At 41.6% G+C, this 143,369-nt stretch overlaps 4 protein-coding genes, 1 long non-coding RNA gene and 19 other non-coding genes across 24 annotated transcripts in view; 3 read left to right on the top strand and 21 right to left on the bottom strand.

Annotated features, from left to right (window-relative positions):
* Positions 1 to 502: 502 nt before the first annotated feature.
* On the bottom strand, positions 503 to 574 carry trnah-gug. The gene has a single exon. It is a non-coding gene; the product is annotated as a tRNA-His (tRNA).
* A 1,558-nt stretch (positions 575 to 2,132) lies between these two features.
* On the bottom strand, positions 2,133 to 2,204 carry trnah-gug. The gene has a single exon. It is a non-coding gene; the product is annotated as a tRNA-His (tRNA).
* Positions 2,205 to 3,762: 1,558 nt separating this feature from the next.
* Positions 3,763 to 3,834, bottom strand: trnah-gug. Its single transcript has one exon. It is a non-coding gene; the product is annotated as a tRNA-His (tRNA).
* Positions 3,835 to 5,392: 1,558 nt separating this feature from the next.
* Positions 5,393 to 5,464, bottom strand: trnah-gug. The gene has a single exon. It is a non-coding gene; the product is annotated as a tRNA-His (tRNA).
* Positions 5,465 to 7,020: 1,556 nt separating this feature from the next.
* On the bottom strand, positions 7,021 to 7,092 carry trnah-gug. Its single transcript has one exon. It is a non-coding gene; the product is annotated as a tRNA-His (tRNA).
* A 1,559-nt stretch (positions 7,093 to 8,651) lies between these two features.
* trnah-gug lies at positions 8,652 to 8,723 on the bottom strand. Its single transcript has one exon. It is a non-coding gene; the product is annotated as a tRNA-His (tRNA).
* A 1,558-nt stretch (positions 8,724 to 10,281) lies between these two features.
* Positions 10,282 to 10,353, bottom strand: trnah-gug. The gene has a single exon. It is a non-coding gene; the product is annotated as a tRNA-His (tRNA).
* A 3,187-nt stretch (positions 10,354 to 13,540) lies between these two features.
* trnah-gug lies at positions 13,541 to 13,612 on the bottom strand. The gene has a single exon. It is a non-coding gene; the product is annotated as a tRNA-His (tRNA).
* A 4,530-nt stretch (positions 13,613 to 18,142) lies between these two features.
* Positions 18,143 to 18,214, bottom strand: trnah-gug. Its single transcript has one exon. It is a non-coding gene; the product is annotated as a tRNA-His (tRNA).
* Positions 18,215 to 19,771: 1,557 nt separating this feature from the next.
* trnah-gug lies at positions 19,772 to 19,843 on the bottom strand. The gene has a single exon. It is a non-coding gene; the product is annotated as a tRNA-His (tRNA).
* A 1,558-nt stretch (positions 19,844 to 21,401) lies between these two features.
* trnah-gug lies at positions 21,402 to 21,473 on the bottom strand. Its single transcript has one exon. It is a non-coding gene; the product is annotated as a tRNA-His (tRNA).
* Positions 21,474 to 23,030: 1,557 nt separating this feature from the next.
* On the bottom strand, positions 23,031 to 23,102 carry trnah-gug. Its single transcript has one exon. It is a non-coding gene; the product is annotated as a tRNA-His (tRNA).
* Positions 23,103 to 24,661: 1,559 nt separating this feature from the next.
* Positions 24,662 to 24,733, bottom strand: trnah-gug. The gene has a single exon. It is a non-coding gene; the product is annotated as a tRNA-His (tRNA).
* A 1,557-nt stretch (positions 24,734 to 26,290) lies between these two features.
* Positions 26,291 to 26,362, bottom strand: trnah-gug. The gene has a single exon. It is a non-coding gene; the product is annotated as a tRNA-His (tRNA).
* A 1,557-nt stretch (positions 26,363 to 27,919) lies between these two features.
* trnah-gug lies at positions 27,920 to 27,991 on the bottom strand. Its single transcript has one exon. It is a non-coding gene; the product is annotated as a tRNA-His (tRNA).
* A 1,558-nt stretch (positions 27,992 to 29,549) lies between these two features.
* Positions 29,550 to 29,621, bottom strand: trnah-gug. Its single transcript has one exon. It is a non-coding gene; the product is annotated as a tRNA-His (tRNA).
* Positions 29,622 to 31,178: 1,557 nt separating this feature from the next.
* Positions 31,179 to 31,250, bottom strand: trnah-gug. Its single transcript has one exon. It is a non-coding gene; the product is annotated as a tRNA-His (tRNA).
* Positions 31,251 to 32,809: 1,559 nt separating this feature from the next.
* On the bottom strand, positions 32,810 to 32,881 carry trnah-gug. The gene has a single exon. It is a non-coding gene; the product is annotated as a tRNA-His (tRNA).
* A 6,154-nt stretch (positions 32,882 to 39,035) lies between these two features.
* Positions 39,036 to 39,107, bottom strand: trnah-gug. The gene has a single exon. It is a non-coding gene; the product is annotated as a tRNA-His (tRNA).
* Positions 39,108 to 59,114: 20,007 nt separating this feature from the next.
* Positions 59,115 to 75,043, top strand: LOC101171308 (oocyte zinc finger protein XlCOF6). Its single transcript, XM_020710802.2, has 4 exons — positions 59,115 to 59,580; positions 64,473 to 65,793; positions 66,019 to 66,026; positions 73,306 to 75,043. The coding sequence occupies exons 2-4, from the start codon at positions 64,490 to 64,492 to the stop codon at positions 74,394 to 74,396; spliced, it is 2,403 nt and encodes an 800-aa protein (XP_020566461.1). The 5' UTR covers positions 59,115 to 59,580; positions 64,473 to 64,489; the 3' UTR covers positions 74,397 to 75,043.
* Positions 75,044 to 79,541: 4,498 nt separating this feature from the next.
* On the bottom strand, positions 79,542 to 84,876 carry LOC105355401 (zinc finger protein 37 homolog). Its single transcript, XM_011482384.3, has 3 exons — positions 84,530 to 84,876; positions 84,353 to 84,442; positions 79,542 to 81,078 (listed from the first exon to the last, which is right to left on the bottom strand). Exons 1-3 carry the CDS (start codon positions 84,582 to 84,584, stop codon positions 80,105 to 80,107), a joined length of 1,119 nt encoding a protein of 372 aa, XP_011480686.2. The 5' UTR covers positions 84,585 to 84,876; the 3' UTR covers positions 79,542 to 80,104.
* Positions 84,877 to 88,239: 3,363 nt separating this feature from the next.
* LOC101170820 (NACHT, LRR and PYD domains-containing protein 12-like) lies at positions 88,240 to 123,888 on the top strand. The gene is made up of 14 exons (XM_023949696.1): positions 88,240 to 88,335; positions 98,191 to 98,321; positions 98,404 to 98,508; positions 101,295 to 101,393; positions 101,788 to 101,886; positions 102,281 to 102,379; positions 103,459 to 103,505; positions 104,040 to 105,831; positions 110,364 to 110,468; positions 111,738 to 111,914; positions 118,853 to 119,026; positions 121,824 to 121,991; positions 123,389 to 123,565; positions 123,843 to 123,888. The coding sequence occupies exons 2-14, from the start codon at positions 98,191 to 98,193 to the stop codon at positions 123,886 to 123,888; spliced, it is 3,219 nt and encodes a 1,072-aa protein (XP_023805464.1). The 5' UTR covers positions 88,240 to 88,335.
* Positions 123,889 to 128,494: 4,606 nt separating this feature from the next.
* On the top strand, positions 128,495 to 129,740 carry LOC110016679. Its single transcript, XR_002292010.2, has 3 exons — positions 128,495 to 128,541; positions 128,832 to 129,005; positions 129,253 to 129,740. It is a non-coding gene; the product is annotated as an uncharacterized LOC110016679 (long non-coding RNA).
* A 7,615-nt stretch (positions 129,741 to 137,355) lies between these two features.
* The window catches only part of LOC111946435 (NACHT, LRR and PYD domains-containing protein 12-like), an 8,389-nt gene continuing 2,375 nt past the window's right edge, over positions 137,356 to 143,369 (bottom strand). The window contains exons 2-4 of the mRNA XM_023949694.1: positions 143,105 to 143,278; positions 139,515 to 139,693; positions 137,356 to 137,441 (exon numbers count right to left, since the gene is read on the bottom strand). Coding sequence (XP_023805462.1) covers positions 137,356 to 137,441; positions 139,515 to 139,693; positions 143,105 to 143,278 — 439 coding nt within the window. The remainder of the gene's footprint in view (positions 137,442 to 139,514; positions 139,694 to 143,104; positions 143,279 to 143,369) is intronic.

Here is a 143,369-nt window from a genome sequence, read left to right as displayed (position 1 = left end):
ACAAGGAACATGCACTGATCACATGAACAGCCCCTGAACAGTCAACAGGATAGCAGGGATTAAAATCATTGAAAATCTGTATGACTCACCTACATCTTTCACAACAAATACTCTTAAGACTATCTTTTTTTCAGTTGGGTTAGGGCTCACAATGGCCTTTCCGTCCAACTCCAGCAGCATCGTAGGCCGTCAGGGACAAGTAATAACTCACTCCGCCCTTGGACAGGCGTGACGTAATAGACATTGAAATTCTCATTGTTTAGTGTACATGAATGAACCCCAAATAATCACAGTTTAATTGAAGTTCCAAAGCATTTTGAAGTTGCGGAAGTGTTGTCCAACAGACTGAAGCTATTGGGCATGTGGAGTCCAGACAGCCAAGTTCTGGCATCTTGGATGTGTTTTTGCTCCAAGAAGATGTAAAGTTTTACAGCTTTGAAGGGGTTCATGATAAAATCTTGTAAGTTTACAGAAAGGGATTATTCAGAATTTCTGAACATCTTGCTGTGACCCGGATTCGAACCGGGGTTGCTGCGGCCACAACGCAGAGTACTAACCACTATACGATCACAGCTGAGAAGGGATGGTGGTCATAGTTCTACTCTTTGTTGCTCTCCAGGGCTTTTTTGTCAGAACACAGTTGGACCTCAAGAACAGTAGAAATGCTAAGTTTGTTGTCTTCATACACACATATAGGAGAGACACATTTTCACATCACAATCACAGCAGGTGACCACTCTGGTCTTTCATTCACAATACTTTTGCCCCTTTTAGTCAAAAACATTGTTCCATTCTCTCTTTACTTAGTATCAGCCTAACAGCGGCATGTGGGTAGAAACTGGCTTCAATAACCACACAGAAAACACCATAGAGATCTATGTACACCAAGGTGTGAGACAAGAAAACCAACCTTCAAGAAGAAGACTCTATCACAACAGCTGTCTTTACTGAGTCTGAAAGTGACACCAAAATGAAGACAAAAATAATAGGCTCATTTCCACCATGCCTTCCCATGTGTCCAAGGGTCCTTGGGCAAGACATTAAATCCAGTTTTTGTCCTGGTCGTTTAAGGTTGGCGCCAATATTTAGCAATGTGTGAATGTGTGTGTCTATTGGGGAATGGGACTGTGAATTTAAAGCAAGCCTCCTAGGAAGGTAGTAAAGCACTGCATAAGTAGCATATGCTGCTAACTATTTATTCAGATTTTCACCGGTAGAAGAATCTGACAGTGAGATCAATTCAAATGCACAGAATTGTGTGTTGCTGTGACACTTGGATGGGAACTTGGTGACTAAAGGCCATAGATGTTTAAAGCTAAAGCCATGTGCACCTGTACGGTTACTGTGGCTTTTTGGGTTATCCATGCCCATGGATGGTCGTAGAGAGGAGTGGCTGCATTCATAAGGAGAGTACAGGTGTGTTTGAGAGTTCCCTTTAGGCTTGTTGAAAGCAGAAGCTATGATTGTTATGCGTATGGTAAGTGTTTTGTGAAGTATTCTCTTGTAAGTTGATGTACAGATGATGCTGTTGTACGGAGCTCCTAAGCCATATTCTAATTATAGCACAATTTTGACCTTCAGTTACATAGGCCTTTGCAGCAAAAAAAATACGCAACCCTGGACGGTCAGCACAAGGAACATGCACTGATCACATGAACAGCCCCTGAACAGTCAACAGGATAGCAGGGATTAAAATCATTGAAAATCTGTATGACTCACCTACATCTTTCACAACAAATACTCTTAAGACTATCTTTTTTTCAGTTGGGTTAGGGCTCACAATGGCCTTTCCGTCCAACTCCAGCAGCATCGTAGGCCGTCAGGGACAAGTAATAACTCACTCCGCCCTTGGACAGGCGTGACGTAATAGACATTGAAATTCTCATTGTTTAGTGTACATGAATGAACCCCAAATAATCACAGTTTAATTGAAGTTCCAAAGCATTTTGAAGTTGCGGAAGTGTTGTCCAACAGACTGAAGCTGTTGGGCATGTGGAGTCCAGACAGCCAAGTTCTGGCATCTTGGATGTGTTTTTGCTCCAAGAAGATGTAAAGTTTTACAGCTTTGAAGGGGTTCATGATAAAATCTTGTAAGTTTACAGAAAGGGATTATTCAGAATTTCTGAACATCTTGCTGTGACCCGGATTCGAACCGGGGTTGCTGCGGCCACAACGCAGAGTACTAACCACTATACGATCACAGCTGAGAAGGGATGGTGGTCATAGTTCTACTCTTTGTTGCTCTCCAGGGCTTTTTTGTCAGAACACAGTTGGACCTCAAGAACAGTAGAAATGCTAAGTTTGTTGTCTTCATACACACATATAGGAGAGACACATTTTCACATCACAATCACAGCAGGTGACCACTCTGGTCTTTCATTCACAATACTTTTGTCCCTTTTAGTCAAAAACATTGTTCCATTCTCTCTTTACTTAGTATCAGCCTAACAGCGGCATGTGGGTAGAAACTGGCTTTAATCACCATACAGAAAACACCATAGAGATCTTGGTACACCAAGGTGTGAGACAAAAAACCAACCTTCAAGAAGAAGACTCTATCATTGCCGCTGTCTTTACTGAGTCTGAAAGTGACACCAAAATGAAGACAAAAACAACAGGCTCATTTCCACCATGCCTTCCCATCTGTCCAAGGGTCCTTGGGCAAGTCATTAAATCCTGTTTTTGTCCTGGTCGTTTAAGGTTGGCGCCAATATTTAGCAATGTGTGAATGTGTGTGTCTATTGGGGAATGGGACTGTGAATTTAAAGCAAGCCTTCTATGAAGGTAGTAAAGCACTGCATAAGTAGCATATGGTGCTAACTATTTATTCAGATTTTCACCGGTAGAAGAATCTGACAGTGAGATCAATTCAAATGCACAGAATTGTGTGTTGCTGTGACACTTGGATGGGAACTTGGTGACTAAAGGCCATAGATGTTTAAAGCTAAAGCCATGTGCACCTGTACGGTTGCTGTGGCTTTTTGGGTTATCCATGCCCATGGATGGTCGTAGAGAGGAGTGGCTGCATTCATAAGGAGAGTACAGGTGTGTTTGAGAGTTCCCTTTAGGCTTGTTGAAAGCAGAAGCTATGATTGTTGTGCGTATGGTAAGTGTTTTGTGAAGTATTCTCTTGTAAGTTGATGTACAGATGATGCTGTTGTACGGAGCTCCTAAGCCATATTCTAATTATAGCACAATTTTGACCTTCAGTTACATAGGCCTTTGCAGGCAAAAAAAATACGCAACCCTGGACGGTCAGCACAAGGAACATGCACTGATCACATGAACAGCCCCTGAACAGTCAACAGGATAGCAGGGATTAAAATCATTGAAAATCTGTATGACTCACCTACATCTTTCACAACAAATACTCTTAAGACTATCTTTTTTTCAGTTGGGTTAGGGCTCACAATGGCCTTTCCGTCCAACTCCAGCAGCATCGTAGGCCGTCAGGGACAAGTAATAACTCACTCCGCCCTTGGACAGGCGTGACGTAATAGACATTGAAATTCTCATTGTTTAGTGTACATGAATGAACCCCAAATAATCACAGTTTAATTGAAGTTCCAAAGCATTTTGAAGTTGCGGAAGTGTTGTCCAACAGACTGAAGCTGTTGGGCATGTGGAGTCCAGACAGCCAAGTTCTGGCATCTTGGATGTGTTTTTGCTCCAAGAAGATGTAAAGTTTTACAGCTTTGAAGGGGTTCATGATAAAATCTTGTAAGTTTACAGAAAGGGATTATTCAGAATTTCTGAACATCTTGCTGTGACCCGGATTCGAACCGGGGTTGCTGCGGCCACAACGCAGAGTACTAACCACTATACGATCACAGCTGAGAAGGGATGGTGGTCATAGTTCTACTCTTTGTTGCTCTCCAGGGCTTTTTTGTCAGAACACAGTTGGACCTCAAGAACAGTAGAAATGCTAAGTTTGTTGTCTTCATACACACATATAGGAGAGACACATTTTCACATCACAATCACAGCAGGTGACCACTCTGGTCTTTCATTCACAATACTTTTGCCCCTTTTAGTCAAAAACATTGTTCCATTCTCTCTTTACTTAGTATCAGCCTAACAGCGGCATGTGGGTAGAAATTGGCTTCAATAACCACACAAAAAACACCATAGAGATCTATGTACACCAAGGTGTGAGACAAGAAAACCAACCTTCAAGAAGAAGACTCTATCACAACAGCTGTCTTTACTGAGTCTGAAAGTGACACCAAAATGAAGACAAAAATAATAGGCTCATTTCCACCATGCCTTCCCATGTGTCCAAGGGTCCTTGGGCAAGACATTAAATCCAGTTTTTGTCCTGGTCGTTTAAGGTTGGCGCCAATATTTAGCAATGTGTGAATGTGTGTGTCTATTGGGGAATGGGACTGTGAATTTAAAGCAAGCCTCCTAGGAAGGTAGTAAAGCACTGCATAAGTAGCATATGCTGCTAACTATTTATTCAGATTTTCACCGGTAGAAGAATCTGACAGTGAGATCAATTCAAATGCACAGAATTGTGTGTTGCTGTGACACTTGGATGGGAACTTGGTGACTAAAGGCCATAGATGTTTAAAGCTAAAGCCATGTGCACCTGTACGGTTACTGTGGCTTTTTGGGTTATCCATGCCCATGGATGGTCGTAGAGAGGAGTGGCTGCATTCATAAGGAGAGTACAGGTGTGTTTGAGAGTTCCCTTTAGGCTTGTTGAAAGCAGAAGCTATGATTGTTATGCGTATGGTAAGTGTTTTGTGAAGTATTCTCTTGTAAGTTGATGTACAGATGATGCTGTTGTACGGAGCTCCTAAGCCATATTCTAATTATAGCACAATTTTGACCTTCAGTTACATAGGCCTTTGCAGCAAAAAAAATACGCAACCCTGGACGGTCAGCACAAGGAACATGCACTGATCACATGAACAGCCCCTGAACAGTCAACAGGATAGCAGGGATTAAAATCATTGAAAATCTGTATGACTCACCTACATCTTTCACAACAAATACTCTTAAGACTATCTTTTTTTCAGTTGGGTTAGGGCTCACAATGGCCTTTCCGTCCAACTCCAGCAGCATCGTAGGCCGTCAGGGACAAGTAATAACTCACTCCGCCCTTGGACAGGCGTGACGTAATAGACATTGAAATTCTCATTGTTTAGTGTACATGAATGAACCCCAAATAATCACAGTTTAATTGAAGTTCCAAAGCATTTTGAAGTTGCGGAAGTGTTGTCCAACAGACTGAAGCTGTTGGGCATGTGGAGTCCAGACAGCCAAGTTCTGGCATCTTGGATGTGTTTTTGCTCCAAGAAGATGTAAAGTTTTACAGCTTTGAAGGGGTTCATGATAAAATCTTGTAAGTTTACAGAAAGGGATTATTCAGAATTTCTGAACATCTTGCTGTGACCCGGATTCGAACCGGGGTTGCTGCGGCCACAACGCAGAGTACTAACCACTATACGATCACAGCTGAGAAGGGATGGTGGTCATAGTTCTACTCTTTGTTGCTCTCCAGGGCTTTTTTGTCAGAACACAGTTGGACCTCAAGAACAGTAGAAATGCTAAGTTTGTTGTCTTCATACACACATATAGGAGAGACACATTTTCACATCACAATCACAGCAGGTGACCACTCTGGTCTTTCATTCACAATACTTTTGCCCCTTTTAGTCAAAAACATTGTTCCATTCTCTCTTTACTTAGTATCAGCCTAACAGCGGCATGTGGGTAGAAACTGGCTTTAATCACCATACAGAAAACACCATAGAGATCTTGGTACACCAAGGTGTGAGACAAAAAAACCAACCTTCAAGAAGAAGACTCTATCATGCCGCTGTCTTTACTGAGTCTGAAAGTGACACCAAAATGAAGACAAAAACAACAGGCTCATTTCCACCATGCCTTCCCATCTGTCCAAGGGTCCTTGGGCAAGTCATTAAATCCTGTTTTTGTCCTGGTCGTTTAAGGTTGGCGCCAATATTTAGCAATGTGTGAATGTGTGTGTCTATTGGGGAATGGGACTGTGAATTTAAAGCAAGCCTTCTAGGAAGGTAGTAAAGCACTGCATAAGTAGCATATGGTGCTAACTATTTATTCAGATTTTCACCGGTAGAAGAATCTGACAGTGAGATCAATTCAAATGCACAGAATTGTGTGTTGCTGTGACACTTGGATGGGAACTTGGTGACTAAAGGCCATAGATGTTTAAAGCTAAAGCCATGTGCACCTGTACGGTTACTGTGGCTTTTTGGGTTATCCATGCCCATGGATGGTCGTAGAGAGGAGTGGCTGCATTCATAAGGAGAGTACAGGTGTGTTTGAGAGTTCCCTTTAGGCTTGTTGAAAGCAGAAGCTATGATTGTTATGCGTATGGTAAGTGTTTTGTGAAGTATTCTCTTGTAAGTTGATGTACAGATGATGCTGTTGTACGGAGCTCCTAAGCCATATTCTAATTATAGCACAATTTTGACCTTCAGTTACATAGGCCTTTGCAGCAAAAAAAATACGCAACCCTGGACGGTCAGCACAAGGAACATGCACTGATCACATGAACAGCCCCTGAACAGTCAACAGGATAGCAGGGATTAAAATCATTGAAAATCTGTATGACTCACCTACATCTTTCACAACAAATACTCTTAAGACTATCTTTTTTTCAGTTGGGTTAGGGCTCACAATGGCCTTTCCGTCCAACTCCAGCAGCATCGTAGGCCGTCAGGGACAAGTAATAACTCACTCCGCCCTTGGACAGGCGTGACGTAATAGACATTGAAATTCTCATTGTTTAGTGTACATGAATGAACCCCAAATAATCACAGTTTAATTGAAGTTCCAAAGCATTTTGAAGTTGCGGAAGTGTTGTCCAACAGACTGAAGCTGTTGGGCATGTGGAGTCCAGACAGCCAAGTTCTGGCATCTTGGATGTGTTTTTGCTCCAAGAAGATGTAAAGTTTTACAGCTTTGAAGGGTTCATGATAAAATCTTGTAAGTTTACAGAAAGGGATTATTCAGAATTTCTGAACATCTTGCTGTGACCCGGATTCGAACCGGGGTTGCTGCGGCCACAACGCAGAGTACTAACCACTATACGATCACAGCTGAGAAGGGATGGTGGTCATAGTTCTACTCTTTGTTGCTCTCCAGGGCTTTTTTGTCAGAACACAGTTGGACCTCAAGAACAGTAGAAATGCTAAGTTTGTTGTCTTCATACACACATATAGGAGAGACACATTTTCACATCACAATCACAGCAGGTGACCACTCTGGTCTTTCATTCACAATACTTTTGTCCCTTTTAGTCAAAAACATTGTTCCATTCTCTCTTTACTTAGTATCAGCCTAACAGCGGCATGTGGGTAGAAACTTGGCTTTAATCACCATACAGAAAACACCATAGAGATCTTGGTACACCAAGGTGTGAGACAAAAAAACCAACCTTCAAGAAGAAGACTCTATCATGCCGCTGTCTTTACTGAGTCTGAAAGTGTCACCAAAATAAAGACAAAAACAACAGGCTCATTTCCACCATGCCTTCCCATGTGTCCAAGGGTCCTTGGGCAAGTCATTAAATCCTGTTTTTGTCCTGGTCGTTTAAGGTTGGCGCCAATATTTAGCAATGTGTGAATGTGTGTGTCTATTGGGGAATGGGACTGTGAATTTAAAGCAAGCCTTCTATGAAGGTAGTAAAGCACTGCATAAGTAGCATATGGTGCTAACTATTTATTCAGATTTTCACCGGTAGAAGAATCTGACAGTGAGATCAATTCAAATGCACAGAATTGTGTGTTGCTGTGACACTTGGATGGGAACTTGGTGACTAAAGGCCATAGATGTTTAAAGCTAAAGCCATGTGCACCTGTACGGTTACTGTGGCTTTTTGGGTTATCCATGCCCATGGATGGTCGTAGAGAGGAGTGGCTGCATTCATAAGGAGAGTACAGGTGTGTTTGAGAGTTCCCTTTAGGCTTGTTGAAAGCAGAAGCTAGGATTGTTATGCGTATGGTAAGTGTTTTGTGAAGTATTCTCTTGTAAGTTGATGTACAGATGATGCTGTTGTACGGAGCTCCTAAGCCATATTCTAATTATAGCACAATTTTGACCTTCAGTTACATAGGCCTTTGCAGCAAAAAAAATACGCAACCCTGGACGGTCAGCACAAGGAACATGCACTGATCACATGAACAGCCCCTGAACAGTCAACATGATAGCAGGGATTAAAATCATTGAAAATCTGTATGACTCACCTACATCTTTCACAACAAATACTCTTAAGACTATCTTTTTTTCAGTTGGGTTAGGGCTCACAATGGCCTTTCCGTCCAACTCCAGCAGCATCGTAGGCCGTCAGGGACAAGTAATAACTCACTCCGCCCTTGGACAGGCGTGACGTAATAGACATAAGAAATTCTCATTGTTTAGTGTACATGAATGAACCCCAAATAATCACAGTTTAATTGAAGTTCCAAAGCATTTTGAAGTTGCGGAAGTGTTGTCCAACAGACTGAAGCTGTTGGGCATGTGGAGTCCAGACAGCCAAGTTCTGGCATCTTGGATGTGTTTTTGCTCCAAGAAGATGTAAAGTTTTACAGCTTTGAAGGGGTTCATGATAAAATCTTGTAAGTTTACAGAAAGGGATTATTCAGAATTTCTGAACATCTTGCTGTGACCCGGATTCGAACCGGGGTTGCTGCGGCCACAACGCAGAGTACTAACCACTATACGATCACAGCTGAGAAGGGATGGTGGTCATAGTTCTACTCTTTGTTGCTCTCCAGGGCTTTTTTGTCAGAACACAGTTGGACCTCAAGAACAGTAGAAATGCTAAGTTTGTTGTCTTCATACACACATATAGGAGAGACACATTTTCACATCACAATCACAGCAGGTGACCACTCTGGTCTTTCATTCACAATACTTTTGTCCCTTTTAGTCAAAAACATTGTTCCATTCTCTCTTTACTTAGTATCAGCCTAACAGCGGCATGTGGGTAGAAATTGGCTTCAATAACCACACAAAAAACACCATAGAGATCTATGTACACCAAGGTGTGAGACAAGAAAACCAACCTTCAAGAAGAAGACTCTATCACAACAGCTGTCTTTACTGAGTCTGAAAGTGACACCAAAATGAAGACAAAAATAATAGGCTCATTTCCACCATGCTTTCCCATGTGTCCAAGGGTCCTTGGGCAAGACATTAAATCCAGTTTTTGTCCTGGTCGTTTAAGGTTGGCGCCAATATTTAGCAATGTGTGAATGTGTGTGTCTATTGGGGAATGGGACTGTGAATTTAAAGCAAGCCTCCTAGGAAGGTAGTAAAGCACTGCATAAGTAGCATATGGTGCTAACTATTTATTCAGATTTTCACCGGTAGAAGAATCTGACAGTGAGATCAATTCAAATGCACAGAATTGTGTGTTGCTGTGACACTTGGATGGGAACTTGGTGACTAAAGGCCATAGATGTTTAAAGCTAAAGCCATGTGCACCTGTACGGTTACTGTGGCTTTTTGGGTTATCCATGCCCATGGATGGTCGTAGAGAGGAGTGGCTGCATTCATAAGGAGAGTACAGGTGTGTTTGAGAGTTCCCTTTAGGCTTGTTGAAAGCAGAAGCTAGGATTGTTATGCGTATGGTAAGTGTTTTGTGAAGTATTCTCTTGTAAGTTGATGTACAGATGATGCTGTTGTACGGAGCTCCTAAGCCATATTCTAATTATAGCACAATTTTGACCTTCAGTTACATAGGCCTTTGCAGCAAAAAAAATACGCAACCCTGGACGGTCAGCACAAGGAACATGCACTGATCACATGAACAGCCCCTGAACAGTCAACATGATAGCAGGGATTAAAATCATTGAAAATCTGTATGACTCACCTACATCTTTCACAACAAATACTCTTAAGACTATCTTTTTTTCAGTTGGGTTAGGGCTCACAATGGCCTTTCCGTCCAACTCCAGCAGCATCGTAGGCCGTCAGGGACAAGTAATAACTCACTCCGCCCTTGGACAGGCGTGACGTAATAGACATTGAAATTCTCATTGTTTAGTGTACATGAATGAACCCCAAATAATCACAGTTTAATTGAAGTTCCAAAGCATTTTGAAGTTGCGGAAGTGTTGTCCAACAGACTGAAGCTGTTGGGCATGTGGAGTCCAGACAGCCAAGTTCTGGCATCTTGGATGTGTTTTTGCTCCAAGAAGATGTAAAGTTTTACAGCTTTGAAGGGGTTCATGATAAAATCTTGTAAGTTTACAGAAAGGGATTATTCAGAATTTCTGAACATCTTGCTGTGACCCGGATTCGAACCGGGGTTGCTGCGGCCACAACGCAGAGTACTAACCACTATACGATCACAGCTGAGAAGGGATGGTGGTCATAGTTCTACTCTTTGTTGCTCTCCAGGGCTTTTTTGTCAGAACACAGTTGGACCTCAAGAACAGTAGAAATGCTAAGTTTGTTGTCTTCATACACACATATAGGAGAGACACATTTTCACATCACAATCACAGCAGGTGACCACTCTGGTCTTTCATTCACAATACTTTTGTCCCTTTTAGTCAAAAACATTGTTCCATTCTCTCTTTACTTAGTATCAGCCTAACAGCGGCATGTGGGTAGAAACTGGCTTCAATAACCACACAGAAAACACCATAGAGATCTATGTACACCAAGGTGTGAGACAAGAAAACCAACCTTCAAGAAGAAGACTCTATCACAACAGCTGTCTTTACTGAGTCTGAAAGTGACACCAAAATGAAGACAAAAATAATAGGCTCATTTCCACCATGCCTTCCCATGTGTCCAAGGGTCCTTGGGCAAGACATTAAATCCTGTTTTTGTCCTGGTCGTTTAAGGTTGGCGCCAATATTTAGCAATGTGTGAATGTGTGTGTCTATTGGGGAATGGGACTGTGAATTTAAAGCAAGCCTCCTAGGAAGGTAGTAAAGCACTGCATAAGTAGCATATGCTGCTAACTATTTATTCAGATTTTCACCGGTAGAAGAATCTGACAGTGAGATCAATTCAAATGCACAGAATTGTGTGTTGCTGTGACACTTGGATGGGAACTTGGTGACTAAAGGCCATAGATGTTTAAAGCTAAAGCCATGTGCACCTGTACGGTTGCTGTGGCTTTTTGGGTTATCCATGCCCATGGATGGTCGTAGAGAGGAGTGGCTGCATTCATAAGGAGAGTACAGGTGTGTTTGAGAGTTCCCTTTAGGCTTGTTGAAAGCAGAAGCTATGATTGTTATGCGTATGGTAAGTGTTTTGTGAAGTATTCTCTTGTAAGTTGATGTACAGATGATGCTGTTGTACGGAGCTCCTAAGCCATATTCTAATTATAGCACAATTTTGACCTTCAGTTACATAGGCCTTTGCAGCAAAAAAAATACGCAACCCTGGACGGTCAGCACAAGGAACATGCACTGATCACATGAACAGCCCCTGAACAGTCAACATGATAGCAGGGATTAAAATCATTGAAAATCTGTATGACTCACCTACATCTTTCACAACAAATACTCTTAAGACTATCTTTTTTTCAGTTGGGTTAGGGCTCACAATGGCCTTTCCGTCCAACTCCAGCAGCATCGTAGGCCGTCAGGGACAAGTAATAACTCACTCCGCCCTTGGACAGGCGTGACGTAATAGACATTGAAATTCTCATTGTTTAGTGTACATGAATGAACCCCAAATAATCACAGTTTAATTGAAGTTCCAAAGCATTTTGAAGTTGCGGAAGTGTTGTCCAACAGACTGAAGCTGTTGGGCATGTGGAGTCCAGACAGCCAAGTTCTGGCATCTTGGATGTGTTTTTGCTCCAAGAAGATGTAAAGTTTTACAGCTTTGAAGGGGTTCATGATAAAATCTTGTAAGTTTACAGAAAGGGATTATTCAGAATTTCTGAACATCTTGCTGTGACCCGGATTCGAACCGGGGTTGCTGCAGCCACAACGCAGAGTACTAACCACTATACGATCACAGCTGAGAAGGGATGGTGGTCATAGTTCTACTCTTTGTTGCTCTCCAGGGCTTTTTTGTCAGAACACAGTTGGACCTCAAGAACAGTAGAAATGCTAAGTTTGTTGTCTTCATACACACATATAGGAGAGACACATTTTCACATCACAATCACAGCAGGTGACCACTCTGGTCTTTCATTCACAATACTTTTGCCCCTTTTAGTCAAAAACATTGTTCCATTCTCTCTTTACTTAGTATCAGCCTAACAGCGGCATGTGGGTAGAAACTGGCTTCAATAACCACACAGAAAACACCATAGAGATCTATGTACACCAAGGTGTGAGACAAGAAAACCAACCTTCAAGAAGAAGACTCTATCACAACAGCTGTCTTTACTGAGTCTGAAAGTGACACCAAAATGAAGACAAAAATAATAGGCTCATTTCCACCATGCCTTCCCATGTGTCCAAGGGTCCTTGGGCAAGACATTAAATCCTGTTTTTGTCCTGGTCGTTTAAGGTTGGCGCCAATATTTAGCAATGTGTGAATGTGTGTGTCTATTGGGGAATGGGACTGTGAATTTAAAGCAAGCCTCCTAGGAAGGTAGTAAAGCACTGCATAAGTAGCATATGCTGCTAACTATTTATTCAGATTTTCACCGGTAGAAGAATCTGACAGTGAGATCAATTCAAATGCACAGAATTGTGTGTTGCTGTGACACTTGGATGGGAACTTGGTGACTAAAGGCCATAGATGTTTAAAGCTAAAGCCATGTGCACCTGTACGGTTGCTGTGGCTTTTGGGTTATCCATGCCCATGGATGGTCGTAGAGAGGAGTGGCTGCATTCATAAGGAGAGTACAGGTGTGTTTGAGAGTTCCCTTTAGGCTTGTTGAAAGCAGAAGCTATGATTGTTATGCGTATGGTAAGTGTTTTGTGAAGTATTCTCTTGTAAGTTGATGTACAGATGATGCTGTTGTACGGAGCTCCTAAGCCATATTCTAATTATAGCACAATTTTGACCTTCAGTTACATAGGCCTTTGCAGCAAAAAAAATACGCAACCCTGGACGGTCAGCACAAGGAACATGCACTGATCACATGAACAGCCCCTGAACAGTCAACATGATAGCAGGGATTAAAATCATTGAAAATCTGTATGACTCACCCACATCTTTCACAACAAATACTCTTAAGACTATCTTTTTTTCAGTTGGGTTAGGGCTCACAATGGCCTTTCCGTCCAACTCCAGCAGCATCGTAGGCCGTCAGGGACAAGTAATAACTCACTCCGCCCTTGGACAGGCGTGACGTAATAGACATTGAAATTCTCATTGTTTAGTGTACATGAATGAACCCCAAATAATCACAGTTTAATTGAAGTTCCAAAGCATTTTGAAGTTGCGGAAGTGTTGTCCAACAGACTGAAGCTGTTGGGCATGTGGAGTCCAGACAGCCAAGTTCTGGCATCTTGGATGTGTTTTTGCTCCAAGAAGATGTAAAGTTTTACAGCTTTGAAGGGGTTCATGATAAAATCTTGTAAGTTTACAGAAAGGGATTATTCAGAATTTCTGAACATCTTGCTGTGACCCGGATTCGAACCGGGGTTGCTGCGGCCACAACGCAGAGTACTAACCACTATACGATCACAGCTGAGAAGGGATGGTGGTCATAGTTCTACTCTTTGTTGCTCTCCAGGGCTTTTTTGTCAGAACACAGTTGGACCTCAAGAACAGTAGAAATGCTAAGTTTGTTGTCTTCATACACACATATAAGAGAGACACATTTTCACATCACAATCACAGCAGGTGACCACTCTGGTCTTTCATTCACAATACTTTTGCCCCTTTTAGTCAAAAACATTGTTCCATTCTCTCTTTACTTAGTATCAGCCTAACAGCGGCATGTGGGTAGAAATTGGCTTCAATAACCACACAGAAAACACCATAGAGATCTATGTACACCAAGGTGTGAGACAAGAAAACCAACCTTCAAGAAGAAGACTCTATCATTGCCGCTGTCTTTACTGAGTCTGAAAGTGACACCAAAATGAAGACAAAAATAATAGGCTCATTTCCACCATGCCTTCCCATGTGTCCAAGGGTCCTTGGGCAAGACATTAAATCCAGTTTTTGTCCTGGTCGTTTAAGGTTGGCGCCAATATTTAGCAATGTGTGAATGTGTGTGTCTATTGGGGAATGGGACTGTGAATTTAAAGCAAGCCTCCTAGGAAGGTAGTAAAGCACTGCATAAGTAGCATATGCTGCTAACTATTTATTCAGATTTTCACCGGTAGAAGAATCTGACAGTGAGATCAATTCAAATGCACAGAATTGTGTGTTGCTGTGACACTTGGATGGGAACTTGGTGACTAAAGGCCATAGATGTTTAAAGCTAAAGCCATGTGCACCTGTACGGTTACTGTGGCTTTTTGGGTTATCCATGCCCATGGATGGTCGTAGAGAGGAGTGGCTGCATTCATAAGGAGAGTACAGGTGTGTTTGAGAGTTCCCTTTAGGCTTGTTGAAAGCAGAAGCTATGATTGTTATGCGTATGGTAAGTGTTTTGTGAAGTATTCTCTTGTAAGTTGATGTACAGATGATGCTGTTGTACGGAGCTCCTAAGCCATATTCTAATTATAGCACAATTTTGACCTTCAGTTACATAGGCCTTTGCAGCAAAAAAAATACGCAACCCTGGACGGTCAGCACAAGGAACATGCACTGATCACATGAACAGCCCCTGAACAGTCAACAGGATAGCAGGGATTAAAATCATTGAAAATCTGTAGGACTCACCTACATCTTTCACAACAAATACTCTTAAGACTATCTTTTTTTCAGTTGGGTTAGTATGGAATTACGTTTCTGCCAATAAGTGAAAGGGCGTAAAGACAACTAAGCGGGCGTATTTAGGAACTGAGTGAGTGAACCTTAAAACCGCGCAGGCGCAATTCTAACTGAGAAGTGATCTTGCGCGGTCAATTCCTTTTTGCGCGCTCATGTGGATTTACGCTCAGTGTTAAGGGGGCGTTTTTGTCACTTTTGGGGCAGGAACCTTTCTGGTTGATCTGATTGGCTGAAATTCGCATGGCTTATCGGCGAGGCAGAGGGGCGGGACCTTCATTTTTCAGTGCGGGGGGGGGGGGGGGGGGTTTAACAGGCGGCTCTTGAGCTGCATGCAGCTCTCTGCCTTTTATCATATTTTCTATATTCACTACTTTCACAACCATAAGGTGAAAGTCTTACATTTTCTCCAAAATTTACAGAGCGGCCCTAATGTGTTATTGTGTGACTTCAGCAAAGAGGATCGAGGAGAGAACAGCAGAACAGCATGATGACGGTACGGAGAGAGGAGAGGACGTGAAAGAAGACCCCCCCCCCCATAGTACAAAGGAGCAGATATGAGCATAATGCAGAACTACTTCGTTTTGGAAACCCTGGAAATGCAAAGAGACACGATTATGAGGCATAGTTTAAACTGCAAGCTATCAGCTACGCGGAGGAACACGGGAATAGAGCAGCTGTGGTTCGGTTAAATTAGATCTTCACAGATTCTGACTTCCTGCTTCAATAACTCTTCTGATCAACGTTCAAATGTGTCAGCAAGTATGTCACTCATTTTGTATTAACACAGAGAGTGAACTACAAAAGCATTTTTAAAGAAAAAAGTTTGTTTTTATTGCCTTTTAATCAGAATTGTTCGTTTCAAGCTGTGAATGCAAACAGAGCAGCGAGCCGGCTGCCAAGGGACCGTCAACAAAGTGCAACCTCTGTGAAACAGCATTCTGTAAAAATCAGTGAACTTTTAAAAAGCGAATAAATGTCTATATTTATATGGACTGGTAATGAAGACTCGTCAGCATAGTCATGCTACATTATTATTTATTATACTAAATTTTGTTAGAAAGTCAACCTCTATTTTATTTCTTATAGTTCTTAAAATTTAATAGAGATATGAATCATAACATAAATACTCAATAGCTCTGAAGATACTAAAACTTCTGTCACCAAACCTCCTGTACTGACTAATCATGACCTTATTTTCCTACTAAAATAAAGATTATGCAAAAAAATTTTTTGGCACCTTCAGAGCTATTCAGGGTTTTTGACCAAATCTGATCCATTTGTAAATATGAAAAATTCCTATAAATAAATAAAGTGAACTATTGACATTCTTTATTTTAGTATGACAATAAGGTCATGTCAAGTTACTGATAACTTTAGTCATGATTCATATCTATTAAAATTTGAAAAAGTATATGAAACAAGGTAAAATAAAGATGGACTTTCCTACAAAATATGCATTGTAACAAGAATATGCTTTATAATAGTTTTATGATTTTTTTGTAAGATTATTGATTTTTACACAGTGGTGTTTCACAGAGGTTGCACTTAGTTGACGGTCCCTTGGCAGCCGGCTGCTGCATGTCTGCATTCACAGCTTAAAGCGAACAATTTTGATTAAAAGGCAAAAAAACGATCTTTTTTCTTCAGAAATGCATTTGTGGTTCACTCTCTGTGTTGATACAAAAGGATTTAGATACTTGCTGACATATTTGAACGTTGATCAGAAGAGTTATTGGAAGAAGCAAGAAGTCCGAACCTTGAAGATCTTTCTAACTTATCGAACCTCAGCTGCCAGAGAATTTAAAATAATGAATCTATGGTTCGGAAGTGAGGACGCTGGAAAACCAACTCTGACAAGACAAGAAGACGCAGCAGCTGCTGAGTTTCCGCGGATAAGAAAAGGCCTGCGTTGGAAGATCGACTCGAGGCTCAGCGCTGCTATCAGCAGATGACCGTGAAAAGCTGTCCATCCTCCCCCCTTACCGGGACGCAGCGCCGGCGAATTACTTTGGGACTGCAGGACTTAAACTTGGCCTGACGCGTCTGGTTTCACTGTTCTTAGGAGCCGCATAGCAAAGAGATGGACTCTGATGAGGAAAGGGAAGCCGGTATGTCTGATAGAGATGTAGTCCAGCTGTTCCAGATGCAGAAGATGAGGACTTTGATGGATTAGAAATGCTGATTGATGACTGAAAAAATAGATCACAACCAACTCAGTTTTGCGCTCGCTGCCTTTTTCAAACACACACCAGCATGCATGTTTCACCGGTATGTGTGTTAACGTTAAATACAGAAAAACACTCAAAACTGAAACGGCGCTGTTGTAATGAGAGGAGGGGGTTATGGCACATAACATGGCTTTAATTGTGTGTTTGTCTGGCAGGTCAGTGTGTGTTGTGACTCATTAAATATCACAGTTAGAAATGTCAGCTCTTTGTGTCAAACTTGTTTGTCCCCCCCTGTTAGAGGCAATCATAGAAAAAAAAAACGTGGATGTAACGTGGATTAAAACATTAACCAACGACCCAAAACTAAGGTAAGAAAGTGCAGCGGGTTTTTTTGTGGTGTAAGTTTTTCTCATGTGAAATCCACTGCATTTGTTACAGTTTTAATGCTTTTAATCCACGTTACAGCCGCCGTTCCTTTTCTATTAAAGCCCCAAAATGAAAGTCCCGCCCCGCTGCTTGGCATGCAAATTTCAGCCAATCAGATCAACCAGAAATGTTCCTGCCCCCAAGTGACAAAAACGCCCCCTTAACACTGAGCGTAAATCCAGGTGAGGGCGCAAAAGAGAACTGACCGAGCAGGATTACTGCTCAGTTAGGATTTCAGCCGTTCAGTTGTAAAATACGGGGTCGCTTGGTTAGAATTGCGCCATCACAGTTTTAAGGTTCACTCACTCAGTTTCTAAATACGCCCGCTTAGTTGTCTTTACGCCCTTTCAATTTTTGGCATTTATGTAATTCGATAGTTAGGGCTCACAATGGCCTTTCCGTCCAACTCCAGCAGCATCGTAGGCCGTCAGGGACAAGTAATAACTCACTCCGCCCTTGGACAGGCGTGACGTAATAGACATTGAAATTCTCATTGTTTAGTGTACATGAATGAACCCCAAATAATCACAGTTTAATTGAAGTTCCAAAGCATTTTGAAGTTGCGGAAGTGTTGTCCAACAGACTGAAGCTGTTGGGCATGTGGAGTCCAGACAGCCAAGTTCTGGCATCTTGGATGTGTTTTTGCTCCAAGAAGATGTAAAGTTTTACAGCTTTGAAGGGGTTCATGATAAAATCTTGTAAGTTTACAGAAAGGGATTATTCAGAATTTCTGAACATCTTGCTGTGACCCGGATTCGAACCGGGGTTGCTGCGGCCACAACGCAGAGTACTAACCACTATACGATCACAGCTGAGAAGGGATGGTGGTCATAGTTCTACTCTTTGTTGCTCTCCAGGGCTTTTTTGTCAGAACACAGTTGGACCTCAAGAACAGTAGAAATGCTAAGTTTGTTGTCTTCATACACACATATAGGAGAGACACATTTTCACATCACAATCACAGCAGGTGACCACTCTGGTCTTTCATTCACAATACTTTTGTCCCTTTTAGTCAAAAACATTGTTCCATTCTCTCTTTACTTAGTATCAGCCTAACAGCGGCATGTGGGTAGAAACTGGCTTTAATCACCATACAGAAAACACCATAGAGATCTTGGTACACCAAGGTGTGAGACAAAAAAACCAACCTTCAAGAAGGAGACTCTATCATTGCCGATGTTTTTACTGAGTCTGAAAGTGACACCAAAATGAAGACAAAAACAACAGGCTCATTTCCACCATGCCTTCCCATCTGTCCAAGGGTCCTTGGGCAAGTCATTAAATCCTGTTTTTGTCCTGGTCGTTTAAGGTTGGCGCCAATATTTAGCAATGTGTCAATGTGTGTGTCTATTGGGGAATGGGACTGTGAATTTAAAGCAAGCCTTCTATGAAGGTAGTAAAGCACTGCATAAGTAGCATATGGTGCTAACTATTTATTCAGATTTTCACCGGTAGAAGAATCTGACAGTGAGATCAATTCAAATGCACAGAATTGTGTGTTCCTGTGACACTTGGATGGGAACTTGGTGACTGAAGGCCATAGATGTTTAAAGCTAAAGCCATGTGCACCTGTACGGTTGCTGTGGCTTTTTGGGTTATCATGCCCATGGATGGTCGTAGAGAGGAGTGGCTGCATTCATAAGGAGAGTACCGGTGTGTTTGAGAGTTCCCTTTAGGCTTGTTGAAAGCAGAAGCTATGATTGTTGTGCGTATGGTAAGTGTTTTGTGAGGTATTCTCTTGTAAGTTGATGTACAGATGATGCTGTTGTACGGAGCTCCTAAGCCATATTCTAATTAAAGCACAATTTAGACCTTCAGTTACATAGGCCTTGTCAGGAAAAAAAATACGCAACCCTGGACGGTCAGCACAAGGAACATGCACTGATCACATGAACAGCCCCTGAACAGTCAACAGGATAGCAGGGATTAAAACCATTGAAAATCTGTATGACTTACCTACATCTTTCTCAACAAATACTCTTAAGACTATCTTTTTTTCAGTTGGGTTACGGCTCACAATGGCCTTTCCGTCCAACTCCAGCAGCATCGTGGGCCGTCAGGGACGAGTAATAACTCACTCCGCCCTTGGACAGGCGTGACGTAATAGACATTGAAAATCTCATTGTTTAGTGTACATGAATGAACCCCAAATAATCACAGTTTAATTGAAGTTCCAAAGCATTTTGAAGTTGCGGAAGTGTTGTCCAACAGACTGAAGCTGTTGGGCATGTGGAGTCCAGACAGCCAAGTTCTGGCATCTTGGATGTGTTTTTGCTCCAAGAAGATGTAAAGTTTTACAGCTTTGAAGGGGTTCATGATAAAATCTTGTAAGTTTACAGAAAGGGATTATTCAGAATTTCTGAACATCTTGCTGTGACCCGGATTCGAACCGGGGTTGCTGCGGCCACAACGCAGAGTACTAACCACTATACGATCACAGCTGAGAAGGGATGGTGGTCATAGTTCTACTCTTTGTTGCTCTCCAGGGCTTTTTTGTCAGAACACAGTTGGACCTCAAGAACAGTAGAAATGCTAAGTTTGTTGTCTTCATACACACATATAGGAGAGACACATTTTCACATCACAATCACAGCAGGTGACCACTCTGGTCTTTCATTCACAATACTTTTGTCCCTTTTAGTCAAAAACATTGTTCCATTCTCTCTTTACTTAGTATCAGCCTAACAGCGGCATGTGGGTAGAAATTGGCTTCAATAACCACACAAAAAACACCATAGAGATCTATGTACACCAAGGTGTGAGACAAGAAAACCAACCTTCAAGAAGAAGACTCTATCACAACAGCTGTCTTTACTGAGTCTGAAAGTGACACCAAAATGAAGACAAAAATAATAGGCTCATTTCCACCATGCCTTCCCATGTGTCCAAGGGTCCTTGGGCAAGACATTAAATCCAGTTTTTGTCCTGGTCGTTTAAGGTTGGCGCCAATATTTAGCAATGTGTGAATGTGTGTGTCTATTGGGGAATGGGACTGTGAATTTAAAGCAAGCCTCCTAGGAAGGTAGTAAAGCACTGCATAAGTAGCATATGCTGCTAACTATTTATTCAGATTTTCACCGGTAGAAGAATCTGACAGTGAGATCAATTCAAATGCACAGAATTGTGTGTTGCTGTGACACTTGGATGGGAACTTGGTGACTAAAAGCCATAGATGTTTAAAGCTAAAGCCATGTGCACCTGTACGGTTACTGTGGCTTTTTGAGTTATCCATGCCCATGGATGGTCGTAGAGAGGAGTGGCTGCATTCATAAGGAGAGTACAGGTGTGTTTGAGAGTTCCCTTTAGGCTTGTTGAAAGCAGAAGCTATGATTGTTATGCGTATGGTAAGTGTTTTGTGAAGTATTCTCTTGTAAGTTGATGTACAGATGATGCTGTTGTACGGAGCTCCTAAGCCATATTCTAATTATAGCACAATTTTGACCTTCAGTTACATAGGCCTTGTCAGGAAAAAAAATACGCAACCCTGGACGGTCAGCACAAGGAACATGCACTGATCACATGAACAGCCCCTGAACAGTCAACAGGATAGCAGGGATTAAAATCATTGAAAATCTGTATGACTCACCTACATCTTTCACAACAAATACTCTTCAGACTATCTTTTTTTCAGTTGGGTTAGGGCTCACAATGGCCTTTCCGTCCAACTCCAGCAGCATCGTAGGCCGTCAGGGACAAGTAATAACTCACTCGGCCCTTGGACAGGCGTGACATAATAGACATTGAAATTCTCATTGTTTAGTGTACATGAATGAACCCCAAATAATCACAGTTTAATTGAAGTTCCAAAGCATTTTGAAGTTGCGGAAGTGTTGTCCAACAGACTGAAGCTGTTGGGCATGTGGAGTCCAGACAGCCAAGTTCTGGCATCTTGGATGTGTTTTTGCTCCAAGAAGATGTAAAGTTTTACAGCTTTGAAGGGGTTCATGATAAAATCTTGTAAGTTTACAGAAATGGATTATTCAGAATTTTTGAACATCTTGCTGTGACCCGGATTCGAACCGGGGTTGCTGCGGCCACAACGCAGAGTACTAACCACTATACGATCACAGCTGAGAAGGGATGGTGGTCATAGTTCTACTCTTTGTTGCTCTCCAGGGCTTTTTTGTCAGAACACAGTTGGACCTCAAGAACAGTAGAAATGCTAAGTTTGTTGTCTTCATACACACATATAGGAGAGACACATTTTCACATCACAATCACAGCAGGTGACCACTCTGGTCTTTCATTCACAATACTTTTGTCCCTTTTAGTCAAAAACATTGTTCCATTCTCTCTTTATTTAGTATCAGCCTAACAGCAGCATGTGGGTAGAAACTGGCTTTAATCACCATATAGAAAACACCATAGAGATCTTGGTACACCAAGGTGTGAGACAAAAAAACCAACCTTCAAGAAGAAGACTCTATCATTGCCGCTGTCTTTACTGAGTCTGAAAGTGACACCAAAATGAAGACAAAAACAACAGGCTCATTTCCACCATGCCTTCCCATGTGTCCAAGGGTCCTTGGGCAAGTCATTAAATCCTGTTTTTGTCCTGGTCGTTTAAGGTTGGCGCCAATATTTAGCAATGTGTGAATGTGTGTGTCTATTGGGGAATGGGACTGTGAATTTAAAGCAAGCCTTCTATGAAGGTAGTAAAGCACTGCATAAGTATCATATGGTGCTAACTATTTATTCAGATTTTCACCGGTAGAAGAATCTGACAGTGAGATCAATTCAAATGCACAGAATTGTGTGTTCCTGTGACACTTGGATGGGAACTTGGTGACTGAAGGCCATAGATGTTTAAAGCTAAAGCCATGTGCACCTGTACGGTTGCTGTGGCTTTTTGGGTTATCATGCCCATGGATGGTCGTAGAGAGGAGTGGCTGCATTCATAAGGAGAGTACCGGTGTGTTTGAGAGTTCCCTTTAGGCTTGTTGAAAGCAGAAGCTATGATTGTTGTGCGTATGGTAAGTGTTTTGTGAGGTATTCTCTTGTAAGTTGATGTACAGATGATGCTGTTGTACGGAGCTCCTAAGCCATATTCTAATTAAAGCACAATTTAGACCTTCAGTTACATAGGCCTTGTCAGGAAAAAAAATACGCAACCCTGGACGGTCAGCACAAGGAACATGCACTGATCACATGAACAGCCCCTGAACAGTCAACAGGATAGCAGGGATTAAAATCATTGAAAATCTGTATGACTCACCTACATCTTTCACAACAAATACTCTTAAGACTATCTTTTTTTCAGTTGGGTTAGGGCTCACAATGGCCTTTCCGGCCAACTCCAGCAGCATCGTAGGCCGTCAGGGACAAGTAATAACTCACTTCGCCCTTGGACAGGCGTGACATAATAGACATTGAAATTCTCATTGTTTAGTGTACATGAATGAACCCCAAATAATCACAGTTTAATTGAAGTTCCAAAGCATTTTGAAGTTGCGGAAGTGTTGTCCAACAGACTGAAGCTGTTGGGCATGTGGAGTCCAGACAGCCAAGTTCTGGCATCTTGGATGTGTTTTTGCTCCAAGAAAATGTAAAGTTTTACAGCTTTGAAGGCGTTCATGATAAAATCTTGTAAGTTTACAGAAAGGGATTATTCAGAATTTCTGAACATCTTGCTGTGACCCGGATTCGAACCGGGGTTGCTGCGGCCACAACGCAGAGTACTAACCACTATACGATCACAGCTGAGAAGGGATGGTGGTCATAGTTCTACTCTTTGTTGCTCTCCAGGGCTATTTTGTCAGAACACAGTTGGACCTCAAGAACAGTAGAAATGCTAAGTTTGTTGTCTTCATACACACATATAGGAGAGACACATTTTCACATCACAATCACAGCAGGTGACCACTCTGGTCTTTCATTCACAATACTTTTGTCCCTTTTAGTCAAAAACATTGTTCCATTCTCTCTTTACTTAGTATCAGCCTAACAGCGGCATGTGGGTAGAAACTGGCTTTAATCACCATACAGAAAACACCATAGAGATCTTGGTACACCAAGGTGTAAGACAAAAAAACCAACCTTCAAGAAGAAGACTCTATCATTGCCGCTGTCTTTACTGAGTCTGAAAGTGTCACCAAAATAAAGACAAAAACAACAGGCTCATTTCCACCATGCCTTCCCATCTGTCCAAGGGTCCTTGGGCAAGTCATTAAATCCTGTTTTTGTCCTGGTCGTTTAAGGTTGGCGCCAATATTTAGCAATGTGTGAATGTGTGTGTCTATTGGGGAATGGGACTGTGAATTTAAAGCAAGCCTTCTATGAAGGTAGTAAAGCACTGCATAAGTAGCATATGGTGCTAACTATTTATTCAGATTTTCACCGGTAGAAGAATCTGACAGTGAGATCAATTCAAATGCACAGAATTGTGTGTTGCTGTGACACTTGGATGGGAACTTGGTGACTAAAGGCCATAGATGTTTAAAGCTAAAGCCATGTGCACCTGTACGGTTACTGTGGCTTTTTGGGTTATCCATGCCCATGGATGGTCGTAGAGAGGAGTGGCTGCATTCATAAGGAGAGTACAGGTGTGTTTGAGAGTTCCCTTTAGGCTTGTTGAAAGCAGAAGCTAGGATTGTTATGCGTATGGTAAGTGTTTTGTGAAGTATTCTCTTGTAAGTTGATGTACAGATGATGCTGTTGTACGGAGCTCCTAAGCCATATTCTAATTATAGCACAATTTTGACCTTCAGTTACATAGGCCTTTGCAGCAAAAAAAATACGCAACCCTGGACGGTCAGCACAAGGAACATGCACTGATCACATGAACAGCCCCTGAACAGTCAACATGATAGCAGGGATTAAAATCATTGAAAATCTGTATGACTCACCTACATCTTTCACAACAAATACTCTTAAGACTATCTTTTTTTCAGTTGGGTTAGGGCTCACAATGGCCTTTCCGTCCAACTCCAGCAGCATCGTAGGCCGTCAGGGACAAGTAATAACTCACTCCGCCCTTGGACAGGCGTGACGTAATAGACATAAGAAATTCTCATTGTTTAGTGTACATGAATGAACCCCAAATAATCACAGTTTAATTGAAGTTCCAAAGCATTTTGAAGTTGCGGAAGTGTTGTCCAACAGACTGAAGCTGTTGGGCATGTGGAGTCCAGACAGCCAAGTTCTGGCATCTTGGATGTGTTTTTGCTCCAAGAAGATGTAAAGTTTTACAGCTTTGAAGGGGTTCATGATAAAATCTTGTAAGTTTACAGAAAGGGATTATTCAGAATTTCTGAACATCTTGCTGTGACCCGGATTCGAACCGGGGTTGCTGCGGCCACAACGCAGAGTACTAACCACTATACGATCACAGCTGAGAAGGGATGGTGGTCATAGTTCTACTCTTTGTTGCTCTCCAGGGCTTTTTTGTCAGAACACAGTTGGACCTCAAGAACAGTAGAAATGCTAAGTTTGTTGTCTTCATACACACATATAGGAGAGACACATTTTCACATCACAATCACAGCAGGTGACCACTCTGGTCTTTCATTCACAATACTTTTGTCCCTTTTAGTCAAAAACATTGTTCCATTCTCTCTTTACTTAGTATCAGCCTAACAGCGGCATGTGGGTAGAAACTGGCTTTAATCACCATACAGAAAACACCATAGAGATCTTGGTACACCAAGGTGTGAGACAAAAAAACCAACCTTCAAGAAGGAGACTCTATCATTGCCGATGTTTTTACTGAGTCTGAAAGTGACACCAAAATGAAGACAAAAACAACAGGCTCATTTCCACCATGCCTTCCCATCTGTCCAAGGGTCCTTGGGCAAGTCATTAAATCCTGTTTTTGTCCTGGTCGTTTAAGGTTGGCGCCAATATTTAGCAATGTGTCAATGTGTGTGTCTATTGGGGAATGGGACTGTGAATTTAAAGCAAGCCTTCTATGAAGGTAGTAAAGCACTGCATAAGTAGCATATGGTGCTAACTATTTATTCAGATTTTCACCGGTAGAAGAATCTGACAGTGAGATCAATTCAAATGCACAGAATTGTGTGTTCCTGTGACACTTGGATGGGAACTTGGTGACTGAAGGCCATAGATGTTTAAAGCTAAAGCCATGTGCACCTGTACGGTTGCTGTGGCTTTTTGGGTTATCATGCCCATGGATGGTCGTAGAGAGGAGTGGCTGCATTCATAAGGAGAGTACCGGTGTGTTTGAGAGTTCCCTTTAGGCTTGTTGAAAGCAGAAGCTATGATTGTTGTGCGTATGGTAAGTGTTTTGTGAGGTATTCTCTTGTAAGTTGATGTACAGATGATGCTGTTGTACGGAGCTCCTAAGCCATATTCTAATTAAAGCACAATTTAGACCTTCAGTTACATAGGCCTTGTCAGGAAAAAAAATACGCAACCCTGGACGGTCAGCACAAGGAACATGCACTGATCACATGAACAGCCCCTGAACAGTCAACAGGATAGCAGGGATTAAAACCATTGAAAATCTGTATGACTTACCTACATCTTTCTCAACAAATACTCTTAAGACTATCTTTTTTTCAGTTGGGTTACGGCTCACAATGGCCTTTCCGTCCAACTCCAGCAGCATCGTGGGCCGTCAGGGACGAGTAATAACTCACTCCGCCCTTGGACAGGCGTGACGTAATAGACATTGAAAATCTCATTGTTTAGTGTACATGAATGAACCCCAAATAATCACAGTTTAATTGAAGTTCCAAAGCATTTTGAAGTTGCGGAAGTGTTGTCCAACAGACTGAAGCTGTTGGGCATGTGGAGTCCAGACAGCCAAGTTCTGGCATCTTGGATGTGTTTTTGCTCCAAGAAGATGTAAAGTTTTACAGCTTTGAAGGGGTTCATGATAAAATCTTGTAAGTTTACAGAAAGGGATTATTCAGAATTTCTGAACATCTTGCTGTGACCCGGATTCGAACCGGGGTTGCTGCGGCCACAACGCAGAGTACTAACCACTATACGATCACAGCTGAGAAGGGATGGTGGTCATAGTTCTACTCTTTGTTGCTCTCCAGGGCTTTTTTGTCAGAACACAGTTGGACCTCAAGAACAGTAGAAATGCTAAGTTTGTTGTCTTCATACACACATATAGGAGAGACACATTTTCACATCACAATCACAGCAGGTGACCACTCTGGTCTTTCATTCACAATACTTTTGTCCCTTTTAGTCAAAAACATTGTTCCATTCTCTCTTTACTTAGTATCAGCCTAACAGCGGCATGTGGGTAGAAACTGGCTTTAATCACCATACAGAAAACACCATAGAGATCTTGGTACACCAAGGTGTGAGACAAAAAAACCAACCTTCAAGAAGGAGACTCTATCATTGCCGATGTTTTTACTGAGTCTGAAAGTGACACCAAAATGAAGACAAAAACAACAGGCTCATTTCCACCATGCCTTCCCATCTGTCCAAGGGTCCTTGGGCAAGTCATTAAATCCTGTTTTTGTCCTGGTCGTTTAAGGTTGGCGCCAATATTTAGCAATGTGTCAATGTGTGTGTCTATTGGGGAATGGGACTGTGAATTTAAAGCAAGCCTTCTATGAAGGTAGTAAAGCACTGCATAAGTAGCATATGGTGCTAACTATTTATTCAGATTTTCACCGGTAGAAGAATCTGACAGTGAGATCAATTCAAATGCACAGAATTGTGTGTTCCTGTGACACTTGGATGGGAACTTGGTGACTGAAGGCCATAGATGTTTAAAGCTAAAGCCATGTGCACCTGTACGGTTGCTGTGGCTTTTTGGGTTATCATGCCCATGGATGGTCGTAGAGAGGAGTGGCTGCATTCATAAGGAGAGTACCGGTGTGTTTGAGAGTTCCCTTTAGGCTTGTTGAAAGCAGAAGCTATGATTGTTGTGCGTATGGTAAGTGTTTTGTGAGGTATTCTCTTGTAAGTTGATGTACAGATGATGCTGTTGTACGGAGCTCCTAAGCCATATTCTAATTAAAGCACAATTTAGACCTTCAGTTACATAGGCCTTGTCAGGAAAAAAAATACGCAACCCTGGACGGTCAGCACAAGGAACATGCACTGATCACATGAACAGCCCCTGAACAGTCAACAGGATAGCAGGGATTAAAACCATTGAAAATCTGTATGACTTACCTACATCTTTCTCAACAAATACTCTTAAGACTATCTTTTTTTCAGTTGGGTTACGGCTCACAATGGCCTTTCCGTCCAACTCCAGCAGCATCGTGGGCCGTCAGGGACGAGTAATAACTCACTCCGCCCTTGGACAGGCGTGACGTAATAGACATTGAAAATCTCATTGTTTAGTGTACATGAATGAACCCCAAATAATCACAGTTTAATTGAAGTTCCAAAGCATTTTGAAGTTGCGGAAGTGTTGTCCAACAGACTGAAGCTGTTGGGCATGTGGAGTCCAGACAGCCAAGTTCTGGCATCTTGGATGTGTTTTTGCTCCAAGAAGATGTAAAGTTTTACAGCTTTGAAGGGGTTCATGATAAAATCTTGTAAGTTTACAGAAAGGGATTATTCAGAATTTCTGAACATCTTGCTGTGACCCGGATTCGAACCGGGGTTGCTGCGGCCACAACGCAGAGTACTAACCACTATACGATCACAGCTGAGAAGGGATGGTGGTCATAGTTCTACTCTTTGTTGCTCTCCAGGGCTTTTTTGTCAGAACACAGTTGGACCTCAAGAACAGTAGAAATGCTAAGTTTGTTGTCTTCATACACACATATAGGAGAGACACATTTTCACATCACAATCACAGCAGGTGACCACTCTGGTCTTTCATTCACAATACTTTTGTCCCTTTTAGTCAAAAACATTGTTCCATTCTCTCTTTACTTAGTATCAGCCTAACAGCGGCATGTGGGTAGAAATTGGCTTCAATAACCACACAAAAAACACCATAGAGATCTATGTACACCAAGGTGTGAGACAAGAAAACCAACCTTCAAGAAGAAGACTCTATCACAACAGCTGTCTTTACTGAGTCTGAAAGTGACACCAAAATGAAGACAAAAATAATAGGCTCATTTCCACCATGCCTTCCCATGTGTCCAAGGGTCCTTGGGCAAGACATTAAATCCAGTTTTTGTCCTGGTCGTTTAAGGTTGGCGCCAATATTTAGCAATGTGTGAATGTGTGTGTCTATTGGGGAATGGGACTGTGAATTTAAAGCAAGCCTCCTAGGAAGGTAGTAAAGCACTGCATAAGTAGCATATGCTGCTAACTATTTATTCAGATTTTCACCGGTAGAAGAATCTGACAGTGAGATCAATTCAAATGCACAGAATTGTGTGTTGCTGTGACACTTGGATGGGAACTTGGTGACTAAAAGCCATAGATGTTTAAAGCTAAAGCCATGTGCACCTGTACGGTTACTGTGGCTTTTTGAGTTATCCATGCCCATGGATGGTCGTAGAGAGGAGTGGCTGCATTCATAAGGAGAGTACAGGTGTGTTTGAGAGTTCCCTTTAGGCTTGTTGAAAGCAGAAGCTATGATTGTTATGCGTATGGTAAGTGTTTTGTGAAGTATTCTCTTGTAAGTTGATGTACAGATGATGCTGTTGTACGGAGCTCCTAAGCCATATTCTAATTATAGCACAATTTTGACCTTCAGTTACATAGGCCTTGTCAGGAAAAAAAATACGCAACCCTGGACGGTCAGCACAAGGAACATGCACTGATCACATGAACAGCCCCTGAACAGTCAACAGGATAGCAGGGATTAAAATCATTGAAAATCTGTATGACTCACCTACATCTTTCACAACAAATACTCTTCAGACTATCTTTTTTTCAGTTGGGTTAGGGCTCACAATGGCCTTTCCGTCCAACTCCAGCAGCATCGTAGGCCGTCAGGGACAAGTAATAACTCACTCGGCCCTTGGACAGGCGTGACATAATAGACATTGAAATTCTCATTGTTTAGTGTACATGAATGAACCCCAAATAATCACAGTTTAATTGAAGTTCCAAAGCATTTTGAAGTTGCGGAAGTGTTGTCCAACAGACTGAAGCTGTTGGGCATGTGGAGTCCAGACAGCCAAGTTCTGGCATCTTGGATGTGTTTTTGCTCCAAGAAGATGTAAAGTTTTACAGCTTTGAAGGGGTTCATGATAAAATCTTGTAAGTTTACAGAAATGGATTATTCAGAATTTTTGAACATCTTGCTGTGACCCGGATTCGAACCGGGGTTGCTGCGGCCACAACGCAGAGTACTAACCACTATACGATCACAGCTGAGAAGGGATGGTGGTCATAGTTCTACTCTTTGTTGCTCTCCAGGGCTTTTTTGTCAGAACACAGTTGGACCTCAAGAACAGTAGAAATGCTAAGTTTGTTGTCTTCATACACACATATAGGAGAGACACATTTTCACATCACAATCACAGCAGGTGACCACTCTGGTCTTTCATTCACAATACTTTTGTCCCTTTTAGTCAAAAACATTGTTCCATTCTCTCTTTATTTAGTATCAGCCTAACAGCAGCATGTGGGTAGAAACTGGCTTTAATCACCATATAGAAAACACCATAGAGATCTTGGTACACCAAGGTGTGAGACAAAAAAACCAACCTTCAAGAAGAAGACTCTATCATTGCCGCTGTCTTTACTGAGTCTGAAAGTGACACCAAAATGAAGACAAAAACAACAGGCTCATTTCCACCATGCCTTCCCATGTGTCCAAGGGTCCTTGGGCAAGTCATTAAATCCTGTTTTTGTCCTGGTCGTTTAAGGTTGGCGCCAATATTTAGCAATGTGTGAATGTGTGTGTCTATTGGGGAATGGGACTGTGAATTTAAAGCAAGCCTTCTATGAAGGTAGTAAAGCACTGCATAAGTATCATATGGTGCTAACTATTTATTCAGATTTTCACCGGTAGAAGAATCTGACAGTGAGATCAATTCAAATGCACAGAATTGTGTGTTCCTGTGACACTTGGATGGGAACTTGGTGACTGAAGGCCATAGATGTTTAAAGCTAAAGCCATGTGCACCTGTACGGTTGCTGTGGCTTTTTGGGTTATCATGCCCATGGATGGTCGTAGAGAGGAGTGGCTGCATTCATAAGGAGAGTACCGGTGTGTTTGAGAGTTCCCTTTAGGCTTGTTGAAAGCAGAAGCTATGATTGTTGTGCGTATGGTAAGTGTTTTGTGAGGTATTCTCTTGTAAGTTGATGTACAGATGATGCTGTTGTACGGAGCTCCTAAGCCATATTCTAATTAAAGCACAATTTAGACCTTCAGTTACATAGGCCTTGTCAGGAAAAAAAATACGCAACCCTGGACGGTCAGCACAAGGAACATGCACTGATCACATGAACAGCCCCTGAACAGTCAACAGGATAGCAGGGATTAAAATCATTGAAAATCTGTATGACTCACCTACATCTTTCACAACAAATACTCTTAAGACTATCTTTTTTTCAGTTGGGTTAGGGCTCACAATGGCCTTTCCGGCCAACTCCAGCAGCATCGTAGGCCGTCAGGGACAAGTAATAACTCACTTCGCCCTTGGACAGGCGTGACATAATAGACATTGAAATTCTCATTGTTTAGTGTACATGAATGAACCCCAAATAATCACAGTTTAATTGAAGTTCCAAAGCATTTTGAAGTTGCGGAAGTGTTGTCCAACAGACTGAAGCTGTTGGGCATGTGGAGTCCAGACAGCCAAGTTCTGGCATCTTGGATGTGTTTTTGCTCCAAGAAAATGTAAAGTTTTACAGCTTTGAAGGCGTTCATGATAAAATCTTGTAAGTTTACAGAAAGGGATTATTCAGAATTTCTGAACATCTTGCTGTGACCCGGATTCGAACCGGGGTTGCTGCGGCCACAACGCAGAGTACTAACCACTATACGATCACAGCTGAGAAGGGATGGTGGTCATAGTTCTACTCTTTGTTGCTCTCCAGGGCTATTTTGTCAGAACACAGTTGGACCTCAAGAACAGTAGAAATGCTAAGTTTGTTGTCTTCATACACACATATAGGAGAGACACATTTTCACATCACAATCACAGCAGGTGACCACTCTGGTCTTTCATTCACAATACTTTTGTCCCTTTTAGTCAAAAACATTGTTCCATTCTCTCTTTACTTAGTATCAGCCTAACAGCGGCATGTGGGTAGAAACTGGCTTTAATCACCATACAGAAAACACCATAGAGATCTTGGTACACCAAGGTGTAAGACAAAAAAACCAACCTTCAAGAAGAAGACTCTATCATTGCCGCTGTCTTTACTGAGTCTGAAAGTGTCACCAAAATAAAGACAAAAACAACAGGCTCATTTCCACCATGCCTTCCCATCTGTCCAAGGGTCCTTGGGCAAGTCATTAAATCCTGTTTTTGTCCTGGTCGTTTAAGGTTGGCGCCAATATTTAGCAATGTGTGAATGTGTGTGTCTATTGGGGAATGGGACTGTGAATTTAAAGCAAGCCTTCTATGAAGGTAGTAAAGCACTGCATAAGTAGCATATGGTGCTAACTATTTATTCAGATTTTCACCGGTAGAAGAATCTGACAGTGAGATCAATTCAAATGCACAGAATTGTGTGTTGCTGTGACACTTGGATGGGAACTTGGTGACTAAAGGCCATAGATGTTTAAAGCTAAAGCCATGTGCACCTGTACGGTTACTGTGGCTTTTTGGGTTATCCATGCCCATGGATGGTCGTAGAGAGGAGTGGCTGCATTCATAAGGAGAGTACAGGTGTGTTTGAGAGTTCCCTTTAGGCTTGTTGAAAGCAGAAGCTAGGATTGTTATGCGTATGGTAAGTGTTTTGTGAAGTATTCTCTTGTAAGTTGATGTACAGATGATGCTGTTGTACGGAGCTCCTAAGCCATATTCTAATTATAGCACAATTTTGACCTTCAGTTACATAGGCCTTTGCAGCAAAAAAAATACGCAACCCTGGACGGTCAGCACAAGGAACATGCACTGATCACATGAACAGCCCCTGAACAGTCAACATGATAGCAGGGATTAAAATCATTGAAAATCTGTATGACTCACCTACATCTTTCACAACAAATACTCTTAAGACTATCTTTTTTTCAGTTGGGTTAGGGCTCACAATGGCCTTTCCGTCCAACTCCAGCAGCATCGTAGGCCGTCAGGGACAAGTAATAACTCACTCCGCCCTTGGACAGGCGTGACGTAATAGACATAAGAAATTCTCATTGTTTAGTGTACATGAATGAACCCCAAATAATCACAGTTTAATTGAAGTTCCAAAGCATTTTGAAGTTGCGGAAGTGTTGTCCAACAGACTGAAGCTGTTGGGCATGTGGAGTCCAGACAGCCAAGTTCTGGCATCTTGGATGTGTTTTTGCTCCAAGAAGATGTAAAGTTTTACAGCTTTGAAGGGGTTCATGATAAAATCTTGTAAGTTTACAGAAAGGGATTATTCAGAATTTCTGAACATCTTGCTGTGACCCGGATTCGAACCGGGGTTGCTGCGGCCACAACGCAGAGTACTAACCACTATACGATCACAGCTGAGAAGGGATGGTGGTCATAGTTCTACTCTTTGTTGCTCTCCAGGGCTTTTTTGTCAGAACACAGTTGGACCTCAAGAACAGTAGAAATGCTAAGTTTGTTGTCTTCATACACACATATAGGAGAGACACATTTTCACATCACAATCACAGCAGGTGACCACTCTGGTCTTTCATTCACAATACTTTTGTCCCTTTTAGTCAAAAACATTGTTCCATTCTCTCTTTACTTAGTATCAGCCTAACAGCGGCATGTGGGTAGAAATTGGCTTCAATAACCACACAAAAAACACCATAGAGATCTATGTACACCAAGGTGTGAGACAAGAAAACCAACCTTCAAGAAGAAGACTCTATCACAACAGCTGTCTTTACTGAGTCTGAAAGTGACACCAAAATGAAGACAAAAATAATAGGCTCATTTCCACCATGCTTTCCCATGTGTCCAAGGGTCCTTGGGCAAGACATTAAATCCAGTTTTTGTCCTGGTCGTTTAAGGTTGGCGCCAATATTTAGCAATGTGTGAATGTGTGTGTCTATTGGGAAATGGGACTGTGAATTTAAAGCAAGCCTCCTAGGAAGGTAGTAAAGCACTGCATAAGTAGCATATGGTGCTAACTATTTATTCAGATTTTCACCGGTAGAAGAATCTGACAGTGAGATCAATTCAAATGCACAGAATTGTGTGTTGCTGTGACACTTGGATGTGAACTTGGTGACTAAAGGCCATAGATGTTTAAAGCTAAAGCCATGTGCACCTGTTCGGTTACTGTGGCTTTTTGGGTTATCCATGCCCATGGATGGTCGTAGAGAGGAGTGGCTGCATTCATAAGGAGAGTACAGGTGTGTTTGAGAGTTCCCTTTAGGCTTGTTGAAAGCAGAAGCTATGATTGTTATGCGTATGGTAAGTGTTTTGTGAAGTATTCTCTTGTAAGTTGATGTACAGATGATGCTGTTGTACGGAGCTCCTAAGCCATATTCTAATTATAGCACAATTTTGACCTTCAGTTACATAGGCCTTTGCAGCAAAAAAAATACGCAACCCTGGACGGTCAGCACAAGGAACATGCACTGATCACATGAACAGCCCCTGAACAGTCAACATGATAGCAGGGATTAAAATCATTGAAAATCTGTATGACTCACCTACATCTTTCACAACAAATACTCTTAAGACTATCTTTTTTTCAGTTGGGTTAGGGCTCACAATGGCCTTTCCGTCCAACTCCAGCAGCATCGTAGGCCGTCAGGGACAAGTAATAACTCACTCCGCCCTTGGACAGGCGTGACGTAATAGACATTGAAATTCTCATTGTTTAGTGTACATGAATGAACCCCAAATAATCACAGTTTAATTGAAGTTCCAAAGCATTTTGAAGTTGCGGAAGTGTTGTCCAACAGACTGAAGCTGTTGGGCATGTGGAGTCCAGACAGCCAAGTTCTGGCATCTTGGATGTGTTTTTGCTCCAAGAAGATGTAAAGTTTTACAGCTTTGAAGGGGTTCATGATAAAATCTTGTAAGTTTACAGAAAGGGATTATTCAGAATTTCTGAACATCTTGCTGTGACCCGGATTCGAACCGGGGTTGCTGCAGCCACAACGCAGAGTACTAACCACTATACGATCACAGCTGAGAAGGGATGGTGGTCATAGTTCTACTCTTTGTTGCTCTCCAGGGCTTTTTTGTCAGAACACAGTTGGACCTCAAGAACAGTAGAAATGCTAAGTTTGTTGTCTTCATACACACATATAGGAGAGACACATTTTCACATCACAATCACAGCAGGTGACCACTCTGGTCTTTCATTCACAATACTTTTGCCCCTTTTAGTCAAAAACATTGTTCCATTCTCTCTTTACTTAGTATCAGCCTAACAGCGGCATGTGGGTAGAAATTGGCTTCAATAACCACACAAAAAACACCATAGAGATCTATGTACACCAAGGTGTGAGACAAGAAAACCAACCTTCAAGAAGAAGACTCTATCACAACAGCTGTCTTTACTGAGTCTGAAAGTGACACCAAAATGAAGACAAAAATAATAGGCTCATTTCCACCATGCCTTCCCATGTGTCCAAGGGTCCTTGGGCAAGACATTAAATCCTGTTTTTGTCCTGGTCGTTTAAGGTTGGCGCCAATATTTAGCAATGTGTGAATGTGTGTGTCTATTGGGGAATGGGACTGTGAATTTAAAGCAAGCCTCCTAGGAAGGTAGTAAAGCACTGCATAAGTAGCATATGCTGCTAACTATTTATTCAGATTTTCACCGGTAGAAGAATCTGACAGTGAGATCAATTCAAATGCACAGAATTGTGTGTTGCTGTGACACTTGGATGGGAACTTGGTGACTAAAGGCCATAGATGTTTAAAGCTAAAGCCATGTGCACCTGTACGGTTGCTGTGGCTTTTGGGTTATCCATGCCCATGGATGGTCGTAGAGAGGAGTGGCTGCATTCATAAGGAGAGTACAGGTGTGTTTGAGAGTTCCCTTTAGGCTTGTTGAAAGCAGAAGCTATGATTGTTATGCGTATGGTAAGTGTTTTGTGAAATATTCTCTTGTAAGTTGATGTACAGATGATGCTGTTGTACGGAGCTCCTAAGCCATATTCTAATTATAGCACAATTTTGACCTTCAGTTACATAGGCCTTTGCAGCAAAAAAAATACGCAACCCTGGACGGTCAGCACAAGGAACATGCACTGATCACATGAACAGCCCCTGAACAGTCAACATGATAGCAGGGATTAAAATCATTGAAAATCTGTATGACTCACCCACATCTTTCACAACAAATACTCTTAAGACTATCTTTTTTTCAGTTGGGTTAGTATGGAATTACGTTTCTGCCAATAAGTGAAAGGGCGTAAAGACAACTAAGCGGGCGTATTTAGGAACTGAGTGAGTGAACCTTAAAACCGCGCAGGCGCAATTCTAACTGAGAAGTGATCTTGCGCGGTCAATTCCTTTTTGCGCGCTCATGTGGATTTACGCTCAGTGTTAAGGGGGCGTTTTTGTCACTTTTGGGGCAGGAACCTTTCTGGTTGATCTGATTGGCTGAAATTCGCATGGCTTATCGGCGAGGCAGAGGGGCGGGACCTTCATTTTTCAGTGCGGGGGGGGGGGGGTTTAACAGGCGGCTCTTGAGCTGCATGCAGCTCTCTGCCTTTTATCATATTTTCTATATTCACTACTTTCACAACCATAAGGTGAAAGTCTTACATTTTCTCCAAAATTTACAGAGCGGCCCTAATGTGTTATTGTGTGACTTCAGCAAAGAGGATCGAGGAGAGAACAGCAGAACAGCATGATGACGGTACGGAGAGAGGAGAGGACGTGAAAGAAGACCCCCCCCCCCATAGTACAAAGGAGCAGATATGAGCATAATGCAGAACTACTTCGTTTTGGAAACCCTGGAAATGCAAAGAGACACGATTATGAGGCATAGTTTAAACTGCAAGCTATCAGCTACGCGGAGGAACACGGGAATAGAGCAGCTGTGGTTCGGTTAAATTAGATCTTCACAGATTCTGACTTCCTGCTTCAATAACTCTTCTGATCAACGTTCAAATGTGTCAGCAAGTATGTCACTCATTTTGTATTAACACAGAGAGTGAACTACAAAAGCATTTTTAAAGAAAAAAGTTTGTTTTTATTGCCTTTTAATCAGAATTGTTCGTTTCAAGCTGTGAATGCAAACAGAGCAGCGAGCCGGCTGCCAAGGGACCGTCAACAAAGTGCAACCTCTGTGAAACAGCATTCTGTAAAAATCAGTGAACTTTTAAAAAGCGAATAAATGTCTATATTTATATGGACTGGTAATGAAGACTCGTCAGCATAGTCATGCTACATTATTATTTATTATACTAAATTTTGTTAGAAAGTCAACCTCTATTTTATTTCTTATAGTTCTTAAAATTTAATAGAGATATGAATCATAACATAAATACTCAATAGCTCTGAAGATACTAAAACTTCTGTCACCAAACCTCCTGTACTGACTAATCATGACCTTATTTTCCTACTAAAATAAAGATTATGCAAAAAAAATTTTTGGCACCTTCAGAGCTATTCAGGGTTTTTGACCAAATCTGATCCATTTGTAAATATGAAAAATTCCTATAAATAAATAAAGTGAACTATTGACATTCTTTATTTTAGTATGACAATAAGGTCATGTCAAGTTACTGATAACTTTAGTCATGATTCATATCTATTAAAATTTGAAAAAGTATATGAAACAAGGTAAAATAAAGATGGACTTTCCTACAAAATATGCATTGTAACAAGAATATGCTTTATAATAGTTTTATGATTTTTTTGTAAGATTATTGATTTTTACACAGTGGTGTTTCACAGAGGTTGCACTTAGTTGACGGTCCCTTGGCAGCCGGCTGCTGCATGTCTGCATTCACAGCTTAAAGCGAACAATTTTGATTAAAAGGCAAAAAAACGATCTTTTTTCTTCAGAAATGCATTTGTGGTTCACTCTCTGTGTTGATACAAAAGGATTTAGATACTTGCTGACATATTTGAACGTTGATCAGAAGAGTTATTGGAAGAAGCAAGAAGTCCGAACCTTGAAGATCTTTCTAACTTATCGAACCTCAGCTGCCAGAGAATTTAAAATAATGAATCTATGGTTCGGAAGTGAGGACGCTGGAAAACCAACTCTGACAAGACAAGAAGACGCAGCAGCTGCTGAGTTTCCGCGGATAAGAAAAGGCCTGCGTTGGAAGATCGACTCGAGGCTCAGCGCTGCTATCAGCAGATGACCGTGAAAAGCTGTCCATCCTCCCCCCTTACCGGGACGCAGCGCCGGCGAATTACTTTGGGACTGCAGGACTTAAACTTGGCCTGACGCGTCTGCTTTCACTGTTCTTAGGAGCCGCATAGCAAAGAGATGGACTCTGATGAGGAAAGGGAAGCCGGTATGTCTGATAGAGATGTAGTCCAGCTGTTCCAGATGCAGAAGATGAGGACTTTGATGGATTAGAAATGCTGATTGATGACTGAAAAAATAGATCACAACCAACTCAGTTTTGCGCTCGCTGCCTTTTTCAAACACACACCAGCATGCATGTTTCACCGGTATGTGTGTTAACGTTAAATACAGAAAAACACTCAAAACTGAAACGGCGCTGTTGTAATGAGAGGAGGGGGTTATGGCACATAACATGGCTTTAATTGTGTGTTTGTCTGGCAGGTCAGTGTGTGTTGTGACTCATTAAATATCACAGTTAGAAATGTCAGCTCTTTGTGTCAAACTTGTTTGTCCCCCCCTGTTAGAGGCAATCATAGAAAAAAAAAACGTGGATGTAACGTGGATTAAAACATTAACCAACGACCCAAAACTAAGGTAAGAAAGTGCAGCGGGTTTTTTTGTGGTGTAAGTTTTTCTCATGTGAAATCCACTGCATTTGTTACAGTTTTAATGCTTTTAATCCACGTTACAGCCGCCGTTCCTTTTCTATTAAAGCCCCAAAATGAAAGTCCCGCCCCGCTGCTTGGCATGCAAATTTCAGCCAATCAGATCAACCAGAAATGTTCCTGCCCCCAAGTGACAAAAACGCCCCCTTAACACTGAGCGTAAATCCAGGTGAGGGCGCAAAAGAGAACTGACCGAGCAGGATTACTGCTCAGTTAGGATTTCAGCCGTTCAGTTGTAAAATACGGGGTCGCTTGGTTAGAATTGCGCCATCACAGTTTTAAGGTTCACTCACTCAGTTTCTAAATACGCCCGCTTAGTTGTCTTTACGCCCTTTCAATTTTTGGCATTTATGTAATTCGATAGTTAGGGCTCACAATGGCCTTTCCGTCCAACTCCAGCAGCATCGTAGGCCGTCAGGGACAAGTAATAACTCACTCCGCCCTTGGACAGGCGTGACGTAATAGACATTGAAATTCTCATTGTTTAGTGTACATGAATGAACCCCAAATAATCACAGTTTAATTGAAGTTCCAAAGCATTTTGAAGTTGCGGAAGTGTTGTCCAACAGACTGAAGCTGTTGGGCATGTGGAGTCCAGACAGCCAAGTTCTGGCATCTTGGATGTGTTTTTGCTCCAAGAAGATGTAAAGTTTTACAGCTTTGAAGGGGTTCATGATAAAATCTTGTAAGTTTACAGAAAGGGATTATTCAGAATTTCTGAACATCTTGCTGTGACCCGGATTCGAACCGGGGTTGCTGCGGCCACAACGCAGAGTACTAACCACTATACGATCACAGCTGAGAAGGGATGGTGGTCATAGTTCTACTCTTTGTTGCTCTCCAGGGCTTTTTTGTCAGAACACAGTTGGACCTCAAGAACAGTAGAAATGCTAAGTTTGTTGTCTTCATACACACATATAGGAGAGACACATTTTCACATCACAATCACAGCAGGTGACCACTCTGGTCTTTCATTCACAATACTTTTGTCCCTTTTAGTCAAAAACATTGTTCCATTCTCTCTTTACTTAGTATCAGCCTAACAGCGGCATGTGGGTAGAAACTGGCTTTAATCACCATACAGAAAACACCATAGAGATCTTGGTACACCAAGGTGTGAGACAAAAAAACCAACCTTCAAGAAGGAGACTCTATCATTGCCGATGTTTTTACTGAGTCTGAAAGTGACACCAAAATGAAGACAAAAACAACAGGCTCATTTCCACCATGCCTTCCCATCTGTCCAAGGGTCCTTGGGCAAGTCATTAAATCCTGTTTTTGTCCTGGTCGTTTAAGGTTGGCGCCAATATTTAGCAATGTGTCAATGTGTGTGTCTATTGGGGAATGGGACTGTGAATTTAAAGCAAGCCTTCTATGAAGGTAGTAAAGCACTGCATAAGTAGCATATGGTGCTAACTATTTATTCAGATTTTCACCGGTAGAAGAATCTGACAGTGAGATCAATTCAAATGCACAGAATTGTGTGTTCCTGTGACACTTGGATGGGAACTTGGTGACTGAAGGCCATAGATGTTTAAAGCTAAAGCCATGTGCACCTGTACGGTTGCTGTGGCTTTTTGGGTTATCATGCCCATGGATGGTCGTAGAGAGGAGTGGCTGCATTCATAAGGAGAGTACCGGTGTGTTTGAGAGTTCCCTTTAGGCTTGTTGAAAGCAGAAGCTATGATTGTTGTGCGTATGGTAAGTGTTTTGTGAGGTATTCTCTTGTAAGTTGATGTACAGATGATGCTGTTGTACGGAGCTCCTAAGCCATATTCTAATTAAAGCACAATTTAGACCTTCAGTTACATAGGCCTTGTCAGGAAAAAAAATACGCAACCCTGGACGGTCAGCACAAGGAACATGCACTGATCACATGAACAGCCCCTGAACAGTCAACAGGATAGCAGGGATTAAAACCATTGAAAATCTGTATGACTTACCTACATCTTTCTCAACAAATACTCTTAAGACTATCTTTTTTTCAGTTGGGTTACGGCTCACAATGGCCTTTCCGTCCAACTCCAGCAGCATCGTGGGCCGTCAGGGACGAGTAATAACTCACTCCGCCCTTGGACAGGCGTGACGTAATAGACATTGAAAATCTCATTGTTTAGTGTACATGAATGAACCCCAAATAATCACAGTTTAATTGAAGTTCCAAAGCATTTTGAAGTTGCGGAAGTGTTGTCCAACAGACTGAAGCTGTTGGGCATGTGGAGTCCAGACAGCCAAGTTCTGGCATCTTGGATGTGTTTTTGCTCCAAGAAGATGTAAAGTTTTACAGCTTTGAAGGGGTTCATGATAAAATCTTGTAAGTTTACAGAAAGGGATTATTCAGAATTTCTGAACATCTTGCTGTGACCCGGATTCGAACCGGGGTTGCTGCGGCCACAACGCAGAGTACTAACCACTATACGATCACAGCTGAGAAGGGATGGTGGTCATAGTTCTACTCTTTGTTGCTCTCCAGGGCTTTTTTGTCAGAACACAGTTGGACCTCAAGAACAGTAGAAATGCTAAGTTTGTTGTCTTCATACACACATATAGGAGAGACACATTTTCACATCACAATCACAGCAGGTGACCACTCTGGTCTTTCATTCACAATACTTTTGTCCCTTTTAGTCAAAAACATTGTTCCATTCTCTCTTTACTTAGTATCAGCCTAACAGCGGCATGTGGGTAGAAACTGGCTTTAATCACCATACAGAAAACACCATAGAGATCTTGGTACACCAAGGTGTGAGACAAAAAAACCAACCTTCAAGAAGGAGACTCTATCATTGCCGATGTTTTTACTGAGTCTGAAAGTGACACCAAAATGAAGACAAAAACAACAGGCTCATTTCCACCATGCCTTCCCATCTGTCCAAGGGTCCTTGGGCAAGTCATTAAATCCTGTTTTTGTCCTGGTCGTTTAAGGTTGGCGCCAATATTTAGCAATGTGTCAATGTGTGTGTCTATTGGGGAATGGGACTGTGAATTTAAAGCAAGCCTTCTATGAAGGTAGTAAAGCACTGCATAAGTAGCATATGGTGCTAACTATTTATTCAGATTTTCACCGGTAGAAGAATCTGACAGTGAGATCAATTCAAATGCACAGAATTGTGTGTTCCTGTGACACTTGGATGGGAACTTGGTGACTGAAGGCCATAGATGTTTAAAGCTAAAGCCATGTGCACCTGTACGGTTGCTGTGGCTTTTTGGGTTATCATGCCCATGGATGGTCGTAGAGAGGAGTGGCTGCATTCATAAGGAGAGTACCGGTGTGTTTGAGAGTTCCCTTTAGGCTTGTTGAAAGCAGAAGCTATGATTGTTGTGCGTATGGTAAGTGTTTTGTGAGGTATTCTCTTGTAAGTTGATGTACAGATGATGCTGTTGTACGGAGCTCCTAAGCCATATTCTAATTAAAGCACAATTTAGACCTTCAGTTACATAGGCCTTGTCAGGAAAAAAAATACGCAACCCTGGACGGTCAGCACAAGGAACATGCACTGATCACATGAACAGCCCCTGAACAGTCAACAGGATAGCAGGGATTAAAACCATTGAAAATCTGTATGACTTACCTACATCTTTCTCAACAAATACTCTTAAGACTATCTTTTTTTCAGTTGGGTTACGGCTCACAATGGCCTTTCCGTCCAACTCCAGCAGCATCGTGGGCCGTCAGGGACGAGTAATAACTCACTCCGCCCTTGGACAGGCGTGACGTAATAGACATTGAAAATCTCATTGTTTAGTGTACATGAATGAACCCCAAATAATCACAGTTTAATTGAAGTTCCAAAGCATTTTGAAGTTGCGGAAGTGTTGTCCAACAGACTGAAGCTGTTGGGCATGTGGAGTCCAGACAGCCAAGTTCTGGCATCTTGGATGTGTTTTTGCTCCAAGAAGATGTAAAGTTTTACAGCTTTGAAGGGGTTCATGATAAAATCTTGTAAGTTTACAGAAAGGGATTATTCAGAATTTCTGAACATCTTGCTGTGACCCGGATTCGAACCGGGGTTGCTGCGGCCACAACGCAGAGTACTAACCACTATACGATCACAGCTGAGAAGGGATGGTGGTCATAGTTCTACTCTTTGTTGCTCTCCAGGGCTTTTTTGTCAGAACACAGTTGGACCTCAAGAACAGTAGAAATGCTAAGTTTGTTGTCTTCATACACACATATAGGAGAGACACATTTTCACATCACAATCACAGCAGGTGACCACTCTGGTCTTTCATTCACAATACTTTTGTCCCTTTTAGTCAAAAACATTGTTCCATTCTCTCTTTACTTAGTATCAGCCTAACAGCGGCATGTGGGTAGAAATTGGCTTCAATAACCACACAAAAAACACCATAGAGATCTATGTACACCAAGGTGTGAGACAAGAAAACCAACCTTCAAGAAGAAGACTCTATCACAACAGCTGTCTTTACTGAGTCTGAAAGTGACACCAAAATGAAGACAAAAATAATAGGCTCATTTCCACCATGCCTTCCCATGTGTCCAAGGGTCCTTGGGCAAGACATTAAATCCAGTTTTTGTCCTGGTCGTTTAAGGTTGGCGCCAATATTTAGCAATGTGTGAATGTGTGTGTCTATTGGGGAATGGGACTGTGAATTTAAAGCAAGCCTCCTAGGAAGGTAGTAAAGCACTGCATAAGTAGCATATGCTGCTAACTATTTATTCAGATTTTCACCGGTAGAAGAATCTGACAGTGAGATCAATTCAAATGCACAGAATTGTGTGTTGCTGTGACACTTGGATGGGAACTTGGTGACTAAAAGCCATAGATGTTTAAAGCTAAAGCCATGTGCACCTGTACGGTTACTGTGGCTTTTTGAGTTATCCATGCCCATGGATGGTCGTAGAGAGGAGTGGCTGCATTCATAAGGAGAGTACAGGTGTGTTTGAGAGTTCCCTTTAGGCTTGTTGAAAGCAGAAGCTATGATTGTTATGCGTATGGTAAGTGTTTTGTGAAGTATTCTCTTGTAAGTTGATGTACAGATGATGCTGTTGTTCGGAGCTCCTAAGCCATATTCTAATTATAGCACAATTTTGACCTTCAGTTACATAAGCCTTTGCAGCAAAAAAAATACGCAACCCTGGACGGTCAGCACAAGGAACATGCACTGATCACATGAACAGCCCCTGAACAGTCAACAGGATAGCAGGGATTAAAATCATTGAAAATCTGTAGGACTCACCTACATCTTTCACAACAAATACTCTTAAGACTATCTTTTTTTCAGTTGGGTTAGGGCTCACAATGGCCTTTCCGTCCAACTCCAGCAGCATCGTAGGCCGTCAGGGACAAGTAATAACTCACTCGGCCCTTGGACAGGCGTGACATAATAGACATTGAAATTCTCATTGTTTAGTGTACATGAATGAACCCCAAATAATCACAGTTTAATTGAAGTTCCAAAGCATTTTGAAGTTGCAGAAGTGTTGTCCAACAGACTGAAGCTGTTGGGCATGTGGAGTCCAGACAGCCAAGTTCTGGCATCTTGGATGTGTTTTTGCTCCAAGAAGATGTAAAGTTTTACAGCTTTGAAGGGGTTCATGATAAAATCTTGTAAGTTTACAGAAAGGGATTATTCAGAATTTCTGAACATCTTGCTGTGACCCGGATTCGAACCGGGGTTGCTGCGGCCACAACGCAGAGTACTAACCACTACACGATCACAGCTGAGAAGGGATGGTGGTCATAGTTCTACTCTTTGTTGCTCTCCAGGGCTTTTTTGTCAGAACACAGTTGGACCTCAAGAACAGTAGAAATGCTAAGTTTGTTGTCTTCATACACACATATAGGAGAGACACATTTTCACATCACAATCACAGCAGGTGACCACTCTGGTCTTTCATTCACAATACTTTTGTCCCTTTTAGTCAAAAACATTGTTCCATTCTCTCTTTACTTAGTATCAGCCTAACAGCGGCATGTGGGTAGAAACTGGCTTTAATCACCATACAGAAAACACCATAGAGATCTTGGTACACCAAGGTGTAAGACAAAAAAACCAACCTTCAAGAAGAAGACTCTATCACAACAGCTGTCTTTACTGAGTCTGAAAGTGTCACCAAAATAAAGACAAAAACAACAGGCTCATTTCCACCATGCCTTCCCATCTGTCCAAGGGTCCTTGGGCAAGTCATTAAATCCTGTTTTTGTCCTGGTCGTTTAAGGTTGGCGCCAATATTTAGCAATGTGTGAATGTGTGTGTCTATTGGGGAATGGGACTGTGAATTTAAAGCAAGCCTCCTAGGAAGGTAGTAAAGCACTGCATAAGTAGCATCTGCTGCTAACTATTTATTCAGATTTTCACCGGTAGAAGAATCTGACAGTGAGATCAATTCAAATGCACAGAATTGTGTGTTGCTGTGACACTTGGATGGGAACTTGGTGACTAAAGGCCATAGATGTTTAAAGCTAAAGCCATGTGCACCTGTACGGTTACTGTGGCTTTTTGGGTTATCCATGCCCATGGATGGTCGTAGAGAGGAGTGGCTGCATTCATAAGGAGAGTACAGGTGTGTTTGAGAGTTCCCTTTAGGCTTGTTGAAAGCAGAAGCTAGGATTGTTATGCGTATGGTAAGTGTTTTGTGAAGTATTCTCTTGTAAGTTGATGTACAGATGATGCTGTTGTACGGAGCTCCTAAGCCATATTCTAATTAAAGCACAATTTAGACCTTCAGTTACATAGGCCTTGTCAGGAAAAAAAATACGCAACCCTGGACGGTCAGCACAAGGAACATGCACTGATCACATGAACAGCCCCTGAACAGTCAACAGGATAGCAGGGATTAAAATCATTGAAAATCTGTATGACTCACCCACATCTTTCACAACAAATACTCTTAAGACTATCTTTTTTTCAGTTGGGTTAGGGCTCACAATGGCCTTTCCGTCCAACTCCAGCAGCATCGTAGGCCGTCAGGGACAAGTAATAACTCACTCCGCCCTTGGACAGGCGTGATGTAATAGACATTGAAATTCTCATTGTTTAGTGTACATGAATGAACCCCAAATAATCACAGTTTAATTGAAGTTCCAAAGCATTTTGAAGTTGCGGAAGTGTTGTCCAACAGTCTGAAGCTGTTGGGCATGTGGAGTCCAGACAGCCAAGTTCTGGCATCTTGGATGTGTTTTTGCTCCAAGAAGATGTAAAGTTTTACAGCTTTGAAGGGGTTCATGATAAAATCTTGTAAGTTTACAGAAAGGGATTATTCAGAATTTCTGAACATCTTGCTGTGACCCGGATTCGAACCGGGGTTGCTGCGGCCACAACGCAGAGTACTAACCACTATACGATCACAGCTGAGAAGGGATGGTGGTCATAGTTCTACTCTTTGTTGCTCTCCAGGGCTTTTTTGTCAGAACACAGTTGGACCTCAAGAACAGTAGAAATGCTAAGTTTGTTGTCTTCGTACACACATATAGGAGAGACACATTTTCACATCACAATCACAGCAGGTGACCACTCTGGTCTTTCATTCACAACACTTTTGCCCCTTTTAGTCAAAAACATTGTTCCATTCTCTCTTTACTTAGTATCAGCCTAACAGCGGCATGTGGGTAGAAACTGGCTTTAATCACCATACAGAAAACACCATAGAGATCTTGGTACACCAAGGTGTGAGACAAGAAAACCAACCTTCAAGAAGAAGACTCTATCATTGCCGCTGTCTTTACTGAGTCTGAAAGTGACACCAAAATGAAGACAAAAACAACAGGCTCATTTCCACCATGCCTTCCCATGTGTCCAAGGGTCCTTGGGCAAGACATTAAATCCAGTTTTTGTCCTGGTCGTTTAAGGTTGGCGCCAATATTTAGCAATGTGTGAATGTGTGTGTCTATTGGGGAATGGGACTGTGAATTTAAAGCAAGCCTCCTAGGAAGGTAGTAAAGCACTGCATAAGTAGCATATGCTGCTAACTATTTATTCTGATTTTCACCGGTAGAAGAATCTGACAGTGAGATCAATTCAAATGCACAGAATTGTGTGTTGCTGTGACACTTGGATGGGAACTTGGTGACTAAAGGCCATAGATGTTTAAAGCTAAAGCCATGTGCACCTGTACGGTTGCTGTGGCTTTTTGGGTTATCCATGCCCATGGATGGTTGTAGAGAGGAGTGGCTGCATTCATAAGGAGAGTACAGGTGTGTTTGAGAGTTCCCTTTAGGCTTGTTGAAAGCAGAAGCTAAGATTGTTATGCGTATGGTAAGTGTTTTGTGAAGTATTCTCTTGTAAGTTGATGTACAGATGATGCTGTTGTACGGAGCTCCTAAGCCATATTCTAATTATAGCACAATTTTGACCTTCAGTTACATAGGCCTTTGCAGCAAAAAAAATACGCAACCCTGGACGGTCAGCACAAGGAAAATGCACTGATCACATGAACAGCCCCTGAACAGTCAACAGGATAGCAGGGATTAAAATCATTGAAAATCTGTATGACTCACCTACATCTTTCACAACAAATACTCTTAAGACTATCTTTTTTTCAGTTGGGTTACGGCTCACAATGGCCTTTCCGTCCAACTCCAGCAGCATCGTAGGCCGTCAGGGACAAGTAATAACTCACTATGCCCTTGGACAGGCGTGACGTAATAGACATTGAAATTCTCATTGTTTAGTGTACATGAATGAACCCCAAATAATCACAGTTTAATTGAAGTTCCAAAGCATTTTGAAGTTGCGGAAGTGTTGTCCAACAGACTGAAGCTGTTGGGCATGTGGAGTCCAGACAGCCAAGTTCTGGCATCTTGGATGTGTTTTTGCTCCAAGAAGATGTAAAGTTTTACAGCTTTGAAGGGGTTCATGATAAAATCTTGTAAGTTTACAGAAATGGATTATTCAGAATTTCTGAACATCTTGCTGTGACCCGGATTCGAACCGGGGTTGCTACGGCCACAACGCAGAGTACTAACCACTATACGATCACAGCTGAGAAGTGATAGTGGTCATAGTTCTAGTCTTTGTTGCTCTCCAGGGCTTTTTTGTCAGAACACAGTTGGACCTCAAGAACAGTAGAAATGCTAAGTTTGTTGTCTTCATACACACATATAGGAGAGACACATTTTCACTTCACAATCACAGCAGGTGACCACTCTGGTCTTTCATTCACAATACTTTTGCCCCTTTTAGTCAAAAACATTGTTCCATTCTCTCTTTACTTAGTATCAGCCTAACAGCGGCATGTGGGTAGAAACTGGTTTTAATAACCACACAGAAAACACCATAGAGATCTTGGTACACCAAGGTGTGAGACAAGAAAACCAACCTTCAAGAAGAAGACTCTATCATTGCCGCTGTCTTTACTGAGTCTGAAAGTGACACCAAAATGAAGACAAAAATAACAGGCTCATTTCCACCATGCCTTCCCATGTGTCCTTGGGCAAGACATTAAATCCTGTTTTTGTCCTGGTCGTTTAAGGTTGGCGCCAATATTTAGCAATGTGTGAATGTGTGTGTCTATTGGGGAATGGGACTGTGAATTTAAAGCAAGCCTAGGAAGGTAGTAAAGCACTGCATAAGTAGCATATGCTGCTAACTATTTATTCAGATTTTCACCGGTAGAAGAATCTGACAGTGAGATCAATTCAAATGCACAGAATTATGTGTTGCTGTGACACTTGGATGGGAACTTGGTGACTAAAGGCCATAGATGTTTAAAGCTAAAGCCATGTGCACCTGTACGGTTGCTGTGGCTTTTTGGGTTATCCATGCCCATGGATGGTCATAGAGAGGAGTGGCTGCATTCATAAGGAGAGTACAGGTGTGTTTGAGAGTTCCCTTTAGGCTTGTTGAAAGCAGAAGCTAGGATTGTTATGCGTATGGTAAGTGTTTTGTGAAGTATTCTCTTGTAAGTTGATGTACAGATGATGCTGTTGTACGGAGCTCCTAAGCCATATTCTAATTATAGCACAATTTTGACCTTCAGTTACATAGGCCTTTGCAGCAAAAAAAATACGCAACCCTGGACGGTCAGCACAAGGAACATGCACTGATCACATGAAGAGCCCCTGAACAGTCAACAGGATAGCAGGGATTAAAACCATTGAAAATCTGTATGACTTACCTACATGTTTCAAAACAAATACTCTTAAGACTATCTTTTTTTCAGTTGGGTTAGGGCTCACAATGGCCTTTCCGTCCAACTCCAGCAGCATCGTAGGCCGTCAGGGACAAGTAATAACTCACTCCGCCCTTGGACAGGCGTGACGTAATAGACATTGAAATTCTCGTTGTTTAGTGTACATGAATGAACCCCAAATAATCACAGTTTAACTGAAGTTCCAAAGCATTTTGAAGTTGCGGAAGTGTTGTCCAACAGACTGAAGCTGTTGGGCATGTGGAGTCCAGACAGCCAAGTTCTGGCATCTTGGATGTGTTTTTGCTCCAAGAAGATGTAAAGTTTTACAGCTTTGTAGGAGTTCATGATAAAATCTTTTAAGTTTACATAAATGGATTATTCAGAATTTCTGAACATCTTGCTGTGACCCGGATTCGAACCGGGGTTGCTACGGCCACAACGCAGAGTACTAACCACTATACGATCACAGCTGAGAAGGGATAGTGGTCATAGTTCTAGTCTTTGTTGCTCTCCAGGTGTTATTGTCAGAACACAGTTGGACCTCAAGAACAGTAGAAATGCTAAGTTTGTTGTCTTCGTACACACATGTAGGAGAGACACATTTTCACATCACAATCACAGCAGGTGACCACTCTGGTCTTTCATTCACAATACTTTTGCCCCTTTTAGTCAAAAACATTGTTCCATTCTCTCTTTACTTAGTATCAGCCTAACAGCGGCATAAGGGTAGAAACTGGCTTTAATCACCATACAGAAAACACCATAGAGATCTTGGTACACCAAGGTGTGAGACAAGAAAACCAACTCTTTACTGAGTCTGAAAGTGACACCAAAATGAAGACAAAAATAACAGGCTCATTTCCACCATGCCTTCCCATGTGTCCAAGGGTCCTTGGGCAAGACATTAAATCCAGTTTTTGTCCTGGTCGTTTAAGGTTGGTGCCAATATTTAGCAATGTGTGAATGTGTGTGTCTATTGGGGAATGGGACTGTGAATTTAAAGCAAGCCTCCTAGGAAGGTAGTAAAGCACTGCATAAGTAGCATATGCTGCTAACTATTTATTCAGATTTTCACCGGTAGAAGAATCAGACAGTGAGATCAATTCAAATGCACAGAATTGTGTGTTGCTGTGACACTTGGATGGGAACTTGGTGACTAAAGGCCATAGATGTTTAAAGCTAAAGCCATGTGCACCTGTACGGTTGCTGTGGCTTTTTGGGTTATCCATGCCCATGGATGGTCTGTACGGTTACTGTGGCTTTTTGGGTTATCCATGCCCATGGATGGTCGTAGAGAGGAGTGGCTGCATTCATAAGGAGAGTTCAGGTGTGTTTGAGAGTTCCCTTTAGGCTTGTTGAAAGCAGAAGCTATGATTGTTGTGCGTATGGTAAGTGTTTTGTGAAGTATTCTCTTGTAAGTTGATGTACAGATGATGCTGTTGTACGGAGCTCCTAAGCCATATTCTAATTATAGCACAATTTTGACCTTCAGTTACATATGCCTTTGCAGCAAAAAAAATACGCAACCCTGGACGGTCAGCACAAGGAACATGCACTGATCACATGAAGACCCCCTGAACAGTCAACAGGATAGCAGGGATTAAAATCATTGAAAATCTGTATGACTCACCTACATCTTTCACAACAAATACTCTTAAGACTATCTTTTTTTCAGTTGGGTTAGGGCTCACAATGGCCTTTCCGTCAAACTCCAGCAGCATCGTGGGCCGTCAGGGACAAGTAATAACTCACTCCGCCCTTGGACAGGCGTGACGTAATAGACATTGAAATTCTCATTGTTTAGTGTACATGAATGAACCCCAAATAATCACAGTTTAATTGAAGTTCCAAAGCATTTTGAAGTTGCGGAAGTGTTGTCCAACAGACTGAAGCTGTTGGGCATGTGGAGTCCAGACAGCCAAGTTCTGGCATCTTGGATGTGTTTTTGCTCCAAGAAGATGTAAAGTTTTACAGCTTTGAAGGGGTTCATGATAAAATCTTGTAAGTTTACAGAAATGGATTATTCAGAATTTCTGAACATCTTGCTGTGACCCGGATTCGAACCGGGGTTGCTACGGCCACAACGCAGAGTACTAACCACTATACGATCACAGCTGAGAAGGGATGGTGGTCATAGTTCTAGTCTTTGTTGCTCTCCAGGTGTTTTTTGTCAGAACACAGTTGCACCTCAAGAACAGTAGAAATGCTAAGTTTGTTGTCTTCGTACACACATGTAGGAGAGACACATTTTCACATCACAATCACAGCAGGTGACCACTCTGGTCTTTCATTCACAATATTTTTGCCCCTTTTAGTCAAAAACATTGTTCCATTCTCTCTTTACTTAGTATCAGCCTAACAGCGGCATGTGGGTAGAAACTGGCTTTAATCACCATACAGAAAACACCATAGAGATCTTGGTACACCCAGGTGTGAGACAAGAAAACCAACTCTTTACTGAGTCTGAAATTGACACCAAAATGAAGACAAAAATAACAGGCTCATTTCCACCATGCCTTCCCATGTGTCCAAGGGTCCTTGGGCAAGACATTAAATCCAGTTTTTGTCCTGGTCGTTTAAGGTTGGTGCCAATATTTAGCAATGTGTGAATGTGTGTGTCTATTGGGGAATGGGACTGTGAATTTAAAGCAAGCCTCCTAGGAAGGTAGTAAAGCACTGCATAAGTAGCATATGCTGCTAACTATTTATTCAGATTTTCACCGGTAGAAGAATCTGACAGTGAGATCAATTCAAATGCACAGAATTGTGTGTTGCTGCTACACTTGGATGGGAACTTGGTGACTAAAGGCCATAGATGTTTAAAGCTAAAGCCATGTGCACCTGTACGGTTGCTGTAGCTTTTTGGGTTATCCATGCCCATGGATGGTCATAGAGAGGAGTGGCTGCATTCATAAGGAGAGTACAGGTTTGTTTGAGAGTTCCCTTTAGGCTTGTTGAAAGCAGAAACTATGATTGTTGTGCGTATGGTAAGTGTTTTGTGAGGTATTTTCTTGTAAGTTGATGTACAGATGATGCTGTTGTACGGAGCTCCTAAGCCATAATCTAATTATAGCACAATTTTGACCTTCAGTTACATAGGCCTTTGCAGCAAAAAAAATACGCAACCCTGGACGGTCAGCACAAGGAACATGCACTGATCACATGAAGAGCCCCTGAACAGTCAACAGGATAGCAGGGATTAAAACCATTGAAAATCTGTATGACTTACCTACAACTTTCACAACAAATACTCTTAAGACTATCTTTTTTTCAGTTGGGTTAGGGCTCACAATGGCCTTTCCGTCCAGCTCCAGCAGCAGCATCGTAGGCCGTCAGGGACAAGTAATAACTCACTCCGCCCTTGGACAGGCGTGACGTAATAGACATTGAAATTCTCGTTGTTTAGCGTACATGAAGGAATCCAAAATAATGACGGTTTAATTGAAGTTCCAAAGCATTTTGAAGTTGTGGAAGTGTTGTCCAACAGACTGAAGCTGTTGGGCATGTGGAGTCCAGACAGCCAAGTTCTGGCATCTTGGATGTGTTTTTGCTCCAAGAAGATGTAAAGTTTTACAGCTTTGAAGGAGTTCATGATAAAATCTTGTAAGTTTACAGAACGCGATCATTCAGATTTTCTGAACATCCTGCTTGGACCCGGATTCGAACCGGGGTTGCTGCGGCCACAACGCAGAGTACTAACCACTATACGATCACAGCCGAGAGGTGATGGTGGTCACAGTTCTAGTCTTTGTTGCTCTCTAGGGCTTTTTTGTCAGAACACAGTTGGACCTCAAGAACAGCAGAAATGCTAAGTTTTTTGTCTTCATACACACATATAGGAGAGACACATTTTCACATCACAATCACAGCAGTTGGGTTAGGGCTCACAGCAAACTTACATCTAACCTTAACCATTCTTCCAGGTCCGTGATGCAAAGAAAAAGGTTCTGGTAGGGATGGGAATAGAAGCCCCATGAAGCCTCATTGGGTTTTATGTTATTGTGCCGGATAAATGAACCACCCATTCAGGGCTTCGAAACCACACAGAACAGCAGCATCTGGTGGCGGACTGGATGTATATTGAAATATGTTTCAACAAAGCTCCTTGTAACACTTCAATGTGGAAATAATGATGAAAAAACGTAAAAAAGAAAAATGTACATGTGATGAGAAGAGAAGTGTTTGACACAGCAAAATACATGTCACATGAAGAACAAAATACACGCAAAAACAATATGGATATTGCCAGATTTAATCCTGGAGTCTCTGGAAGTGTATGCCATTGACTATTCCACTAAGCTATCTCTAACCACAAGAAAACGGTGTGCCATCATATATTCATCGCAGTGGTTTTTTTTGATACACAGCATTCATGATGTAGTGTTTTATTAGGAAAAACCGAGTTGAAATGATCCTGAGCCACAGAACGTTTTTAATAGGAGCCATGGTATAGTGCAGTGAACTGACGCTGATTCCAATACAGGGGAAACAATGGAACTGGTCGGGAAACGTTCAGGATTCATTTCGCATTTCTAGATAGGGCTACTACTGTTCAAAACACAAGTGACATCTGAAGCGTGGTTCGACCAAACGAATCATTTGGCGCGTCATTCTTCATCCACCACGTGATCTGCGCTAGTTGACACACGACCCGAAACACTGTGCCGAAACACTCTGTTTCATGAAGGTCAACCGCGCGCCGAAGCGTTGTGTCAAACGAGCCATCCCTAGGTTCAGCACTGGCCTCTCGTATTTACAAATTATCTGCGAATAGTCACTTTCTTAATAAAACTCTACATTGATGACCCAAACTATTATGTTAGCATCCACCTCACACTTCCCAGCCTGTTTTCTTTCTATTAAAATGTGATAACCAATCTGTGCAAGACAATTCCTCTTGATCGTAAAATTTTACTGTCGTAATTTTTGCGGTTGATTGTAAAACCTGTGCCAGTATGTCACGTGACCGTCAACCCAGTAATACATATCAATGGTGACTGCTTTCATGCTACTGAGCAGCATCCTGCACCTATGGCATTGTGATTTTATGAAGGGGGCAGTTCTGCTCCGGTCCATATGTACTATTTAACCTGTTTTAAACTCTTACCTTTTCAACTCCACTCCACAAGTGGCCAGGATAGGCTCCGGCAGCCCCGTGACCCCGAAACGGAAAAACGGTACAGAAGAAAATGAATACCTTTTCAAATAATGTAGGACTTTAAACATTTGGAATATAAACTGTGAAAAAGAGAGAATCAAACTCTTAAAGTTTTTGTGGGTGGCTCTCAAAAGAGCCGTTGTTTGTCCGTCCTTGGAGGACAGAAAACCCCATTCTGGAGGTGCCATGGGTCTGCTCCCTCTGCAGGAAAGTGGATCATGAAGGAGTCTCTCAGCTGGAGAGCCTCTCTGTTGGCAGCAACCTATTTTATCTCGTGCAGCAGCTCGTCTTCAGTTACCACAGCCTCATCACTGCAGGTTCCTGTGGTGCTGAAGACTTGATGAAGCTGTGCCGAACACGAGAACTTCCCACTCTGCTGTGGATCTTCACTGTGGAGAGAGCATCCAGAAGGATTTCTTCACAAGCAGCCCCACTGTCCACTGCCCCAGAGCAATTAAAAGCCACCAGACAAGAACTAACTAGTCTGGCTCCAGGGTGGGGCACTGGTAACTCTTATTGGGGAGAGAAGGTGGATCTAGTAATGAAAATGTTTTTGGTTGAATCACCCTTAGTCTAGCCCCTCTCCCAGGACCAGTTTGAGGTGGAACACCACCCAGGTACTGGCTCCTTGGATCATTCGGGCTCGCAAACCACTCCACCACGATAAGGTGGCGATTCAGGGAGGGGATATTTATCAGTCACTAGCCAATCACTAACAATTACTGTGGGGAAACCAAAATGCTCGGAGAAAACCCACAAGACTGCCCGGCTTTGATTTGGTTCATTATCTAAATATGTAGGTGACTGTTATTTAATATATTTATGCATGTATGTATGTACGTACGTACGTATGAATGTATGTAGGTAGGTCGGTAGGTCGGTCGGTAGGTATGTATGTATGTATGTATGTAAGCATTTATGCATGTAGATAAGTATGTATGTCTGTATTTATGTACGTACATACGTATGTATTTTATTTTAATTTTTTTATTCATTTACAGTATTTATTTATTTATTATTTATTTATGTATTAATTTACTTTTCATTTTTATTTATTTTTTATTAGTAATTGCTTATTATATAATTGATTTGTATATTTTATTATTTTATTATTATTTTATTATTATTATTATTATTATATTTTTTTACCATAACAAACTACTTATTATTACTATCAGTTTTAGCCACATGCAGCTCAGACAGCCTTACAGAAAGAGAAGGTGTAGATGCAGACAGTGAACGCAGGTGTCGTGTAGAGGTGATGGTGAGGGCAGATGGCGCTCTTAGCCTCTAATTCACTTTAAAAAAAAGTCTAATTTAGAATTTAGGGATAGCCGGAGCACCCGGAGAGAACCCACTAATGCACAAAAGAACACAAATATTTCTGCACATAGTGATTTGTGCAGAAAAAACCCTTCCAGACATCCATCCATCTTTTTCCGCTCATCTGGGTTGTGGGGCAGTTGGGAACCTGGAGTGCCCAGAGAAAACCCACAGGTGTTTTTTTTCTTTTTTTTTTCCAAATCTTTTAGGTTACTTTGAATGTGAAGAACTTTCTCACTCTGGTAAAGAACCTCCTAAGTCTTCTGAAGCACTTTGATCTTGTCTTTGTTTTTTCCTCTTTGGAAGATCCACCTTTTAGATTTTCTTCACTGCCAGTTGGATTTTCTTCTGAGGTTCTGTCTGGTAGTTTTTCTGAGGAAGCAGCTGGTGTTGGTTGATCTTCTGTTGGTGGTGGAGCATCCACAGTTATGGTTTTTAGTTCATCACCAACAGTTGTGTTAGAGGAGGACAGTCTGTCCAATGGAGATGAAAAGAGTTCCTCACTCACTAAAGCTACTTCCTCTTCCTCCAGATTCATGGAAAATTGCTTTAAGTTTTGTTCTTCCTGAAGCTGGATCCCAGTTTCAATGGATTTGATGTCGATGCTGTTCTTTCCACTGGCAGAAGTGTCCTGATTTCCAATAAAAATGTGTTCAGGTGAAGAGTCTGGACCATGAAAACATCCACAGAGACACCTTTGAACAGTTTGATGACGACGACCACCAAGCATTTCTGAATCTGCTCAAAAACATGCTGACTTTTGATCCTCGCAAAAGATTCACTCCTAGTCAAGCCCTGGCTCATAACTTTATCACCATGAGGCACCTTTCAGAGGACAGTAAGGCATCTTATGCTGCCACAGCAGAAGACACAATGAGACAGGCCCAACTTCCAGGAATGGAGGGAAAGTCTCCAGCAGCTGATGGTGGAGCTGTGGACTTGGATGAGCTGTTCATGGAAGAACTGCAGGACACAATGTCAAACGGTTTGATGTCACAAATCCAGATTCCAAGAATCCAAGAATCTCTTTCATTTGATCCAGGTCTGGAATTGTATTCAGTCTTCGCACTGCTTCCCCTGATTTTTGAGTGTACTCGCTTGGTGAGTTGAACCTCCAGCCAGGTTTGCTGCAGTCCTTCTCAAAGGTGAAAAACTCTGATGTGAAGAGTCCTTCAAAGAGAGGTTCATCTTCAGGTAAACCAAACCACTGCACCACACAACGGATTGTATCATATTCCTCATCGTAGGTGAAGGGTAGCTTACCGAAGTACAAGGAGGCCAAAACCACACCAAGCGACCACATGTCTGCACCGACGCCCAGAGGGAGGCCCAGACTGACCTGTGGGGCTCTGAATGGAACAATCTGGACAAGGGCTCCAAGCTGCAGGTCCCATGAGTCCGTGGCCAAACCAAAATCGATGAGTTTGACTTTATAGGGCGTTGAGTCCTGGTTGACCATCATAATATTGTCTAATTTAATGTCGCCGTGAAAAACATTGATGCTCTTTAGTGCGCTCAGAGCCACCAGCAGCTGCTGAGCTATGGCTCTGATCGCACACAGATGAGTCGGGCGGAAAGAGTTTTTCCGCATGAGGCTCTCCAAGCTCTGATCCAGGATTTCGTAGACCAGGCACATGAACTTGAGGTATTTAAAGGACTCGTGGAACTTGAGGAGATTGTTGACATCGGGATCCAGAGATTTGATGAGTCCAATGGCTTTGGCCTCATCCATGCCGGCATCCATGTCATCCACCATTTTAATGGCAAAACATTCGTTGCTTCCCAGCTTGGAACATTTTGCCACTTTGCCAAAAGCACCTTCTCCCAGGAATTTCCCAACTTCATAAATTCCCAGCTTTCCCATCAGATAGTGTCCCGTTCTCGGTTCACTCATTGTAGTTGCTTTAGAGGTTGTGAAGTTTACTTGAAAAAAATAAGAACCTTTGTTCTTTAATAGCAGTTAAGCTCAGTTATCTTTAGGAAGTTCACTGTGTCGCTGTGAAGATCTAAAAGAAGATTACTCTGCTGTTTTCTGCCTCTATATTTAAGATTTATTTAAGAAGGCAATATTTTAATTATGTCAAATTATACTTAACATCATGTCAAATGAATGACTACAGACCAGTAGCACTCACTCCGATCATTATGAAGTGCTTTGAGAGAGTGATGCTGACCCACATCCAGAGCAGCATTCCAGACACACTAGACCCCCTGCAGTACGCATACCGGCCCAACAGGTCCACCTCAGACGCCATCGCTGCAGCACTGCACACCTCCCTCTCACACCTGGAGAATAAAGACTCCTACATCAGGATGCTCTTTATTGACTACAGTTCTGCTTTCAACACGGTCGTTCCCCACAAGCTCACCCACAAACTGTTCTCCCTTGGAATACACCCCATCATCTGTGACTGGCTCCTGGACTTTTTGACTGGCAGGCCTCAGTCTGTCAGAATAGGGGACAGGACTTCAGCCAGCATCATCACAAACACTGGCACACCACAGGGCTGTGTTCTCAGCCCAATCCTCTACACCCTGTTCACCCATGACTGTGTGGCCTCTCACAAGGACAACATCATCCTGAAGTTCGCCGACGACACCGCTGTGATAGGACGCATCACTGGCGGGGACGAAGCAGCCTACAGGAGGGAGGTGGCCAGTCTGGTGACATGGTGTGGGGACAACAACCTCACCCTCAACACCGACAAGACAAAGGAGATGATAGTGGACATGAGGAAGGAGAGGAGGAACCCTCATCAGCCGCTTCTTATCCGGGGTCTGGAAGTGGAGAGAGTGAGCAGCTTCAGATATCTGGGGGTCCACCTCAGCCAGGACCTCACCTGGACACTAAACACGTCACAGCTGGTGAAGAAAGCTCATCGGCGGCTGTACTTTCTGAGGAGGCTAAGGAGGTTCGGCATGTCCTCAAAGATCCTCAGCAACTTCTACAGCTGCATGGTTGAGTCCATCCTGACCAGCTGCATCACAGTGTGGTACGGCAGCTCTACCGCTGCGGACCGCAAACGCCTGCAGAGAGTGGTGAAGACTGCGTCCAAGATCACCAGGACTCCTCTTCCCTCGCTGCAGAGCATCTACAAACGCAGGGTCTGCAGGAGAGCTGCCTCCATCATCAAGGACCCCACCCACCCGCAACGAGGACTGTTCACTCTCCTCCCCTCAGGACGGAGGTACAGGAGTGTGAAGTGCAGGACCACCAGATTTAGGAACTCTTTCTTTCCCTCTGCCATCAGACTCCTTAACAGCTGACTGGAGTCTGGAAAAAACAAACTGCACCCTTGCCTATCCTAATTGTTGCTATTGTCATTGTCACTTTTGCACATTTGCACTTTTACAACTGCCACTCGACATCTTGTGTTTTTGTGTGTATGATGTGAGTGAATTGTTTTGTTTCCTCTATACATTTGGCATTTGGAGCAGACAGCAAAGAAAGAATTTCATTGTGCAGGGAAACCCGTTTCTTTACTGTGCATATGATAATAAACCCTTTGAATCTTGAATCTTGAAATGATGTCATATGATGCTACACATCATATTACATCATGTATCATGTCACATATCTGAGGGAAGACATCAAGATATTGCATCATTGTCTATGATGTCTTATCTCAGAAATGACATCATGTCACATGACAGGTTGTTAACTGACACTGCTTTCAATGCGTAGATCATGTGATTAGAAAGGTTTGTGATTGGTGTAAAACATGCATGCGCTTAAAGAACCAACAATCCTGACAGATATTTCAATAACATCATTTCAAACATTGTTTTTTAAAAGTTCAAATGTTAATATAGACAATCAAAAGAAATGACAAACATGGATGTGTTTATCAGTGTGTCCATCTATGGACATCCATGGAAACGTTTAGAGTCGTCTTCCAAGAAGCTCTTTTTAAATTTCTTTTTCTTATCTTTTTTTTTTTTGAACATCCACTGGAGATGAATTCAACTTCTTTAAACACTTTATTCTGCCTCCACAGTTTCTGGGGTAACAATAATACATAAAATAACAAGATCCCTTTCTTTTACTTGTGCACGTGAGTGTGCACGTGAGTACACACACAGAGTTACACGCGCACACACACAAACACTGCGCAGCAGGAACATGAGGAGCGGGGAAACTGTCCAACAGAAAAGAGCAAATCGGTATGATGGAGCAACTCAGACTGAAAGCAAAACAAAGGAGTAAAACAACCTAAATGATAAAAATGATTTCCCTGGGAAAATCTAAAAACATTTGATGTAAATAAAGGTCGTTAGCCTGACCCGGAAGTAAACAGTCCGGCAGCGTTAGCATTAGCAGGCCTTGAGGGTGCAGCCTGTTTTTATCGTTGGTTTGTCGGGTTTTACCTGAAGAAAACGATAGATACGTTGTTCGTCTCAGAAGTAAAGGGTTTTTTTTAGGGGGCATTCATGTGTGGAAACGTGTTACATGTAAAAACTAACGTGGCTGTGATTGTTAGAGCAGCGGATGATCGGAGAGCATCAGAGCAGCTGCAGCGACCATCATGTCTGCACTTCAGCATCTGAGAGTCCGTCAGCGACGAACTTTCTGCTGCTGCTGCTGAAGAAATCTTCAGACTCTGTGAAAGAACCATCGTCCAAAACGAGGAGGAGCTCTGTCGTCAGCGCAGACTGCTGGATATCAGCTGGAAACCACAGCTTTCAGCTCCATAGGTGTGTTCACTATGTTCTGCTTCCAGAGAGATTTAAGCTTAAAGTCTCTTCACTGCCTCTTTTACGGGGACTAAAAGGGAAAAAAAGCTGTCCATCAATCTTATATTCAACATAAAAGTTTTTTTCTGAACTGCTTCCTTTGCTGTCTGGTCCAACACCATTAAAGCTCATTAAAGCTATTAGAGCTCATATTATTGCACCATGACGCAGAGTTTTGTGGTAGGGGGGGGTCACAACTCACTTTTCTGTTTTTGCCCCTTCATTTGGTTTTTAAAACGTCGTCAAAGAGCCTGTTAAATCAACTTTTTTGTTTACTGTCTATGTTATTTCCATTCCACTATTGTTATTTCCACACCCAAAACGGCCCCAAAGTGGTATTCTGATCCGCATTTGGGAGTATTCCTCTGAAAACCTGCATTCTGAGCACCAGCCCCTCCGAATCCATGAAAACGTCTGGGTTCTCACATTGTGACGTAGATAAGTGAGGAACTGCCCCTTCCAGGAAGAGTCTGCAGTGCCAGCTCCGCCCCCTCAGGCTAATGGACACACCCACTTTCTTTGTGGAGCTAGCGCTGATCGGCTAAACGCTTTTGTTTTGTATGCACATCCATTTTGGCAAAAGTCTGTTTTTTGTTTTCGCTGGCGAATCTCAGACTCCTTGCCAAGGCTGAATCTAGGTTGATGTCATGAAATGGGCGCCACCCACATCGAGAGAAAGGCGGAGCCTCAGAGGTCGAGTTTTGTCACTGACTTTGCAAATGACTTTGCAAGAAATTATTCTTTAGTGTGCCTAAAGGTAATATATCATCGTATATGTGGATATAGTTTATGCTGAAAGGCTTAAGAAAAGCATGATATAGGCCAGGGGTCGGCAACATGCGGCTCTATAGTTTAGTAAAATAACTATCGTGTTCTAAGATTGTCGTGGTGCCTTTAACAGCGTTGGACAGTGCGAGCGGGCAGGAGGAAGAGAGCAGCATGAGCACGCGGAGGGGGCGTGTCTGCGTCTCTGCGTCACGTTGACCAAAGTTGTCCCTCCCTGCTCCCTAACTCATAGAAACTAGTGCAGGACAATCCAGTGTCCTGGATGTCAGTGCAGTTAAGACATATGCTCTCTACATTTCTTAAGAAATGCCATATATGACGTCACCCATTTGCCTAGTGACTTCTGTCAGTGTAAGAGTTCAGCAGGTTCCCCAGCACAGTTGCTGCTTTTTTTTTTTTTTTTTAAGCTGGGTCCAGCTGCAAATGCTGCTCAGCACAAGCTTTCATTGCTGAAGGTAGCATTAAACAATCTTCAGCCTGAGTTCCCTGATTGCAGCATCAGATGCTGGTTGGCTGTGTAATTCGGCCAGAATCATAAGCTCAATCATAAGCTTTTTGCCTGTGCTGCCAATACGACTGTCAGCGCAGACACTCTTGCAATTTTCCCACTTAAGTCCTCCTTTTTCCAGATATTCTGTCACCTGAAAATTTTCATTTCCAGTTCAGGGGTTGACATAGCCCAGAAATTTGCACTGGCCCACAGGGCCAGTAGTTTTTGAAAGTTACTGGCCCTGCCTGAAAGTTACTGGCACGACACAGCGCGACCTGCCACCACAGGCAGCACCCAAGCAGCGGACGCAGCAAGCACCACAGGTGCTTGCAACTTTAAGGGGGTCCGGGGGCATGCCCCCCGTAAAATTTTAATATGGTGCAATTTGGTGCATTCTAGTGACTAACACTTATTTCTACACTTTTCAATTACTGAAAATAGACCATATCAAACTTAAATCTGCTCTAGTCTGTTTCAGATTTTTTGAAGAGAGCACTGCAGTGTAGTAGTTAACACTAGTTAAGAAGTTTTCATGCTGCTTCTAATCTCTGCTATTTCACATTTGTTCATAATCAATAGTTAAGAAGTTTTATTTACTTTTTTGCTCTGACTGCCTTGAGGTTCTACTTTTTGTTACTGTTGCAAAGTTACATTTACTTTTTAGATCCTTAATTACTGTTATGTTGTTCAAATTTGTTAAACAACTGTTATGTTGTTTTAACTTGTTTAAAGTTGCAAGGTTACATTTACTTTTTAGTTACTTTAGTTACTTAAATAAATTAAATAATTGAAAAATTAAATAAAATTAAATTACTGAGATCATTTAGCTTTTGACTAGAAATACTTCCTGCTTACAGTGTTGTAAAGAAAAACAAAATTGAGTACTTTGACAATATACTGCATTTGAGTCTGAGATTCAGGTATTTGAAGTTGCCTTTGATTCTTTGAAATTCATCTTAAAGCTTAGTGCAGGTGTGCTCACACTTTTTTGGCGTGTGAGCTACTTTTGAATCGACAATGTCTTGAAAATCTACCTATAAAATATGTACATGTGTGTGTATGTATATATTTATATATATATATATATATATATAAAATACTAATAGTAAATGTTTGTTAGTTATGTTTATTAGTTACATGTTTATTTGAACATTGTTGTTTATATGCTGATGATGAAGAACTACACAGTAAGATTACACAAAGCTACTTTTGTATTAACAGATTAGGCGTTTTATAACAAAGGCAGAAAGCAGCGACTATCATTTGTCATGCTCTGCTGTAAACCGTGCAATGGGGGGAGCATTGCATTTCAAAGGCGCTGCTGGCTCCGTACGAAGCGCGTGCCACATAAAAAACAGCTTCCTTAATGAGCTCGTATTTATAGGGCGAGAACTGCAGAGCTGATAGCAGGAAGAGACACGCGAGGCGGCTTCAAGAAACATTTTGGTTGTCCGGAGTGGTCTTCTGCCGGGAACTTGACGTGCCGCGCGGCAGAAACCGACTTTCTGATAACAGAGTTTGCGCTCAGTGTTTTTAAACACGCATGTGCAGTGATGTATGTTTCAGAGGATGTCCGATTGGCCAATCTACATGTCAATCAAGTCCTGTACTTCTCAGTGAGGATTTTGATTGGCTGGTGGATTTTTAAGAAGTACATTTTATTTTATTTTTTTATCTTTTCTGGCCCGCGATCTACACTCATGTCCTTGAAGATCGACTGGTCTATTGCGATCGACGTAATGAGCACCCCTGATCCACACGTTTTCGCAAAATATACTTTATTGAAAAAGATGAAAAATATATTAACCGTTAGAAATTTTAGTGGCCCGACCGGACAACTGAAAAATAAAGTCTTGTGTCCGTACTGCTCGAGAGAGCTGGACCGGGCCAGCGGACAAATGGCTATGTCGAGCCTTGCAGTTGTTTTCTCTGGCAAAGCCTTGCAAAATAGAAAGTTCTCTCTGAATATGTCTCCATCCACAAAATGCACATTGGCCAAAAGTTGAGCGTGTCCACTTATGTCAGTAGACTCGTCAATTTGCAACGCAAATTTATTACTGAGACGGATCTTGTCCAAAACCACACTTTCAATGTCTGTAGACATGTCATTAATACGTCTGGAAATTGTGTTATCAAAAAGAGGGACTTGGACTATTTCTTTAGCCGCTTCAGGTCTGAGCATCTCATTACAATGGCTTTGCAAGCAGGAAGTATTAATTGCTCTGGGACTTTTTGGATTTATCCTCAAGTTCAGCTAGCTTTAAGAGCTCTCTCATTTACCTTTGCAGTTTTTCTCATGAAAGTTGCCTATTTATCTGTGTATTCACGCAGACAAACACAATATTCCACATTTTTGTTTTGAAGTGAAGGCTGTTTCGTTTGGAGATGGCGTTTAAGTGTACTTGGGACCTTAGCCTTGTTGAAGAGCTTTTCACCACATACCAAGCACAACAGAGTCGGTGCCGTTGCATCACGATAAAAGTAAATCCAAATGAAAGATGGCTTTCGTTGTATTGCTTAAAACTTTCCTGGACGTCACAGTCTTTGCTTTCTTTTGACCTTCACTCATACTAGGGCCTTCATCTGGGTCCGGATTTTGTCCAGGGTGCAGTTCAGAGCCAGAATTTTTCCTCTTCTAAAACGTATCCATCACTTTCACCGTTGTCCTGTCATTCACAATGTCACCGGCAACGCCACCTGTCACTCGTTCGCTTGACTCCAAGCACAAAGCAATTAGTTATATTCTGCTGCCACCTACTGGTATGGAAGAGTACTGAAGAGTAATGATTATTCTGGCAGGCGCTAGACTGCACAGGCACACAAATTGATAATTTTCCACGGCACACTTGACAGTATCTCGCGGCACACACAGTGGTTGAAAACACTGCCCTAGAGCCCTGGGACTGGATGTTGGAGTTGTAGATTCGGACACCACTAAAAAAAAGTTGCCCTAAATAGTGCACAAGGTAGTGAGGAAATTTGGACACAGACCAACTCTCTCATCTTCTGTCAAAGTTCCTAAGCTCAAAGTTCTTCTTTTAAGTCCTTGACTCTTGACTTTTTCTTTTCACTGCTGAAGAACACGCCTTCCCTCTTCTCCTTTCTTCATCAGTAGTCATAGTTACCCCGTCACCCTGAAGGTCAACAGCACCAGTGATGGTTGGAGTCAACCCAGACTTTAACCGATCTGATACGGCAGTTATATTTGTAATACGGGGATTTGATTTGGCTCCAGTTTGAAGTCACATGACCTGATCTGCATAATTTACTGTACACAGACCTAAAATCCACATCAGACGCACCTTTTTGTCATTGCATTCTTCTAGGCGCGTCTATATTTGGGTTTTCGGTTTTCCTTTTTCTTTTTCGTCTTTTTGGTTGGAAGTTTGACAAAATGAGGCCTGAAAGACAAATGTTTAACTTTTAATGATCTGAACCGTAAAAATATTTTTTTCAGTAAAAGTTTTCAAATCAGGTTTTCAAGACGAAAGTGATTTTGATTATTTTTGCTACACGATAACAGAAAGCACTTTGAACGCAGGAACAGACTTTTTCTTGTAATTTTGTCTTCACGCAGATCTCTCCCAGCATTCTATGATGAATCAGGAGAGGACACCCAAAGAGGAGCAGGCAGAACTAGAACCTCATCAGATTAAGGAGGAGATGGACGGACCAGAATATCTTCAGAATGAATGGGAGCAAGATAAACCCCCACCTCCACAGATTAGGGAGAGCCAGGATGGACCTGAACCACCACAGATTAAAGAGGAGCAGGGTGAACTAGAAGATCAACATATTAAGAAGGAGATGGATAAACTAGGAGATCCTCAGATTAAAGAGGAACAGAATAAACTAGAAGATCAACATATTAAGGAGGAGATGGATGAATTAGAAGATCCTCAGATAAAGGAGGAAAACGAGGAACTCAGCATCAGTCAGGATGAAGAGCAGTTGGAGACTGATGTCTTGATGGATTCTCTTACCTATGAGGAGAATGAGCTCAGTGAAGAAGAGCTAAACAGTCAGCAGAGCTTTAGTGATAGTCAGGATGAAGAGCCAAACCAACATGAATCAAGATCAGCTACAGATGGAGAGACAGACCCACAGAAGAAAGCCAAACAGACCCAAAAAGAAAGTAAACGTTCCCGTGGAAGAGCTGGACAAAGTTCTAGTAGCTCTTGTAATACGTCCGCCCACTTGACAAGTAACTCTGTAGACAAACCTTTCACCTGTGAGGAATGTTGTAAAAGCTTTAGGCGACTGTGTCACCTTCAAACCCACAGGAGAATCCACACGGGAGAGAAGCCCTTTTTCTGTAAAGAATGTTTCAAATGTTTCCGAGACTCGTCTACTCTGAGAAGACACATGAGGACCCACACAGGAGAGAGGCCTTTCTTCTGTCTCCAGTGTCATCAGAGTTTCAGCCAAATATCTATTCTGAGGACCCACGTGAGAACCCACACGGGTGAGAAGCCTTTCGCGTGTCAAGAATGCGATAAAAGTTTCAATGAGAAATCCAGCCTGAAAAAACACATGACGACCCACACGGGAGAGAAGCCCTTTGCGTGTCAAGACTGCGACCAGAGGTTCTCTCGGAAGTCTGTCCTCAGGACACACATGAGGATTCACACAGGCGAGAAGCCTTTCGCGTGTAAGGAGTGTAACAAACTTTTTAGGGAAACATCTTACCTTAGGAAGCACATGAGAACCCACACCGGAGAGAAGCCCTTTGCGTGTCAAGACTGCAACCAGAGGTTTTCACGAAGGTCTGTTCTCAAGGCACACATGAGGATTCACACAGGAGAGAAGCCTTTTGCATGTACGGAGTGTCATAAGCTGTTTAGGGAAAGATCTTCTCTCAGGAAGCACATGATGACCCACAGCAGATTACTCCTGTAGTCACCGCTGCAGGGTTGGAATGGGTTGCAGGGCTTCCTGACACCTCAATTGTCGGGTGGAGGTCATTGATTTGTGGGATCTCTGCTTAGAGTTCCAGAATCTGGAATTCTGAAGGACTTGGATTTGTCACCAAGATCACTTTAATGTTCAGAATTTCCTTAATGAAATAATTTTAAAAAACACTTCATGTTCTGCTACAATTAAAATCAAGTGTTCTTGAACAGCTGGGCTGGTTAACAGATTATGTTGTTCTTGTTATGGCCTGGTTCCCAAGTTGCATATTTTTTAAAGAACAACTAAATAATTCAAAATTTAGTCAACTTTTCAGTACATTTTTAAAAATATGACAAAAAGTAACATTTGTTTTTCTTAATGTAAGTTTCCAGTTTATTTCATTTACTAATGTGTCTGATGCTAGAAAGACTGGAATGTCCATTAAGGCCAGATTATACTTCACAGCCACCGGGCTTCACATCAATAGTATCCACAATCACGCGGTCTAGTTCATACTGATGTTCGCTGGCTTTGCTCATGACTGTCCACAAGAACTCTGCCTGAAAATCAAGTCTCCGATTGTAGAGTCTCAACAAGCAAAGAGCTCTCTGCTCCTGCTGTTGTTGGAATGAATGTTCATCCATATCGATCAGTTTGATCTTGAGGAAGGAACTTTCCTTAGATGGACAGTGAAGAGGAAACATCTGCAGAGCTTTGTGGAAAAAGAAAAGATCCATCCTGAAGGAAGCTGACATTAGAAATGAAGACGATGGAAAGAAAGATTCAAACATGAGATCTTCTGCTGAAGTAAATGGATTAAAGCTCAGAAGAAGAAGTCAGCCTTCAGCATGAAGATGGTCAGCATGCAGCAGGAGAACATCAGCCTCATGGCTGCAGTTTAGAAATCGTGAATCCTGCAGGTCGTTCCAGCTCAGGTCCAGAACTCTAAGATTGGACGGGTTTTTCTTCAGAGCTGAGACCAAAGCTTCACAGCTGATCTCTCCAACCTGAAATCAGACAGAAAAGTGTGTTCGGGAGTCAATGACAGCTGGAAGTCCAGGAACTTGGTAAATTCAGTCAGGTGGGACCCGCCCTGATCAGAGACTGACAGAAAACATCTTTAGATGATTAAGAAATCGTGGCAACTTGTGAATAAAAGGCATTACGCCTTGTGGGGTCACCATTTTGCAATTTATTTATGTATTACCCTAAAACATGATGGCAAATTAAAGTAGAAAATATTTTCAATTACTTTAATAAAGTTATGTATCCTGGTAAGTACTGGCAACCCCTTGCACACAGTCTTCTCTTACCAGAGAAGTTCTCATAGCAACAGATTTTGCTAAATACCGTGCTCGACTGAGAGATTCAAAACGTACTTTGCATCCAGTGCAATAGGACCGTTCAATACTAATGGGAAGGGGGAGCCCTCTGAATGTTTCTAGTTAATTTTTAAAAACTATTTGTGTTTGTTTATTTTTGTGTGTGTGTTTGTGCCGAATTTATTATATGTGTTTCAAGCAGTGGTTTTTCAATGCTTTTTTTTTAATCTAGTGTGTAACTCCGGTGTAATATTTAAATGAAGCAATGGACAGTCATGCAATTTCCCTCAAGATCAATAAAGCATCTATTACAAAAAACATTTTCAAATGTATATTGAACTGACAGTTGTAAAATGAGTTCATTTGAATTATGGAACCCAAAATATAATTACAATTTAAAATCCAATTGATATAGATTTTTATTGAAACCCTTGATTCAGGAATTGTATTTCTTCCTCTAGCATCCTAAATTGTGAAACACATTTTCAATTTACATGATCAGACTGCAAAGAGAAATTTTAGTGGGATATCAATTTGTCCTAGAGGTGAACAAAAACTTTCATAAGAAAATCTCTCATTTTAATGGATTTTACACAAAATCATGTGTTCAAATAAAGTTTCAACTCCCTGCAGATATTTTAAAGAGGATGAAGATTCCATAAAACAAAGTTGTTGATTTGTGAAAACTTTTAAAAGACACCAGAATTTTCCAACAGCAAAGGAATATTAGACCGGACCCCTTCACTGCAAAAATACTGTTACTAACAAAGCTTTGAGGTGGGCTCAATACCATTCCAGGTAAGCTGACTGAATCTGAATCTGGCAGGGCGATGATGTAGGAACCAGTCTGAAACACTGGAGGGTTGATGAGTTGCAGGTGTGTAAAAACAACCCACCATCATCCTGAAGACCTGTAGAGACGGAATGGCAGCAGTGGTCAGGAGAGGTAGTCCAAGGGTTAGGGAAACTTAACGGAAGTAACTTAACATCATATAATACATCTTGTGTGTATCAGCCACTATAGATTGTGAATAATATCTAGTACAAATCTTGATATTTTTTCCACTTTCTTATAGAGATATGCTCTGATAATTAAGAATGTAAAAAAGAAAATCAAAATAATCGTTTTTTTAAAATATTAAACACTTTTTTTTTTTTTTTAGGGTTTTCCAAAACTAATCTTTCCCTCAGCAGTGACACCCAACAGCACCTCCAGTATGGAGCTCTTTCCCATGCTCTCAAAACACAGTGATAACCTGCTATTGCCTCTATTACTCCATGTTGGAGACGCTGTTCAGTGCTGCTGAGAGGGAGAAAAAAAAAATTAAGAGTTGAGTGTTTTAAAAACTTGTATTTTTTGTACTTTTTTTGTCTTAAATAATAGGGAATATCTGTTTAAGAAAAAAGGTAACAAATGTCTTGTTTTTACTGGATATTTTATACAATATAAGTTCAAAGCAGTTGATAAAAGAAACAGATTACCCAGCATTCTAGCAGCATTTAAACGCATCATCTTCACACTAATCTGAAGATTTAAAATTAGTCTTACAACGGATCTGTGCGTAAATGGGGTTCTGTCTTTGTGTATCAGGCGATTGGTGCGTACTCTTTGTGTGTATAGGAGCTGTTTTGAATTTAAGCTGGTATTAATTTCAAGTTGTGTATGTACCAGTTGTATTTGTCAGTTTTTGATATCTAAGTGTGAATATGAAAATACAATTGTACACACCGTTGCAAACAAAATGATAATCAAGTATTAGCACACACAACTCCGAAGTTCCACACAAACTGGCATGCACAAGTTACAAATCAAGAATTAGGCAAACACAAATCCAGTGAACCAACTTTCTCTCCATAGGAATAAAACAGATACTTAATTTTATTCAAATGTAAATTTATATAAAAGGAAATCACCCCTAAACCTCATCCCACCCCTTTTAAAAAGTGTTTGTCAAAATCACGTATTGAAGATGTAAAAACATCACATCTGTATTTTCTAAAGTAAAACAAGTTTTAATGGTTTGTATTTTACCAAATTTGTTTTTATTCTAAGTGAGTTTTTGTACTCTAAACATACAAGCTATAGATTAAGTCTCTGGTTTTATCTGATCCATCCCGGTTTGAATAAAGAAATGCTCAGAAATCCAGTTTTATCTTAAATTATTTTACACATCTTCTCCATCATGACAAAAATTCTAAAATAATGTTAAAAACACACCAACAACAACATAAAGAAAATGATTTTCATTGGAGTGGGACTTTAAAGATGTAAATCTATACATAAGATCAGTGTCACCCTCCTTTAACAGAAAAGCAATCTAAACAAATCTTTTTTTAAATATATAATTAACTTTCCTGTTTATATCATTATTTTAATATTACATGTACTACATTTGTTCTCCTGTTGCACTTTGTTCAAGTTGGCAAGAAAAAAATCTCAAAAAAACAAACAAAACAAAGTTCACTTCTAGACAAGTGATCTGTCGTAATCACTGTTTAGGTGACGTCATATCCGTTCCCTGGTCTCTTAAAACCCAAGCTTTTTGCTTTTTCGACTTATTCTAATGTCTAGTTTTCTAAACTACGGTGTTGATTTAAAAAAACATGTATTTTCCTTCTTTTTAGAAGTTTTAAATGAAGGCTAAACCTTTGTGCAAGGTTTGTTTAAATAAAATTCGTGACCCTCACCCGGAAGTAAACAGTCTGGTAGCATCAGCCTTAGCTAGCGCTAAGACAAGAGTCAAGCTTGTTTTCCAAGTAGTTTGTCGGATCTTTGCTGAATAAAAATGAAAGATAAGTGGTTCGTGTAAGAACTAGGAATTTTTAAGTGTCTTAGATGTTCGAAAACGTGTTACATGTAAATATAACGTGGCTGTGATTATTAGAGAGCAGCAGATGATCGGAGCTGCAGCGTAGTAGAGCATCGGAGCAGCTGCAGGAACCATGTCTGCTCTTCAACATCTAAGAGTCCGTCAGCGACGAACTTTCTGCTGCTGCTGAAGAAATCTTCCGACTCTGTGAAGGAACCATCGTCCAGTTCGAGGAGGAGCTCTGTCGTCAGCGCAGACTGCTGGATATCAGCTGGAACGCAGCTTGAGCCAGCTCCGCACTATAGGTATTTTTTAAATGAACTTTATCAACAAATATTGCACATACAAAATACCAAACATTAAAACACCATGTGCAAAAAAAAAATCGTTTTTGCCAGGAAAATGAATAAACATGTCAAAAGGCTATAAAAATATAAATATAAAACAGGTTAAAAAATAACACTAAAATCCACGATATAGGTATGTTCACCATGTTCTGTTTCCACAGTTGGACGGATTTAGGAATAAGGTTTCCTGTTTGTTTCAACATAAAAAACGCCAAGTTTGACAGAATAAACTCTAGAAAAGCCTTTGGGCACATTACCCAAACTGTGTCGATACTATGTCACTCAATAGTGACTCCTGCTGGAGTGAAAACATAATTGCAGGCAACCAAACTGTTGATCAAATAAACTCCATAATTCCCCAGCACTGAGAATTGCATTGAAGTTTGAAAGTTCTGCAGAACAAATGCCCCATTTAACCTTTCAAATAAGTCAGTTTGAAATGGAATTGTATTCTGCAAGATCAAGCGCAAACTGAGAGGAAAAAGGGTTACAAAACACTATTAAAACTATAAAATAACTCCACAAACTTAATTGAAACACAACATTCAACACCTTTAAGAGAGATTCAGCAAGCTAAAACGTCATGCTAGAATCATGTAACATGCCAGGTATGCATATCGCTGCTTTACTGATTTAGCACCCAAGTGACAGAAATGTGACAGAGAAGAGCTGGTATTTTTCAAAATAAAAGATAGCTTAGACTCATAATAAAACTAACTAAAACCTGCCAAATTGATGCGAAAACCGCCCAAAGCAAATTTTCTCCGCAATATCAAAAATCAAAACCACCCAGTTGGGTGGAAAACCGCAGAATCTGGCAACACTGCCGGTAGAGGCGCTTCCTTGTTTGGCTCCTCAGTGGCACACCGACTCATTGGCTGTATTGGTCACGTGACCTTTCCTGAAGCGATATGCGCACCGACACAAGGGGTTTCACGTTATGAGTTCGACGTGTCAAGTGTTGCCGGACCGACCACTACTAAACACACCAGCATCGCCAAATCAACACTTTATTTTAATAAACTTTCTGGTTGCCGGTGCAAGTCCTGGTAGTTTATCCTCCAGTTATGCCTGGAACCTGGTAAAAATCATCACATGTTCCCGATGCTCCATCAGCCTAGAACCAAAACAAAGTAGTCGCACTCCGTATCCTAGGTATTGGATTTTGGAATTGTAGATTCGGAGGCCACAAAAAATTGTTGAACGCCTGAAAATATGTAGTGAGGAAATGCGGACACAGTCCAACTCTCTCATTTTCTGTCAAAGTTCTTCTTTAAACCCTTCTGCTATCTTGTGGGGTCAAAATGACCCCACCCTTACTTTGACGTGTTCTCCCTACCATGACAAAGGTGGATAAAGGTGGAAAGATTTTATGTAATCCATGGACACCAGTGAGGATCACAAATCATTGAAGTAAAAAGGTTCAGAGCACTGTCTAGTGCAGGGGTCGGGAACCTTTTTGGCCAAGAGAGCCATAAACGCCACATATTTTTAATTGTAATTTCAAAAGAGCCATACATAATGTAGCGTCCCCTTCCCACACTGAGGCACGGAGACTTAACCTCTCTTAGGGTTCTTTATTCTGGTTACTGTAGACCGCAACGAACGCCGTACAATTAATTCAGCAGCTCCTGAATCTCTCCCGCCGAAGCGAGAGCGCTTCTACCAACTTTATATTCGCTCACTGCCGCGTCAGCCCTCCCATTTCCCTTATTCGGCCCATAGCTGAACCCCATTGGTCCAAATTACCTAACAACCGCCTGAGCGACAGAACTAAGAGCCAATCAGATCTCTGCTTGATGTGTTTAATGAACTCCAGAACTTTTAACACGGCCCAACAGCCACCCAGTCCAACTCAGACCGCAACAATGTGTTTTTAACTAAATATACAAATGAATGTGTGCACTTGATTTAATTTTAAACATTTTTAAAGTACAATAAGTCTGTGGATTCTTTTTAATAACATCGTTATGCTGTTGCTAATAAATGATGAGTATTTCTCGTGGTAGTTTTGCTGATGGTCTAGTCTGGTTGATACGTGGTGAGTTTCTGCTTCATGCAGGCGTTGAGACTTTAAACGTGATCGTAGGTCTGAATGTTCTTTAGATGTGAGAAAGACTGATCACATGGAGATACGGAGCCAAACACACACTCACACGCTGCAGTGAGTGACAGGCAGTGGGTTTAACGTTTTTACAATCCCTGCGCTGTTCACCTTACTGGCCGTGCCCACACACCCCCACCCTCTGCTTTCTTCCTCACACATCCCGTCCCCACAACTGCGCGCTCTTTCTCAGAGACGGGAGCGCGCAGTTTTAGGCACTGCAATTCACAGGTTTCCGGCTGGTACAAACTCTGTGAAATAATAGATAATGGTAACTGATAGTGCTGATGTAGATTTTGTTCTCCAAGCACCGCTACTACTGCGCGCCTCTGGCATAAAAAAAAAGTATAATTAAAGATTTGTCTGCGAGCCACATGTGACCATCAAAAGAGCCATATGTGGCTCGCGAGCCATAGGTTCCCGACCCCTGGTCTAGTGGGTCTAGATGACCCAACTCCCAATGTCAAAGTGCCTTGGATAGCACAAGGGTTAAGTTCTTTATTCTTGACTTTCCTTTTATCTTCTGAAGAACACGCCTTCCTCCTCTGTCTCGTCACTCTGAAGGTCAACAGCACCAGTGGTTGGAGTCAACCCAGACTTTAACCGATCTGATACGGCAGTCATGTTTGTAATGCGGGGATTTGATTTGGCCTCAGTTTGAAGTCACATGACATATGAGAAGCACCTTTTTCTAATCCTATCCCTTTATGGTCTTATATGTTTGTTTTTTTTATTTCTTGGTTGGATGTTTAACAAAAAGAGGCCTGAAAGACAAATGATTAACTTTTAATGATCTGTTCCCCCCCCAAAAAAAAAAGCTTCTTATTTTTCAGAAAATCAGCATTTAAGGCTAAAGGTGTTTGTGCTACACAATAACAGAAAGCTCTTTTAATGCTTTTTCTTGTGTTTTTTTTTTTTTTTTTTGTTCTTGCAGATTTCTCCCAGCATTCTATGATGAATCAGGAGAGGACACCCAAAGAGGAGCAGGCAGAACTAGAACCTCATCAGATTAAGAATGAGATGGACGGACCCGGGTCGCCCCAGATTAAAGAGGAACTAGATGAACCAGAAGATCCACATGTTAAGGAGGAGATGGAGGAATTAGAACCTTCCGACATTAAGGAGGAACCAGAACCTGAACAGATTAAGGAGGAACAAGAGGAGCTCAGCATCAGTCGGGATGAAGAGCAGTTGGAGACTGATCCCTTGATGGATTCTCTTTCCCATGAGGAGAATGAGCTCAGTGAAGAAGAGCTAAACAGTCAGCAGAGCTTTAGTGATAGTCAGGATGAAGACGAATCAACATCCACAACAGATGGAGAGACAGACCCACAGAACAGAGTTCAGGGTCATGTCCAAAGCCTGGACAGCTCTCACGTGTCAGAAAGTCAATGTGACTCTGATGTTGGTAAAAACGCTAAACAGACCCAGATAGAAAGTAAACTTTCCTGTGGAAGAGCTGGACAAAGTTCTAGTAGTTCTCGTAACGCGTCTGTCCATGTGAGAAGTAACTCTGGAGACAAACCTTTCACCTGTGAGGAATGTTGTAAAAGCTTTAGGCGACTGTGCCACCTTAAAACCCACAGGAGAATCCACACGGGAGAGAAGCCTTTTTTCTGTAAAGAATGTTTCAAATGTTTCCGAGAATCGTCCAGTCTGAGAAGACACATGATGACCCACACAGGAGAGAGGCCTTTCTTCTGTCTCCAGTGTCATCAGAGTTTCAGCCAAATATCTAACTTGAGGACCCACGTGAGAACCCACACGGGTGAGAAGCCTTTCGCGTGTAAAGAGTGTGATAAGAGTTTCAGCGAGAAATCCAGCCTGAGAAAACACATGACGACCCACACGGGAGAGAAGCCCTTTGCGTGTCAAGACTGCGACCAGAGGTTCTCTCGGAAGTCTGTCCTCAGGACACACATGAGGATTCACACGGGCGAGAAGCCTTTCGCGTGTAAGGAGTGTAACAAACTTTTTAGGGAGAGATCCTACCTTAGGAAGCACATGACGACCCACCACAGATGACTCCTGCAGAGGCCGCTGTAGAGTTAGAGGGGGGCGGGGCTTCCTGACACTTTTAACGAAGGGTGGAGGTTGTTGGTTTGCGAAAAAACCAACCGGAAGAAAAAAAGCTTTATTTTAAACGGCAACTCTAACAGTTATGTTAAAGCTTTAATCAAAGTTTTTATCTAGAATTCTTAACACCTCTGGGTTAGAGCCCCTTTTCTACCTGAACTCCACAGACCTGAAATCATAAACATCAGGTTATGTCCTGCTACATTTCAAATCAAATGTTCTTGAACGAACTGACCTGGTTAACAGGTTCTATTATTCTTGAGAAAACCCGGTTACCAATTTAGATTTTTGTTTTTGTTTTGTTTAGAAAAAAAAATCTATCCTGATTTTCATTGATCAACTTTTTTTGTTTTTAGCATTTTTACAAATATTTGTATCTTGATGCTGAAAGGACTGCTATGTGTGTTACCATGAAGTTTTATTGTTGAATGAAAAAGGCCTTTACTTTATAAATGTACTAATTTATTGTGATCGGTGTACGTTTTGTCTACATTAAGGACAAATGCATGAACTGGTACCAGTGCAGCAGCTGTTCTTGTCTTTGGAACCACTCAAGCCATGTTTGTTTGTTTTTTTAATCTGTCTGATCCTCTCTCAACGATTGCTAAAAGGATTAAAAAAAATTTTGAACAAACACTTTGAATCGATGGCAGCTGCCGCTCTTCGCCTATCATTTTAGCAAATGTTTTTCCGCAATAAAAGCACCACATCATCTGCAAAAAGAAGCAACGATGGAGGTTTGAAGCACTCAAAGTAAAATACTCCAAAATGTCTCGTTTTTCCAAGTTGGATCAGGACATTTCTGAACTCGTGCCACAGGGAAAGACCCGGCTTTCCACACAACTTCCACCTTCGTTCACAACAAGAGACTTCCAGAAGTCTGGACGATTGTCTTTGTGGAACTTTCCTCAGACGAAAAAGGAACTGAGGCGGAAGGCTTCACAGTTTGGGAGAAAGGTTGTAACGTTCAGATATAATCAAGAGCTAGATGGTGAAGTGCTTGAAAAGAAAAAAAAAAACAACCAGAATCAGCTACCCAATAAGCCCAAAAAACCAGACAGGGAAACAGCAGCGAAACAAAACATAGGCGCCGCAAAAAAAGGGGGTTTATCAGATTAAAATAGCTTGCATTGTGACACTCAGATGCAGTTCTCTAACACAGCCAGTAGGTGTCTCACTTCTCTAAATGTAAAGCATCAATTCCACCATTCCTTAGGTCAGTCTGTTCATGAATGTCCTTTCATTTAGAAAACATGGTTGGTATCGTCCCATTCATTTAAAAGATTCTATATGTTATGTTTATTTTGTTTGAAACTATTAAACTGTAGCTTAAAGTTTTTTAACAATGTAAATTCAGAAAGAACAAACAAGAAGTCAAAAGAAAATATGAATGAAAAAATGTTATTTTCTTAAATAAAACAATTATTAGTATAAATAAACATCTGCTCGCCATCTTTATCCATTCATCCTTCTTGCAGCTGGAGAACATGATCGTCCAGATGTTTGTTTCTGCAGCTTTGACTGCTTTTTCTTACCTTCTTGTTGATTCTGATTTAATCTGTATTGGACAGCCTCCTCATTGACTGAATGCCTGTTCACACCGGGACGAATTTCGCGCGCGATATTCGCCGACGTTTAATGCCTCGTGACTAAACAAAGGACACCAATGTGCGTGTGCACACCGACGCGAAAAACGCCACGCGTAAAAGCGTCATTTTTTAAAAAACGCCTCGGGTTCGCCGCCGCGTCAAAAACTATACGACCAATGAGAATGGCGCTTTTGCACACGTGTCTGGAGCTTCTGAAGTTACAGTAAAACACGACTTGGGGGCGCTCAAACACAAAACTGTCTTGCTGAGCATACATACTAGCGAAGAAGATAGACGCCAAGTAGCGTCTACAATGCCGCAAAGAAAAAATGACGGACATTCTAAAATATCCCCAAAAACGCTCATGATACATTTTCAGCTCTTGTACCAGTCGATAAAACTCCTCATGTTCTTCTCTTCCCGTAACTATGGGATGTACCCAAAATCGGCGTCTTTTCCGGCGTCTTCCATCATTCAACAGAACAATAATTTCTTCATCGCTGGAACTGGAGCTAGAGCTACTGGTGCTTGAAATATTCATGTTTTCTTTGTTTGATTATGACAAGCGCGTAAATACATGCTCTTTTCTTCTGAGTGAAAAGCGACTTTAAGAAGCGTAAAGTTGTGCAGCGCCATCTTGTGTACAGGAGTATTTCTGTTTTACATTAAGCACCATCTAATGTCAAGGAATGAAATTGCATGTTCACTCGGTCCATCCTCAGCGGAAATCGCCTGGGTGTGAACACAAAAAACGTATTGAAAAACGCTGGCGAATAACATGCGTCGATAGTCGTCCCGGTGTGTACGGGCCTTTAGACTGACTTCTTCTCATTGATTGACTCTGCATTTTCCATTAAAGTGAGAGAAGGAGAGTGTTCCATCTCTTTCATGTTTTTCTTTCTGAATGGGAGTAATTGTGGCAGAGTGAGGGCTCGCAGTTTTTGTTGCATCTTTGTGCTTTGTCCAGGTTCTGCTTGCTGGGTTATGATCTATAGCTATAGATCTGTGCTTGTCAATAAAGCCCCCCCCCCCCCCCCCCAGTTTTCTTCAGAAGTAGAATGTATTCTTTCTGTTGTAACCCTTGTGCTATCCTAGGCACTTTAACATTGGGAGTTGGGTCATATAGACCCACTAGACAGTGCTCTGAACCTTTTTTCTTTAATGATTTGTGATCCTCAATGGTGTCCATGGATTACATGAAATCTTTCCACCTTTATCCACCTTTATCATGGCAGGGAGAACACGTCAGTGTAAGGGTGGGGTCATCTAAGATAGCACAAGGGTTAAGGGTCTTTATAACTTATTAGCCCCTTCCTAGCTCCTCTGCAGGTGATAAGCTCTTGTCATCCATTTGAGCTAAACCTCAACAGGAAGAGCCACCAAGGGTATGCCCCAACCCCTGGCCTGGCTCCAGGGTGGGGCTCCGATGATGCCAATCAAATCTTGCCGCCACTGACTCATAAGGGGCAATCTTATGATGTCACAGAGAATCAGCCAATGAGCTGCTGTCTGTGAGAGACACCAGAGATCCAAACACCTCCCTGATCTCCTTATGTCCATCTCGAGTGTCCTTCAGTGACCGTTAGCTGGTTTTTGGAAGTTTTTTTTTCTTTCCTCTGCTGCTCTTCATCCCACATCCTCACAGATGTGGGCACACAGACACATCCCTGCCTTCATCTTAAGTGTGGAAAACAACAGAAAACACAAAGACTCACTGTGAAGAAGAAGAGAGTTTGAGTCAACGTCTCCTCCTCCTGCTGTGAAGTGGAGCAAATCCTCTCAGCTTCCTGATATGTAGATTTCGGAACACCTGAACGGAGCTCCGCCCACTGTGTGTATATCAGTGTGTGATGAGTATGTGTGGGGTCCATGTCCCTGTTATCAGGCCCCTGGATTGTCTTAAAGAGTCACGTTTTGCACGGGGTATGACACCACTGTGTCTGAAACTCTTACTGACTCCTAGAGATCAGCTACAGGAAGAATGAAGCTGCAGGAAGAATGAAGCTTCCGGAAAAAATCAGAATTTTACTCTTGGATGTAACATTTCCTTTCCAGCAGATCTAGCATAAACATTGTGAATCTTAAATCATAACCTACTCAAATTATCAGCTAGGTACTGCTCCACCTCTCTTATTTTTTCTTCTACCCCCCACAGTTTTTTTCTCCTTCTTCTCTTCCCTCTGTAAAAACAAACATAAAATTCAATAAACAAGTAAGGAATAAAAAAAACTAAAAAAGAAAAACTAAAAGGGGTTTATGCAAATATACATCTTGGCCATCCATCAGAGGATGCATAACCCCTTATTGAAATAGTAAAACCTATCCAACACAAAAGGTCTTCACCTCTCATCTGTTTGCTCAGTTGTTGGACAGGACAAGGTAAGAAGAAAATTTATTCTGCGTGTAAAAATAAAATCAGTGTAACCCCTTAATCCCAAACTACTGTAGTGCATGGTTTATTTCACCTGTAAATAAAAATAACACCTTTTAAAATAAAATGTGTCCGTTTGATGTTTGAAATGGTCAATCTGTTGCGAGATGCTGCCATCTAGTGGCAGATTTCCAGAAATGAACAAATCCAGATCCTGTGTTTTTTTTCCGACAGAATTGGCTGTTTCTGTATATTCAATGGGTTTATTTTAGTAATGCTATAGATATTATTCATTTATTTTTCTGACAAAGTTAAAAAATCTGACAGAGTTGATCAAATTTGTCTTTATTTGCCTTTCTACATTTGACAAAACCAAAGTGGGAGGAGTCAACTTTATGAAGTGTATCAGAATCATGGATCTTCCACTTAAACAGCTTTTTCTTTTTCTTTAAAAGTGGAAGCTGTAGTGGTTTGGGTTATGGTTCTATTTTAAGTTCCTGCAGCATTTTGATCATCAAAGTCCAGGAAGAAATCAAATTGCAAACTGTGCTGACACAGCATATATCAAAAGAGACAGAGATGGTTTCCTGGAATGAACATCAAACATCATGATGTGATCTGGAACTGAGCTGTTCTTCAGAAGATCCTCCCAAACATGGAAACTGTTGCTGCAACACGTGAAGGTTTGATTCTGTTGCTAGTGAGATCTGATGGATCAGAACCAGACTTCTGTCAGCTGGAACTGTGGCTTCTTCCAGACCATGTGACCTCATGGACAAAGTTCCAATGAATGAGTTTCAATGAAATGTTGATGTTTTCAAGAAAACGTTGCTGCAGTTCCTCCGTCTCATCAAATGAGAGATTTCTCTGCACTACAAAAAGAACATTTTTCATAACAGCTTCAAGCTGCAGAAACAGTTTCCATCATTCTAATTACATTTCTTCAGGCTTCATTTGAAGAAAATAAAACTGTTTAACCCTTGTGCTATCCTAGGCACTTCAACATTGGGAGTTGGGTCATCTAGACCCACTAGACAGTGCTCTGAACTTTTTTTCTTCAATGATTTGTAATCTTCACTGGTGTCCATGGATTACATGAAATCCTCTCCACCTTTATCCACCTTTGTCATGGTAGGGAGAACACGTCAATCTAAGGGTGGGGTCATTCTGACCCCTCAAGATAGCACAAGGGTTAAAAAGATGAAAACAGAAACAAAGTAGATTCTAAAAGCTGCAAATGCAGTTACACAGAATAGCAGTGTGTGAGTCTTTGTAGTTTGAAAAATGACTTTTCTTTGGTGAAATGTTATCAGTTTTTAATGACAAACACTTAGCAGAACAAGATTGGGTACAAATATTTGTATTAAAGAAAAGCAACAATCAAATGACCATCAGGTCTTTTAAGTTCATCACTCACTAAAAGATACAGATGAATGCATTTGAAACATTGTTCAGTAAAGCTGAGACTTTGATCAACTGTGGATATTTCAAAACATCCACCTATCTTCCACTCATCCATAAGCACAGATTCCCAGACTTCTCTCCCCATGGCCACTTCCTTCAGCTCCTAGAGTTCTCTGCCTCGTCTTCATCAACAGAAGGCGTTTCAGTTTCATCAGGATTGAGGGATATTCTTGAAGTATTCCTTACACGGCCCAGTAACACCCTCAGTCAGAGTCAACTCGTTTGATCTGCAACTACTGCACGCATTCTTCGCTGTGACTTTTCATGTGATCTCTGAGGTGAGATTTCTGGTAGAAGCTCCTTTCGCACCGGTTACAGGGAAAAGGTCTGCGATCCGAGTGCGTCCACATGTGGATCCTGAGGTTGGAGCTCTGGCGGAAATGTTTTTGGCAGACTACGCACGTGAAGGGCTTCTCTCCTGTGTGAGTCCTGGAGTGGGTGCGCAGGTGAGACCGGTGGCGAAAACATTTACCGCATTCGCCGCATTCGAAGGGCTTCTCTCCGGTGTGGGTTCGGATGTGGATCTTCAGATTCCCTTTCATCGTGAAGGTCTTGCCGCAGTGTTTGCAGGAGAAGGGCCTCTCTCCTGTGTGCGTTCTCATGTGGACTCGGAGAGAACAAGTGTCTCGGTAACTCTTGTTGCACTCCTTACAGGACAGCGGTTTCCTGCCTGTGTGAGACTCTAGGTGCATTGTGAAAAGACTTTTGTTTTCAAAGCTTTTGTTGCATTCTTTACATAAAAAAGGCGTCTGTTCGCTAACGGTCTGTGTGACCGTAATACTAGAACTCACCGTGGACTGTTTACCTCCCTTTATTTGGGTTAGTTTGAGTCCCTCAACTAGAAGAGCAGGTCTTCTAGATTTGCTCCCAACGCCAGAGTCCCGACTTTCTGACATGCGAGAGCGGCCCACGCTTTGGACACGACTTCTCTCTTTCCTCTGATCGTTTTTTAGATGTGCTTCACTGTGGTCGTGTTCCTCATGAGCGGGAATCTCCATCGAGGCATCGGCGTCCTGCTTCAGATCAAGCTGCTCTTCCTCCCGACGGATGCAGAGCTCGTCCTGCTCCTCTTTAACCAGTTCAGGTTCTGGTTCCTCCGGCTCCTCTTTAATCTGTGGAGGTTCTGGATTCTCCTGCTGCTCAACACAGGAGCTCCTCTCCTGGTTCCGGACATCTTCATCTCTTTTTTGATAATATAGAGGAAGGTCTGCAGAGGCAAAGAAACAAAAACAAAAAAAAAACATCATTTATGTGTACTTAAGGGACAAAATTGCATTATTGTGAAAGGTTCCTGGCTGTTACACCTTCTGGGATGTCAAAATAAAAGTCAATGTTGGTTATAAATCTAGCTGAAAGGGCTAAAAGACATTTTGGAATTAGTTTGGGATTATTTTTTAAAGACAGAAAAGGTCAAATTTCAATAAGATAAATTTATGTTGTTATTATAATACTAATAGTATTAGTATACAATTTAACATTACGTTAAATGAATTCTCTCAACAACTACCCATGATGCTGAGTTCCTGGGTACTTATTCTAACATTTCCTGACAAATTTTCTTATTAATTTAACAACATATTTTCTTTAGTCTTTTTGACTTCCAGTAAACTTGAGACTCAAAACCTGCTTTGAAGTCGAGTCATCCAAGTTGCTTCATCAGAGCTCAGATGAAAGTAGAGATATCTTTAAGAAGAGGAGGCAATAAATGACCATTAGGCCCTGGTATTTTGGAACTTTGGGTCAGGATTAAAAGGAACCAGATTACCAAATCCCCTGATCCAAATCCACAGATCATAGTATTTCAAAGCTTTGCTGGATCAGATCAAAATAATTTAGATCTGCTTGGATGAGGGAAACCAGAACCAGAATCGCAAATAACTGAATCTTTGTGTTGGACACATGTAATTTTTTTATTTTTTTTTTACCTTGTCCTGTCCAACAACTAGGCAAACAGAGCTGAATGCCTTTAGTCTTGGACAAATTTTAATATTTCAATAAGGGGTTATGCATCCTCTGATAGCCAATGGGTATATTTGTTTTCTCATTGTTATTTTTAAATTGGTTACATTTCAAGTTTTAAATATATATTTCCTTTTTTTACAGAGGGAGGGGGGGGGGGGGGTGGGGTGAAAAATAAGTGGGGCTAAAAGAAAAAAAAGAGGGGGAGAAAGCCAAGAGTGAAATTCGGAGGCTAACATAAGTGTTGGATGGGGGGCCGCGGGGCATGGGTAACCCTGGCTGGACACCAGGACACGGGCCAAAGATGGGGCCAGGACCCAGAGGACCCAGGAGCCGCCCACCAACCAGACGGAGTCAGGTTATAGCTGGCCCAGGTGCCCGACCCCGACGGCCCAAAGATCACGACGCAACCATAGCCCCCCCCCCCCCCCCCCCCACACACACACACACACACTAAGCTATCTTCACTATCCTTCATTTTAGTAGGATAAAATAACGTTTGTTTACATAAGATGTGCATAGAGCAAGTCAGGGATGCAAAAAGTGGCTATGCAGAATATAGTTGCATAGGGGCGCCGGGCTACAGAGGGCGCCAAACCGAAGTTGGGGAAATTATGCATAGTCAGTATCTTGTAAATTTCACAGAGTTTTGTGCACATATAAAGAATATGATCAGTACCAGAAGCACATCATAACTGACATGACTCCTCCTTCACTCGGGTCATGTGTACCTTGCGAACGTGCCGTTGATTGTTTTCATTTGAAACGTGTGGTCATCTAAAGATGGCATGGCAAAAGAAAAACTATCGGGGGCTCAAGGGCTCAAAACAGAAAACGAAAGATGGAGAAGGACAAGGATGTAGTGAGAAGAAAGAAAAGTTTCCCTAAATGGTTGAGAGACCGCAGCTACGTTATATGTTATAAAAACAGGCTTGTAATCATTCAGGCTAAAGCTACTGGTAAAATGCTCATGCATGTCTTGTAACTGTACTGAGCAGGATTTACAGTATCACTCATTATGATGAGAAAAATAAAGGAGCTTGTTTGTGTTGAGTCTGTTTCAGACAGACATTTATAATTTATTTAACTAGATGTACCAAAACACTTAAAATATTTTTATCCTATGACTGTAACAGCACTGAATGGTGGGTTAGATGGTGTTTTTGTTTCTTTTTATGTGAAAAGTTTGCATAATTCTTTTTTAAGGGTTTCAGCCTGTTGCTTTTAATATCACTATACCTGAACGACATTTTGGATTTTAGCTGAACATTTGGAGATCTTTTTAAGCCAATAAAGAAGTCTATTCTATCCCACCACTGACTGATATCCAACAAAAAATATTATTTTAAAAAAAGTCTATTTTTACATATAGTTTAGTGTCTGTATTCTTTTAAAATCTTCCTAACACAAAGTTTATATCATGCAGCTGTGAGGATGGTAAGAAAGACAAGAAGAGAGAGAGAATCAGGGCAGATGGAGGAAAGAAACAGGCTGGTCTTATATTTGGTGGACGTTTAGGGCAAAGCCAGTCATTTTTAAATAGTATTCTTAATTTTTTAAAAGTGTATAGCAAGATGTTTAATTTACGGTGATTAAAACATTAAATAAGTCTTGCTTGGCCATATGATTTAGTGGAAACGAACACAGGCAAGAGGCAGGTGATGGCATCTGATAGAAAAGAGAGCAGGGATGAGTTTAGGGAGGAATCATTAATCTATTGAAGTCACAAAAACCTAGATGCTCATCCTGGTTTAAACTTCTGCTGACCACCTACTTTTGGAAAACAAGTGCAGACATATATGACAAGTCAGTCCCAAAAGAGAATAATGAGGAGAGAGGTTCACATGATGATGACAACGATCAGGAGAAAAAGAGATGATCAGCTGATGATGAAGAGGGAGAAGAACAAAGAGGTGGAGAGAAGAGGGCTGGAGTAAGGCATTACTCAGAGGATCTTTCTGAATGGCCTTCACCACACAAAAGTAGGGGCTTATTGAAGACAATAAATGGTTGAAAATGTCCCCCCAAAAAATGTCTGATGGGCCATATCCAAGATTAGATTAGAAGTAATGAGATTTTTACATTTAAACACAAAATAAGTTTTGTTTGGGTGTGTAGTTGTCTTGAGGAGGCGTTTTCTAAAGTGTGTGTGTGTGTGTGTGGGGGGGGGGGGTTATAGTGTGACACATACCCCTATGAAACTGGGTAGTTTCGCCCCTGAATTAAGTACTACTTTTTGATCGCGCATAGGTACCAAATTGTGTTTTGATTGCTATTATGCTGTTATTTATGGCATTTCTTGCCTAGTCAGTGTTTTATGGTACCTTTTGCTTGCCGTAGAGCGGTGCATGTGGTCTGCAGAGCGAGGTCTTGTGACATAGACTGGCTTTTGTGCAGAAATTATGTTTTTCAGTATCCAAAAGCTATTTTCGAGCATCTAAACTATGTTTGAGCGACTTTAGAGACATGACAGCAACCAAACCCTGTAAAAGAATAAATCAGCATCTGAGAGTGAGACATACGTATATCGTGAAGCTGAAGCTGTGGTTTCCAGGCGACATCCAGCAGTCTGCGCTGACGACAGAGCTCCTCCTCGTACTGGACGATGGTTCCTTCACAGAGTCGGAAGATTTCTTCAGCAGCAGCAGCTAGTCGCTCGCTGATCAACTCTCTCAGAGACTGAAGGGAAGACATGGTTCCTTCAGCAGCAGTAAGATGTTCTCTGACAGAACCTTCCTGAGGTTCTGAAGACATGGTTCCTGCTCCGATCTTCAGCTCCAACTCCCACAAACACCGCCGTCCTCTTCACTGCAGCTCCGATCGATCATCTACTAGTCTCACAATCACAGCAATCCACGTTGTCTTTCCGTTCAACACTTCTTCACTCATTTACGACACTTTGGAAAATGCTGAGAGTTCCCAAACGAACCACGTATCGTCCTTTCTGTCCAAAAACCTCACAAACGTCCCAGCAAAACACCACAGTCCTTTCCGCACAAGCTAACGCTGCTAGCCTGCTAGCGTAGAGACACACCATTGGCTGGACTGAGTGGCCCCTCCCCCTGGTGTCCCAAACAGGAAGTAGCCGCTGGTTTTAGGAGGCTAAAATCTCATACTCTTTTACTGAGAAATAAACAGCTATTACTGTCCGTCATTCTATTTGTCAGAATAGTCATGCTTGCTCTAATACATTTTAAAAACATATTTTTGATCATCCTTTTTTTTATTGCAAGTTATTCAAGTTATGAACTGACCAATCAGACGCCTCAATAAAGGCACGTGGTACTTACTGGCCCCCTCCGAGCTTACTCCTGATTGGCGACAGTGGTTGCCATAGAAATGTTGATTCAGACCTGACCAACTCGGACCAATCAATGCTTGATAACCACTTCAGACTCCAAATTTTTATTTATTTATTTATTTGTTTATTTATTTATTTATTTTTATTGAGTCATACAAATCATTACAAACAATCAAAGCATCTCCATCTTCAATCTTGCCATCATTGCACGTTGAAACAGCAGCAGAAGAACATATAGTGACAACCTGGGGGTTAGCACCACCTATGGCCACTAAGACTCCTGGGAAATGTGAAATCCTGCACCATGAGCGAGAAAGCTGTTGAGGGAAGTGAGACTCGTGCTGTGTGCCAAGTCTAGCTGTAATCACTCTTAAATGGAAGGCAGTTCTGGTGCTTTGACTTTCAGATCCTTTCTGAAATTATTCAAGAACATTTGACATGAGAGACTGATAGTTATCTAACATAACCAGATTGTTGATAGTTAAGCACAGAGTTCCTCGCTCTGCAAGTGATGCAAAAGCTGGGTCATTATAATATCAGTCAAACCAACTACTTTGTCTCTTACCTGAAAGCAGATAAAACAAAATTGAAAGTTGTGATTGTGGAGGTGAAAAGGGATCCCATTATATTTTTATGCTCTTATTTCAATGATTATGCACTTCTGTTATTTCTATAAATATGCATGAACATTGTATTGTGAAATATGCTTGCTACCTGCGTGCACAGTAGGTCAGCAGCAGGCCTGTCTGTGACTTCTGGTCTGTTTTCTTTTTTGTGCTGGTGTGTTTATGGAACCTGCGAAATGTAGTCTAGACTTGCATCCTTGACTGGCGAAAAAAAACACACCGTCTAATGAGGTATTTTACATGTTTACACGTTACCTTTTTGGATAATAAAAAAACGGCCTCCTGGAAAGCAGTGAGAGGGTGGAGAACGACAGAGCCTTATCAGTTATGTTTTTCCTCTCCCCTTTCGCAAAAGGTTTGAAATTTTAATCAGACTGATATGATTCTTTTTTCCTTTTTCCAAACTGCACATTAGATTGTTGGTGTCTTGAACCATCCGAAACTTACAAGGCCATACAGGGCCACGTGGGATGTCATTTAGAGTCTAAATACATCTATTAAATGAGAACATGTTTTTTTGGCATTTTTATTTTTATTCAATGCACTGCTTGAATAATCTTGAATAGAATTTAGGATACACTATAATACCAAAAGTATTGGCTCACCCATCCAAAATAATCAGATTTAGGCGTCCTTATCACTTGACCTGGCCACAGGTGTATAAAATCCAGTACTAAGGCATGCAGACTCTTTTTTTATAAACATTTGTGGAAGAATGGGCCGCTCTCAGGAGGTCAGCGAATTCCAGCGTCAAAGGACGCCACCTGTGCAACAAATCCAGTCGCAAAATGTCCTCGTTCTTAAATCTTCCACAGTCAACTGTCAGCTCTATCAGAAGAAAAATGGCAAAGTTTGGGAAGAAGTTAACCACGAAGTGGTAGACATGTAAACAGACGGAGATGGGTGAGCGGATGCTAAAGCACATAGTGCAACCAGGTCTCCGACTTGCTGCACAGTCAATTTCTACAGAGTTCCAAACTTCATGTGACCCTCAGATTATCCCAAGTACAGTATGCAGACACCTTCATGGAAGGAGTTTTCATGGCTGAGAAGTTGCATCCAAACCACACATATCAAGTTCAATGCAATGCGTCAGATGTAGTGGTGTAAAGCATGTCGCCACTGGACTCCAGAGCAGTTGAGATGCCTTCTCTGGAGTGATGAATCACGCTTTTCCATCTGGCAATGTGATGGACGAGTCTGGGTTTGGACGTTGCTAGGGGAGCGGTAAATTTCGGTCTGCATTGTGTGAAAGTTGGTGGAGGAGGAATTATGGTGTGGGTTGCTTTTCAGGACTTGGGCTTTGCCCCGTAGTTCCAGTGAAAGGATCTTTGAATGCTTCAGGATACCAAAACATTTTGGATAATTCCATGCTCCCAAACCTGATCAACCTGATCAACTCTATGCGAAGGAGATGTGTCGCACGTCATGAGGCAAATGATGGTCACACCAGATACTGACTGGTTGTCTGAGTCCCCTGACCCCCTCAATAAAACAAAACTGAAGATTTCAGAGTGGCCTTTTCTTGTGGCCAGTCTAAGGCACACCTGTGCAATAATCATGCTGTCTAATCAGCATCTTGACATGGCACACCTGTGAGGTGGGATGGATTGTCTTGGCAAAGGAGAAGTGCTCACTATCACAGATTTAGACAGATTTGTTAACAATATTTCAGAAAACTGGTTATTTTGTGTAAATGGAAAATGTTTCACATCTTTGAGTTAATACCATAAAAAATGGGAGCAATAACAAAAGTGTTGCGTTTATATTTTTGTTCAGTGTAGTTAAATGATCAATTAGACTTATAGTTATTTCTCATTTACTATTTCCCTCTTTTGTTCCTTCTTCTTGAAAACATGTCTCTGAGCTTTAGACATTTGGCCACATCCTCAATCAATGCCTTTCTTTTCTTTAACCTAGCTTTTACTTTTACTCGCGGTAATCTACCGGCAGCCCCACTTCTCTGCTCCGCCTCGGCTTTTTTGGTAAGATGCGCTCTGTTTTATGATGATATTTGTCTATTTTGGAATTTCATCCCAAAATATGTATTTGATAAGCTTGGAAGTCTGCTATTTCTTTTATTGTGTAACTTTAAAATAGAAAAACTTCATGTAAAACTGCCTAACTGTCATAAGCAGGTTTTATTGGCATGGACTGTGATCTACAAACATAATTTTTCTCCTCAGCACTACTAGATTTGAAATAATGCAGATATTCTACACAAAAACAAGAGTATTTTTCTTGAAAATTGATTTGAAAAACATTTTTTTCTTGCAACACAACTGATTAATATATAAAGTAATCTGATGTCATACGTTGACTTTCTCTCCACCTACAGTCTGCATGTCTCACCTGCAGAGTTTGCATTGGTTATGGGAGCTCAAATAATCAAATAGTCTTCGTTATGACACAGTCGTTTGCTGTGGTCACGTGATTTCTTGGAAATTCAGACAAACACGTCGAACCAGCTCCAACACCGCCTGTGTGTGGAGGGAAGGGTCTGCCGTCGAGCACTGTGAGCTGAATTTTTGGTGTATCCAAAGAAAGAATTTGGAGTTTCCTGGTTTCTTCTATCACGGTGAGTCTTTCAGAACATATTTTCTGCGCTCATGATGAAGGCGTGTCTGCGTCTGACTGTGAGAGGACAGAGACGGGAGAACAACAGAAAATGTCGGTGCTTAGTTCATGACAGAACATGGCGCCTAGTCGGAAAGTTGTTTTTGAGTCATGCGGACGTGTCTAGACAGTTCCAGAAGAAACGTGAGCGCTTTCCTGACATGTTTATGAAAGTCCAATACTTTTTATAACCATGATAAAGAATTCTAACATTTCAATCCCATAATAGTTCCGTCAGTCTGGTTGACTAAAACAGGCAGACATTAGTTTGGTTAAGGAAGCAAAAATAAAATCAACAAGAAGAGAAAAAAGTCTGCAATATATTCACTGTTTTGGACTTTTGGGCTCAATAAGTCTTAAATTAGTTGTTTAAAAGGTAACGCAATTGTAAATTATGGGATGTACAACATGGTGCGTCATTACTCCGGGAAACCCTGTATCTCTGCGTCCGCCCCCCCCCCAAAATAAACTTTATTGACATACAGAATATCAAACATTGACACACCACACTATGTGCACATGCCAATTTTCACATTTGTCAGAAAAATTAACAATAAAAAAGCCATAATAATAGCAAGATAAAACAGTATTATTAAAGTTAAAGGATTCTGCTAAAGTCTCAAATGTGACCATGTTTCAACTTTACTAACAGCTTTTTTTTGTGCAGGATTCAATACTGTTTACATACAGAATCATTTCTTTCTGAAAAATATAAAATACATTAATAAGTTAAGCAGTTTTACATTAAGTTTTTCTATTTTAAACTAGAAGAAATGGCAGACCTCCAAGCTTATCAAATACATATTTTTGTTATTTATGAAATTCCAAAATGAAGTTTCACTTTTTACAATTTTTTTTAACCATTTAATTTTAAGGACATTATTTTAGGGAAGTCAAGAAAGTCAAGTCCTCAATCTTTTGATAAACTAATTAGTACTGATTTTCATACATAGTAGATTCTATTTCTCCAAAGAAAATGAAAAAGTATCCCATTAATCCTATTTTCATTTTTACAATCACGAGGTAGTGAGGAAGTCATGTAGATTAGTCTAGAAATTCCTTCTGCTTTTGCTGAGAGGGCTCTTCCTTTTAGTGGAAGATCCCTTTGTAGCCAACAATTGAAATTATTTTATGCTTCTGTATGGAGTTCATTCAGTCTCAAGAATCATAAATGCACATAACCTGTTTAACAAATACACACTCTCTGATTCACAAACACACACGTTGCATTTCAAAAATGCACACTAAATGTTTCACACGCACAATAAGTGTTTCTCACAAATGTGCACGATGTGTTTCACAAATTCACAATAGATTTTTCAGAAATCCACAATAGATGCTTCACAAACATCATTTTTAGTTACACTTGTAATATGAACTCACAGATAGTACAAATTTTAGAATGTGCATTCACAAACCTACTCTCATTTGTGAATCTCCCCACATTTGTGAGAGATTTTTCTATGGTGAATATTGAGACTCCCTTCACGCTGCAGGTCAACTAATGTCACTATTGGCTGATGAATCTGTCAATCAAACTCATTAGAAAAGCAGGCGTGCTCGCTGTCAGCCGATTGAATGGGCCCTAAGACTTTCTCCAGCTTTCACACTGAAGTCAGAACTGACGATGCACAGCACACAAGAAGCATGGTGGATACGTTTTAAATTCCAGGAGATGCAAAGTCCCCTAGTTAGGAGTAACAAAATCAAATCCTACATTACGGTTAAAGTCAGTAGCACAACTTTGTTCTGACTTTAGGGGTAATGCAACAGGACAGTTGGAGGCTGACTCCAATCTCAGCCCGGATTTGAAGAATGGAAAGAGAAAAATGCCCCCCCCCCCCCCCCATTTTTCTCTTTCCATTCTTCAAATCCGATTGATCTTGCTCCAAAAATTGAAAAATTTATTTCATGATTTTTCCTAATGTAATTTTGCACATATATTAACTTTTGATATTTGAGCAATTATTGTTATGAAGGTTTTTGAAAGTGTTATGTCTATTTTACTGATATAGTATTATTTTGTAATCATAGGAACGACTTTTATAAGTAACATAAACTGCATATATTTTAGATAACTGATCTGCATTTGCCATATTGATTTCTAAAATAGTTTTTTTTACATAATAAAGTATTTCATCTTTGAATGTGGTTTATTGATACCGAATGATTTTTAATTCTGTCTGATAAAGCTAGGAACCGGATATTGATAAATCATGTAATAAAATGGTTACGGTAGAACAGGGGTGGGATTATATAAATTCGCTTCCTTTCACTCCATTTCACGCAATATTTATTAATGTGTCTAAATATCCTACGTTTGATAGGTCATTATATGAATGTATAACCAATGATTGTATTGTTGAGTATTATTATTTAATTGCTTGAAATAAACCATTTCAAATCAAAAATTCAAATCAGATCTGTGATTGACAGTGAGGGGCTGCACGGTGGCGCAGTGGTTAGCGCTCTTGCCTCACAGCAAGAAGGCCCCCGGTTCAAGTCCCGGCTGGAGGACATGAAAAACACAACATCAATGGGGGACCTTTCTGTGTGGAGTTTGCATGTTCTCCCCGTGCATGCGTGGGTTTTCTCCGGGATCTCCGGCTTCCTCCCACCGTCCAAAAACGTGCTACATAGGTTGATTGGCAACTCTAAATTGTCCATAGGTGTGAGTGTGAAAGTGAATGAATGTGTGATTGAGGATATTCTACCCTGCGACAGACTGGCGACCAGGCCAGGGTATCCCCTGCCTACGCCCAAGTGGCCGGGATAGGCTCCGGCAACCCCGTGACCCCGAATGGGAATAAACGGTTAAGAAGGTGAATGAATGCTTGACAGTGAGGTTGGCTTGAGGTAACGTAGTCACGGCTCTGCATCTTTAAAATGGAGAGTGGTACAAAGTGATGCAAGTTTCTCCACAGAACTTTCTGTGGAAGTTAAAGATTTTTCTCTTCCACCTCCTAATGATCCAGACTGAAGGGAACCGTGTCTGAATGTTGAAATGACGCTGGCATCATAGCTAATAAGGATAAAGTATTAGCAAAACTATCCAGAGTGAAACATTCATTGCAAATCCCATCACCAGGACACAGTTCGCTGGATTCAATGCCAACTGCATTCAACCAGTGTTGCCTTGCCTCCAAGTCCACTGGAAAGTTGCACAAGCCATTAATTTTTGATGACCGAAGGTAATAAACCTATAACCGACCGGTACAGAATCAAAGATGGGCAGGGCTTTTTGTCACCTTTGTGAAAGCTGGAGAAAGTCTAAGGGGCCATTCGATTGGCTGAAAGCGAGCACGCCTGCTTTGCTGATGAGTTTGATTGACAGATTCATCAGCCAATAGTGACATTAGTTGACCTGCAGCGTGAAGGGAGTCTCAATATTCACCATAGAAAAATCTCTCACAAATGTGGGGAGATTCACAAATGAGAGCAGGTTTGTGAATGCACATTCTAAAATTTGTACTATCTGTGAGTTCATACTACAAGTGTACTTAAAAATGATGTTTGTGAAGCATCTATTGTGGATTTCTGAAACATTTATTTTTAATTTCTGAAAAATGTATTGTTTTTGTGAAACACATTTGTGTGAAGCATTTAGTGTGCATTTGTGAAATGCAACGTGTGCATCTCCAAATTTATATTGCACGTTTGCATAAAATTACAGTTGTGAATCAGAGCGTGCGTATTTGAAAAACAGGTTGTGTGCATTTCTGATTATTGAGACTAAATTAACTCCACACTTCTGCAGTCATGGGATTATAGTTTATAAATTCTCTTTCTTTCTTGATCTTTAGTTATCTGCAATCCCAAATATGTTAAAATTGTTTTTATTGTTATTTATAGACGTTAGAACACATTATTTAAGAGGAAATAACTCGCCTTTCTTTAGGTTTAGATAAAGTCCTGATGCTTCTGAAAATGTTTCAATAATTTGAAGAACCCTGGGAACGTGTGAGTATTTTTTAAGGAACAATGTGGTGTCGTCTGCCAACTGACTGTTTTTACCAGCAATTGAAATCACATCAATATTACTCGATTTTATATATCTGCAGAACACTTGTGCAACCAGAAGAAAAGTACACAGAAACGGGGCAGAATTGTCTCTAGGTGTGAGTGTGAGTGTATAAAGGTGTGTGATTTATGGCCCTGCAACAGACTGTTGTCCTGTCCAGATTGTCCCCTGCCTTCATCCATGAGGTGCTGGGATAGGCTCCAGCAGCCCTGTGACCCCTTGAGGGACAAAACGGGTTTAGCAGAAGATTGATATATATATATATAGATATATATATATATCTATATATATATATATAGATATATATATATAGATAGATAGATATATAGATAGATAGAGAGAGAGAGAGAGAGAGAGAGAGAGAGAGAGAGAGAGAGAGAAAGAGAGAGAGAGAGGGAGAAAGAGAGAGAGAGATAGATATTAACTTAACAGGTTTTTAAAACTCAAACCACTCTTTAAACTCCCCAAAAGTCCCCAGTGGTCTTTTTGGCCGCCTTTACACTGCATTGTTCCAGTGACTCAATTCCGATTTTTTTCGTCTCACGTGGCACAGATCGGATATGATCAGTGAACGTGTAAGCAGGACAAAAGCGCATGGATTCCGTTTTTCTCAGATCGGATACAGGCCTCTCTCATATGTGGAAATAAATCGGAAATGAATCGGATACGTGCATTTGCGTGTGCCATGTAAGCAGACAAATCGGATATTCCCCAGTAAATGCGAGTCGTACGTCAGTGACGTCAACTCAGGACACCACCAACTGAGATCACATGACTTATTAAGGTGCTTTTTGTGCGCTGATTTTGCTGTCAGCGTGTTACCTTTCAGCCTCAGGCTTCAGACCGTAGTTGGAAACCGCTGTTATGTCCGGTCCGGGTCGGGACGCAAACGGTAACTAATGAAGCGGGACACCGTTGCTATGGAACAGGCAAGAAGCCGTTTAATTCTTTGGGGGGCGTGTATGATGGGGACCGTGTGTGTGTGTGAGCGCGCGCGCGCACGCGTGCTTGCGTGTGTGTGTGTGTGTGTAAGGAGAGAGGTGGGGGGGGGGGGTGTGAGCGCGGAGCGTGGGACTGTCGGAGAACCGTAAATCAAAAATAAGGTGTCTCGCCCAAAAGTTTCGGAGTCTCTTAGCCCACTCTGGAGGCTGAGGGTCCAGAACGGAAAAGTGAACCCCGAGCAAATCTCCCGTGTGTTTCTGACTACAGTCGGAAAAGAGAAGTCATCGCGCAGGAAAGGTTCAACACTTGGATCAAACTGTTCGGACAGCACAACGTCTGCAACACTTCCTCATTCAAAACTCAGAGAGAGCACATAAGACGGCCGAACAGCCCTAATTTTTACCCCCCTGTGCATCCCCTCTGGAGCGCCAAAGGCAACGCCTCCTTCCGTCGCCGCCTTGCCTCCATGACAACCGCAATCACAAAAGTCCGAAAAAGGTCCGCGGAATGCGGAAATACTGCTACGTAGTCCTCAGAACATCTACGTTTGATAGTTTCAGCATTGTATAGTGTAAATGCAAAAACCAGATACGGGTCACTTTTAAAAGATAATGTAAGCGGGTCGTCAAAAAAATCGGATAAAGTCAGAAAATCGGATATGGGGATCAAGACCTGCAGTGTAAAGGCGGCCTTAAGGCCTGTTCACACCGGGACGAATTTCGCCGGCGATTTTCGCCGACGTTTAACGCCTCGTGACTAAACAAAGGGCCCCAATGAGAGTGTGCACACCGACGCGAAAAAACGCCAGGCGTTAAAGCGTCAAAAAAAAAAAACGCCTCGGGTTCGTTTTTTTTTTTTCGACGCGTCGCGTCGAAATCTACTCGACCAATGAGAACGGCGCTTTTGCTCACGTGTCTGGAGCTTCTGAAGTTACAGTAAAACACAACTTGGGGGCGCTCAAACAAAACTGCCTTGCTGAGCACACATACCAGCGAAGAAGATAGACGCCAAGTAGCGTCTACACAGCCGCGAAGCAATAATGACGGACATTCTAAAACATCCCTGAACCAAGCACCAGTTGGAGCTACTGGTGCTTGAAATATTCATGTTTTCTTTGTTTGATTCTGACAAGCGTGTAAATACTTGCTCTCTTCTTCTGAGTGAAAAGCGACTTTAAGAAGCGTAAAGTTGCGCAGCGCCACCTTGTGTACAGGAGTATTTCGGTTTTACATTAAGCGCCATCTAATGTCAGGGAATGAAATTGCATGTTCACTCCACTCATCGTCAGCGAAAATCGCCTGGGTGTGAACACAAAAAACGTGGCGAAAAACGCTGGCGAATAACGCCTGGCGAATATTCGTCCCGGTGTGTACGGGCCTTTAGTCGTGATTATGCACATAATACTAAATTACCCAACTTGTACCATTAGTGTCCTGTGAAAGGATGTTCTCGAAACCAGGAGAAATTATTTCTAAATGATGCATCTACCTCTGACTAAATGTGTTAAAGCAGCTGATGTAAGTGCACTGTAAAATAGTTGATGTAGATTTTACAGGAACTTACTGGCAGCTGGATGCCAGTAATTATTGTAAAGCATTTTACAACTTTACTAAAGTTAAATGAAATACAGTAGAATTTCTATAAACTGTATTGCATTTTAAGTAATAAAGCTATAAATTGAAATGCAGTACATAGATATTTTATTGTATTTAATTTTACAGTTGTACCATCCTAAAATAAAAAAATAGTTCCTGGTATCCAGGTGCCAGTAGTTATTATAAATGTAATTGTACTGTGCTGTGTTTTGCAATAACATTGCTGCATTTTCATTTTCACTTTATTTACTTTACGATAAATATGGAAAATAAAAGTTTCCTCTGGTTCTCTTACAACAACTTCTTTAGCTGTTTTTAGGCCATTTTTACCTTTTTACTTGGTTCATTACAGACACTCTTCATATTCACATTGAAAGAACCAGACAGAGTCATGTAATTCTATTTCACACCACTGAACAATTTCAAGTCCACTTGAATGAAACTAACAGATGCACAGAGAAAATATACAAACTCAACACACAAAGGTTTCCACTGAGGCTTGAACCAAGAACTTCTTGCTGTGAGGGTGCAGACCACTGCACCACATCAACACAGTTTTAACGGACCTATAATAAAATTGTTTTAACAGTGTAGTGTTTAGTTTCATTCCTAGCTTCATTCCTAAAAAAAAAGCCTTACAATAATTGTTAAAAGTATTGACAAATTCAACCAGCTTTTACTTTTTCACACATGACTAGTTAGCATTTGTCATGCTTCGTTTGCATTCATTTGCAATCCATATTTATTTATTTTGAAGGTAACTGTTTAGTTTACTACAATCATTCAGTTATTGTTCAAAGTTGAAAAACCTGTGAGGCATGTTTTTAGACTGAGTAAGACACAGTTATACAGTAAACCCTTGTTTTTCACAGGGGTTACGTTCCAAAAAGTACCCGTGATAGGCAAAATCCGTGAAGAAGAAACCTTTATTTTTTTCTTACAATTATTATACATTTAAAAACTCTATTATACATTGAAAAGAAAGAACAAACCATTTCACAGATCAAAGTACTTTAGAAATGTTTTTTTCAACAAATAACTTCTGTATCATACTGTGAAATAATAATTTCAATCATCAATGTGAACGGAAGGATTCAAATTCGTGGAGATTAGCCCCGCCCACCGCTACCCGAGTAATTGGATTAAACGGGAGAAAATTTTAAATGATTATGAAAAAAATACAAAGTAAAGTCGGACAAATAGTGACTCAGGTGTATTTCACTGCTCTACAGACTGAGCCGCTGCATCCTGACTCCGCTCTGCAGTGTTTTCTTCTTTGAAGCCCGCGGTGCAGGTGTGTTTGTTCAGGAGGAGAACATAGTGATAGGCAGTTGTTGTCGCTCTTTTTTGATGTTTTACGTACATGTACATATTAAACTGCAACGTTATTGACGCGCAGGTAGAAAAGAAGCGGAGTGACTTTTTAGCCAATCAGAATGCAGAACACAATGCACAATGCAAATCCGTGAAGTAGCGAAACCGTGAAAAGTAAACCGCGTTATAGCGAGGGATCACTGTATACGGAAGTGAACTTATGAAGCTGTAATACTAACCACTGCACCACCATGCAATCTCTGAACAGGATCAAACTGAATTCTTTTCTGCCAAAAAATGTACAGTCTCTCCTTTTTAACCCTTGTGCTATCCTAGGCACTTTACCATTGGGAGTTGGGTCATCTAGACCCAGTAGACAGTGCTCTGAACTTTTTTTCTTCAATGATTCGTGATCTTCACTGATGTCCATGGATTACATGAAATCTTTCCACCTTTATCCACCTTTGTCATGGTAGGGAGAACTCGTCAATGTAAGGGTGGGGTCATCTAGGATAGCACAAGGGTTAAAAGCAGCAACTTTTTTATTTTTCCCACTCACACACAGTTGAAACACAATCATTTTCAAAAATTTAAACCCATTTTGGGAAAGCACATAGAAAAACAAAGTCACCCTTTTCCTGCCCATCTCTACCTGTAAATATTACATTGAGGTTTACAGTAGTGAACATGAGCATTTTCAAATTCATTGGTGTGGGCAGAAAATGGTTTTTATCACATGTTTAACTATTGAGGTATGATGTAAAAAATAAAATACTGTGTCGTGTTTTACAGGTTTTGGTGAGTAGTACAGTAAAATACTACCCAGTTACAGTATAGTTACCATAAAGGTGCTTCCAGCAATAATAACTTCTCTCATTTTGCAGCTTTTATTGTTAAATACATTTCACAGAAATGAATTTTTCCTTAAAGTATTTCTTTTTTTCTTTTTTCTGGCCACCATGGTGGCATTGGTTAGCGCTCTTGCCTCTGAGCAAAAAGGGACCTGGAACAGAACACCAATGGGGATTTTGTGGCCCACACCCTGTCTTTCGCCCACGAGAAACCGGGATAGGCTCCGGCAGCTCCGTGACCCCGAAAGGGGAAAAAGGGGGTTTAGAAGATGAATGAATGATTCTATTTTCAGAAGTTTATTTATGATGTTGATTTGGAGCAAGTAGTGGATTCTCAGTCTAATGATTGTTCAATTAAAAAACATGCTAAACCTTATTTTAAAAAATTATATTGTTACTGAACAAAGTTTTCTGATTTTGAATACACAATTAGGGAAAACAAAATAGAGCAATAATTTCTAGCCTTCACCTATTAATATCTAAATACTATAAAGCATCGTAGATATACCGGTACTCATATCTAATTACAAAACAAAAGCTTCACTTATTCTGCAAGTCAAAATCAACTATATATGTTATAAATGAGGCAACATGTGGATTCAAGGTCACTGATTTTTGATGGACCCTTTTGCCAGACCATCGACTAACTTGGGTCTTTGACTGGCATTTGGACCTCTCTGGATTAATTCTAAGGATGAACATGAAAGCAGAAGACAGTAGAGACTGTTGGACACAGTCTGTACTTCTTTGAAGTAATATTTTGGAATTTGACTTGATGAGACTCTTTTTTTTGCCAGTGACTTCAAGAGGCAAGTTTATTTTTATAGCACATTTCATGAAGAAAGACCATTCAAGAGTAGTAATTATTTTCTATATCTCGTGCTATACTCAAGACAAACTTGCTTGAACAGAGTCACTGTACTGTGGTTTCTAAGTTTGTAAACAATGTGGCATGAACTAAAAGCCTTTCACTGCTGTCTGACTGAATTCAAGGTCAGAACCTGAGAGGAAACACAAGAGAAGAGCCAATCAGTGGAGGAGCAGCTGATCTGTTGGTGAAGGAGGATCAGAGCTGATGTCTGTTTACTCTGCAGATGATGGTGGAAGGTATGTGTGAATCCAGTGAATCCAGCAGCATGGATCAGTGGGAGGACACTCAGGAGGGAGCCCCTCCGACTAAAAAAAGGAGAGATGCAGAGCATGAGAGCCAGAGCAAAGCTCAGAGGTGAGATGAACATCTCCAACTGTCCATGATCTTCTCCATGTCAGAGCTCAGCACTCACACCAGCAACCTTCATTCTTAACAGGAACCAACCTGGACCTGGATCTGAATCCAGCTGGGGGTCCAACAGGAGTGACACGTCCAAGGGTATACCTCCTGACTTCAAAGACATCCGTTCAGGAGTGGCACCGTAAGTGTTTGTCACATAGTTGTTATGGTCCTTTCACGATGGAGGGGACCTTACAGGATTACAACAAAAGTTGGACCTCTAAATTTTGAGGTTGTTCTTGAAGATTCAGGTGAGGACCTGTGCATTGTCTACGTGGCCCAAATGAAACCTTGTTATCCCACGGCAGCAGAACTGGACAGGAAACACCATAGTCTTCACAATTTTCCAAGAAGATAGTGATGATGGTGGACTTTGAAGGTTTTATGTGATTTACTATGGAAGCGATTCTGTAGCATAAATAAAAAGCAAAGTCAAAACCAGAAATGCTTTTTCATTTTCAAAATGAAGCTGCATTTTTTGACTCAAAATTAAAATGAAAAGTCAATCCTTCAAAATGCTTTTTCATTTCTTTCCTCAACACAGCTTTTTCTGTCACTTAATTAAAATGAAAATGGTATTTGACATTTCATTTTCAAGATGTTCCATGGTAAATGTGTAGCATAATTCATTTAGAAATGTCTAATTTGATCATTTAAAATGGATTAATAGAAATGCTTTTTCATTTTCAAAATGTAACTGCATCAAATGACTCAAAATTAAAATGAAAAAGCAATATTTCCAAATGCTTTATCATTTTATACTTAAAACCGCTTATTGTGTGTCATAATTAAAATGAAAATGCAAAGAGGGGATTGCATTTGCATTTTTAAATCCACCCTGGGAAACTTGTCTCAATAATCATTTTTTAAAAGCATTAGCAGAGGGGAGGGGGGTTGATGACGTCACTGCTTTCTCCGTGTGTCCGGCCGCTGAAGTTGGCTTGCGATTCACAGCTTCTGATTCGCGAGGGCACTAAAGGAACATTCCACTGCATTCGATCCAGGAATCCAGGTTTAAGCAGTCCAGGTCCAGCGGTTTGTGAACATGTTGCGGTTTTAGGTGATCTTAATGCGAAAAATGGAGCCTTTAGTGCCCTCACGAATCAGAAGCTGCGAATCGCAAGCCAACTTCAGCCAATTATCTGTTGATGGGTCTCCAGCTGTCATCAAACAGCAAATTCAGCGCAAAGCTGCAAATAAATTTGTAAATATGTGGGAATTACATCAGTCTTTATTTTGTTCTGGACACCACTGGAAACACAAATCCATATGATGGTTTCTCAGATCGCAGCAGCATTTCCGCCTTCAGAGATCATGATCGGGAGCTTCGCGCTCCGCTATGCGAAGGCAGCTGGCGGTCCGAAGAACAAAAGCTTGTCTGCGGTGCGTCAGGAGGAGGACGGCAGAAGGCGGACATGCTGCTATGTAGTCCTGAGAAGCTGTGTACAGTCATCAGAAGTTCACAACCAACTCAAACCGTCTTCTCTGCCGCTAACACAGTCTGCTCCTGGAGTGTCTGTGTCTCTCAGCGGCCGGACACACGGAGAAAGCAGTGATGTCATCGCCCCGCCTTCCTTCTGGAAATGCTTTTAAGAAATTATTATTGAGACAAGTTTCCCAGGGTGGATTTGAAAATGCAAATTCAATCCCCTATCTGCTTTTTCATTTCAATTATGACACACAATAAGCGGTTTTAAGTATAAAATGAAAAAGAATTTGGAAATATTGCTTTTTCATTTTACTTTTGAGTCATTTGATGCAGTTACATTTTGAAAATTAAAAAGCATTTCTATTAATCCATTTTAATTGTCAAATTAGACATTTCTAGATGAATTTTGCTACACATTTACTAGAAAACATTTTGAAAATTAAATGTCAAATACCATTTTCTTTATCATTTTAATTAAGTGACAGAATAAGCAGTGTTGAAGAAGAAAATGAAAAAGCATTTTGGTGGATTGCTTTTTCATTTTAATTTTGAGTCAAAAAATGCAACTTCGTTTTGAAAATGAAAAAGCATTTCTAGTTTTGACTTTGCTTTTTATTTATGCTACAGAATCGCTTCCATAATTTACTACATCTTATACAAAAACAGGGGGAAGGGGTGTGGCGATCTAATAGTTTGCATATCGCCCTGATAAAATACACCTGTGCGGGTTAGAGAAGAGAGGCGTGCACTCAAATTAGAGTGCCATCAACTGTAGAAAGAGCAGGCATAAAAAGACACAGGCAGAGGATCTGGAGTGTGAGGAGTCAGAGAGAGGAGGAAGCTGTAAGAGGCGCCAACTCAACTAACGCCCACTTGGGAAGCCAGGCCGATGGTGGCGGAGCGCAACGCCATCTTGGTGGGGTCGACGGCGCTCACATGACAATGCTTTCTACAGCCTTTGGTCGCATCTAAGTAGCTTTCATATAATTTATATATATTTATGTGTATATATATTTATACATATATATATAAATATATAATATATATGTGTATCATTTGTTGTTAAATAAGAGAAACAGTCAGCCTTAAAAGCTCAAACTTTAATGAAAAATATGGTGGTTGCAGGACTTCTTAAAAGAAAACAATTATTACAAAGAACTTTTAAAAATAATTCTTAAACATGTAAAAGTTTTAGACCTCTTTGACATGTATTTTAAATTATTTACAAAAGCCCAACAATAATTCAATGGGAAGTCAATAACTATAATAAATAATAACAATATATGCAGAATAAGTCAATAATTATAATAATAATAATCAATCAATAATAAATAATAATAATAAAAAATCAATAGTACTTCAATAATAACAAATGATAAGAATAAATAAATAATAAGTCAACAATAAGTCCAAAAGTCAATAACAGATTTTGTAGCATGTAATTCATCAAAGTGCATCTTGGCTGCATGTATTACATCAGCAAACTTTATTTTTCACAGGAACCGACCTGGATCTGAATCCAGCTGTGTGTCCTTCAGGAGTGACATGTCCAAGGGGATACCTCCTGAATTCAAAGACATTCATTCAGGAGTGGACGAGTAAGTGTTTGTCACATAGTTGTTATGGACTCAACAGAAATATTTGATGAATTGGAGGATTTTTGAACCCAAATGATCGCTTATTATTCAAACTCCAAACTCTCAGCTCACTAAATGGAATTGGTTGATTTCAAATAAATAAATTAAAAGAAAACCTATCTACATGATAATATATCAAACCTTTTTTAGTCATAAGTTCTAGAAAATTAGAAATGTTGCATTAATTGCAACAATTAATTGCTTGTTTGATACATTTTGGCAAATTAAGATGAAGTTTATGTAAAGGAAAATATTGAAGGTGTTTGCTTAAAGTTTGCAGAGGTTTTGTAGCATGCAATGCAGCAAAGTGCATCTTGGCTGTACGTATTACATCAGCAAACTTTATTTTTCACAGGAACCAACCTGGATCTGGATCCAGCTGTGTGTCCTTCAGGAGTGACAGGTCCAAGGGGATACCTCCTGAATTCAAAGACAATCATTCAGGAGTGGACGAGTAAGTGTTTGTCACATAGTTGTTATGGACTCAACACGAATATTTGATGAATTGGAGGATTTTTGAACCCAAATGATCACTTGGTGATTCAAACTCCAAACTGTCAGCCCACTAAATGGAATTGGTTGCTTTCAAATAATTAAAAAAGAAACAAAACAAATCTACTATCAAACCTAGTCAAGATTTTTAGTCATAAGTTCTAGAAAACTAGAAAGGTTGCATTAATTGCAACATTAATTGCTTGTTTGATACATTTTGGCAAATTAAGATGAAGTTTATGTAAAGGAAAATATTGAAGGTGTTTGCTTAAAGTTTGCAGAGGTTTTGTCGCATGAAATGCATCAAAGTGCATCTTGGCTGCACGTATTACATCAGCAAACTTTATTTTTCACAGGAACCAACCTGGATCTGAATCCAGCTGTATGTCCTTCAGGAGTGACAGGTCCAAGGGGATACCTCCTGAATTCAAAGACAATCATTCAGGAGTGGACGAGTAAGTGTTTGTCTCATAGTTGTTATGGACTCAACAGAAATATTTGATGAATTGGAGGATTTTTGAACCCAAATGATCGCTTATTATTTAAACTCCAAACTCTCAGCTCACTAAATGGAATTGGTTGATTTCAAATAAATAAAAAAGAAACAAAACAAATCTACATGATAATATATCAAACCTTTTTTAGTCATAAGGTCTAGAAAATTAGAAAGGTTGCATTAATTCCCATGGGAAGTTACTAGGTGTCACAGATGATCCGTGATCCATTTGGGTTACTAGCCCCCCCGGTTCTGCACCGACGTGTGCCGCGGATTGCCCCCCCCCCTTCATCCCTCCACGCACTTCATTTAAATCAATTTTCTGTCCACAAGTCACGTCCTCTGCTTTTGATTTAACACACATAAAAGGCGCTGCTGGATGTTTGTCCAAAAGTGTTTAGAAACCTGACGCTCCTGTCGCGTGTGGGAGGAGCTACCGTCAAAAGTTTTTCTCACCCAAACAAACAAACAAACAAACAAACAAACAAACCAAAATGAGTAACCTTAACATATATATGAACATGTATGTGCTACAGATAAATACTGAAAACAAAGAATAAATGTATATTTTAACTCAAAGAAATGTGTGCATTTATTAAAGATTAAATAATCTGAAATAATAAACTGATTAAGAAGACAGTTTGCAGTGCTGGGGGGTTACCGCCATTTTGTTGTGGGTGTTGCATCGTATGCTGCCATTACACCTTATAAGTAAAAGTAAACTCATAGTTTACTAGGGACAGAACTGTTTGAACGGCCCTCTGATAGGTATTTGCAGAAAGCCTTCCACTTTCTATCATTTCTGTTCCAAAACAGTTTCAAACACTAAAATCAGAGCAAGTCCAAGTGTCTCTGGAGTTCAGGAACCCTCAGAGAAAGTTGGTGAAGCAAAGTGACGACTGAGAGTTCAGAATCCCAAACAGAAAGCAGAGCTTTGATCTGAATCTGAAGATCAGAGAGGATCTGCTCCATGATCAGAGTTAGTCTGGAACTTCCCACTGACTGCTTTGATTGTTGTTCACTAACATTTCTCCACAGAGAGAAGAAGAGGAGAAGACCCCAGTCTGCAGAAAGACCCAGAGCTAGTGAGTCAGAGCCTGATCATCTGCTGATGGATTCTTCTGGAAACATCTGCTGGGGTTGTAATAATAATAAATTGTATTTACATGGCGCCTTTCTGGACACTCAAGGTCGCTTCACAGTACACAAGTATGTAAAAACATAAAAATACAACAATAAAACTCCAAAACACAAAATAAGTTAACGGTTAAAAACAGCAATATAAATATTATTTGCTGAATTCATGACGAAAATGGTGAGTTTTGAGATGTTTAAAAAAATGAAATGTGAGTCCATATTTTGTAGATCAGAGGTAGATTCCAGAGTTGTGGGGCAGAGCTGCTGAATGCTCTCTACCCCCCCCCCCCCCCCCCCATGGTAAAGAGACGTGGTCGTGGAACAGTCAGTCGAAGGGAGAAAGAGGATCTGAGTGAGCAAGTGGGGAAAGCAACAGTCAGGAGCTCTGAAAGATACGGAGGGGCAAGGTGGTGGAGGGCTTTGAAGGTTAAAATCAGTGTTGAACACTCATGAAGGAACTTTCTTCTCTGCTCTTTCAGCAGATGTCGATCTGCAGGAGATGTTTGGAGAACATCATATCAGTCTGAGGAGCAGAAGTGAACATGTGGCTGAAGGAACTGAAGAAGCAGGAAGAGAAACGCTCTTCAACAGGGTCTACACTGAGCTCTACATCACAGAGGAACTGAGACCAGAGGGTCACACCCAACATGAGGTGATGCAGCTGGAGACAACCACCAAGACCAACAAGCTCCATGACACTGCAATCAAGAACCCAGACATCTTCAAAGTCTTCCCTGACCAACACAGATCCATCAGAGTGGTTCTGACCAGCGGAGTTGCTGGAGCTGGAAAAAGCTTCTCAGTGCAGAAGTTCACTCTGGACTGGGCCGAGGGCTTGGAGAACCAAGACATCAGTGCTGTGGTTCCTCTGTCCTTCAGGGAGATGAACTTGATCAGAGATGAGCAGCACAGTCTTCTCTCTCTGATCCAGCTGTTCCATCCAACACTCCAGAAGATCCCAGCAGAACAGCTGTCTGTCTGCAAACTTCTGTTCATCTTTGATGGTCTGGATGAAAGCAGACTTTCTCTGGACTTCAACAACAGTCTGGTGGTGTCTGATGTCACACACAAGTCCTCAGTCAACGTGCTGCTCACTAACCTCATCCAGGGACGTCTGCTGCCCTCAGCTCTGGTCTGGATCACTTCCAGACCTGCAGCAGCCAATCAGATCCCTCCTTCATGTGTGGACAGACTGACAGAAGTACGAGGCTTCAATGATGCTCAGAAGGAGGAGTACTTCAGGAGGAGGTTCCCAGATGAAGAGCTGTCCAGCAGAATCATCTCCCACATCAAGGGCTCCATGTCCCTCTACATCATGTGTGAGGTTCCAGTCTTCTGCTGGATCACTGCTGTGGTTCTGGAGAACCTGCTGACCACAGAGCAGAGAGGAGAGCTGCCCACCACCCTGACTGACATGTACTCCCACTTCCTGATGGTCCAGACAAAGAGGAAGAAGAACAAGTACCAGCAGGAACATCAGACAAGTCCACAAGAGCTGACAGAGACTGACAGAGAAGTTCTTCTGAAGCTGGGGAGGCTGGCATTTGAACATCTGGAGAAAGGAAACATCATGTTCTACCAAGAAGACCTGCAGCAGTGTGGTCTGGATGTCACAGAGGCCTCAGTGTACTCTGGAGTTTGTACTGAGATCTTCAGAAGAAAGTGTGAGATCTTCCAGAAAGCGGTCTACAGCTTTGTTCATCTGAGCGTTCAGGAGTTTCTGGCTGCAGTCTACATGTTCCACTGTTACTCCAACAGGAAGGTAAAGGTCATTGAGGACTTACTGGAGGCCAAAATGGAGAACCCATCCCTGGATGAGTTTCTGAGTAGAGTCATGGAGAAATCCCTGCAGAGTAAAACTGGACACCTGGACCTACTTGTTCGCTTCCTTCATGGTCTCTCTGTGGAGTCCAACCAGAGAGTCTTAGGAAGCCTGCTGGGTCAGACAGAGAAGAATCCAGGAACTATCCAGTGGGCCATCAACAAGCTGAAGAGAGTCAACATCAGTGGAGTATCTCCTGTCAGAAGCATCAACATCTATCACTGTCTGATGGAGATGAAGGACCTCTCAGTTCATCAGGAGATCCAAGAGTTTCTGAAGTCAGAGAACAAATCAGAGAAGAGACTCTCAGAGATCCACTGCTCAGCTCTGGCCTACACTCTGCAGATGTCAGAAGAGGTTCTGGATGAACTGGACTTGGACCAGTACAAAACATCATCAGATGAGGCTACACGGAGACTGATCCCAGCTGTGAGGAACTGCAGAAGGTTCAGGTGAGTCCAGAAGTGATTGTGATGATACATCAGATCAGCTATTAGATTTAATTTCTGGAATCAAGTCCAACTCTCCAGACCTTCCTGATTCTGTAGAAAAGATAACTGACACTAAACCTTCTCACAGAGTGCTCCACTTAGAGCTGCAGCTATAGACGACTTCAGTGATCACAGGCTCTATTTAGTTTTCTATTTAGGCTTCCGTCTAATCAAAATACATAGAATGAAAGGTTTGAAAGTGTTATGAAATCAAAACATGAAAGAAGAAAATCAGTTTGTTTTTCACACACATTATCCTTTTAGCTTAAGAGCAAAGAACGACCATTTTATCCAAATGAAATCCGATCCAGAACCTTCACAATGTCAGTCATTCTAGAAGTACATTTATAAAATGGTCTTTCTTCTGTTAATAATCCTCTTTGTACATAAATCAATGATATGTGAATGAAACGGTTTGATAACTAAAAGAAGAAATTGCAGAATAATTCCAGAGTACAGAGGAGCAAAGAAGTGAAGAAACATTTACATGTCAGCCAGCTGGTAAAAGACCCCCCCCCCCCCCCCCCCCAGCAACGTTTCTTTGACAACAACACAAACAGCTTCAAGATACCATCAAGTAAAGATTTATAAAAGCTCTTTCAGAATAGAAACATTCACTTTACCCTTTTTGTACCAAGAACACCTTCTAGAACAGGTGTTAGGCAACCTGCGGCCCTGTGCGGCAACGTTATTGACGCACAGGTAGAGAAGAAGTGGGGTGACTTTTTAGCCAATCAGAATGCAGAACACAATGCACGATGCAAATGCGTGAAGTAGCGAAACTGTGAAAAGTAAACCGCGTTATAGTGAGGGATCAATGTATCACCAAATTAACTATCGCAATGTATCGACGAAACAATTTTTTCTTACACCCTACTGTTACGGCTCCCTGTGCTTTCATTTCTGTAGGAAAACGAGTGGCTCTTTGAGTGGTTAAGGTTGCCGACCCCTGTTCTAGAAAGTTCTGCTTGAAAGTTGGTGCTGCTGTGGTTCCATTCATGACGGGTGATGTGGATCTGAGGAGGAAATTAGATATAAAATTCTGCAACAGAACAGGAGGATTAACTATTGTTGTTTACATCTTCAGAGCTAAAAAAAATATCTACAATAAAAACTTGAAAAAGCATTTTTTTAAATGAAATCAGAAAACTCAGAGAAAAAACTATCAACATTCAACCGTGACAATGATGGTTGAATGTTTACATTCAGCTATCATTGGCGGCGGTGGCGGTGGATTTCTCAGTTTGGGCACCCCAGGTGAACAATAACATGGGGCCCTCCGCAGGGATTGTGTTAATTTTTTTTTTAAATCCTTACTTTATGGTAAAACCTCAAAGAACCTCCTTACTGGTTCACTTTTTGCGAAGAGGAAGAGTTGCTGACCAGTGGAGGTGGGCTGAGGGAGTTTGGATCCCAAAAGAGGAGAAATCGAAAAACATCAACCAGTTTTGAAGGAAAGGTGTTTTTCAGCTTTGTCTCGTGAAGATTGACAGTTTCTCCTCAAAAACGACTACATCGACCCTTCAGTGCAGAAGGGAGGGATTCCTGGAGCTCACAAAGTATCTGTGATAAGGATTACTTGCTGCTCAACTGGTTTTTCTTTTCAAAACTCCATATTTAAACGTACGTGTTAGTTTTTTTAAAATCTCTTTTCCATCTTGTGAGGTGGAGAGAATACATTTTTATATTTTAGGATGAATCTCATTAGAAAACTGGATTTTTCTTTTTTTTTTCCCCCCAGACTGCCTGTGTCTCTTGCAAACGAACAAACATTGCAAGAATGAGCTCAGTGGCTCCTCCACTCATTTTTCACAACAATAAAACCTCTGAGGAGACCCAAGAGTTTATTTTTGAGTGCAGGTAAAGTCTGCAGCTCCAACAGGTCTTTTGTATTATCTAATTGTTTTTTTTCTGTGTACTTTGCTGCTTAGAACACACTGGAGTAGTTACACAACTCCTCAGAGAGGCCCATGAAAACAAAGGTGACCTAGCTGTTTTGTGTGGCTGGACCTGGCTAACGCTTATGGGTCCATACCGCTCAAGCTGATCGAGCTCGGCTTACATCTCCATCATGTTCCCAGTAAGATCAAGGACCTGATTTGATTACTACAATAATTTTAGAATGCTGGTCTCTTCTGGGTAAGTTATATCAGACTGGCATAGCATTGGGAAAGGAATAATTACAGGCTGCACCATCTCTGTTATACTTTTCACTCTTGCCATGAACATGGTGGTCAAGGCAGCTTAGGTGGAATGCAGAGGGCCCTAAACACGTCAGGTGTACGACAGCCCCCTATAAGAGCCCATATGGATGACTTTACCATCCCAACATCATTTGTTCTAGGGATGGATCCCAGGTGGATCTTACCAGGACTTGAGAGACTCATCAATGATGAGATTTAAGTCAAGGTCCATTGTGCCGAAGAGGGGGAAAGTGGTTAACAAGTTCCGTTTTTCCATCTCAGGGACTGTCATCCCAACCATCACAGAGCAACCTGTTAAGAGTTTGGGGAAGCTTTTTGACTCCAGCATGAAAGACTCTGCTGCCATCCAGAAGTCCAACAAAGAACTTGAAGCTTGGTTCACTAAGGTCGACAAGTCTGGTCTGCCTGGTAGATTTAAAGCTTGGATCTACCACCATTCCATTCTGCCCCAAGTCTTGTGGCCCTTGCTGGTCTATGCAGTCCCAGTGACAACAGTAGAGTCCCTAGAAAGGCAGGGCCTTCCACGTAGTATTACCAGCACTGTGTTGTATCAGATGAATAATATCCTGCAGTTGCCCTTCAGTGACCTCACGGAAGAATTTATGGTGGTACGCACCAGAGAAGCCCTACAGTACAGGGACTCCAGGGATTGCAAGGTGCCAGCAGCCGGTATTGAAGTGAGGACAGGAAGGAAGGCTGGAAAAGCAGTGGAGGAAGCAGAGTCACGCCTGAGACAAAAGCACTGCTGGGCACTGTGGCGACAGGCAGAGTGGGCTTGCGCTACTTCCCAAAGACTCTGGTCAGCCAGGCCTGTGGCAAGGAAAGACGCTATCCATTCCAAGAAGAGGTCCGGGCAGGTGTGGAGGAAGAGCGAGTGAGCAGGGCCATGGGAGTTCGGCAGCAGGGAGCACGGACTAGGTAGGAGACTAAACTGCAGCGAAGGATTACCTGGCCTGGAGGTTTCAAAACATCTGATCATGGTGAAACTTGCGGTGCCCTGGAAAGAGCGTATTGAGGAAGCAAATAAGAGGAAACACACTAAGTACCAGGAACTGGTGGAGGAGCGCAGGGAGAGAGGCTAAAAAACCTTTTATGATCCTGTAGAAGTAGGCTTCAGAGGCTTTGCAGGACGTTCTCTCTGCAAAGTCCTCTGTTGTTTAGTCATTACAGGGGTGGTCAAGAAGAGGGCCATTCAATCTGTGGACTGCTACTGGGACGCAAGTCGGGGCTTGATCAACCCTGACTGGGTCGACTGGGTGAGGGTGTATGATGTTGTGAGACCCGAAACACCCCATGATATAACAATTTTAGGATAAAAATAATGTATCTCAGGAGGACAATCCCCCACCCACCCGACCTTCCCACCCACTGAACTTCATTTACCGTGTTGTCGTGTGAATATGTGCAATTGTGTTTAAACAGTGTAGTTTTTTCTTGTTTCTACGCATTGTATCACAAATGTTGAGATACAACCTTTTTTGTCACCAATGCCCCCCCCCCCCATTCGTAACTCATCTACACCCACCCCAAGCAACCCGTGCGGTGCGTATCACTGCTGCGCCTCTGTCAACTCTGAACTGTATATGTGTATTTGTTGAATGTCTGATCTTGTTCGGGTTGAACTGGAACAAATTTCGTATGTCAGTGTAAAATCTGTACATGTGACAATAAGAGGATTCTGATTCTGATTAGAATCAAACCTATAATTCACATTTATGGAATCAACAAACTTTACATCTCATAAAGGCAGGTGAGAAAGACGACAGGTGAAGCGTCTGTTACCTGTCTCTCACCAGATAGCACTTTCCTGCTTAAAATGAGTTTCAACCAGTAACTAAAAGCTCCCGAACCTATCCCAAACCAAATTATGTCCATCCACCTAAATCAACTCTAACCCACAAAGTCGGAATAAAAAATGCCCTTTTGAGCAGGACACCACCCAGTCGGAAAATGCTGCTTCTGCTCGCAAACTTGCGAGTTTCTGGACTTGCTGTTGACAGGAATATACCATTGCTGCAGAAGGGCAGGGGAGGACTAAACCTTTTTACACGATCAATCTTGTGCTAGTTCAGTGATTTGGGGTGTTTTTTTTTTTTATAACATAGTTAAATAATGATGGATGTGAAATTTATTTTAGACATTTTTACTACGTGTTCAGCAGGCGATCGCCTTTACCTAATGGTTAGTCCGCCTCAGATCATCATGATCATCGGAGTAACAGAGGTCAGTCTCATAACAGCTTGAATTCATCATAAGATTACCTGCTTCTGTCTTTGTTTCTCTTCACAGACTTTCACAGCGATATATACACTTTGAGACTCACTATAACATGAAGCCCAACCCGTCCCACCTGTCAGAACTGGGCCTGGAAAACATCAGAATGCAAGCTCAGAGGTCAGAACATTGAAGCTGCTGGTTGGTTCATTTCTACATTTGTAGTTCTCCATTGAAGCTGAAAGGTTTGGATTCAAAGATTTTCTGGATTTTCCAGAAATAGATCATTGTAGAGGCTATTTTTGATTTTTTTCACTACTCAAATAGCCATTCTGTAGTGCAGTCTGAATTTAAAATTCAAAACTTGAGTGCCCTAGAAATTTCCTAGTATTTTCTGTGAAAAACTAATGCGCATTGATGCTCACTAGATAAGCAAATATAGATCACAATGCATTGCGTTTAAACAGCTATCAGAACACAGTGGATTCATAAATAGTTGCCCCAAAATGCTCATATCAATTAGATTTTTACTTTGTTAAATCAATTACTTCAAATTACTAAATAGTTCTGCACTATATACCGAAATTTCCGGATTATAATCTGCTACTTTTGTCACATGCTTTCAACCCTGCAGTTTAATCAATGATGCCGCTAATTTAAGCATTTTTTTCTTTTCCTTTTTTTTATTACATCTTTTCTAAGCGCTCGAGCAGAAAGGGTAGGAGTGAGACTGGGGGAATATGGTATATGTGTCGAGGAAGACACAAGTTTAATGTAAATTCCTGCTTTGTGAATGAATAGCACGAACAGAAAATGCAAGAAGAAATGCATATGACGAAGCTTTCAAGTTAAAAGCAATCGTTAAAAGCAGTGTGAAAAAATCCACAATCACCAACGGGTTTGGAATAGCCGGTCTGCTGCGTGACGGAGAGGACAGCGCAAGCTCAGGAGAGAATTTACCTCAGAGTGACACTGACAGCGACAATGAAGGAGAGACTGAGAGAGTGTGTGGCAAAGAATATCTGACGATAATCCAATCCAGCACTGAGGAGGAAGACTTCATGGTTTCAGTGCACAGGAGGAAGATGAAGAAAGATCTCAGTGACTTTTACATTTATGTTTTTTAAAACACCCTGTTAGTGCTGTGTTATGGTGTGTCACTGTGGAAGAAAACAGACGGCGCACGCGCTGCGCAGCGCTTGACTCTGCCTATGAATTACTGCTGCTCTCAGGGACTTTTTTTTTCTCTTACTTTTACTTCTTACTTATGCATGTTTTTTTTTTAAATTAATAATTGTGAGTAAACTGATTTTCTCTAAACAGGACTGTAAAATAGTTTGTTTGTTTCATGATGAAGATGAAGCTCTGATGAAGAGAGAAATGTCCAACTTCATCACAGCCTGAATTCATCATAAGATCAGCTGTTTATATCTTTGTGTCTCTTCATAGACTTCCAGAACAATGTGGACTCTCAGAGACTCACTGTGAAATCGTGGCCTCTGCTCTGAAGTCCAACCCGTCCCACCTGATAGAACTGGACCTGAAAAACAACAGCCTGGAGGATTCATCCATGAAAGTTCTGTGTTCTGGACTGGAGAGTCCAAACTGCAGACTGCAGACTCTAAGGTCAGAACATTGAAGCTGCTGGTTGGTTCATTTCTACATTTGTAGTTCTTCACTGAAGCTGAAAGGTTTGGATTCAAAGACTTTCTGGATTTTACAGAAATAAATCAATTTAGAGGCTGTGTTCAAATTCTGTCACTACTCACCATATAGTGCACCAGGGGTGCAGCCACCTAATTTCATAGGGGTACACCACCACAAACACACACAAACATAAATGCACATTATAAAACACCCCATCCACCTCTCCTAAAGCAATTTAAACGCCCCCGCAACATTTTCATTGTTTACATGTATAAATCTAATTACTTAACTGATCTTGGATCAGAAGAAGAAGAATATTTTTGAGGTATTTTCAACCATTATTGCCTCAACGAGCCCCTAGTTTTGTGAGGTGAAGGCCATTCAGAAAGATCCTCTAGGTAATGCCTTGCTCCTCTGTACCTCTATTTTCTTCTCCCTCTTCATCATCAGCTGATCATGTCTCTTTCTCTCTATCATCATCATCATCATCTGAACCTCTCTCCTCATTAACGTTATCGCTATGTCTGCACTTGTTTTCCCAAAATAAGTGAACAGGTGTTCAGCAGAAGTTTAAACCAGGATGAGCATCTAGGTTTTTGTGACTTTAATAGTTTGATGATTCCTCCCTGAAGTCATCTCTGCTCTCTTTGATATCAGATCACCAACCTCCTGTCTGTCTCCTTCACCTCTTGTCTGTGTTTTTCTCCACTAAATATTATTGCAAAGCAAGAAATATTTCATGTTTTAAATACATTAAACATCTTACTTATGCATGTTTTTTTTAAATTAATAATTGTGAGTAAACTGATTTTCTCTAAACAGGACTGTAAAATAGAAATATTTTTAGGTTCGTACCCACAGCTTCCTGCACACAGAAATGAATGAATAATGACTCAGAGACAGTTACTTATCTTTTGTGGAAGTTTTACTTCGTACAAACACGAAGGGGACAGACAGATGAACATGGTGCATTCAATGTCTGAACCACCGGAGGCAGGGAGATGGGCTTGGTATAAGAACCCTGCATTTGCATTTTCAAATTTGCATTTGCATTTTCCCACCTTACCAACCGAGCGGCTGGGTAGCTCGGTTGGTAAGGTGGGAAGCTACCATGCAGGAAACCAGGGTTCGATTCCCGGAGGGGAATGAGCAATGGCACTGGGGGCAATTACCATATCAATGGCGAGCAGTTAACATCACCCAGTGAGGGTCCTTAGGCAAGACCCTTAACGCTACTGCCTCCCGAGTGCGGTTTCGGCTGCAGCTCACCGCTCCCCAAGGGGATGGGTCAAATGCGGAGAAAGAATTTCCCTTCGTGGGATAAAATACAGTGTATATAAAAAAAAATAAAAAATAAAAAAAAGATCATACACTGGACAATGGTGTGAAAATCACGCCCACAGGTTGTTGCTGGAGAGAAGCTCCAAGGTTGCAATGGAGTTATCTCTGAGGCATCACACACACACAGAAAAAGGTAGTGTGAGAATAATAGTTTGCTATGCTTTCTTCAAATGTAATATAATTTTGAGATGATAATGCATACTTAATGAATTAGGTTTAAACCATTAGTGTAATAAAAGTTAAAGACAGTTTCTAACTATTCTTCACACTATTTGAAAATGACTGACTTGGTATTAACTGGCTTTGCCCTGAACGTCCACCAAAAGACCAACCTGTTTCCTTCCTCCATCTGTCCTGATTCTTTCTCTTTCTTCTCATTTTTCTCTCCATCCTCCCAGCTGTATGATGTAAAGTTTGTGTTAGGAAGATTTTCAAAGAATACAGAGACTAAACTATATGTAAAAATAAAAACATTTTTGATTGTAAATTATATTTGTTTTGAGTTTCACTTAGTGATGGGATAGATTCATCTTCTTCCGTTTGTTCCCTTTCGGGGTCATGGGGCTACCGGAGCCTCCCGACCTCTTATGAGCAAAGGCAGGAGACACCCTGGACAGGTCGCCAGTCTGTTGCAGGACCACAATCACACACCCAATCCCACTCGCATTCCCCCATTGATGTTCTGGTCCAGGTTCCCCAGCTAGGACTTGAACTGGGGGCCTTCTTGCTGTGAGGCAATAGCGCTAACCACTGCGCCACTGTGCAGCATCAACATTTTAAGCGCGCTGTCATCAGATGATCACACAATTCAGACTCGCGTCTCTGCGAGAGCGCGCTCCAGCACATTCAATTGTGCTCTCTGCACAAGACCCGAGTGAGAAAGGAGCGGCTGCGGCAGGGGCGCCGATCCGTTACTATATGCTTCTGTTACTAATCATATCATGTGCACAAACGGCTGTGAAAAAAAAAAAACGGACTTTAAAATAATTTTCACTACTTCAGTTTTGCGCCCCCTTTGGCCGGCGCCCCTATGCAACGCATACGCTGGATACCCACTTTTTGCGCCATTGTAGTGCACTATATAGTGTGTCTGCCACTGTGTACATGGGTCCAAATAAACCTTATCCAATTATAAAAAACGTTTACAGAAGCCACACTTTTGGTCATAATAAATCATTTGGACGTGCAGAACTCTCTAAAACACTGGAAACGACAGTAGAAGAAGAAATATTGAGTTCCGTTGTAAACAAAGAAACCTGCAGCATAGAGTGAGATGATCTTCTTCACATGATTTTATTATTGTTATGATTATAATAAAAGTGCTGGTTCCCTCATAATTTTTTTAATCCATGCTTTATTTCTTGGCGGAAGCTGAAAGAAGGGTTAGGATTAGGCTAATACATGCTAACAAAATTTAGCCATGGATGTAGTCAAAAAATCCATCTGGTCATTTCTGCAATGTGCATCTTGACTGAGTGTAAATATCTGGGATTAACATCAGCCTTTACTGGACACTGGATTGGAAATATGAATTCCCGTGATTGTTCTCAGGACAGCACTGCGTTTCTCCATTCAAAAGCCACCTCCGTTACCTCACTTGTCTCCTGGGGACACGGTCTTCCTGAGAGACAAGGTTCTCCCTAGTCCGGAAGCTCGCTCACATAGAGCGACCGGATTGACTGCTGTTTGAAGCCTCCTCAAGAGCGCACACTGTAACAACGCCCCCTCTCCTGCCCGCAATCACGAAGCTAAGAGTCCGGCTGCTCTGCTCAGAGACATGGTTTGCTCTGGTGAAGCAGGCGGCCCTGTTCGCGCTCTAAAGCTTTCTCTGGAGCACCACACTGTCAATGCATGACGGAAAACCAGTGGAGTAGTGACCTACGATCAGAATAAACTGTTTATATGCATCATGACTGCATAGATCGGCATAACCCACCTATGTTGAAATTTTGATCCAAAGGAGTCTGATCAGGGAAGAGTATTGCGAACATTGTGTTTACATGACACATTTTTATTCTGATCAAGCATTTATTATGATTTACTTTTGTCCATCTAAATGTAGCTAGTGAGTCTTTATGGGAGAGCTCAGGTTAGGGTTAAAAAATAATGTTTTACTGACAAACGGATCAAAAAGAGACTTAAGAGAACCTGGAAAAGCTTCACAGTCATGTTTGGAAAAAAGCTGAAGTTTGGTTCAGAATTTTTTCATCAGATGATTTGATTGTAATGATGATTGATGTGAAACTGATCTGTTTCAATAATGATCTTCTGAATCAGTGATCCAAATCTTATTTTTGGGCCACATACCAGTTTAATGTTAAACAATATTATTAAGGAGCGGCCTCTAGAGCAGGGGTGCCCAAACTTTTTTCCTCAAAGGGCCAAAATCTAAATATGATTGTGGACCGTGGGCCAAATACAATACGTATTTTGCATGTCGTTAAATAAAAGCAGAAAACAAAGAATATGGTTTAATGTGTTTATTTTGATTCTGAATTCATCAAGGTAACACACAAAAATAAGCATTCTTTCAAACCATTAAACATAAAAGGAAGGCCTCACTGGCAATTTTCAACTAAAAAACAACAAACTAAAACTAACTTTTTTCCCATGAAAACAGCAAATAGCTATCCTTAATGAGAGACATGGAGCTGGTCTTTTGACTTCATCAGTGACTGAATGTTGGGCTGCAGCTTACTCACTGATAGTGTTAGTATGTCTTGCAAGTGTGAGTCTGTGAGGATCACCCTGAGTTTGATCTTGTTCAGGTTCATGAGACTAAATGTTTGCTCACAAATGTATAGGTGCTGCCAAACAGAGATAGCATCACTTGTGCATTTTTTCTCATCTGTGGGTATCTTTGTTTTGACACATGTGGATAAAAATCCCTCAAGGGTAGTGATACAAATTTTCTTCTTAGCTCTGTGTCACATTGAAACTCAATCAACTCCATCTGCAAATGCTCTGGAACTGAGTCGGGGCTTACGCTGAAGGGCTGAGAAAAAAGCTCCATGTCATCTGCAGTCTTCTTAAAGTCCACAAAGCGCAAATCAAACTCCTTGTTTAAGTTGCTGAGAAGTTCTCCATATTCTGGCAACCTGTCCACCTCCACATTCACTTCTCTTAGGCTGGGGAAGTGTGCCAAGTTTCCTAAAGAGACAAAGTCAAATAAGAATGTGTCCATTAGTATAATTAGCACTACTATGAGGCACATAAGCTACAGGACACAAAAGACAACAGAGCAATGAAAGCAAACCCACAAAGACAAACAATTACGTTTTCTGTCAAACAGGCGTAAGCACCACGGACAGCGACACATCACAGCGAAGGACACACATGGAGCAGCACGTGTTACAATCACAAATAACAAACAGCCAAAAGTCTGTGTGCAGCATGTTAATGACTTACCTGCTGAAAGATGCCGGCAGAGTAGTTGCAGCTTCATTTGGAAAGCCTTGATGTGGTCAAACAGCTCCGTTATGATCTGTTCTTTGCCTTGAAGTTTAACATTCAGATTGTTGAGCAGGTCGGTGATGTCCACCAAAAAGGCCACGTCAAAAATCCATCTTTTATCGGAGGGGATTTGTGTGTCCCTGCTCGCACTCGACAGAAACTCCGCGATAAGTTGGCGCAACTCAAAAAATATTTTGAGCACAGTCCCCCTGCTCAGCCAGCGCACCTCCTGATGGTAAAGAATATCTTTGTATTGCGCATCAACTTCATCCAAAAAGGTTCTGAACTGGCGGTGTGAGAGTGCCTTTGAGCGGATGCAGTTAATTATTTTAACGACATCGCGCACAACGTCTGCCAGTCCGATGGTCTTTGCGCACAGCTGTTCCTGGTGCAGGATGCAGTGGTATTGCGCTACCTTTCCCCCACACTCTGAAACTTTTTCGGAAACGAGAGCAGTGAGGCCAGCTCTTTCTCAATGGCAGGTGCACCATCGGTTGTTATTCCAACCATTTTGTCCCAACTCAAGTTATATTTGTCCAGGACTCTTGAAACCACCGCAAACAAATCTTCGCCTTTTGTCGCCCCTTTCAGCGTCTCATGTCCCACCAACTCCTGTGTTATTTCCACGTCAGCGTTAATTCCCCGAACAAAAACCAAAAGCTGCGCTGAATCCGAATGTCTGTGCTCTCATCACATGCCAGTGAGAAAGCAACAAAGTCTTTTGACCTAACTGTTAAGTGATCTCTAATGTCCCGAGACGCGGCTGGTGTTGCGCGAGCAGCTGTGGACAGGCACTCCTTAACAAAATCTCCCGTTGAAAACGATCTCCCACTCTGTGCGATTAGTGCCGAATTTTCGTAGCTGGTCCGTGTGCTACTGCCATTGTCGCTCCATCTTAACAAACTGAAAAAGTCTTAGAGTCGTAAATCTTCTCCAAAATGTAAGGATGGCCCTATGGTGAGGTGCGCTTTATGTGTTTTTGAGACTTTGGTAAAGAGGACCTGGGAGAGGACAGCATAAGAACGGTATGGAGAGCAGTGAGGACGTAAAAGTAGACACCCTGTGCAGGGGGTTGAGAGGGGGTGACAGCGGTGGGCAGCAAAGGTGCCATCAGCGCCATCTGGAGAACGAAAGTAATTTACAGTCATAGAGTTTTCACCATCATAGACAATGGATGTGAGGTTAAGGGGTTTTACAAAAACACGGCAGCTTGCGCAGCCACGACTCGGCGGGCCGGAAAAAAACCTTTGGCGGGCCAAATTTTGCCCGCGGGCCCCACATTGGGCACCCATGCAGTTTCTGACAAATCTTTTTTTTCCACGTTAAAAAGTTATTTTCATTCTTCAGGGCCAAACTGGTAATCACAGTTCTTTTTTTTTCATTTTGCTGTTGGAAAATTCTTCAGTTCCTCAGTTTTCATGAATCAGCAACTTTGTTACTTGGATCTTCATCCTCTGTAAAACATATGCAGGAGTTTCAACTTTATTTTTTTCACTTGATTTTGTGTCGGATCCATTGAAATATGTTCAAGATTTTCCTATGAAAATTTTTTTCCACATATAATTCAAAGTGATCTTCGATTCTGATTAAATAATTCACTTTGGAATGTGTTCACTTTTAAAATCCTTGCACAATTTAGGATTTCAGATGAAGACAATTAATTTAATCTGACATTCTAACAGAAAGCTTCACTCATTCCTTTTTAACTTCATTTTAAAGTCCTTTCAGATCCAATACATTTTATTTTGCCATCAAAATTTTGGTCAACCCCCCCTTAATTGCTGTACAGCCCCCCCCCCAAAAAAAAAAAAAAAAAAAAGAAAGAAAGAAAGAATAACACGAACATTCAGCCCAAACTTTCAACTGAAAATGTAACTTGTAATCAGTCTTACTCAGGGGTGGGCAAACTATGGCCCACGGGCAGGATCCGGCCCACCTCCATGTTTGGTCCTGCCCACTAAACAATATCAGAGACCCATGTCCTTCAATCCAATTTTAGAACCCTATGTGGCCCGCGAGCCAAAATAATTGCCCTCCCCTGGTCTTACCTAACTGAATTTACCAAGTTCCTGGACCTCCAGCATCATCACTGCTCCTGAACACACTTTTCTGTCTGTTTTCAGGTTGATAGACTACAAATTGTCAGAGATCAGCAGTAAAGATCTGGGCTCAGCTCTGAAGAAAAACCCGTCCAATCTGACAGAACTGGACCTGAGCTGGAACATCCTACAGGATTCAGGAGTTCTTCATCTTTGTGGTTTTCTAGAGAGTCCAGACTGCAGACTGCAGACTCTGAGGTCAGACTCCATGTTTCAGTTGTGTTCTGATCAATATGATGACAAAGTTGTGTTGACCCACAGTGAGCAAAAATTTCCAGATTCTGATCTGCAGGAGCATCTTCCTGCAGCTGCTTGTTCTCTTCAAAGATCTGCAGAAGAACTTCTTCTTTTCTTCCTGCAGCTGCTTGTTCTCTTCAAATATCTGCAGAAGAACTTCTTCTTTTCTTCCTGCAGCTGCTTCTTTCAAAGCTGTCTGCTGACATTTGTGCTCCACAAAGTTCTGCTTACAGCCATCAGCTCTTCTTTGTGTCTTTGCTCCAACAGACTCCTTTAAAGCACGTGCAGAAAAAGCAGCCGTGCACGCTCACATGCACTCTTGAGTCCTGCTGTGTTTCAGCAGATGCTGCTGAGAGTCCAGCGGATGATGTTTGTGAGCAGACAGTGACAGAGTCATGCTGCAGCTGGATGCTGCTCTGACAGACACATCCTCCACAAACATCCTCACCTTTTCATCCACAAACATCATGACTCGACTTCCGGGTCGAGTGAACGCTGGCGCGCTTCTGGCTGCCGCTGCTCCCCTGGACCAAATTTTCAGCATTTCTAAGCCTATGGACTCTGTTATTTGCTCCCAAATGGATATATATCAATACCACTTTTTGTCCAACTACCTGTGTACTGTCAAAGGGATCTGTTCGCGTCTGGTTCTGAACAACATCCGGCTGTTTGTGTGAACTAGCCTGCCTGCTGATTACTCGCCACGCCGGACACAATGTTGTCAGGAACTGGGTGTGGAGGACCCAAAATGCAGGAAACCAATCTTGGTATCAGGAAATAAAAAATTCAATAAACAAACTGAACCATGACAAAACTACGGGGAGAAACAAACCAGTGACAAAACAGAGCAGATGACCTGACAAGAATGAACAGAAACCAAGACACTTAAATAGGCTGAGGGCATTTAACTAAACTGAAGACAGCTGTGGATCATGAACCTGAAGGTGGAGTGGCTGATAAAGGAAACCAAAAACATGACAAAGAAAACCAAACTACTGAATCCTTACAAACGTGGATCAGCCCTGAGTGGATACTACTTGCCTGGACCATCCTGTCACTGGTCAAGCATCCACTGACAGTTCTCCTTCAGTACTCTGCCTTGGACCTCGCTAAACTCCGCCCGACCAACCTTGATGCTCCTCCGCCATCGCTTCTCCAGCACCCGGACATCTTTTATCAGCCCCGTCGGAGATACATTCACCCTGGCTCACTGCGTATCCTCCAGGATGGTACCTCTAACTCCATCAGATCTTTCTGGTCTTCTACCCGACGTCCGTCGAAGAACTCCAGACGCTGCGCGTTACCCTGGTGCGCTGGCTCACCTGGCCAGGGTGGCTAATGACACCGCTGCCGCTGACCTTTCCACCAGCATGATGGCCAACTTCGGCCTCCTAACCATCCGCTCGCTCACGAGAAAGGGGCATTTCGTTCAAGATCTCCGCGTGGAACGAAAGTTGGACTTCATGTGGCTAACAGAGACTTGGCAGCAGCCAAATGACGTCACCTCTTTGAACGACGCAACACCTCCGGGGTTTCGTTTACATCACTCACCCCCGCGTCTCGGGGTGCGTGGGGGACTCGCTTTGATCCACTGTGAGAACTGGAGGCTCGCGCCCGTGACTGTACCTGCCTGTCACATTTTTGTTTGTTCAACTTTTAAATTCTGCACCACATAGAATAAAAAACATCCAGTTAAGTTCCAAATCCTGGGCAGACCTGTTGAGACATGACTGCAGCTGGACTGAAGACCAGTTCACAAACTAAAGAAGATCCCTAAAGATATTTAAATGAGCTTCTGTGATGCCCTGATTCAGTTACATAATGCCGTACCAGATGACAAAACCACCAATAACTGACTTGATTCTAGAAAAGCTCTACAGTCGTGTTTGAAGCAAACTGAAAATTGGTTCAGATTTTCTTGGTCAAATAAATGGATGTCTCAATAATGATCTAGTAAATCAGTGATTCAAACCTTGGTTTTGGACCACATACTGGTTTAATGTTAGACATTATTTCTTAAGTACCGGCCTCTACGAGTTAAAGTTGGTCTCTGATGTTTTTTTAAGTTCCCAGTTTCTATTAAATCTGTTTTTCACATTAAAATGGTTCTCATGATTCTTCAGGGCCAAACTGTAAATCACAGTTCTTTTTGAAATCTGGACTCATTGTGTTTTTCTCTTTAACACAGAGGAGGATTTTCTGTGCTAAAGGTTTATAACAAGTTTCTGTCTAATTTAGCTTTGCTGTTGGAAAATTCTTCAATGACTGTTTTCATGAATCGGCAACTTTGATGCAGTGATCTTCAATTTTCAATAAACAATAAACTTTGCAATGTGATCATTCCTTTGTACAATTTAGGATTTAAGATGAAGAAATACAATTTAATCTGACATTCTTTAATGATCAGCTTTAAAAGAAAAAGTAAAATCAGCTGGATTTGAAATTGTCATGTTTTTTTGGTTCCATAAAATGTATTTTTAACTTTTCATCAATGCTGATAAATGATATTTTAAGTCCTTGCCTGTTATAACTTAATTCTAAAGTAATTTCAGATGCATTACACCCCCCAATCCCCCCAAAATAGCTAACCAGCCTCCCCCCTCCAAAAAACAAAAATGAACCTTCAGCCCAAAATATCATCTGAAAATGTCATCTGTCAGTCTGTCATCAGGACGCTTCCCACCAGACTGAATGTATCAAGTTCCTGGACCTCCAGCTGCATCACTGCTCCTGAACACACTTTTCTGTCTGATTGCAGGTTGATAGACTGCAGTTTGTCAGAGATCAGCTGTGAAGTTCTGGGCTCAGCTCTGAAGAAAAACCCATCCAATATGAGAGAACTGGACCTGAGCGGGAACCAAAATTCAGGAGTTCTTCATCTGTGTGGTTTTCTGGAGAGTCCAGACTGCAGACTGCAGACTTTGAGGTCAGACTCTTTGGCTACGTTCACACTGCAGGGCTTAATGCTCAATTCAGATTTTTTGAAAAAATCAGACTATTTTGCAAGACCGTTCACATTTCCAAGTAATTCCGAACTTTTGTGATCTACAGTGTGACCGTGAAATGACCCAAAATTTACCCCTCATGCGCAGAATAGTACTCAACGGTGAACGACGTCACTCGTTTGCGGAAGTAGCTAACGTTAACATGGATGCCAACAACGGTGTTGTCAACAGCGGAGCTCTTTTTTCATTAATAAATTTATTTTCACAAAGGAGCCAGCACAATGACAATCTTCTCTTTTTTAAGAAGGCATTGGAGCCGGGATCATCTGTACCCACTGTTGTGGAATGGGAATGTGTATGTGTTGAGGGCGCGCACGCGTTTGTGTAAGAGACAGGAGAAGAGCGCGTTCAGCCGGAGAGAATGGGGGGGGGAGGCAGTGTGGGCGTGCATTCATGTTGTGTTACGGAGGAAGGACAACAGTAATAAAAGAAGGTTTCCCCCAGAATAAATGCTATGGACTCTTTATTAACCCGTTCTGGAGAATCTTGGAGAATCTAAGGGTCAGAACAGGGAGGAGGAGGAGGAGGATCCGCCTTGGGTCCCCGCGCTTCTGACCACGGTCGGAAAGGGGAGAAGGAAAAAAAGTAATTGCGGTAAATGTTCAACACCACACTCGGCCATTTAGCCAGAAATTTTTTCAAAAACCGCCCGGTTGCGATAAGAGCTCTGGAGTTTGGCCTGAATGGAGCTGTCACCCCAAATATTAATCCAATTAGTGACCTCGCTTCCCTTCCACTGACTGGTCTCTGATGCATCGTCCGCCATGGTTGCTGTATACGTTCACGTTCCCGCCTATTTCAACGCAGAATGATGACGTTTGTCGCGTATCGATGACGTACGATTCGGATTCAGGTGGCCCGGCCGTCAAACGGCGGTCGCAATTGAAAAGAGCGGACACGTTTCGGATTCAGGACGGCATACCCAAGCGGCCTGATCTGTGTCGTTCATACTGTCATTAAAAGATCGGAATTGAGTCGCGTAGGGGCAAAAAAAAAATCGGAATTGGGTTGTTTTAGCCTGCCGTGTGAACGTAGCCTATGTTTCAGTTGTGTTCAGATCAATATGATGACAACGTTGTGTTGACACTAAACTGCAGCCATGAGGCTGATGTTCTGCTGCTGCATGCTGACCATCTTCATGCTGAAAGCTGACTTCTTCTTCTGAACTTTAGTCCATTCACTGTGAAAGAGGATCTAATGTTTAATGTTTCTTTCCATCCTCTTCATTTCTAATGTGATGATGGTAAATCTTTAGAATAACTGAAAGATGAAAAACATGAACTTTGTCTTTAAACTCAACTCTTTGCTCTGGATTCAGGTTGGTGAAATGCAGTTTGTCAGAGATCAACTGTAAAGATCTGGTCTCAGCTCTGAAGAAAAACCCATCCAAACTGACAGAACTGGACCTGAGCGGGAACCAGAACCTGCAGGATTCAGGAGTTCTACATCTGTGTGATTTTCTGGAGAGTCCAGACTGCAGGCTGCAGACTTTGAGGTCAGACTCCATGTTTCAGTTGTGTTCAGATCAAAGTTGTGTTGACACTAAACTGCAGCCATGAGGCTGATGTTCTGCTGCTGCATGCTGACCATCTTCATGCTGAAAGCTGACTTCTTCTTCTGAGCTTTACTCCATTCACTGTGAAAGAAGATCTCATGCTTGAATGTTTCTTTCCATCGTCTTCATTTTTAATTTTAGCTTCCTTCAGGACTCATCTTTTCTTTTTCGACAAAGCTCTGCAGATGTTTCCTCTTCTTCATCCTTTTCGCTTCAGTTGTAAGGAAAGGTCCTTCCTGAAGATCAAACTGATATATGGATAAAATTGATGTTTTCTGGAAGTTCTGACTCATTCCAATGACAGCAGGAATAGAGAGTTATTTGCTTGTTGTGACTCTCCAATCAGAGACTTGATCTTCAGGCAGAGTTCTTCCTGTTGAAGAAAGCTTGAAAATACGGTAGATGACATTTAATAAAAGTAAAAACAACATTTAAAGAAAGTATAATTTCCCCATAAGGACTATACATTTTACTTACACAAAAATTACATTTAATGTTTTGTTTTCATATTTGAAAAGTATATGTTTGGGAAAAGAACATGTAAGAAAAAACTATGACCGTTATATGACACATGTATAGAAAACATAGTTTTCTTTCATGTTTCTTATATTCCACATAGATGATTTTTATGTGAGACATACATATTTCTGCTTAACCTCATATATGAAAAGAACCAGAAATAGGCCACTTTCAGGAGTTTATCATATAAAGGACTTATAAGTCTTAGAAGATTCACATATATGTGAAACATACTGCAGGTCAGTGACGTGCAGTCAGGAGAGGCAGGTGAGGCTGTGCCTCACCTGTCATTGTGGGAAGAAAAGAGAAAAAATAAATTCACTTATATTTAATCAGTAATTTGTGCTTTGCAGTCATTTTCCATTTAACTGTACCATTTTTGGGTGTTTTTTCTTTTCAAAATCGCTGAATTTCCGCATTTGACGTGCGATGAGGCACCAGCCCGCTGAGCCTCACCTTGGATTGCGCAATACCTATGCAGTCAGACGGTGCTGCTGACTCTCTGTATGTCGGTTCTATCACTTGTACTATATGAGCTGAGTTTACATAATTTAGCAGATGTATATGATGTACAGTGTTTGTTTTTATAAATAAAGGTATGTGAGGGACGTGTTTCTTGTGCTGAGCGCTAAACGCCGGCGAAAAAGCCGCTGGGTGAGGCCAGCAGTTCTCGTGCCTCATGTTGCAGTTCTCGTGCCTCATGTTAGGGGCGCCGGTGAGCCCTGAGATTATGACGCTAAAAAATAATAGAATAAGTGATAGCAAGCGGCAAGTCATTTTCTTCAGAAGTAGCGTTGTATGGACTTTATTTACAAGTAAAGGTAAGACGATAATAAGGTTTGTGCTTTTTTCTATGCTGAATAAGTTACTCAGTATGGTTCATATGTTTGTAAATCTGACTGACGTCAGTGCCTCACCAGCCATTAACCTCATCGCACGTCACTGCTGCAGGTCATGTTAATTTCTTAAAAGTTTTATATAGTTTTTTTCCATATGGGTGGTTTGATTGTCTGACAGGAATGATCTTGATGAATCAGTGAGCAGAAATGTCCACATTGTGAATCTGATCTGCAGCAGCATCTTCCTGCAGCTGCTTATTCTCTTCAAAGATCTGCAGAAGAACTTCTTTTCTTCCTGCAGCTGCTTGTTTCAACGCTGTCTGCTGACATTTGTGCTCCACAAAGTTCTGCTTGCAGCCATCAGCTCTTCTTTGTGTCTTTGCTCCAACAGACTCCTTTAAAACAAGTGCAGAAGAAGCCGCCATGCACGCTCACATGCACTCTGAGTCCTGCTACTGTGTTTCAGCAGATGCAGCTGAGAGTCCAGCAGCTGATGTTTGTGAGCAGACAGTGACAGAGTCATGCTGCAGCTGGATGCTGCTCTGACAGACACATCCTCCACAAACATCCTTACCTTTTCATCCACAAACATCATCACATCATCCACAAACATCATCACATCATCATTGTTAATGATGCCTTACAAGCCCTCAGGAGTACTCTCAATGTTGTTGCCCCCTTTTCCCTAATTGATGATTCCATATTAACGATAATAAATACCTCTCTGGAAACAGGTTATGTACCACAGTCTTTTAAAAATACAGTTGTTAAACCTCTTCTGAAAAAGCCCAGTTTGGATCCTAGCAACTTGGCCAACTATAGACTGATCTCAAACCTGCCCTTTATTTCTAAAATCCTAGAAAGAGTTGTAGTTAACCAGCTTTACCGCCACCTACAGGACAACAGCCACTTTGAAGACTTTCAGTAGGGGTTAGACCTCACCACTGCAAGGAAACTGCACTAGTTAGAGTCTCTAATGACTTGTTATTGGTCTCAGAAAAGGGACTACATTATATTCTGGTCCTGTTGGACCTCAGTGCAGCCTTTGACACTATCGTCCACAGTATTTTACTCCAAAGTTTAGAGCATGACATAGGGATCAGAGGATCTGCCCTCCAGTGGTTTGAATCCTATTTATCCGACAGGTACCAGTTCGTTAATGTAAATGTACATTCCTCTCATTGCACTCGAGTTAACTACGGAGTCCCACAAGGATTCAGTTTTAGGACCCCTCCTGTTTATGCTCTATATGCTACCCCTAGGTAACATAATCAGGAAACACAGCATTCATTTTCATTGTTATGCCGACGATACGCAGTTGTATTTATCCATGAAGCCTGACCAGAATGACAATATAGTGAAACTGAATGCCTGCATCAGAGACATCAAGACCTGGATGACAATTAATTACCTCCTCGTCTCTGCTCCTGCTCCTACACCTGGCTGTGGATCCTGTCTACGGTTCGACTCCGCACCCCCGGCCTTCCCCCTAACTTTGGCCGGACGAAGCTCGTCTGCTGGACTTTAAACGTGTAGTTGTAGAGTTAGATAAGTTAATTCTTCTCTATGAGTTCTGGTAAATTGCCTTTCCGTCCTGGGGGAGGATCCCTCCTTCATGTGGGCACCCCTGAGGTTTCTTCGTTTTTTCCGGAATCCGTTTTTTTTGGGAGTTTTTCCTTACCGCGAAAGGGGGTCTAAGGGCAGGGATGCCAGTATAGCTTAGTCAGTTTGTTAGTTCAATTCAATATTTTACTATAGAATTCCATGTATTCATGATCCTTTTGAGTTCATGTTTCACTTTTTCAATTACCATAGGAAAGCCCATCGAGACGACTTTTGTTGTGAATTTGGGCTATACAAATAAAATTGAATTGAATCATCCATCAAAGCTCCCAGCAGCTTCTGACTCTTCATTCAGAGCTGAAGTCATGGATCAGGGATCAATGCTGCTGATTCTTCCTCATCACTTCCTTCCTATCCATTGTTTCTGCTGGACTCTTCTGATCTGCTGCTGTTGCTTCACATCTTTGGACTTTTTCTAAAGAGTTCAGATCTTCTTCAGCTCTGAACTCTTTAGAAGAAGTGAAGAATGAAAAACATGAACTTTGTTTTTATAATCAGCTCTTTATTCTGGATTGAGGTGGATCTACTACAGTTTGTCAAAGATTTACATATAGACTTAATTCAGCATGAGTTTAAAGAACACACAGAGTACCTTTATTAGTATTATTTTTTGACCAGTAAAATGCAGCACATTTTTATTTGTTCAACTTTTAAATTCTGCACCACATAGAATAAAAAACATCCAGTTATGTTCCAAATCCTGGTTTCTGGGCAGACCTGTTGAGACATGACTGCAGCTGGACTGTAGACCAGTTCACAAACTAAAGAAGATCCCTAAAGATATTTAAATGAGCTTCTGTGATGCCCTGATTCAGTTACATAATGCCGTACCAGATGACAAAACCACCAATAACTGACTTGATTCTAGAAAAGCTCTACAGTCGTGTTTGAAACAAACTGAAAATTGGTTCAGATTTTCTTGGTCAAATAAATGGATGTCTCAATAATGATCTAGTAAATCAGGGATTCAAACCTTGGTTTTGGACCACATACTGGTTTAATGTTAGACATTATTTCTTAAGTACCGGCCTCTACGAGTTAAAGTTGGTCTCTGATGTTTTTTTAAGTTCCCAGTTTCTATTAAATCTGTTTTTCACATTAAAATGGTTCTCATGATTCTTCAGGGCCAAACTGTAAATCACAGTTCTTTTTGAAATCTGGACTCATTGTGTTTTTCTCTTTAACACAGAGGATGATTTTCTGTACTAAAGGTTTATAACAGGTTTCTGTCTAATTTAGCTTTGCTGTTGGAAAATTCTTCAATGACTGTTTTCATGAATCGGCAACTTTGATGCAGTGATCTTCAATTTTCAATAAACAATGAACTTTGCAATGTGATAATTCCTTTGTACAATTTAGGATTTAAGATGAAGAAATACAATTTAATCTGACTTTATTTAATGATCAGCTTTAAAAAGAAAGCAAAATCAACTGGATTTGAAATTGTCATGTTTTTTTGGTTCCATAAAATGTATTTTTAACTTTTCATTAATGGTGATAAATCACATTTTAAGTCCTTGCCTGTTATAACTTCATTATAAAGTAATTTCAGATGCATTACACCCCCCAATCCCCCCAAAATAGCTAAACAGCCTCCCCACTCCAAAAAACAAACATAAACCTTCAGCTCAAAATATCATCTGAAAATGTCATCTGTCAGTCTGTCATCAGGACGCTTCCCACCAGACTGAATGTATCAAGTTCCTGGACCTCCAGCATCATCACTGCTCCTGAACACACTTTTCTGTCTGATTGCAGGTTGATGAAATGCAGTTTGTCAGAGATCAGCTGTGAATCTCTGGGCTCAGCTCTGAAGAAAAACCCGTCCAAACTGACAGAACTGGACCTGAGCTGGAACCAGAACCTGCAGGATTCAGGAGTTCTTCATCTGTGTGGTTTTCTGGAGAGTCCAGACTGCAGACTGCAGACTCTGAGGTCAGACTCCATGTTTCAGTTGTGTTCAGATCAATGTGATGACAAAGTTGTGTTGACACTAAACTGCAGCCATGAGGCTGATGTTCTCCTGCTGCATGCTGACCATCTTCATGCTGAAAGCTGACTTCTTCTTCTGAGCTTTAGTCCATTCACTGTGAAAGAGGATCTCATGTTTAATTTTTCTTTCCATCGTATACATTTCTAATGTGACGATGGTAAATCTTTAGAAGAACTGAAAGATGAAAAACATGAACTTTTTCTTTAAACTCGACTCTTTGTTCTGGATTCAGGTTGATGACCTGCAGTTTGTCAAAGACCAGCTGTGCTGCTCTGATCTCAACTCTGAAGTTCAACCCGTCCCACCTGACAAAACTGGACCTGAGTAACAACAACCTTCAGTCTTCAGATGTTCAGCAGCTTCAGGATCTGGTGGAGAGTCCAAACTCCAAACTGCAGACTCTGAGGTCAGGTTGGAGTCAGTCCAGCTGCTTCCAGATGTTTGGTCCTAAAGTTAGTCTGAGAGCAAAGATGGAGAGTTTCAAAGTTTCAGCCAATCAGAGCAGCAGAAGCTCCAACAGGTGAAGATGATAGGAAGCTGCTGCTCTGAACAGGACTGAAGCTCCTGCTGCTCTTTTTGCTGCTGTGCTGCATCACTGACTGACAGACCAGGATCAGGAGACACTCCTTCATCTCTCTGCTCTCTTTTCACAGGTGGAAGAGAAGGATATTTTGGTCCAGGAGCAGCAGCAGCTGCAGCAGCTGGTCTGCAGAGATGTTGTGCCTGGACGATGTTCCTGAGACGTGGAGAGCAGAGTGAAGGAGGATTCAGAGGAAGTGGAGATGAATGTCAGAGCTGCAGCAGGAACTGATCTGAGATCAGCCCCACTGTCTTTCTCAGCACCAAGTGGACAGTTATTGTGCTGCAGCTCCCCCAGTGGACTGATGGAGAACTGCACACTATCTTGTCATTCTAATTCTGCTTCTTCTCTCTTGTATTGTAAGCTTCTCTTAAAATTGTCTTTTGTCTCTTGTTGATGGGATTCTCCCTGTCAGCTGACGTCTGTGTTTTTGTGTAAATTTTCATGAGGAAGAATCTGTTCTTTATGCTGTTTATTATTTGCAGAAAACCATCCTTTTACTTTTCGGTTTTTAATATTTCACAATTTTTACAACACTTTTTAAAAAAACATTTTTGGTCATTTTCTGCCTGTGACTTTAGGAAAGTGCTATTCTGGGCACCTTAACATTGGGAGTGAGGTTATCTAGACTCCACTAGACAGTGCACAGAACCTTTTTTCTTCAATGATAGTATAGCACAATGGTTAAAAGAATCATGCACAGTTGCGTATGAACTACTTAAACTATGCATTGACTGCACTATCCATACATTTCGCAAATCTCAACCGACCAATGTCCCTCAATGGACATCTGTGCATATCAACAAATGATAAACACCCAAAAATGCATAAATTATGTATATCACACATGTATCATGAAAGACTGAAATTTCATCTGTGGACAATGTACAACCCCTAGCTAAGCTGTCTGGGGCTTTTGCACCTGGTAGGGTCTCCCATGGCCAGACAAAAAAGCTGTTCAGAACCCCCTTTATGAGAAGCATATCTAAATATTTCGCAACGTCGCCCGCATTGGTGTCACCGGAGCCCCACTCTGAAGCTAGGCCTGGGTTTGGGGCTTGCACAACGTTCCCCAGTCTGGCCCAGCCCGAAGAAACGACGTGGGGTCACTCTTACGTGGGCCCACCACCTGAAAGAGAGCTCAAAAGGGCCTGGTGCAATTGGGTTTGGGTGGCAGTAGAAGTCAGGTGCCTCAGCAGCCCAAACCTCAGTCGTGGAACTTGGTTTTTGGGACACAGAACCTCACTTCTCTGGGAGGGGAAGAGCCTGAGCTTGTACCGGATGTAGAAAGATACCGGCTCGATGTAGTTGAGATTGCCTCCACTTACATTCTGGGCTCTGAAACTCAGTCCCTCAAGAGGGGTTGGACTCTACTATTTTGAAGTCGCTCACGGGTAGTGTGGGCTTACTCAAGAGCCCTCAGCTCAGCTGCTAAGTGTTGAAATTTTACACTGGTGGATGAGAGGGTCATGTCCCTTCACCTTCGAGTGGAGGACAGGTCTTTGACTGTGATTTTGGCCTGAGCCGAACACCAGTTTGATGTACCCAGCCTTCTTGGTGACTCTTGAAGGGGTACTGAAAAGATCCCCCAACGGGGGACTCCATTGTCTCCTTCGAGACTTCAATGCCCTTGTCGGCAAAGACAGTGGCACCATAATCTGCACCTGAGCTCTGTGTTTTTTTGTTGGAGTTTTGTGCTCGTAATAGTTTGTCCATACCGAACACTATGTTCGAACACAAGGGTTACTATCAAGCGGCATCAGGACACCCTCGGCAGGAGATCGATGATCGACATTGTAGTCGTTTCAGACAACCTTCGGCTGTGTGTCTTGGACACACAGTCCAACTCCCTGTACTGAGAGAAAATGTACCATTACTCCCGGTTAAACACACAGGGCTAAATAGCTACCTGAAGAAAAATAAATAATCATCTAAAATAAATATAGAATGGCCATGTCTCAACAGAAACCAAAACATGTCAACCACCTATGAAGCTAGCAGAACAGAATAAAGTTCTATCCTTTTCTCAACCTGGTCTATGAGTTCATTTATTGAGAAGGTGAATTTTTGTTCAGCCACAGATATTCCTCCTTTGGCTTGTGTGAGTATTTGTGCACCTGATCAGACTTCCTCTTGAGATGGATCTCTGTGATTTCATCTCAGTTCAGAAGGTAGAACTAAACTTGAGGAGTCCAGCTTTAGAACCGGCTGAGAACCAACAAACGGCAGAAACGTATTCTGTGGGAAAGAGTCCACACTTCTAACTTATGTGCGCGTCCCACTTTATTCTTCACAGTAAAGAGCAAGGCAGAACAATAAAAACTAAAAAAAATACAGTTCTAATCTCTACTACAAAACATGAATCACTTGAACACAAGACAGAAAGGACCTTTACACTCTGACTAACCTGACATAGGCAGTAGGGGAGTGTATGAGGACAGGTGCATGGCTGTTCAGCAAGTAATGCTACGTAAAAGGTGGGTGCCAAGGGCAGGTGGTGGGTAGCACCTCCGGGCCATAGAATACCACTTGCAGCTTTCAACCTTGTGCTATCCTAAGGGGTCAAGATGAGCATTGACGTGTTCTCCCTACCATGACGAAGGTGGATAAAGGTGACGAGGATTTCATGTTATCCATGGGCACCAGTAAAGATCACAAATAATTGAAGAAAAAAGGTTCTGAGCACTGTCTTGTGGGGCCACTCCCAATGTTAAAGTGCCCAGGATAGCACAAGGGTTAATTCCAGTTTCTTTATGGAAGAAAAATGTTCCTTTTTCCATAATCTTCCTCCCTTCTATTGTAAACCCCTAATGTATATTACAACACAAAGTTTTTCTAAATTTAGAGTTGAAAGTAATTCAATTATTACTGTAAGAAAAAGGCTTCTGTCCTGAATGGGTTCTCATGTGTGCTTTGAGATTACATATTTGACTAAAACCTGTTCCACATTCTTTACATAAAAAGGCTTCTCTCCAGTGTGGGTTTTTATGTGTGTTTGAGACTAGATTTATGCATGAAACTTGTCTCACATACCTTACAATAAAAAGTATTCTTTCCTGTGTGAGATCTCACGTGAATTCTAAACTGAGACTAATCACCAAAATGTTTACTACATTATTTACAAGATAAAGGTCCATCATCAGACTCAGTTCTTATGAGGACAGACACATATGCAATTCTTGAGCTTTCACCAGACGTTACGGAGGAATGTTTCTTTTGGGGATTGTTTACATTTCTTAACCAAAGTTGCCTTATTTAATTTGTTTCTAACATCAGAGTCACACTGACTTTTTGACAAGTGAGAGCTGTCCACATTTCTGACAGGACTTCTGTCTATTATCTTCCTCTGATTTCTTTTCTGTAGGTCTGTCTCTCCATCTGTAGTTGATGTGGATTCTTCATAATGGCTTCCTTCTTCATCCTGACTGATGCCGACCTCTTCTTGCTCCTCTTTAATCTGTGGAAGTTCTGGTTTCACCCAATATTTTTCAGTCTTTGGAGGATCTTTTTCCTCCTGCTCATCTTTAATCTGCGGAGGCTCTTGTTCCTCCTTTTCCTCTTTAATCTGTGGAGGTTCTTGTCCTTCCTGCTCTTCTTTAATCTGTGGAGGTTCTGGTTCCTCCTGCTCCACCCTGAAGTTCCTCTGCTGGTTGCAGAGATCTTCCTCTTCAGGCACATAATGCTGGGGGAGGACTGTTGGGACACAAACACAACAAGATGACTTTTTATTCTATTAAAAGGACTCCAAGTATTGTCCAATACCAAGAATCCATTCTTGGATTGGACAAGTAATGAGAAACTTATGACACTAAGAACACTCATCTTAAATTTGGGTCTCAAAAATGTATTGTTTTACTTTTCTTTAGGAATAAAATTGTGCCCTGCATTTGATCACTTAGTTAAAATGCCATAATTTTCTTGTTTTTTGACCCATCTGAATTATCTTTATACCATTGAAAATGTTTTTTAATTCTTAAAGCCCTTTCCAGTGACATAAAGATCAGGGCAATCCAATGAATTTGAAATGTTTAGCCACACACCTATCATATACACAGTTTGGAGCCAGATAGCAGCTCAGACGTTCCTGGATCTATTTGTCTGCAGGTGGATGCAGTGAACAAACCTGCAATGTGAAGTTGAAGCTGCGTGTTCCAGCTGCTATCCAGCAGTCTGCGCTGACGACAGAGCTCCTCCTCGTTCTGGACGATGGTTCCTTCAGCAGCAGAAAGTTGTTCTCTGACAGAACCTTCCTGAGGTTCTGAAGACATGGTTCCTGCTCCGATCTTCAGCTCCAACTCCCACAAACACCGCCGTCCTCTTCACTGTAGCTCCGATCATCTGCTAGACCAGGGGTCAGCAACCCAAAATGTTGAAAGAGCCAAATTGGACGAAAAAACAAATATATCTGCAGCCGCAAAATATTAAAAGCCCTATTTAAGCCTTCTGATGAAGGCAACACATAGAATATGTATCTATATTAGCCATATTAGCCTACTATCAAAATGACTAAGTTGCTACAAATACATAATGAGCATTAACGATTAAATGTTTATTTGCCCTGCAGTGCATTCTGCGGAGAACGACGAGTCATGTGACTGCTCTGTTATGAAAGTTTAACTTCATTACAATATCAATGAATTATGTTTCATTGCTTTGATACAATTAAAGAAATGTAATAAAGAAATCCGATTTTTTATGTCATTTTTATTTTGAGGATTCGAACACAAAACAATAAAATTGAACGTGCGTGATGACGTGCCCCTCTCTGGGAACTAAACAGAGTACAATAAAATACAGCCTGCGTTTATAAAAAAGAAAACATCAGCCTTTTGAAAAGGTAAAGTATATCAAATCAAATTAATACAGTTAAGTTTGATTTCTGTGCAAATGCCAAGCAAGTCAGTGAAAGGGTAAAACGCAGCAGCATCCTATTCTTTCTCTGTACATCTCTGGTAAAGACAGTCAGCTGCGCTCAAATGACAGAACAGCTTCAAGCATTTGCGGCGCCTGGAGACCATCATTCAGCTCATTTAGGTTGCTTGTCACAGTCATATCCACCCAAAAGTGCAGCTTTTCGAGCCACTCAGTATCTTCCAGTTGCGGGTAGTTCAGGTCTTTGCTTTTCAGGAAAGTTTCAGTGTTCTAAACAGACAACAAAGTGACGCAAAACATCACCCCTGGACAGCCATCGGACTTTGTTGTGTAGCAGGAGATCAGAATATTCGCCTTCAACTTCATCAAGCAATGCACGGAACTGACGGTGGTTCGATTTACATCAGTCACCTGCCTAGCGGTCCGCTAAAAGTTTAAAATAAAAAATCCCTGCTGGTAGAAACGTGTGTTGCAGGTGATGACGCAAATCTTCGTTGACAGAAATGTTTAAATTTAATATTGTAGTGGCGATCATATGCATTTTAGGTCTGTTAGCAGCAGGGGATTGTGGGATGTGGTCTCCTGATCTAATTAGGGCTCAACATGAGCATTTCTGTTTGCCTATGTTTCTTTTCATATGGCAGTTTTGTTGTTCCACCTTAGTTTATTCTTCCTGTTTTTTTTTTTTTATGTAGCTCATGGTGCAATGAGCGTGGGAGGGGGAGAGGTTGATGACCACTGCACAATTTTCAGTGGGATGTGTGTTCACATTAAATGGGCTTGTTTTGCCAGAAACAAGACTTCGCTCTCAACTTCTCTAGCTGCCTCCTCCTCTCTGAGACTGTTCGAAGTCGTGCGGTGTATGGGACACGGACAGTTCTCCAGCGCAGCCACTTGATTGACAGCTCAACTTGTTGACAAGTTGGCTCCCGTTTTGCTAGCTGCAAGTGACGTACCTGCTGGGCGTTACAATATTTATTCTACAAATTCTTACAGCATTGGAAAACATTAAGAACATTTGTGTCTTGTTTTTCCTCCTACAGAAACCATATTAAAACAAAAATATATTTCTCTATCCATCTTTTTAGATTTTCAAACATTTTTGAGAAAACTCCAGGGAGCCACTAGGGCAGTGTTAAAGAGCCGCATGCGGCTCCTGAGCCGTGGGTTGCCGACCCCTGTGCTAGTCTCACAATCAAATCAATCAATGTTGTCTTTCCGTTCAACACTTCTTCACTCATTTACGACACTTTGGAAAATGCTGAGAGTTCCCACACGAACCACGTATCGTCCTTTCTGTCCAAAAACCTCACGAACGTCCCAACAAACCACTACTGTCCTCTCAACACAAGCTAATGCTGCTAGCGTCTTGCGATGTTCTTCGTCTATATCAGGGGTCGGGAACCTATGGCTCGCGAGCCATATATGGCTCTTTTGATGGTCACATGTGGCTCGTAGACAAATCTTTAATTATACTTTTTTTTTATACTTTTCTTTTCAGCTGTTTGATGGCAGCTTGTCACATCAAACCGAAACTTAACTTAGCAAAGATAGGAAAAAAGTGGGATGACACACAACGCATGCAAATTTCTTTTTGGCGATGCCAGTGGCAGTCATATCACGCTAAGTCGCGCTCAAAGGAGTCAGCAAAATCAAAGATAAGACAAAAGCGAGATTTGACACAACGCACGTAAAAAAATGTGTTTTGCAAACGCAAAAAATGTTTTTGAAAGCAAAAAAAAAAAAAATTTGAGCAAAAAAAAAATTTTTTGAGCAAAAAACTTAGAAAGTTTTGTGTTCAACTTAGAAAGTTTTGTGTGCAACATGGTGGCAGAAATATCACTCCATAGTTGCGGGGACTGGATGTTAGAGGAAGAAAGCAGAGGGGGGGGCCAGCAGCAGGTGAATCGCGCAGGGATTGTAAAAACGTAAAACCTGCTGCCCGTCACTCACTGCAGCGTGTGAGTGTGTGTTTGGCTCCAGGTCTGCATGTGATCAGTCTTTGTCACATCTACAGAACAGTCAGACCAACCTACGATCACGTTTAAAGTATCAACGCCTGCGTGAAGCAGAAACTCACGACGTATCACCACGTATCAACAATCAGCAAAACTACCACGAGAAATGCTCATCATTTATTAGCAACAGCATAACAATGTTATTAAAAAGAATCCACAGACTTATTGTACTTTAAAATTGTTAAAAATTACATCAAATGCACACATTCAGTTGTATATCTAGTTTTAAAAATATTGTCGCGGACTGAGTTTAACTTGGCTGTTGAGCCGCGTTAAAAGTTCTGGAGTTCATTGAACGCATCAAGCAGAGATCTGATTGGCTCTCAGTTCAGTCGCTCAGGCGGTTGTTAGGTAATTTGGACCAATGGGGTTCAGCTATGGGCCGAATAAGGGAAATGGGAGGGCTGGAGCAGGACGGGGGAATATAAAGTTGGGAGAAGCGCTCTCGTCTCGGCGGGAGAGATTCAGGAGTTGCTGAATTAATTGTACGGCGTTTGTTGCGGTCTACAGTAACCAGAATAAAGAACCTTAAAAGAGGTTAACTCTCCGTGCCTCAGTGTGGGAAAGGGACACTACATTATTGTATGGCTCTTTCGAAATTACATTTAAAAATATGTGGCGTTTATGGCTCTCTCTGCAAAAAAGGTTCCCGACCCCTGGTCTATATTTTACTGGTTGTTGGGAAACAGCTTTGTGGTGCATTAGCGCCACCATGTGGTCTGGAGTGGGAATCTTAATGCGTTCTACCTCCTTTACTAACACTATACACGTCAGTCATCATATTCCCAGCAGGCTTGTCTTTCTCAGAAACTCAATCAAATTTCTGTGACTCGATTTATTTTATATAATATTTGACTCTATATTAATATAACACTGTTTGAAATGTATAAACTGCAAAAGTCCGTAAAAATCGCTATACAAAAAGAAAGAAAAACGAAAGAACTTAACTAGTCCCAAAACAATTATTAGCAGGTTAAGGCATAAACTGTGGTAAAGAGCAACAAATACAATTTGAAAAATAAATAAAAAAATTATAAAACACTTAAATGAAAGGACAATCAATGCAAAAAACAGAAATCACACATTTTAACAGTAAATACATAAATGATCAATAAACAGCAGGAAAAAATAAAACATAAATGAGTTAAAATACAACCTTTAAGCTTAACTTTGTGTCAGTTCATGCAGCTTCCTACAGGTTCAGATGAACAATAAAGTATGTGAGCAGAAACCTCAGTGTGAGGGAGGAGGAGCTATCACCTGGAATCAAACCACCAACACTTTCTTCAGTGGAACGACCGCTCCACCACAGAAAGCTGCAGACTGCTGTGGTCCATTTCCATCCACTGGATGAAGGTGAGAAGAAGCAGCTCTGAGAACAGACAGACATATTGTGAGTCAGTCCATCACAGGGTTTGGTCCAAAGCTCCAGTGCAGCCTCTCACCTCCTCCACCTTCCTCTTTGAGGCAGCAGAAGCTCCTCCTCTTCAGCTGGATGATTCTGTGCTCCATCTGCAGCTGGACCTAAATGTTGTCTTAAGGATCTCTTTATTAGTGCTTCTTCTTAAGATTATTGTTTCTCCTATTGTTTGTCTTTCTGGGTCCACTCGTGTTTCTTTTGCAATGGATCTCCTCTCCTCCATCTCAAATGAAGGAGAGGAGATCCAAATGCTGAACAGCACGAGAGAGAAGAGCACCAGAAGACTTCCCAACAATTAAAGTTGGTGAGAAGATGAAGTGCAGCTCTATAAAACTGTTATAAAACTGTGTTTTAAAACTGTCTACTTGATGCTGAGAGAGACAGTGGAGCTGATCTCAGATCAGTACATGCTGCAGCTCTGACACTCATCTCCACTTCCTCTGATTCCTCCATCACTCTGCTCTCCACCTCCCAGGAAAACCGTCCAGTCACAACATCTTTGCAGACCAGCTGCTGCTGCTGCTCCTCTCTGCTCCAGAGGAACAGAAACTTAAGTCTTACCACCTGTAAAAAAATAATGAAAAAACAGAGATGAAGGAGTGTCTCCTGATCCTGGTCTGTCAGTCAGTGATGCAGCACAGCAGCAGAAAGAGCAGCAGGAGCTTCAGTCCTGTTCAGAGCAGCAGCTTCCTGTCATCTTCACCTGTTGGAGCTTCTGCTGCTCTGATTAGCTGACTGTGGCCAACGCCGTAAATGCTGTAGCCTTACAACCTCGGACCGTGGCCAAAATAAAAAAAAAAATGGTCGGACATCAAATCGAGGCAAAAAAAAAAACGTCTAGCGCTCCATCGCCAGAGTGTGTCTGCCACGGGTGGGGGAAAGGGGACACCGAAGCTGACCCCTCTTGATGAGAGACTGGAGGCAATTATTGGGGAATCCCTATTAAGTGGAGTGGGGACTGAGGCGGAGGGGGACACCGACGCACCAGATGCACCGGGTGACACGCGTGGTTCCTCCGAGTGCTCCTCTGTAACGCCAGGCCCAAAAGCCCGCAGAGGTCCAACAGGACGGCTCGAGGTAGCCAGAACCGGCTCATAAGCCACTAGTCCTCGTTTGCCAGCAAGTCTTCTTGCTGTCTAAAGATGCGTTCACTCCGAATTCTTCCATTTGCCACATCTTCTAAGAGCGCAAGATCAGCCATTGTGCGTCATCATGCATTGTGATAATCGGTAATAATCGACGTGGAAATGGGAAATTGTTCAGCGCAAATGTAATTTCTTGTTGCTTTCTGAATGGTTGAGACATACGCCATACATTGTTTTATCAAAAATAAAACAAACTAAAGGCATATGCATGAATACCATAATTCCGTAGCTAATGAAGAAATGTTTTATTATGAAAACAACTTTCCCCAGTGGACAATTAGTACGTCTATCTATGTGTCTGTCTATCTATGTGTCTGTCTGTCTGTCTGTCTGTCTGTCTGTCTGTCTGTCTGTCTGTCTGTCTATCTAATTGCACCTATATCTGCTCTGCCAGACGGACACATTGACAAGAATGTCAGTTTTGTTTCGTTCTGTTAACTATATTATTTATATTATTTATGAGGATGAATTGCACAACATGCCAATATTGCAGAACAAATTTCACTTTTCTTTTTGCAAATAAGTGTTCGTTTGAATTTCTGTTGTAATTTTCGTTTGATTTTGTTTGTTTGTTTCACTGCTGATCAATCAAACGGGTGTTCGTGTAGGCTGTTAATTGTAAGACTTGCTTTGTGAAGTCTTCATGTTATTTATGAGAGGCAGTATTGTCATTTTCACTTTCACGTGTTTCTTCCATCTCACCCGTTTTTGTGCGTACGCCTGGGTCAGAGCTTGTGTGAAGGACCGCACATTTTCCCATCAAGTTTGCTTTTTATAAATATCAATTATTGCGCAGAGAGTGGCGTCCGCCTCCTTTTGTGTGCACGCAACGTTTATAAATGAGGCCCCTGAAGGCAGCTGGACTGACTCCAACCCTCTACTGACCTCAGAGTCTGCAGTTTGGAGTTTGGACTCTCCACCACATCCTGGAGCTGCTGAACATCTGAAGACTGAAGGTTGTTCCCTCTCAGGTTCAGTTCTGTCAGGTTGGACATGTTGGACTTCAGAGCTGAGATCAGAGCAGCACAGCTGATCTTTGACAAACAGCAGTAGTTCAACCTGAATCCAGAACAAAGAGTTAAATTTAAAGACAAAGTTCAGTTTTTTCATCCTTCATTTCTTCTAAAGAGTTCAGAGCTGAAGAAGATCAGAAAGTTTAGAAAAAGTCCAAAGATGTGAAGCAACAGCAGCAGATCAGAAGAGTCCAGCAGAAGCAGAGAAGAAGAACATTCAGGAACATTCAGGACAACATGCAGCTGCTTCAGGAAAGAAGTCCAGATGTGTGAAAGTCAAAAATCAGCCTCTGGCTGCATTCAAATCAACTGATGTTTCTGCACCAACAGCAGCAAATGTTGGACATTGATCCCCGATCCATGACTTCAGCTCTGAATGAAGGTAAGGCAAGGCAAGTTTATTTGTATAGCACAATTCGTACACAAAGTAATTCAAGGTGCTTCACAAAACAGAAAAATGCATTAAAATCGCAATACATCATAGAAATAATCAACGTAAAATTTACTTTAAAAGAAAAGAAAAGAAAATTGAAAATTGATTTAAAAATAAAGGAAGGAAAGGAAAGAAAAAGTGCAGATAGGACCTTTCAGTCATATACACGGCTAAACAGAAATGTTTTAAGTCTAGATTTGAACATGAACACAGAAGAGGCCTGTCTTACGCCTTCAGGGAGGCTGTTCCAGATTTTAGCTGCAGAATATTGAAACGCTGATTCCCCTTGTTTAATTCTGACTCTGGGAATCAACAGGAGGCCGGCCCCTGAGGTCCTCAGAGTACGAGATGGTTCATATGGCACTAACATGTCAGAGATGTACTTTGGTGCTCGGCCATGGAGAGACTTGTACACAAGCAGAGCTGCTTTGAAGTCTATTCTTTGAGGTACAGGGAGCCAGTGCAAAGACCTGAGCACAGGACTAATGTGATCATACTTCCTGGTTCTGGTCAGGACTCGAGCAGCAGCATTCTGGATGTACTGAAGCTGTTTTACAGCTCGTTTGGACAGGCCGGTGAGCAGGCCGTTACAGTAGTCTAACCTACTGGAGACAAATGCATGAATAAGTATCTCCAGGTCTCGCTTTGAGAATATGTTTTTGATTTTGGCAATGTTTTTCAGGTGGTAAAATGCCGCTGATGTTACTGACTTGATATGGCTGTTAAAGTTCAGGTCAGAGTCCATGATTACCCCTAGATTTCTGACTTGATTTGAGGGTTTAAGAGACAGAGAATGAAGGTAGCTGCTGACAATTTCTCTTTGTTTCTGTGGGCCAAAAATAATAACTTCGGTCTTGTTTGAGTTTAGCTGGAGAAAGTTGTTTTGCATCCACGCGCTGATCTGTTGGAGGCAGTGGCTGAGTGAATCCACCGGCCCATATTCACCTGTTGTCAGTGACACATAGATCTGAGTATCATCTGCATAGTTGTAATAAGATATGTTATTACTGCGTATTAACTGCCCCAGTGGCAGCATGTAGAGGTTGAACAGAAGGGGTCCCAGGATCGATCCCTGGGGCACACCACAATTCAAGCCCATGTAGTCTGAGACACAACTCCCAATTTCAACAAAATATTTCCTGTCTTCTAGATAAGACTTGAGCCAACTTAGGGCAGATCCAGAGATGCCAACCCAGTCTTGGAGTCTGTGCAAAAGGATCCCATGATCAACAGTATCAAAGGCAGCACTCAGGTCTAGCAGGATTAAGACAGTGACTTTGCCATCATCAGTGTTCAGGCGGATGTCGTTGGTTACCTTGATAAGAGCAGTTTCTGTGCTATGATGGGGTCTAAAACCTGACTGAAAAACATCAAATGAATTGTTTAATAAGAGAAAATCAGTGAGCTGTTGGTAGACAACTTTTTCAAGGACTTTTCCTAAAAATGGCAGATTAGAGATAGGTCTGTAATTATTCAGTACAGTGGGATCAAGACCGCTTTTCTTCAGGAGAGGTTTAATGACTGCAGTTTTTAAGGCCTCTGGGAATATTCCAGATTGAAGAGACATGTTAACTATTTGAGTAATTGATGGCAACACACTGTTCAAGACAGACTTTAGAAATCTAGTGGGTAACACATCAAGGCAGCATGTAGACGAGCTCAGACGGGTGATGGTCTCTTGGACAGTTTGGTCAGTGACAGGTACAAAGTGAGTCAGCTTAGAGTGAGTAGGTGGCCGTTTGATAGTTATATGTGTTGTGGAGTTGATGGCTTTTTTAATGCCCTGAACCTTGTCATTAAAAAATACAGCAAACTCATTACATTTAGGTGTGCAAACCAGTTCTATTGGTAGCTGGGTTGGAGGGTTAGTTAATCTGTTAACTGTTGTGAACAGGACACGAGAGTTGCTGCTGCAACTTCCAATGATTTCATAGAAGTACTTTTCCCTTGTTCTGCATAAGATCTGGTTGTAAGCGTACAACTCCCCCTTATACATTTCATAATGAACGTGGAGTTTTGACTTGAATGAATGAAGCGTCAGAAGCTGCTGGGAGCTTTGATGGATGATGTGAGGATGTTTGTGGATGATGTGATGATGTTTGTGGATGATGTGATGATGTTTGTGGATGAGAAGGTGAGGATGTTTGTGGAGGATGTGTCTGTCAGAGCAGCATCCAGCTGCAGCATGACTCTGTCACTGTCTGCTCACAAACATCAGCCGCTGGACTCTCAGCTGCATCTGCTGAAACACAGCAGGACTCAGAGTGCATGTGAGCGTGCACGGCTGCTTCTCCTGCACTTGTTTTAAAGGAGTCTGTTGGAGCAAAGACACAAAGAAGAGCTGATGGCTGCAAGCAGAACTTTGTGGAGCACAAATGTCAGCAGACAGCTTTGAAAGAAGCAGCTGCAGGAAGAAAAGAAGAAGTTCTTCTGGAGATCTTTGAAGAGAATAAGCAGCTGCAGGAAGATGCTGCTGCAGATCAGATTCACAATGTGGACATTTCTGCTCACTGATTCATCAAGATCATTCCTGTCGGACAATCAAATTATGGCAGCAACACAGATGCTGCAAATTCAGTTCAAGCTTTCTCCAACAGGAAGAACTTTGCCTGAAGATCAAGTCTCTGATTGTAGTCACAACAATTAAAGAACTCTCTGCTGTTATTGGAATGAGTCAGAACTTCCAGAAAACATCAACTTTCATCCATATGAGATCAGTTTGATCTTCAAGAAGAAGCTTTCCTTACAACTGCAGTGAAGAGGAAACATCTGCAGACCTTTGTGGAAAAAGAAAAGATGAGTCCTGAAGGAAGCTGACATTAGAAATGAAGACGATGGAAAGAAACATTCAAACATGAGATCCTCTTTCACAGTGAATGGACTAAAGCTCAGAAGAAGAAGTCAGCCTTCAGCATGAAGATGGTCAGCATGCAGCAGGAGAACATCAGCCTCATGGTTGCAGTTTAGTGTCAACACAACTTTGTCATCATTTGATCTGAACACAACTGAAACATGGAGTCTGACCTCAGAGTCTGCAGTCTGCAGTCTGGACTCTCCAGAAAACCACACAGATGAACAACTCCTGAATCTTGCAGGTCGTTCCTGCTCAGGTCCAGTTCTGTCAGATTGGACGGGTTTTTTTTCAGAGCTGAGACCAGAGCTTCACAGCTGGTCTCTGACAAACTGCAGATCTCTAACCTGAAATCAGACAGAAAAATTTCTTCAGGAGCAGTGAAGCAGCTGGAAGTCCAGGATCTTTGCAAATTCAGCATAGTGACAATCAATTTAA

This window comes from Oryzias latipes, chromosome 2, assembly GCF_002234675.1.
Source record: "Oryzias latipes chromosome 2, ASM223467v1".
Classification (NCBI taxonomy): domain Eukaryota; kingdom Metazoa; phylum Chordata; class Actinopteri; order Beloniformes; family Adrianichthyidae; genus Oryzias; species Oryzias latipes.
This window is presented reverse-complemented; position numbering and strand designations above follow the sequence as displayed.

What these genes read in the sequence shown, in the direction of transcription:
- LOC101170820 (XM_023949696.1), top strand. Translation starts at nt 98,191, where the DNA reads ATGATGGTGGAAGGTATGTGTGAATCCAGTGAATCCAGCAGCATGGAT. An exon ending in TGCAGACTGCAGACTCTGAG is followed by an intron (nt 119,027 to 121,823) that starts GTCAGACTCCAT and finishes GTCTGATTGCAG; the next exon opens with GTTGATAGACTGCAGTTTGT. An exon ending in TGCAGGCTGCAGACTTTGAG is followed by an intron (nt 123,566 to 123,842) that starts GTCAGACTCCAT and finishes TTTTCGCTTCAG; the next exon opens with TTGTAAGGAAAGGTCCTTCC.
- LOC105355401 (XM_011482384.3), bottom strand. Translation starts at nt 84,584, where the DNA reads ATGTCTTCAGAACCTCAGGAAGGTTCTGTCAGAGAACATCTTACTGCT. An exon ending in ACATCTTACTGCTGCTGAAG is followed by an intron (nt 84,443 to 84,529) that starts GAACCATGTCTT and finishes GACTCTGTGAAG; the next exon opens with GAACCATCGTCCAGTACGAG. An exon ending in GCTTCAGCTTCACGATATAC is followed by an intron (nt 81,079 to 84,352) that starts GTATGTCTCACT and finishes TTGCCTCTGCAG; the next exon opens with ACCTTCCTCTATATTATCAA.
- LOC101171308 (XM_020710802.2), top strand. Translation starts at nt 64,490, where the DNA reads ATGATGAATCAGGAGAGGACACCCAAAGAGGAGCAGGCAGAACTAGAA.